Raw genomic sequence first — 115,272 nt, 5'->3', positions numbered from 1 at the left:
TTATTACATAGTCCATGAATGATGAGTTAGTGAGAGTAATGCACATTATCGAGTTAATACTTATCAAGATAAAAAATCTCACGTTGACTAAAAAAAAGTGGAAGAGATTCATATATTTATTTATATTATTGACTCTGGATGTAATTTATAATATATAGATTAAATACACAACACAAGAAGCAAGTAAAAGAGGTTGATGGAGTTTTGAATTCATCAATTGGCCTAAATCATATTTCAAAACTTGATTTTATCTTAAATATTTTATATTTTTAAATTTTTTTTGGGAACTTATATTTTTAAATTTGTTTGAACAAACAATTATCAAAATAAACCACTTAGTAGGACTGCAAACGAATCGAACTCTTCATAAACAAGTTCGAGTTCGGCTCGTTAAAATTCGTTCGAACTCAGCTCGATTAATAGCTCAATTAATAAACGAGCCGAGCTCGTGCTTAAATTTCAAGCTCGATTAATAAACAAACCGAGCTCGAACTTAATATTGCTTGACCCGAATAAGCTCGCGAGCTCAAAAATATAAATATTAATTTTATATTTTTATATTTAAAAATATATATATATATATTTTTTATATATTATATATTATATATTATAATAAATATTAACATATTATATTACATTTATTTTAAATTAAGATATTTTAACTGGTCCATCAATGATATTGATATCTTATTATTTTAATATAAAAAATATTGCCTTTGCTTTTTTCTGGTTGATTAGTGTGCCAACAATTCACCACTTTGTAAGCATTTGGACACAAAAGTGTTTCCTCTCTCAGCGATGTGGGACTTACAGAGTGGACGAAAATGTTGTGCCAAACGACGTTGTTTGGTGCGTTTGTTGGAAGTCCCACATCGATTACAAAATACATTTTAAGGTGGACAAACTTCTATCTAAGTGCAAGTGCAGAGGGTTAGCTTATTGGCTTCCATGGTTCTTTCTTGGCTTAACAAGCCATTAGGAGCCGAGCTCAAGTTATATAAATTTCAAACGAGCCGAGGTTTAGATATTGTAGCTCTTTTGGAGCTCGAGCCGAGCTCGAACACTTTGTAAATAAGTCGAAGCACTTTGTAAATAAGTTGGGCCGAGCTCGAATGTTATAAAATATGACTCGGCTTGTTTGCAGTCCTACCACTTAGACATTGAATCTGACCATGCTTTTCTAGCCAAAAAAATGCAGCTAATATACCCCCGATGTGTTCTTGCCTCCAATGTTTATGGAGTAAGACTTTGAAATTGCATATTTCCAAAATTTTGCACATTCTAGCTTCCTTTGGCCCCAATTTTCTTTGATCATTTTTTTATCAAATTATATATGTAATTTCTGTAATTTATTTATTGTGTCAATTTGATCACTGTAATTTTAGTTGTATCAGTTTTATTATTAAATTTTTTGTAATATAATAAATTAATTAGAAATGAAAAGTAAAATACTTTTCTCAATAAATTTAGATTTCATAATTTATCAATAAATTTAGGCTTGCTTTAGCTCTAAATTAGAACTATAACAACAAATCCATGAATTGAATTGTAAAATATAATTCATCTATTTTAAAAATAAAATCCAATTGTATATTGAAAAAATCAAATCAAGTTATGATTTGGTTTGAGTTGAACTGATTTATAATTTTTTAAATTTATTTTTTATTCATCTAGAAAAAAATAGAAGAAGGCCATGCAAATATTTTTTTTTGGGATCGCATAGGGATGTTTAGAAAGTTGGGTTGGAGGTTAAAATAGTTAATAAAAATAAAATATATTAAAATAATTAATAAGATAAAATATTACATTTAAATTATAATTATTTTTTTTTCTTTCACAGCTATCAAATCAACTAAAAAAAAAAAACTTATCATCCAAAATTTAAACCAGATTAAAATAATCAAAAAATTAAAAAGTCAATTAAAATAATCTATTCCTAAACATGATTTGGATAAAAAAATAAAAAAATTTGTTTAGTTAATAAATTTTTAAAATACAACTCAAAAATCAATTTTCTCTCTTCTCTATCCTTCTTTTTATTTTTTTTATCTTTTATTATTAATAAATCAATTAACCATTTTTTTCCCTCTCATCTATTCGTTTTCTCACATTTTACACATCAATTAATCAAATTTCTCTTACATTCATTTATTCAACTAAAAAAATAAATAAATTATAAATCAGCTCAAAATTATTTTTAAAATTTATAACCAAACAAATTTTTAATTTTCAAATTTTTCTTCAGTAACTTATATTTTAAAATATAAGTTAAACCAAAGGACAATGTTTTTTTTGGGGATCGAACAAGCAATGTTCGTTCATGACTATCTCTCTATCTCCCAGAGCTCCTACCGCGTCACCATGGATCTTCTACGGTCATACGCAGACACCGAACAGAGTGGCGAGGGTAAATGCTTAAAAATTGAAGAGTTGCAGTAATGAGTTTTTTTGGTTAGGTGCCAAACCGTGCGATTTCTATCTTCCAAGTTGGAACTTTTGTAGTAATAACTATGATCAATTCGCTTATTTTTATACCTTTACTTCATCTCTACTCCTGTATGTGATTGCTCAAATTTCATTTAGTTCTTGATTGTCTTTGTTTTGCTTTATCATATTACCTGCACATTCATCATTAAAAGGTGCTGTACTGGTGCTACCCAAAGATAATACCTGTCTTTCCACATGTAGGAGCTGAAATTAAATAGTGATTACTGTTGGATACGGCATAAAAGCTTGGCATTTGTTGGGAAGTTCTCTTGTAGGTCATAAACTTACACTGCATACCCAAGGTTTAGTCTTTATTGGGGTTTGAATACATACTCCTAATTACTCTGGTCCAATGAATTGTGAAAATGAGATCAAACCCATGATCTGAATAATGTCATTGAAACTTGGGAGGGAATATGCTTAATCATTTTGAACTTCGCAGCCTAAATGGACAATACAATTTCAGTTATTTGGCTTTTTATGAAAATACTTTCAGATGTTGGAATGGAAACTGAAATGTACTTTTGAAATTTGCAATTTCTTCTTGCACTCGCATGATGCTCGTCTACATCATCACTTTTTAACTTGTGGAAAGGTAAATATGTGTGTCATGCCGAACTCCACTTGTGTTTGACGTCATTTTTCCCATTGCTTAATGGAAGATTTTGACCATGGAGGAGCCTGCAGCCCCCCCCCCCTCTCTCTCTCCATGTACATTTGCACACAAATATTTTTGTATTCATGTACTTTGTGGTACGTGTTGCCGCTATTGCTTGTCAGTTCTGTTATCACTGTGAATGCTAATATCTTTCGTCTCTGGCTTGCAGGGACTAGTCTTCACAAATTCGAATGGTACACATATTTGTTGAGCAACTTGTTGCCTACTTGGACTGGAGTGTCCAGATTGTATACTTGAAATGCTATTGTGAGATGGGTTTCTCTGGTTGAAGTTAAATGCCTCTTCTTGCTCATTGATCTGAAGTATTGAGAATCCTCAAATCTTATGAAGCCGGGTGGACTTAGCTGCTCTCCCAAATCTATCTTGCTTGTGAGGCTGGAAATTGGCATCCATCTGTATTATTATAATTTTCTTAAAATTTTGTTTTTTCCGCCTTTTTTGTTGTAAGGAGCTTTCGGTAGTAAAATGTTTACGGTAAAAAGTCCTTTTGAGAAGGACTCACTTTTCCTAATTTTTGTGATAATCTGTGTATGTCTTTCATTTGTTAAGTTGGGATATGTTGTATAGATTTGGAACTTGTATTGTATAGAATACGTAGATTATTGGATCTGTTGGAGACGACGAAGCACTTTTGGGTGTTGCGTTGGTGGAGCCGAGGCAAGGCGGGACTTGGGAGGGAAGTTCTTGCTGGGCAGTGACCTTGCAGGATATTGGTGTATATCATAGGGACGCCGTATACCAGACGAAATCTCCAAGACATGCACACATGCGGTTTTCAGGAACTTGGTCAGTTTCATCTTTCCCCCCAGTTGTATGCATATCAGGCATTTCTTGTATTAAATTAAACCACATCATTTATATGTTGTTCATGTTAACTTATTGGAAGGTTTTAGTTTGGGTTCTCCTGATTCTTTAACAGTAACTTGTAGTTGTACACAGAAGAAATAGAACAAGGTCATAGTTTGTTGCTATAGATAAGACAAAAAAAATTGTTAAATCATGCTAATATATGGAATGGAAATGATAATATTGTTAAATCATGCACATTGTTTTGTTTTATGGAAATTTGGTGTCAGTTGGTTCTGGATCTGCATGTAAAGGGTTTTCTTATGTTTGCTATTATAAGTTTGGCATTTCTTTAAAATGTGAGTATGTAATTGTATTGCTTCTGAATATAAAGATTCGGAATTTGAAGACAATGGGAGGGTACTTCTTTTCCTTTCATTTCCATGATGAGAAAACTAGTCATGATGTGTTCATAAATGGTTGACTACCAATAGTTAAACTTTACACTATCTTTTTTCTAATGAGATTATGTTTCCTTCTCTTCCGTAGTAGCCGTCATCGTCCGCCACCATCACCGAACCGTCTTTTGTCTTCCCCACCTACAAGGACCAACCGCCATCCCCTCTCTCCCTTTCCTTTCTCTGTTAAGAAATCTAATCCTTCACTCAACATGACTAATTCTTATACCATAGTTTGTTAATGTGTTTATATACCACATGGTTATGTTACATACTTATGTCACATTGTCTTTTTGTTTAAGTAAAATTGCTTCAAATCCCTTATGTGGTGTGGTTCCATTGTTCAAGCACTAAATTACTTTGCAAAATAATGTGCTGAAGTAGGTATATCAAATGTGAAAAATGACGTCTTGATTGTTAAAGTATTTACAACGTAGCTGCTAGAATGAAATCATAACAGATTGAAATGGCTGATAAGTGACATGGTATTTTATAACTATTATGGCTGCACATTTTGTTCTTATTAATAAATTTCCTTCAGGTCATTTCAGTCTTAGAATGCATTGTGATAATGGAGTAGACGTGGCTAATCAATCGGAACTGCAGGGTTCCCATCCAAATTAATTAGTTTTATTGGGAAGCTGATATCCAAACTTGAAAAAAATTTATTGGAAAGCGGATAGCCAAACTTCACATAAGACTTAAAACTCAACAAAAACTTGATTGCCAAGCTGCAAAGTGGCCTTTTACGATTTTGAGTTATGATTCCACTACAACCAGTGTTTAAACTCTACACCATCTATTTTCTAATTAGAAAATTTAGTGGAACTGGGTTCATTTTTAATGTACTTTTTTGAAAAAATTTCAAAAAACTTTGCGTTTTAGAGTCTACTCGACTACATGGACCAAATAAGTTATAAAAAAATGAAAAACAATTCATTAAAAATAAAAGTGAAAATAAGTTGGTGATGTTTTTAGATCATTCTACACTCGATGCACAAAAAATGTAAAATCTTTGACATAAATTTAAAAAATATAATATTCAAAAGAAAAAGAAAAAGAGTTTTTTTTTGTTAGTTGCCAAACCCACCAAATGTTGTTGATTGAAATAGAAAAAATCATCATTTTTATGTTTTGTAATCATCACCAAGGACTGATCCACAGGGTGCGAAAGTATATATATTTAGATTTTCAAATTTTCAAGATCCGTCCATGATCATAACAACACTAATTTATTTATTTTATACATGAAAAATAAAAGCCCGTCCTTGATAATCACAATATTATTTTTTTTTAATTTTCTATTAAACAAAAAAAAAAGAAAAAGAAAAAAGAAGTGGTTGTCCAATGACTTAAACTAAAGCTATAGCCAGAGAACCTACAGGTTCACTGTCTAGCCTAAGTTCAACTAGGCCGGGCACAACTCACAGGTTCACTGGTCTAGCTTGAGTTCAACTAAGCTGGCCACAACCTACAGGGTTCAACTAAGCTAGCTAGAACCTAGAGGTTTACTCAGTCAAGCCTGGGTTCAACCAAGCTAGCTAGAACCTAGTGGTTTAATCGTTTTAGCCTAAGTTCAACTAAGCTAGCTAGAACCTACAGGTTCGCTGGTCTAGCCTGAGTTCAAGTGTTGAAGCCAACTATCAACTTTACCATCATCCAACCACTTTGGTGCCCTCGCTTGAGTCGTAAGCTAACGCTACTTAGCTTGGCAATTATTAGATGTCTCAATCACCCCTTATATACAGACATTTTGCGTTGCTTTTAAACGATGTGGGATAAGTTTACCAATATTTAAACTTTACACTATCTCTCTTCTAATTAGATTATGAACGATGTGGGATAGATTTACGATTCTACTACTACCAATATTTAAACTTTACACTATCTTTTTTCTAATGAGATTATGTTTCCTTCTCTTCCGTAGTAGCCGCCATCGTCCGCCACCGTCACCGAACCGTCTTTTGTCTTCCCCACCTACAAGGACCAACCGCCATCCCCTCTCTCCCTTTCCTTTCTCTGGTAAGAAATCTAATCCTTCACTCAACATGACTAATTCTTATACCATAGTTTGTTAATGTGTTTATATACCACATGGTTATGTTACATACTTATGTCACATTGTCGTTTTGTTTAAGTAAAATTGCTTCAAATCCCTTATGTGGTGTGGTTCCATTTTTCAAGCACTAAATTACTTTGCAAAATAATGTGCTGAAGTAGGTATATCAAATGTGAAAAATGACGTCTTGATTGTTAAAGTATTTACAACGTAGCTGCTAGAATCAAATCTTAACAGATTGAAATGGCTGATAAGTGACATGGTATTTTATAACCATTATGGCTGCACAGTTTCGTCTTATTAACAAATTTCCTTCAGGTCATTTCAGTCTTAGAATGCATTGTGATAATGGAGTAGACGTGGCTAATCAATCGGAACTGCAGGGTTCCCATCCAAATTAATTAGTTTTATTGGGAAGCTGATATCCAAACTTCAAAAAAAAATTATTGGAAAGCGGATAGCCAAACTTCAAATAAGACTTAAAACTCAACAAAAACTTGATTGCCAAGTTGCAAAGTGGCCTTTTACGAATTCCTTTTTTATTTTTATTTGTATTTTTTCAATATGTTTGAATCTTGAATTTGTGGAGGGAAAGGAAAAGAGAAGGAAAAAAAAATGAAGTGAAAGGTGCTAAATTCTTTTCTTTTGTATGGTTGGGTTAGAAAAATGAAAAGAAAATGAATAGATTTTTCTTTTTCTTTATTTTTTATTTTTTATTTTAGGTTGTTAATAAGTTTACGATTATACTACTACCAATATTTAAACTTTACACTGTCTATTTTCTAATGAGATTATGTTTCCTTCTCTCCCGTAAACACCATCAACCGACACCATCACCAAATCCTCTCTGGTCAAAGCTTTTAAATGTTTATTTTGCTTGGAATATATTTTGAATTATTTAAAAGGTAGGTAGTAATGCAAGTGTAGAAAAAAAAAACCACATTAGAGTGGTAAATTTAAAAATTTGTAATTATTTTTCCAAAATACTATTCAGTTGTAATTTTTCGTAAAGAAAATTTAGTGGAACTGGGGTAAGTATTTGGATTTTTTTTTTTTTTTTTCATTTGTACTAGAGGTTTTTCAAAAAAAATTTAAAAAACTTTGCATTTTAGCATCTACTCGATTGTATAGACCAAATAAGTTATAAAATTAAAATGGAAAATAATTGACTAAAAAAAATGAAAATAAGTTGGTGATGTTTTTAGATCATTCTACACTAGATACACAAAAAATGTAAGAATATAGAGGCAAATTAAAAAAAAATAATTACATTTCAAAAAAAAAAAAAAAAAAAAAAGATAGAGTTTTTAGTTGGTTTGCCAAAAGCCACCAAATTTTATTGATTGAAATAGAAAAAACCATTATTTTTATGTTGAACATCATCACCAAGGATAGATCCAAAGGCTGCGATAGTATATTTAGATTTTCAAATTTCGGGGATCCATCCTTGATCATAACGATATTAATTTATTTATTTTATACATGAAAAAAATCCATCCTTGGTCATCACAATATTAATTTTTTAATGTATACATGTTAAAAAAAAAAACCTTGGGCTAGCCAGAATGAACACGTTCACTGGTCTACCCAGAGTTCAAGCGCCGAACCCCCCTTTCAACTTTACCATCATCCAACCGCCTTGGTGCACTCGCTTAAGTCACCAACTAACGCTACTCAGCTCGGCAATTATTAGATGTCTCAATCACACCTTATATTCAAACATTATGGGTTGTTTTTAACAATGTGCAAGGGGTTCACGTTTTTGCTACTACCAAGGTTGAAATTTTACACTATCTCTTTTCTAATGAGATTATGAACGATGTGGGATTGAGTTATGATTCTACTACAACCAGTGTTTAAACTCTACATTATCTCTTTTCTAATTAGAAAATTTAGTGGAACTGGGGTTCATTTTTAATGAACTTTTTTCAAAAAATTTCAAAAAACTTTGCGTTTTAGAGTCTACTCGACTACATGGACCAAATAAGTTATAAAAAAATGAAAAGCAATTCATTAAAAATAAAAGTGAAAATAAGTTGGTGATGTTTTTAGATCATTCTACACTCGATGCACAAAAAATATAAAATCTTTGACACAAATTTAAAAAATATAATATTCAAAAGAAAAAGAAAAAGAGTTTTTTTTTGTTAGTTGCCAAACCCACCAAATGTTATTGATTGAAATAGAAAAAATCATCATTTTTATGTTTTGTAATCGTCACCAAGGACTGATCCACAGGGTGCGAAAGTATATATTTAGATTTTCAAATTTTCAAGATCCGTCCATGATCATAACAACACTAATTTATTTATTTTATACATGAAAAATAAAAGCCCGTCCTTGATAATCACAATATTATTTTTTTTTTAATTTTCTATTACAAAAAGAAAAGAAAAAAGAAGTGGTTGTCCAATGACTTAAACTAAAGCTATAGCTAGAGAACCTATAGGTTCACTGTCTAGCCTAAGTTCAACTAGGCCGGGTATAACTCACAGGTTCACTAGTCTAGCTTGAGTTCAACTAAGCTAGCTAGAACCTAGAGGTTTACTCGGTCTAGCCTGAGTTCAACCAAGCTAGCTAGAACCTAGTGGTTTAATCGTTTTAGCCTAAGTTCAACTAAGCTAGCTAGAACCTACAGGTTCGCTGGTCTAGCCTGAGTTCAAGCGTTGAAGCCAACTATCAACTTTACCATCATCCAACCACTTTGGTGCCCTCGCTTGAGTCGTAAGCTAACGCTACTTAGCTTGGCAATTATTAGATGTCTCAATCACCCCTTATATTCAGACATTTTGTGTTGCTTTTAAACGATGTGGGATAAGTTTACCAATATTTAAACTTTACACTATCTCTCTTCTAATTAGATTATGAACGATGTGGGATAGATTTACGATTCTACTACTACCAATATTTAAACTTTACACTATCTTTTTTCTAATGAGATTATGTTTCCTTCTCTTCCGTAGTAGCCTCCATCGTCCGCCACCATCACCGAACCGTCTTTTGTCTTCCCCACCTACAAGGACCAACCGTCATCCCCTCTCTCCCTTTCCTTTCTCTGTTAAGAAATCTAATCCTTCACTCAACATGACTAATTCTTATACCATAGTTTGTTAGTGTTTATATACCACGTGGTTATGTTACATACTTATGTCACATTGTCTTTTTGTTTAAGTAAAATTGCTTCAAATCCCTTATGTGGTGTGGTTCCATTTTTCAAGCACTAAATTACTTTGCAAAATAATGTGCTGAAGTAGGTATATCAAATGTGAAAAATGACGTCTTGATTGTTAAAGTATTTACAACGTAGCTGCTAGAATCAAATCATAACAGATTGAAATGGCTGATAAGTGACATGGTATTTTATAACTATTATGGCTGCACATTTTGTTCTTATTAATAAATTTCCTTCAGGTCATTTCAGTCTTAGAATGCATTGTGATAATGGAGTAGACGTGGCTAATCAATAGGAACTGCAGGGTTCCCATCCAAATTAATTAGTTTTATTGGGAAGCTGATATCCAAACTTGAAAAAAATTTATTGGAAAGCGGATAGCCAAACTTCAAATAAGACTTCAAACTCAACAAAAACTTGATTGCCAAGCTGCAAAGTGGCCTTTTACGAATTCCTTTTTTATTTTTATTTGTATTTTTTCAATATGTTTGAATCTTGAATTTGTGGTGGGAAAGGAAAAGAGAAAGAAAAAAAATGAAGTGAAAGGTGCTAAATTCTTTTCTTTTGTATGGTTGGGTTAGAAAAATGAAAAGAAAATGAATAGGTTTTTCTTTTTCTTTATTTTTTATTTTTTATTTTAGGTTGTTAATAAGTTTACGATTATACTACTACCAATATTTAAACTTTACACTATCTATTTTCTAATGAGATTATGTTTCCTTCTCTCCCGTAACCACCATCAACCGCCACCATCACCAAATCCTCTCTGCTCAAAGCTTTTAAATGTTTATTTTGCTTGGAATATATTTTGAATTATTTTAAAGGTAGGTAGTAATGCAAGTGTAGAAAAAAAAAACCACATTAGAGTGGTAAATTTAAAAATTTGTAATTAGTTTTTCAAAATACTATTGAGTTGTAATTTTTCGTAAAGAAAATTTAGTGGAACTGGGGTAAGTATTTGGATTTTATTTTTATTTTTTTGTTTCATTTGTACTAGAGGTTTTTCAAAAAAAAAATTAAAAAACTTTGCATTTTAGCATCTACTCGATTGTATAGACCAAATAAGTTATAAAATTAAAATGGAAATTAATTGACTAAAAAAAAAGTGAAAATAAGTTGGTGATGTTTTTAGATCATTCTACACTAGATACACAAAAAATGTAAAATTTTAGAGGCAAATTAAAAAAATAATAATAACATTGAAAAAAAAAAAAAAAAGATAGAGTTTTTAGTTGGTTTGCCAAAAGCCACCAAATTTTATTGATTGAAATAGAAAAAACCATTATTTTTATGTTGAACATCATCACCAAGGATAGATCCAAAGAGTGGGATAGTATATTTAGATTTTCAAATTTCGGGGATCCATCATTGATCATAACGATATTAATTTATTTATTTTATACATGAAAAAAATCCATCCTTGGTCATCACAATATTAATTTTTTATTATATACATGTAAAAAAAAAAAACCCTGGGCTAGCCAAAACGAACACGTTCACTGGTCTACCCAGAGTTCAAGCGTCGAACCCACCTTTCAACTTTACCATCATCCAACCACCTTGGTGCACTCGCTTAAGTCACCAGCTAACGCTACTCAGCTCGGCAAATATTAGATGTCTCAATCACACCTTATATTCAAACATTCTGGGTTGTTTTTAAACAATGTGCGAGAGGTTCACGATTTTGCTACTACCAAGGTTGAAATTTTACACTATCTCTTTTCTAATGAGATTATGAACGATGTGGGATTGAGTTATGATTCTACTACAACCAATGTTTAAACTCTACACTATCCCTTTTCTAATTAGAAAATTTAGTGGAACTGGGGTTCATTTTTAATGAACTTTTTTCAAAAAATTTCAAAAAACTTTGCGTTTTAGAGTCTAGTTGACTACATGGACCAAATAAGTTATAAAAAAATGAAAAGCAATTCATTAAAAATAAAAGTGAAAATAAGTTGGTGATGTTTTTAGATCATTCTACACTCGATGCACAAAAAATGTAAAATCTTTGACACAAATTTAAAAAAAAAAAGAAAAAGAATTTTTTTGGTTAGTTGCCAAACCCACCAAATGTTATTGATTGAAATAGAAAAAATCATCATTTTTATGTTTTGTAATCATCACCAAGGACTGATCCACAGGGTGCGAAAGTATATATTTAGATTTTCAAATTTTCAAAATCCGTCCATGATCATAGCAACACTAATTTATTTATTTTATACATGAAAAATAAAAGCCCGTCCCTGATAATCACAATATATATTTTTTTAATTTTCTATTACAAAAAAAAAAGAAAAAGAAAAAAAGAAGTGGTTGTCCAATGACTTAAACTAAAGCTATAGCCAGAGAACCTATAGGTTCACTGTCTAGCCTAAGTTCAACTAGGCCGGGCACAACTCACAGGTTCACTGGTCTAGCTTGAGTTCAATTAAGCTGGCCACAACCTACAGGGTTCAACTAAGCTAGCTAGAACCTAGAGGTTTACTCGGTCTAGCCTGAGTTCAACCAAGCTAGCTAGAACCTAGTGGTTTAATCGTTTTAGCCTAAGTTCAACTAAGCTAGCTAGAACCTACAGGTTCACTGGTCTAGCCCGAGTTCAAGCGTTGAAGCCAACTATCAACTTTACCATCATCCAACCACTTTGGTGCCCTCGCTTGAGTCGTAAGCTAACGCTACTTAGCTTGGCAATTATTAGATGTCTCAATCACCCCTTATATTCAGACATTTTGCGTTGCTTTTAAACGATGTGGGATAAGTTTACAATTATACTACTACCAATATTTAAACTTTACACTATCTCTTTTCCAATTAGATTATGAACGATGTGGGATAGATTTTTAACCCTCACAGAACATTGGTTATCTATGAAAAGGTAGCATTGTTGTCTGGGAACTGCTCACCAGACCCAACAAGTTATGTTAACTGATGACAACAATATTATTACAGCATACATTTTCTAGAAAAAAAAAAAAGAAGACCCTAGCCTTGAGGTTTTCCTGTGTAATACTTGGGCTTCAAGGCCTTGGTTGTTTGTCGAGTTTGAAATATATCTCCCTCCCGTTCTTTTTCCTTCTGCAACCGTAATTGGATAGTAATTTTTGAGTTCTATATGTATTACTATCTCTTTTTTTATGATTTCAGCCTTCTGTCAGAGAGCAGCACAATGCAGGGTACAAACATAAGGTATTATTGTATAGGCACATGTCTATTTTTTCTTAGAAGTGTAGATCACATCATTATGTTTCTTACACATTTAATCTATAAAGGCAAATGTCAGAACCTATTATCAGCAATTTGAGGCGCAACAAAATCAAAGTTTGATCCACCAAAAGATCAAGGAACATCTTGGGCAAACTACTGCATACCAGCAAGTTGGTGCTGCTTACAATGCACTGAGGCCCCGTGTGCCTATTCTTCCCACTCCAATGATGCCAATGGCAGGGAACACCCAGTTACCTGTCAATTCACCATTAATCCCTGGAGCTAGGCCACCAGTCTTGCCAAGACCACTTCCAGGTAGGATGTGTGTTTAACACTTCTTCATTGACACCCAACTTATGTGTTAATTTTGTCCTAATTATTGGTGGATGCAGTGACTTGTGTGTGGATGCATTTGCAAAAAAAAATTTGCATCTAAACCCGCAAATTTGTTGGTATTTAATTTCATCACTACTTGCGTGCTTATAATTTATTTTCACTGTAGACTAGGCTGGCATGTAAGGGTATTGCCGTGTTCATGGTGTGGATTTACTCTTCAGGTGAATATTTATGTCAGGGATCGGACCATTTGTTTAGGTCCAACCATGAACATATTTATATACGTATCTGTGTGTACTTATTCCTTGACACCTATATAAATTTCTTGCTAGTACTTTGGTGTGTGCAGGGTCTTTTTGTCTATGCATTTTCCTCAGATTTTTGTGATACTTAATTGTACTACCAGTGGTATGCTAATAGTTCAGTCATTTTCATTGTTTACAACACTCGCATGCTGGGAGCCTAGCAATGTAATATGGTTTGGACTGTTGATCAACATTAGTGAAACATTATGTTTAGGACTAGCCATATAGTTTTGTTTGGGTTTCATGAAATTCCTAGTTAGAATTACAAGTCATTTTATGCAGTAGCAGAAAACTAAAATGTCTTTCTTGCATAGATTCTAATTACTGTTATCATTCAGTGGTTTTGTACCAAGGGTATTTATTTAGATGAAAAAGCACACTATCTTCTTAAGTTCGCTTTGGATAAGTGGATTTCAAATAAAGGAATTTTAGTTGAATTTTATAAAATTATAAGAAGATTGGCTATTGAAGGTAGATTGATAACTCTGAAGTGGATGATTGAATAAAGGTATGGGACATGTATTTTATTAAGATTCTTGTACAGGTAGAATTTTTTATGAAAGGATTTTAAATAATTATTTTCAGTAAATTATTTGAAATTCATCAATATAAAGCCTTTTAAATCCATTCTTAATGTCTAAATATAAAACATTACACTGAATTGAAGACTATACTCCTCAAATTATTGATGCCTAATCTTTTCATTTCAAATCTATAAATTCAAAGGCAACCTTAATAGATACATTGGATTGCCTTCCCTCAATAGTGAGAAACGTGCTGTATATAATTTTGACAACTGTAGTTTTCCCACCCCCCCCCCCCCCCCACTTTGTGATGGCATTCCTAGGTGAACTTCTGGGGCTCTCCATTTAATGGGGCTGTTTGGTGCACAACTTCTACTTAGTTGAAAGTTGATAATAAGAAAATAGAAGCTAAAAACCTCTCCCCTGCGTCTTGGTAATCAATTTTTTTAGCTTATTTGAGCTACTTCTACCTTAAAAGCTATAAACAAAAGCTGTACCAAACACCATGGCTCATATTTCCAAAATAGAAAAGGCTATAAGCAGCTCCATGAGCTGTGGTAACGAGAATAATCTTCTCCTTCGAGAAGAATGAAAAAGAAAAATGGGAAGTGTTCAATTGGAACATGAAAACGTGACTAAATTGGTCCTAGTTGCTCTTCGGGACAGAGTGGAAGAAAGGAGGAGATTCTCAAATGTGGAAAAGGATCCAATGACTTAGAAAGAATTGAACGAGGAGCCAATGAGGTGAAAATCTCATTCACTGTTCTGTAGAGTGGCACCAAACGGCCCCAATGTATTATCTATCCTGTTTCCCTAAGGATATTCTGTATCTGATCACTGTTTATGTTATCAGGTTATATGTCTGCACCAGTGATGCCACCAATGGTGGGGCCACCTGCTGCTGCTGCTGCTTTGCCTGGTCAAATTACCAACCTCCCAAGGCCTCCACCAATGGGTGCTCCATCAGCAGTTCCAGGGACCACTATGACTCCTGCTAGTGTTTCCACCTCAATGGTTACCCCGGCTATGTATCAGGCGGCTAATTCAGCGACACCTACAAGTGGAGGTTTTGATAGTTTCAACATGAGTGCTCAAGCTCCAGAGGCTGATCATTAGTATGGTACTAGGTTTTTGTTTTTAAATCTTGTAGAATTGACTGTGTAATTGCAGCAGTACATTGTTTATGGGACATGGCAAATTGTGTAAGGAAATCTGGCCATCTCAAAATAGTAAGAAATCACTGCATTTTTTCTAAAAGCATTTTAGGCCATTAATTACAACCATTTATCTCTAAAAAAATTATCTTTTTTCATTTCCTGCGCTAGTGACAACATGCATTTGGTATGCATTTCATTGCTGGATCTGTTTGGATTGTTTGTGTCTTAAGGTTCTGGGGTAATGTATGCTGATTTGTTTCTCAAATGGGTAGCACATTGACTCTACTCCTTTAGGGGATCATGATCATCAGGCTGCTTCAACTTTTTCCTCTCCACTGTCTTTTCCTTTTTCTCAGATGAAAAAATATCATCAATAGATATCCAAGTCAACAGAACTCTGGTTGTGTTTTAGAGATTGATTCCCTTTTGAGCGGGAAGTTGGCTTTACAGTTGCCGAAGTTACAGAGCTTGTGAGGAAAAAAAGAAAAAGAAAAAGAAAAAGAAAAAGAAAATCTTTTGGGTATGTAGTTAAGAGGTACTTGTTGGAGAATGTCAACAGAACTCAAATATTTAAAAACCTCAGAGATTTTGCCTAACCCTCCAAGAAGGATTCGGTTATTCCTGCCCACAATCATTGAGGTATTGGAAATAATTTTGGAACTTCAATTAGGCATTTGAGTAGTAGGTAAACACCTCAATTAAATGCAGCAAATCTAGATGCAACTTCATAGACTACAATAGCTGAGGACATACCCAAAAAGTTTATTTATTAAATATTATTGAGAGAGAGAGAGAAAGATGTAAGTATATTGTGTGTCCGACATAATATATCTCCACGTGTCATGCATATATGTGCAATAGCAGCCATGTGCTTTCATTTCTTTCCACCACAATAAAGTGGCCCTTCTTTCTTTATACTAGACTATACACCACACTAAAAATCCTGCCAATCAACTTGAGTTGAGTGAAGCTCAAAACCAATATATATATATATATATATATATAAAAGGAGTAGAGAGAGTGGCTAAACCCAAAAACCTTGAACTGAAGAGCCTGTCAGATTTACATACAACTTATGATTTGGTTAAACATTGGCACTTGCATTATTCCTGAAGCTGCGTAAACCAGGTGGTGATGGCTTTGGAAAGAACTCTAGTGTCATTCATTGAAAGAGTCTTTAGACCCTGAGCAATAGCATCTGCCGGAGTGTACAAATATCCTACTTGCCATCTAGGTTCCTGATCATGCAGGGGCAAAAAAAGAAAAACAAAAACAAAGGGACATTAAAATTTCATAGAGATGGAACATGGATGGCCATGATCAACTCAAATGGAATGAATATGTATAGGGAAAAAATGTTATGTTAGTGCTGGAGTGTACAAGTAACCTGCTAGCCATCTTGATCTCTGAATCTCTGATCATGGGACGGAAAGCAAAAAGAAAAAAACTTATGAAGGCAGAAAAAAAAAAATTATCTAGTTGGGAAATATAGCCATTTATATAATCTAAAAAGAAAAAAATACAAAAATAAATAAATAAAATCATATTCTGCATTCTGTTTTGTACTTGACATTCTTAAGCAGATCTTGACCATTATCCATAATTACATAGATTGCCATATGCAAACCCTTGATTTTGGGGGATGACATGTTGAAGACCAGTTCAACAGCTCCTATGACATCACCAATTACCAAAACAAACAAAATTCCAGGATTTCTATGTAGAAAATGCAAGTCATAATCCATCACATATGACAAAACCTTTTGTTTGTGTGTCACTGTGACACCCTAATGAACGCCACGTGCTACAACTATATTATTATCTATCCTTGAATACCCCAAGTCAAATTAACCATCTCATTACACAAAATACTTAAGGTAAAGCTTAGAAATGAATAGTTAGGAAGCCTTGAACATGACAATCTCACTTTCAACTGTTAAAGACTTAGGAACTAATCATCTCTTGAACATAGTATGCAAGTGCGTATCACATCAAAAGTGGTTTACATGACATGACCGAATACGTACCTTAATTTGATAACCTTAAAATACTCTAGAGATAGAAATATGAATTGATAAGATAAAACCTTAGAAGATGAGTTCAATTGGCAAGAAACTTAGAAGTGAAAGACATGCCTTGATAAAACAAACTTAAGAAGAGAAATACTTGAAGATTACTAAGAGTTAGGGGACACCTTAAATTTAAAATTTATGAATGCTAGGATGTGCCTATGCACTAATTGAGGAGCTTAAAGGCCATAAACTAATGTGCTTGTCATTTTGATGCTAAATGTCATTTTGCTAATCAAGATTACTGTTAATTATGTAAGATTAGTGAGCCTTAATCAAGATTAATTAAGTTAAGCAAGATTAAGTTTAAACTTGATTAATTATAACTGAAGATTGATTAATTAAACTAATGATGGAGATTAAGGATGGAGATTATGGAAAAAGAAAGGGTAAACTACCAATAGGTCCTAATAGTTGAACTTAATTTCCATCAAGTCTTATTGAAAATAAACCCTAATAAAATCGTTACTACAAATATTTTTTGTGACGATTTTTGCATGTTGCTAAAAATTGACAATTAATAACGATTTTTTATGACGATTTTTTTGTCATGGTTGTTATAAATTGTCACTGAAACTTACAATTACTGACTTTTTTTGTGACAAATTCGTCAAACTATCAGTGAAAGTTGAAAATTAGTGACATTTGTTTGTGACGATTTTTTTAAACTATTGTTAAAACTTCTAATTAGTGATATTTTTTGTGACAAAATTTTCAAACTGCCACTTAAAATTAACAATTAGTGATGTTTAATAGTGTTTGATGAAAAATACCATTAATTATTTTAAGAACTATTGGACAATAAGTCCACTTATTAAGACTTATAAGTAAGTCCCCCTCAAAGAAACTGGTGAAGCAAACACACACCTCTCTTTTTGACCCACCTAGCCTTTTGTCCTTGCCACTCTTTTGTCCTACCTTGCCTTACATAAAACCAAAACAAGAAAGAAAAATCTGTAGAATCAAGAATGAGCTAGAAGAAAGGAGAAAGAAGAAGGAAGAAGAAAGAAAGGAGAAAGAAAAGAGCTCGAAGAATTCATCTAGGATTCCATCTTTGATCATCCTAAGGTAAGTTTTGAGCCCTAATTCTTGTAGTAATCTTACCTACCATCTAAGATTGAGAAGTAAGGATTAATTTGGGTTAGTAATGAAGTTATTAGGAGAAGAACAGAAAACAGATGAGAAAGTTGGAGAATAGGCTAGGTGGCCATAATTCATGCCATTTTGATCTTTATTTTGATGTTTTTATTGCATAAAAAGCTAAACCCTCATGTTTCCTCATGATTTACAATAGTTTTGACAATGTTAAATTCTTGTTTTGGAACAAACAAGAAAATAGGTTTTAAAGATTTGTTGTGAAAATCATGTTTTGATTCGGTTTGAATCTGGCATTCTTGCATACAAATGTTTTTCCATGGATTTCCTATCATTAATTTATGTTTTGAGACTTGAGCTATCATGATTTGAAGCTTTGGGTGGAAGAAATGGATGAAAAACACCAAGAACACACACTAACTCATTTTGCCTGCTTGAAACTGCTCGTGCAACCAGAAATTCCGCACAAGCGGATGGAAATTACACTGTTGATGGTAGTCACTGCCTAAATCCGCATGAGCAGATTTTCCAGGCTTAACCGCCATAGCGGATTTGCCAGCACATTCACTCGATTTCATTTTCGCTCGTTTTTATGCACTAGACCTCATTATACTCTTTTGAGACCTAAAATAGGATTGAATAAGGCTTAGAAACCGACTTAAAGGAAGAGTAGTTAAGAAAGAAAATCGAAGTTAAGTTGACACATTCATTTCGCATTTCGCTTTATCGATGTTTGTATGCTTGTTTGTGTAGGTCAAGCATTTTGGAGGAAAAACGCTCATTTGAGAGCCATTTGTGATTAGTAGTGTTGTAAAGTTATGTTTAATAAGCTATGTTCCAAATGCAAAACCTATGTTATGTCTATGAAATCTATGCTAATGTTTTATCATGAATGAACATCATATCTTCTTGTATCATGTATTAAGATGACACCCTTGGAACATGTCCTAGTTATTGGGGGACTCATGCCAATAACACCTTGATGCTCAAGAATCCTTGGAATGTTCATCAATATATTGTTAGCATATTATATTATTATCTGAGCTTTTTTGGTTTGTAATTATTCTATGCCCTCAGGGCTCGACTTGTAATTGTCTCATCTTGTAAACCCTAATCTTCATTTATAAATAGGGGATGATATTCTATCAAACCCTAAGCTGGTTACTCAAGCTTCATGGTATCAGAGCAGAACCTCTAGGGTTTCGGCTCACCCTCGTTGGTAGACCTCTACACCAACGACACTCTAGGGTTCAAAGCTTACCTGGGTGGATCATCTGCTGCATCGATCTTCAGCTCGTCAATCTTTGCTTCGTCTTCATCACTCAGTCGCCTTCCTCTGTCGATCGTCACTTAGCCGTCTCTCAGTCGATCGTCACTCAGCCGCCTTCCTCAGCCGATCTCCTCCATCTTCGTTCGTCAGCTCGTCAGTCGATCTCGTCAGCCGCCTTCCTCAGCTCGTCTTCCTCACATCGTCGATCTCCTTCATCTTCGTTCGTCTGGTATACAACATACCTCATCTCTGTTTGGTATATATGTCGTGTATACACATGTATAAATAAATAACCTATATGCCTGTATCCGTACCAATACTTATATAAATAAATAAATAATTACTTTAAAAAAAAAAAAAAAAGGGAAGAAAACTTTATGGTTTCTTAATTTTGTTATGCCTTTATAGTGGTCATTGTGCCTATTCTTTTACCACCACCTTCCGGGTTTGAGATTGCCACTAGTTTTGTTGCGGGTTCGGTAGTATCGTATCCATGGCAGATTCCACCATTGTGTCCCCTACTTCTCAAACACCGAGGAGTGAGAGTCTCATTATACCTACTACCATAACTGAGAACCCCAACCCTAGTTTGAAAATCACCACCTCTCTATTTAATGGTCAGAACTACCTAGCATGGTCTCAAAGTTTGACTATATTTTTGAAGAGCCGAGGGGAGATGGGGTATGTTGATAGCAGGATACAGGCACCTAGTACCACTAACTCGGGTTATGACCAATGGGAGATTACCAACTCTTTGATTATGGGTTGGCTTATTCATTCGATGGTTCCTGAAATTGGTGAGGGCTACTAGTCTATGGAGACTGCCCAGGATGTTTGGAATGCTGTGGCTGCCACCTATTCCCGCAAAGGGAATTTCTCACAGGCATTTGAGTTGTGCCGCTCTATTGAGAGCTCACTTCAAGGGGAGCAGACTATTCTTCAGTATTTCACTTTCCTCACCAACGGCTGGAAACGCCTTGACCACCTGGAAGACTATAAGCCCGTTTGCCCTGCTGATTCTGTCGGGTACAAGAAGTTCATCGCATGGGAACAGGTCTTTAAATTTCTGGCAGGCCTAAATGTGGAGTATGATCCAATTAGGGGTCGAGTTCTAGGTATGGACACTCTTCCTTCACTTTAGGAGGCATTTGCCTATGTACAGAATGAGGAGAGTCACCGGTCTGCTATGATGTCCCCTGTCTCTACTGACCGCTCAGCATTACTGTCTACTCCTCGAGATGGCCTCAGCTTGACTCCTATCCCTCCGTCTGCTGCTAAGGAGTCAGTATTCTTTGATTATTGCAAGAAGCCGCGGCATGCTCGTGAGACGTGTTGGAAGCTCATGGGACTCCATCCAGGGGTCGAGGTGATCGGTCTGGTTCTCGAGGAGGTCGGTCAGGCCAGTCTAGAGGACGTGGTTCCTACTCCCGGGCTCATCAGTCTAGTGCCGTTGATACACTTGATTCTAATTATGCTTCTGTTGGCCAAGCTTCTGATACTGAGCTGGAGGATGCTTTGCGCCAATTGTTGGACCGCGGTCTTCTACTGCTCTCAGTACAGCTTCCTCGTCCTTTGCCCGCTCAGGTAACTTAGCCTCTTCTCCTTGTGTTTTCCTGTGTCATAAGTCTTTGCCTTGCATTATTGATTCCGGTGCCTCCGATCATATGTCTGGCTCCTCTGATCTTTTCTCTGTCTATAAGCCCTCTTCAGGTCAGGACAAAATTAGGATTGCAGATGGTATTGTTTCTTCCATTTCTGAAAAAGGTTTAGTCCAAGTCAATCCTACCATACATTTATCTTCTGTTCTCCATGTTCCCAATTTTTCTGTTAATCTGTTATCCTTGAGTCGTCTTACCCCGGATTTGAATTGTAGTGTGACGTTTTTCCCTGATCATTGTCTTTTTCAGGACCTTGTCACGAGGAGGACGATTGGCAGTGGTAGTGCAAAAAATGGTCTCTACTTCCTGGATCAACCGGACAAACTTGCTTATTCTTCCACCACGTCTTCTACTACCCCCGCTGATTTATGGCTATGGCATCGGCATCTTGGGCATCCTTCCTTTTATTTACTTAAGCATTTATTTCCATTTGGTTTCGCAAATCATTATGTATCTGACTTTCTTTGTGAGTCTTGTCATCTTGGAAAACAACACAGAGCTTCTTTTGCTCCTAGTTTGAATAAAAGTTTAGTTCCTTTTTCATTAATACATTCTGATGTTTGGGGTCCCTCTCATGTTATGTCTGTGAAAGGTCATCGATGGTTTGTTACATTTATTGACGATTTTTCTCGTGCTACTTGGGTGTATCTCATGAAAGATAAGAGTGAGGTTTTCTCTGTGTTTCGCAATTTTCATAAGATGATTTGTACTCAGTTTGGGGCCACTGTCAAACTATTTCGTTCTGATAATGGCGGGGAATACATAAATTCGCGGTTAGGACAATATTTCTCTTCTTATGGCATTATCCATCAGACCTCTTGCACCAATACCCCTCAACAAAATAGGATAGCGGAACGCAAGAATCGGCATCTTCTTGACATGGCTCGGTGCATGTGATTTTCTATGAGTGTGCCTCGGCCCTATTGGGGCGACGCTGTTCTCACCGCTGCCCATCTTATTAATCATCTCCCTACCCAGGTCTAGCAAAAACAAGCTCATCTTCACGTCCTCCTAGGTTCTCAGTCCTTTTTTTCTATTCCTCCCAAAATTTTTGGTTGTGTCTGTTTTGTTCATAATCACTCTCCTCGTGGTAAGTTGGACCCTCGCTCCCTCAAGTGTGTTTTCCTTAGTTACTCTCCTACTCAAAAGGGGTATAAATGTTACCATCCTTCTTCTCGTAAGTGGTTTGTGTCCATGGATGTTACTTTCTTTGAGTCCCAATCCTATTTCTTGTCCTCTCCGGTGTCACCGTCCTCATTTCCGGGGGAGTCTTGGTGTGAAGTAAGTCCTGTGCTTCCTATGGTGGACCCAGTTGTTTTTGCACCACCCTCTTCTACTGTGCTTCCTATGGTGGAACCAGTTGTTCTTGCACCACCCTCTTCTACTGGGACTATAGAACCCAATGTCACCAAGGATAAGGACGGGCATGTTTATGTCCGGGACATAGACAGACAACAAGTTAACTGGATACAAGGGACCACTTCTGTTCCTTCACTGTCATCTCCTGCTTCTGATGAGAGTCTAGGTAACTTTGAATCTCTTGAGTCCATTGATCTTGATGTTCCTATTGCCAAGAGGAAGGGTGTGAGATCTTGTACTCAACATCCTATCTCACATTTTGTGTCCTACTCTCATTTATCATCCTCATATAGAGCGTTTGTGTCCAATATTTCCTCTGTTAGCATTCCTGTTAAAATAACTGATGTATTATTATTGATTGATGTAGATGTTGATGTGTTATATGATTGATAAATTACAATTCCTATACAATCTATATATAGAAGAAAATGTGGTAGTAGGTGTAGTGGAGGTGATAGTGGGTTAGGTGAAGTGGAGTGTGTGGTGAAGTGGAGGTAGGTGAAGTGGAGTGTGTAGTGGAGTAGGTGAAGGTAAAGATGGGAAATTCTAACAGCCCCCCGCAAACTCAAGGAGGAGAGAAACTAACCAACTTGAGTTTGGAGAGAGTAACAAAACAAGAAAATACATAAAAAGAAAAAAGGATAGGAGACACTGTATGGTCGTGTCAGACCGTTGGTGAAGACACTGTATGGGGTGTCATAACGTTGTAGAGGACACTGTATGGTGGTGTCAGACCGATGTAGAAGACAGTTTATGGGGTCATGTCGGACCGTTGTAGAAGACAGTTTATGGGGTCATGTCGGACCGTTGTAGAAGACAGTTTATGGGGTCATGTCGGACCGTTTGTAGAAGACAGTTTATGGGGTCATGTCGGACCGTTGTAGAAGACAGTTTATGGGGTCATGTCGGACCGTTTGTAGAAGACAGTTTATGGGGTCATGTCGGACCGTTGTAGAAGACAGTTTATGGGGTCATGTCGGACCGTTGTAGAAGACAATGTTGTGACAGTTTACGGAGTCTTGCTGGACCCTTGTAGAAACTAACCGGAATCAATGTCGGGACAGTTTACAGAGTCTTGTCGGACCCTTGTAGAAACTAACCGGAATCTATGTCGGGACAGTTTACAGAGTCTTGTCGGACCCATAAAGGAGCTAACCGGAATCAATGTCGGGACAGTTTACAGAGTCTTGTCGGACCCATAAAGGAGCTAACCGGAATCAATGTCGGGACAGTTTACAGAGTCTTGTCGGACCCTTTAAAAAATCGCATCCTCAAAAGGTGCGCTCAATTTTTTAAAAAGGCGTGCCATCAAAAGGCGTGCCCAATTTATCAAAAAGTGCGCCGGACATGATGGCGAGGCACGTGAGTGTCTTGGTTGGCGTGCCCGTTTGTCGTTTGGCGTCAAGAGGCGCGCGATGCGCGTGGCTGGCCCTGGCTATTTAAAACAAGGTTGAGGCGAAGGCTGTGCATACTAGTCTGAAACCTCGGAACGCTCGGAGAGCTTGTCTCTGCAAATCTTGAAACACCCGGAAACCAACCCTTCTCTGAAACACTTGGCAACCCAAAAACATGGCTTCTTCTTCCCGTTCAGCTACCCAGAACCTGCTCACGCTCTTTCCAGAACTGAACGAGCCCACAGGAGAAATAACTGGTGCGGTGGCCAGTGAACCGCAACCAAACACCTCTGGTTTTGCTCCATTGAACTTTCCGATGCGGTCGGTGGAGCAAAGAATGGCAATGCAGTCGGATGTGGAGGCCAATCAGTATACTTTGAAGGCATGTGTGGAAAGCATGACGGCGGTCACAAATTTGTCGAACCGGCTGCAGAGTAGAACAAATGAGGTGCAGCATTTAAACTCCCAGCTGGCTCTGCTCCAACGCATGTATAAGGATGCGCGAGCAGAGATAAGCGTGCTAAGGGCAGAAAACAAGGAGCTGAAGCGGAAGGCCACCGTGATGTTCCGATTTGGAGGTCCGCCATATGCTGCAGTGGAGGAGTATGGGGGAGTGAGCATGCCCAGTGGAGTGGGAAACACGGAGGCAACACTGGCAAGGACTGCCCAGGACGGAGGCAAAAAGAAGAGACCTGCAGTAGAGTAGAGGAGAAAAATTCCGCCTGCGGATGAGGTTTTTTTTTTTTTTTTTTTTTTTTTTTTTTTTTTTAATAATAATAATAATAATAATAATAATAAGAATAAGAGTAAGAGGGGACAAGCCCATATGGATGGAACCAGCACAGGGGTGTGATGTTATGATTGATTATTTTAATATATATATATATATAAATGGAACCAGCACAGGGGTGTGATGTTATGATTGATTATTTTAATATATATATATAATAAAATAAAAGAAAAGATGGGTATAAAGAAAGTGGGGGATGTGGGCGGTGGATGTGTGATAATGGTTTTGGATGGAGAATGGAAAAGGGGATAGAATAATAAGGAGAAAAGGGAATGGGAAGATTAAAATAAAAAGAAAGGAAAGAGAGGGTGAAAAGTGAGAGAGAGAGAGACATTGTCCGTGTGTATCTCCAACTCAAACCCAACTCCATGATCAGTCTGTTGGAGAGTGTGGAGAGTGTTCTTCCGACGGAAAGAGCTCCTCCTCCGAGCTCAGATTCATTCGGAGAGCTCTCGGCACCGAAATCTCTCCCGAGGAGGTTCATCGTATGATGAACGAGATCGACAAGGACGGCGACGGCTTCATCGATCTCAGAGAATTCACCGATTTCCACGGCAGGGGATCTGACGGCGGCGAAGGCAGCAATAACAGCAGCAGCAGCAGGAATAAGGAGCTTCGAGAGGAGGGCCGAGATGTCTTGGGAGTAGGCGGAGCCGCCGGCGGAAGTCACGGCCTGAAGCGGGATGCCAACGAACTGTTGGGTCTGGTTGGGCGGTCGCGTGGGGGAGATTTTGTGGGTTGAAAGAGTTTCCGGAGCGGCGGTGGAGTTGAGGAAAACGAAGTTTCCCGGTGGCGGCTGATGGTGGTGGTGTTGCTGTTGTTGTTTATTGAGTGTATGGGCTGTTGTGTGTTAAGAATTGGTGCAAGAATGGAAGAGAGAGACAAGAGTTTAGTTAAGGAATTTGTGGCAGCAGAGGGAATTTGTGTAGAAAATTTTAGCGGACTAGGTCGAGGTCCGGCGGGCGGCCAAGCCGAGGTTGCCACCCGCCGGTGAAGCGAAAAATACTAAATTCTTAACCTTGCTCTGATACCATGTTAAAATAACTGATGTATTATTATTGATTGATGTAGATGTTGATGTGTTATATGATTGATAAATTACAATTCCTATACAATCTATATATAGAAGAAAATGTGGTAGTAGGTGTAGTGGAGGTGATAGTGGGTTAGGTGAAGTGGAGTGTGTGGTGAAGTGGAGGTAGGTGAAGTGGAGTGTGTAGTGGAGTAGGTGAAGGTAAAGATGGGAAATTCTAACAATTCCTAACCATTTTCAGGATACTCTTGCTACCTCTGAGTGGAAACTAGCCATGATTGAGGAAATGAAAGCACTTAGGAAGAATGGCACTTGGGAATTGACTGAGTTACCTACGGGCAAACGACCTGTGGGATGTAAATGGGTATATACTGTGAAACACAAAGCAGTTGGGTCTATTGAGCGTTACAAGGCAAGACTTGTGGCAAAAGGGTTTACTCAGACATATGGCATTGATTATCAAGAGACCTTCGCACCCGTGGCTAAGATGAATTCAGTCAGAGTACTTCTCTCTCTAGCAGCTAATCTAGATTGGCCGCTTTATCAGTTTGATGTCAAGAATGCCTTTCTCCATGGTGACCTCGAAGAAGAGGTATATATGGACATTTCTCCTGGTTTTGAGGATCATCAAACAGAAGGCAAAGTATGCAAGCTTTGGAAGTCATTATATAGTCTCAAACAGTCTCCAAGGGATTGGTTTGAGAGATTCACTCAGGCTAAACAGAGTCAGGCAAATCACACCTTGTTTGTGAAACATTCCTCACGTGATAAGACTACAGCACTTATTGTTTATGTAGATGACATAGTTCTTACATGTAATGATAGTGGGAAAATACCTCTGTTGAAGAAATATTTAGCTAATGAGTTTGAAATCAAAGACTTGGGAAGCTTGAAGTATTTTCTGGGAATTGAAGTTGCTCGCTCTAAGGATGGGATATTTATCTCACAGAGAAAATATGTGCTTGACCTATTGAAGGAAACTGGGATGCTTGGCTGCAAGGCATGTGCCACTCCACTGGAACCCAATCAGAAATTGGGGGATGATGAAGGAGGAGAAGCAGTTGATAGGGGGAGCTATCAGCGATTAGTGGGTAAGCTCATTTACCTATCTCACTCCCGTCTTGATATTGCTGTTGCTGTCAGTGTGGTTAGTCAGTTTATGCATGCTCCTCATCAGATTCACTTTGAAGTTCTCATGAGAATCTTGAGGTACTTGAAGTCTGCTCCTGGTAAGGGTCTTTATTTTTCAAAGTATGATCATCTTCGTGTGGAAGCCTATACAAATGCTAACTGGGCTGGATCAGTAACTGATAGGAGATCGACTTCAGGGTATTGGTTGGAGGCAACCTAATTACTTGGAGGAGTAAGAAACAGAATGTGGTCGCCAGGTCAAGTGCAGAAGCTGAGTTTAGAGCTATGGCACAAGGTGTGTGTAAACTTCTATGGATCAAGTTATTGTTGAGTGATCTAGGTATTGATCAGACAGACTCCATGCGGTTATACTGTGATAATAAGGCCGCCATCAACATCGCTCACAATCCAGTTCAACATGACAGGACAAAACATGTTGAGATTGATCGCCACTTCATTAAGGAGAAACTCACTAGTGGTACCATTTGTACTCCTTTTGTCCAATCTGGTGAACAACTTGCTGACATTCTCACCAAGGGGGTTGGGAATAAACCATTTCATGACATATTAGGCAAGCTGGGCATGAGAGATATCTTCGCAGCAACTTGAGGGAGAGTGTTTGCATATTATATTATTATCTGAGCTTTTTTGGTTTGTAATTATTCTATGCCCTTAAGGCTCGACTTGTAATTGTCTCATCTTGTAAACCCTAATCTTCATTTATAAATAGGGGATGATATACTATCAAACCCTAAGCTGGTTACTCAAGCTTCATATATATCATGCTTGAAATTCAAGTCTTGAAGTATTATGCTCATGGTAAGCTACAACCTTCTAAAAACAAATGCTCATGTTATGCTCAAGGTATGATTCTCGTATTATGATTTATAAAGCTTGCCGATGTTCACTCATTTACCGCTTTACTATATTACTACACTGGGCAATAGCTCACCCCTCTCGCTTATATATATATGTAGGTGACGAAGAGCTTGGTTACAAAGAGAAGTTTGATGTACTGGTTTTGTAAAGCTTTGTAGTGTTGTATCTTACTTTGTTGTTTAGAACATGAAATAATATAAGATAACAATCGAAGAGCAATGTATGCTTTCATCTCATATAGTTATGCACTGCTCTGAATAAATGTTTCAAATGAACTCAATATAAGCAAATAATGGCTTCCACACTCCAAAAAAAAAAAAAAAATGGAAAGTTTGCCCTAATTATCCTAAAAGTCCAACTTGTTTTGAGAAATTAGGTCTTTAGTAGTCCGCAACTACTGGCCGATCACTACACTATCATGTTTGGGGCAAGATGGGGTCGTGATAGTCACTATATGAAGGTGACACGCCATGGACACATTAGGATATGTATCGGATACATCACACGGTGCATCCAATTTTTTACTTGTTTTTTTTTTTGCCCAAACATGTTGGGGACGCATCATGGTTACTCGAATCTTGTCTCTCGACACACCCCAAGTGATGAACTCCAAATGCAAAATCAAGATAAAATCGAGAGAGAAGACAAATGCCCAAATTAGAGGTAAAACCCCTAAGGGCTAGAGAGAGAAACTAAGCTCTACTCCAATTTCAATGTTTATTCTTTTATTCCGAAAACTCAATACAATGGACAATTACATCACCTATTTATAGACTACAACTAATAAGCTATTTAATTGACACTTTAGCCTATTTATTCTACCATATCAGACTCTTCCTCTTTAAGAAACTTGTCCTCAAGTTTAAGCAGCAACTAAGTGTGCTCAACGTAACACCATGCATTGAATCCCTAGGCGAGGAATATGCGTTGCATCTCCATGCTCAACACAAACATGTCTCCTCACAACTCATCCTTATGCGAATACATCAATTTGCTTCTTTGGCTAAGCAACCACAGGTGCAAACTGACAACTCCCATCACGACCATACTCCCCCTTGTTAACACTTGGACAGACTCTCATTTTTCCGAACCGCTTCACCTCTGACATGCAAACTGGTATAAACGAGTACTCTTCCTATTGGAACGAGACTACCAGGCTGGCAAATGATATCGTCCAAAACAAACAAGGCTGAAAGATGGGACACATTGCGACAGGATCGACATTGCAACTACTAGGTAAGAGCCACATGAGAAAAACTAATCAGGATCAAGAAATCTGCATTGCATTATTCCTTCTGTCTTGTAGACACAAATGTCAAATGAACATCACTGCCAACAGCATACTAAACTCAAGCCAACATCTTATGGAGGCATATAGAAGCAGGAAACACTTCCAACTTCAAATAAACTCTTTGAAGCTTTCAAAAATAGCATGGTACCTCTTCCAAGGCACAATTTGTTGCTCTTTTGTTTCAACTCATCTCTTTGATTATGAATTTGCATCTTTGCTTCCTCCCAGTGAGAATTTAATCTCGGCTTCTTCACCCAAACCTTGACAATCTCAACTGCGATTACCTATAAACAAACAACATAATAGAACCAAAAGATAAAAAGATTTGCAGAACAACACAATCAATCCCAAAATGCAGATTACAAGGTCAAATTTGCAGACAAGAAATCAAACCAAGAACAACAGTAGCAAGTAGACACAGCAAAAAACTAGAGTCCAAATTCAAATTTCAGAGTCACGAAGGGTCGCGATGTTTGACTCAAAGACGAGCTAGAGTCGCAGATCAACCTTTGAGTTGCAAAGCCAGATCGAAAAGCTAAGTCTAGTTTGCAATCATGAAGAGTCCTAGAAAGAGTCGATTGCTAGAATCAAGGTTTCGAATATCACCAAGTACCTTCGGGCCAATTTCAAACCTAATCCAAGACTTGCGGATTATTTACAGATCTCACCCAAACCTTTTGGATCAGTTTCAGATCTCCTTCTTCGATGTGAGAATACAGACTTCAATCCAGGTACGCAAGTTAGATGGTGATCATCCAATAAGTTATGAACTCAGTCCCAAATTATGATTTCGATTGGCGAAATTAGAACAGTGAAGTCGATCGATCGAACTCAACAGCAAATCAAGAGGAAACTTCGCAAATCCCAGTGTCAATCGAAACTGAATTTGATTTAGATTCTGCGAAATCCAGAGCAACAATGAAGAGCTGGAGTCGCAAAATCAAGATTCAACTCACGATCAAGTTCGCAAGACCGAGAATCACTCACGATCAACAACCAATTCGTGAAATCAATTCTAGGGCTAGGCCGTGATCTCGAATCTTGAATCTGGACCTAGTCGCGACTATCCAAACGATTGCGAACCTAGATCACATTTGGTTAGGATATCGAGTTCCTTCAAGTAATGCAAGATGTGAAATCTGAAATCTGAGTTGAAGAGAGATGAACAATAGTTCTTTTTCACCCCCACCAGGCCAAGTTCTTGATGCTTTGATACCAAATGATGAACTCCAAATGCAAAATCAAGAGAGAGAAGACAAATGCCCCAATTAGAGGTAAAACCCCTTCGGGCTAGAGAGAGAAACTAAGCTTTACTCCAATTTCAATGTATATTCTTTTATTCCAAAAACTCAGTACAATGGACTATTACATCACCTATATATAGACTAGAACTAATAAGCTATTTAATTGACACTTTAGCCTATTTATTCTACTACATCACCAAGGCATGGTTATCTTGTCATGAGCTATAAAAAGAATTATCGTAAATTCATAATATCACTACATAAACATGTCTGTATTAATAATCACTACGTAGTATTCTCCATTATTCTTGAGACCTATGAAGCACGGACACCTCTCCGAGGGCTCCGTACCAGTGTTGGACACGTGTCGGACACGGACACGCATCGGACACGCGGTGGACACATGTCCAACACGCACTAGAGTGTCCAATTTTTTTTTTTTTTGAAGCCGGACACGTCCAAGACACGTTATGGACACTTTCGGGACACGCACGGGGTCAATTTCAAAATTTACAAAACATTTTTAGGGTCAATTTCAGAATTTACAAAATATTTTTGGGGTCAATCTGTAAAAAAACAAAAATAACTTTTGTTTGCCCTAAATCGATCAAAGAGCTTAGCAGAGAACAAAAAGAGAGAGAGAAGGCGAAGATAACAGAGGAGAAAGAGAACCTGGTCGCTCGTCCGTCGCTCGTCGCCGCTCCTCGGCTGTCGCTCGTCGCTCGTAAGGTACACCTTCTTCTTCCTTCTTCTTCCTTCCTCGGCTTCGGTCTTCTTCCTTCTTCTTCCTTCTTCTTCTGGTATTCGTTCGTCAGTCGATGTTTCTCTCTCTGTCTGTCGACGTCTCCTTTCTCTCTCTGTCTGAGTATATTTTTGTTTTTTATTTTGTTTTTTCGCGTCTTTTTTTTTTTTTTCTATTTTCATTTTTTATTTTTTCCCCCTCTATATGTCTTATTTCAGAATATATATATATATATATATATTTATTAATTAATTTTGTTAATATGTCTTATTTCAGAATATATATATATATATATATATTTTATTAGTTTTGTTAATTTTAATAATAATGTGTGTTTATTAATTTTATTATAGGAACAAATTTGTAATTCTGAACCAATGGCTACTACGGGTGGTAGTTCTAATGATATCCCTGATGATGATTTTGATGAGAACAAACCATTGTGGAAGTATATAACTAAATTAGCAAAACCTGGGAAAGGAGGAGGAAATTGCCAATTACAATGTAATTTTTGTAATAATACTTTCAAAGGTTCCTCTACTTAAATTCACATTTTCTGATATTTATGGATTTTGTAATAGATGATAGTTGTTGGTACATTGGATAATTTTATATTTTGTGGTTCGATTTTCATGCATTTTGTAACAAATGATGGTTGGTAGCTTCGAATGACATCTTATGTATTAATGGAATGCAATTTTATGTTATTTCAATGTTTTTTTAATTATTTTTTAATAATTTTATGACATATAATAAATAAAATTAATTATATATATTGAACGTATCCCCAGCGTGTCGTGTCCCCCATTTTTTGAAAATTTGCGTGTCGGCGTGTCCATGTCGTGTCCGTGTCGTGTCGCGTGTCCGTGTCCGTGTCCGTGCTTCATAGCTTGAGACCATATAAATAGGTATACTCTCGCTAAATTTCTAATTAGTGTTAACAAATTAAACCCTGGGTATTCAAAATTTTCAATATAAACCCTAAAATTCTGATTTATAGTGCTTCGTTTTTTCTATTTGTGTGTGTGTGCAACGGTGGGTAGGGGTGGGATGGAGTGGTGGCGGACATTGTGGACCGAGGAGATGATGGCAAAGGTGGATGGCCTATGGTCAGAAGTGAGGCAGTGGATTATTACTATATATATTGTAAGTTTTGTTGATGAAGATGATGAGATAAAAAAATAATAATAACAATAATAATGATGTGAATTTACAATATCAGCATCATCCGTTAGTCATTCTAAATGGAGATGAACAGATGTTTAGGATTGGGATCTCTTTAAAAATTCAGAGTTTAAATTGATTAAATTAAAATGCTGGGGTTCAATTTGTTACAAAGGGTCAAACAGTAAGGTATTTGTTTTTTGTAATTTACCCAATATTTAGTTTACAATTGTGGCACTGTGACACATGCACATATAATATTGTATGTAGAAAGCAAACATGCAATAACAATGAGCAAATTGTCACCTGTACGCAAGGTGTGACATGGTTACCCGTCAATAAGACCTTCTCTAGTGTTCCACCTATAGACTCTACACGAGGCTTTAGTGTCTCTTCAAGGAGATCTGTCTCGTCAATCGTATCAAAATTGAACTTCACCTGAGAAATACAATTCAATACATCACCACAATAAATATCAAAAGGCATCTACTCTGATTTAATTCTGGCATTAAATGCACAATAATACCAGTAGTGTGTGCTCAACATTGTATGAGTTCTTAAAACAATCACGATTCTCTGAGGGTGTTGGCTTGAACTCCGATATCCCCTGTCTGACCTAGAGGAAGAAATATCAACTTTAATAATGTATCCAGGTTAGTTGTAACACAGTTACCAGTCTACCACTTGAAGGTATCAGAAAGGGTTAAAGAAGCTTTGAACCATGCAAATATTATACATGTTTTCCCCCACCTCTGATCCCTAGACTGATAAACTGTCTAGTTAAAATTTTTAAAATCCATTGACCAAATCTTTTTAATGGATTTTAGCAAAAATATTTAAATTATTGGTAAACTGGATCTTCTGAAATAATTAGACTCAAGGACAGTCAGGTAAAGAGACACAAATCGAAGATCTACATTCCACAAGAAACAAAGAAGTCTGCTCAAAAAACAGTTTCTTGGAGAATCATTTAGGCATCCAACCTGATTCAGTACTGAGGGCAATTGATCGACAAATTTGGTTAAGGAAACCACAGCTTCCTGATCATAGTCTGGTATCATTGCAGCCATATCAAGTAGTGTCTTCCATGCATCTCCTACATTATTTGTATCAATGATAGGTTGGAGTATTCGGAAAAAGTGAAGAACACAAGAATATACATTTAAGTCTAGTAACCCAAGCATCAAGTAATGCATTCACATGAAAGGAAATATTACCACTAACAGTCATACCTAGAGATAATTACACAACTACGCACATGACCGCTGTGTGCTCGTCCCAAATCTTCATCAACCATAGTACAATGCTAAGCAGCACAAACACAGGACACAATAAACCAAACCAAGCCTTAAGTCCCATCAAATGGGGTCGGCTATATGAATCATTCTTCTCCATTCGACTCTATCCCAGGCCATAAAACACGGGACACAATGATCTTCAAAAAATTAGGAGACATATAGGCGGTGCTTGGCAACAACTTTTTTTGGTTTTTTTTTTATTTTTTTTCACTAAAAGACATTTTTTGCAAAACCAAAAAAAAACAAATCCAAACAAAATATCACATCAAACCCCATAATCATTTCACTTTTTCTCTCACAAACATCACATCCAACCACACAAAAAACCATCTTCCCAAACACCAAAAATTTTTTCTCTAATAATATCCCACAACTAAAAAAACCTACATAAAAATCCACTTTCCAAACACCCACATAGAGGGGTTACGACAAAAAATAAAATTAATAACGACTATATATTGTTATTTGCTATGTATTGAGATGAAAGTTGGTCGAGCGAATTGGGCCTGGGTTCAAAGGGAACTAGACACAGCTTGATTGTGACCTCAAGATGTTGGGCTGACTCAAAGGCACCTCTATTTGTGTCTTCGGGCCTTGTGTCGTGGATTAGAAATCTTCTTAATAACTTGCATAAACATGTAAAATACATGAAAATCCGTGAAACAATGGTATTAGGAGAGAGAGATCGATGTAGTAGGATAAATAGGTTAAGCGTCAAAATGAGTTTGTATATGTTAGAATATATAGTGGTATATGTTATTTTTCATGTTGAGTGAGGGTAATATGGTCATATAGTCATATTGTATTTTATATAAATATTTGTTGATGGTTTAGGTTTATTCAAGAACCTAAAAACATACGGTTAATGTTTAGTCTTCTCTTTGTTCCTTCTCTCTTTTTCTCTAGCCTTAATCGAAGTTTTTCATACTTTTACACTTCAACTGTATATAAATGTCCATTTAGTGGGTGAAGTGTCCTATTAGTTGTGGCCTATACATAAATGATGTAAGGATCATTCTACTTGGTTTTTAATTGAATAATATAGATTTTGGTTGAGCTATGTGCTCTGCTCTCTCTCTCTCTCTCTCAATTTGATATTTGATTGCAATGCTTGCATTAGATATCAAGATGACTTGTGAACCTCTGGCTGGGATGGAGAAACTGGTAGATGCAAGCAAGCTCTAGCCCTTACTCTATAGGGCAACCCACATTTTTAGTAAGTGTTAAAATTGATGTATTATTGATTGATGTATGTTATTAATTACAAATGGTGAGGGGCTCCTTATATAGGAGATGTAGTGGAGTAGGTGGTAGTAGGTGGTAGTGGTAGGTGTGTAGTAGGTGGTAGTAGGTAGTGGTAGGTGTAGTAGGTAGAGTAGGTGATGGTAGGTTTTAACAGCCCCCCGCAAACTCAAGGGGGATAGGAACTAACCAACTTGAGTTTGGAGAGAGTAACAAAACAAGAAAATAATCTGAAAAATAAAAAAATGGATAGGAGACACTGTATGGTCGTGTCAGACCGTTGTAGAAGACTGTATGGTTATGGCAGACCGATGTAGAAGACAGTTTATGGGGTCATGTCGGACCGTTGTAGCAGACAATGTTGTGACAGTTGTTGTGACAGTTTACGGAGTCTTGCTGGACCCTTGTAGAAACTAACCGGAATCAATGTCGGGACAGTTTACAGAGTCTTGTCGGACCCATGAAGGAGCTAACCGGAATCAATGTCGGGACAGTTTACTGAGTCTTGTCGGACCCATGAAGGAGCTAACCGGAATCAATGCCGGGACAGTTTACAGAGTCTTGTCGGACCCATGAAGGAGCTAACCGGAATCAATGTCGGGACAGTTTACAGAGTCTTGTCGGATCCTTAAAAAGTCGCACCCTCAAAAGGTGTGCCCAATCTTTCAAAAGGCGTGCCCAATCCATAAAAAGGCGTGCCATCAAAAGGCGAGCCCAAGTCATAAAAAGATGTGCCGGACATGATAGCGAGGCGCGTCACCACATTGGCTTGCGCGCCCGTTTTGTCGTCTGGCGTCAAGTGGCGCGCGATGCGCGGATCGGCCCTGGCTATTTAAACCAAGGTTGAGGCGGAGGCTGTGCAAACCAGTCTGAAACCGCTGAACATTTTCATTCTGAAATATCTGAATATTTGCATTCTGAAACATCTGAACAATGGCCTCTTCTTCCCGTTCAGCTACCCAGAATATGGCATCTTCGTCCCGTGGTCTACTCACTCTCTTTCCCGACCTCAACGAGTCAACAAGAGAGATAACCAGTGCGGTGGCCAGTGAACCTCAACCAAACACCTCGGGTTTTGCTCCGTTGAACTTTCCGATGCGGTCTGTGGAGCAAAAAATGGCGGTGCAAACTGATATTGAGGCCAATCAGTATACTTTGAAGTCATGCGTGGAAACCATGACTGCGGTCACAAACTTGTCGCACCGGCTGCAGAGTAGGACAAATGAGGTGCAGCAGTTAAACGCCCAACTGGCTCTGCTCCAGCGCATGTATAAGGATGCGCGAGCAGAGATAAGTGTGCTAAAGGCGGAAAATAAGGAGCTGAAGCGGAAGGCAACCGTTATGTTCCGATTTGGAGGTCCGCCATATGCTGTAGTGGAGGAGCAGGGTGGAGTGATCGTGCCCAGTGGAGTGGGAAACACGGAGGCAACAACGGCAAGGGCCGTCCAGGACGGAGGCAAGAAGAAGAGACCTGCAGCAGAGTAGAGAAGAAAAAATCCCACTGTGGGTGTGGGTTTTGTTTGTTTGTTTTTTTTTTTTTTTTTTTTTTTTTTGTGTAAAATTGTGATCGGGGTTGACCCCTGAGATGAATAAAATATGGGTGTTGTGCAAACTCGAATGGTAGGTGTGGTGGTAATGCAAAAAAATCAACTGGAATGAATGTAGTTTTGGGTGTTTGTTTTTTTGTTTTTTTTATTTTTTTATTTTTTTATTTTTTTTTTTTTTTTTTATTTTAATAATAATAATAATAATAATAATAATAATAATAATATATAAAATGAAGTGTTGGAATCCAGTGTGAACATGCTGATGATGAAAAGTCAAAAAACATAACATAAATTAAAAAATTAAAAGGGGTAGTGGGGAACCGAGAGGTGTTTGGTCAGAGTGGTGGACCAAAAAAAAAAACATGATAATTATATATCTGAAAATGATAAATAAAAGAAAGATGGAGACAACATGATAGCGGTGTGTATGGATGTGATAATGAGAGTCGTAGTGGGTGTGATTAAATAAATAAAAGAAGAATGGGTTTTGTAGTGGGTGTGATTAAATAAATAAAAGAAGAATGGGTTTTGTCCTTGAGTAAAGAGAGAGATCTGTGTTGTGGTGTGTGTGGTATCAATTATAGAGAGAGAGCCATCACCCATGCATTTTGGTAAGATGAGAGAGAGTTCAGCCGTGTGTGGTGAACATGGCATTGTCAGCAATTGGGATGACATGGAGAAGATCTGGCATCATACGTTCTATAATGAACTCCGTGTAGCCCCTGAAGAGCATCCTGTACTTCTTACAGAAGCACCCCATTTCTCTCTCCTCTTCGTTTTCTCTCTCGTCATTGCGACGTCCTTCGCTTCAGCCGCCGATTCGGACGGCGATGACGCCATAATCCGGCAGGTCGTCGGCGAGGACCACCAGTTGAACTACGAAAACCACTTCAGCCTCTTCAAGAGCAAGGTCGGAAAGTCGTACGCCACCAAGGAGGAGCATGATCACAGGGTCTCGATGCTGCGGTGGTGTCGCGGAGGACTTCCGGGGAGGTGTATGCCGGAGTTCCGCAGGCGGTTTGGAGCACTTGCAGTGGAGCTGGTTTTCCGACGAGGCGGAGGGGAAGCGGGAGCACGGTGCTGCGGTGGTGTCGCCGAAGCTACGGAGGAGGAGATTTTGAGTTGTAAATTTGGATGGGTTGATCTGAGATCCCTCTACTGTTTGCAGATCTGGATTTGGTGCTGATGTGATAATGACATCAGAATCTTGCCGAAACGGTACTGAGCGTTGCAATGAAGCACTACAAAAGCTCAAGGAAAAATATGATGTCGTTGTCAATATTCAAGGGGATGAACCTCTAATTGATCCGGAAGTAATAGATGGGATTGTCAAAGCGCTGCAGGCAACCCCAGATACAGTGTTTAGCACTGCAGTCACATCTTTGAAACCTGAAGACGCATGTGATCCGAACCGAGTGAAGGTATGTGTAGAAAATAAGCGGAATAGGTTGAGGTCTGGCGGGCGGCTAAAGTGAGGTTGCCGCCCGCCGGGGAAGCGAAAATACTAGGTTCTAAACCTGCTCTGATACCATGTTAAAATTGATGTATTATTGATTGATGTATGTTATTAATTACAAATGGTGAGGGGCTCCTTATATAGGAGATGTAGTGGAGTAGGTGGTAGTAGGTGGTAGTGGTAGGTGTGTAGTAGGTGGTAGTAGGTAGTGGTAGGTGTAGTAGATGGAGTAGGTGATGGTAGGTTTTAACAGTAAGATTGCTAGGCGGGCAAAAGTTGCGTGAGGAGGCTTTGAAGCATGGGTGTCACGCCTAAAGTTCAAGTAGTGTGGGAAGCTGCTGTCCATATTCCATCTTCCTACCTTTCGTGGGCTGTTTAAGGTATAACTCAAATAGGTATAAGCATGTTTTTGGTGTCTTGTTGCGAACAATGACATATGTTCAAGGGGTTGGGAGTGAGTGATGGGCTGAAAGTGAGTTGCAGTTAGCTGGAGCGACTTCTGTATTGACGGTCGGAAAAAAAGAAGGATATCAGGAGCGGAATATTAGAAGTGGAAGAAGGTGCTGCTATTGGTTGCCTTTGATAGCTTGCCTTCCAAGGGAAAGTTTAAGGCTCCATTTATAGGTCAAAAGGGTTAGTTGTATTGTTGATAGATGGCTTGGCTCATTTAATACTTGAGAGGACAAGAGGTAAGCTCAAAATGGAAATCTTCTCTTTGCTGCTTCCTAGAATTTGCCAAAAATGGAAAATTTCAGGTGGGTTATATGGACATAAATTGTACACGTGTTAACTTTGTGGGTTGAGATGATTGAAGAGATGCAAAGCCAGGGGTTCAGTCAGCCCTTGATAAGCACCATTGGTCCATAGCATGCCTAGAGCAACCAGCTCTTGACCTAGCATGTTTGCTGTCGGAGGGCGCATATCAGGGCCCCTTTGGATCTTTACATGCCATACTACTGCTCCATGGAAATCCCCGTGGAAGTGTGCTGGCCACCTGTTAATCTCTAATAAGATTACTTGGATTGAGGAAATCTGCAGCTAATAGCTTGGTTGAGACTTAGTCATTGTTGTTCAATGTTGATGCTCATTGCCCTTGAGCTGGACATACCGATGCTAAGCTTAGGGAACTTAGGCTTCCTGGACATTTGTTGGTTCACCCCATGCACCATGAGCAAGGTTTGAGCTTTGTTGGTTGCCCTCAAGCTTCTTAGAATCAATTAGGTCTTATTTTATGGCATTGGTTAGGCCTTGATTTTGTTTCCTTTTACGTTATTTCCTATCCTGTAAATCTCTATCAGTATATATACACAGGCTAGTCTCCATTCTAGACTAAGCCATTCAATTCTTCTATTCTTTTTGGTATTAGAGCCAAACCCTAGCCACCAACTTCCTCTCTCTATTTCGGCAGCCCTCATCTACCCGGTAGCCCCACCTAAGGTTTTAAAAAGCGGCCGCAACCGTTACGTAATGCCGTTACGTAACGGTTTTGGTGGTTACCGCCATCCGTTACGGCCGCTTTTGCAGTGCGATTGAGATTCACAGGTGTGTCGGCCGTAGCGGTCGTAATGGTGCCATAACGGCCTTAACGGCTTGTTACACACCGTTACATAACGGTTCCAAACTGCTTCAAAAAAAAAAAAAAAACTGAAAATGGGGGAAGGGGGATAGAGAGAAAAGGGAAGAAGGTGAAGTAAGAAATAGAGTAAGGAGTAGCATAGGAGCAAGACCTATGCTATATTCTATTCAGCTGCTATCACTCAACCATTTTGTTTGTGTGCATCTATCTATATATTGTTTGAAAATAATAATAATAATAATAAGTGTGGTCATTATCTATTTATATATATATAGGCTATTATTTATTCTTTTACATTTGTCATTGTTTAGTAATTGATTTTTTTGTAAAATATCTAGAAAACATAACACCTATAATTATATATTAACACATTTTTTATACATGTCAATTTTTTTTGATTAGTTTATTTTATTTTTATTTACTAGTTATCCAAAAAGAGAATGAATATTCAAGTAGTCCAAATCCAAACAAAAAAAAAAAAAATCTTTATAATTTATTTTTTAATTTTTATATGATTACATTAGCATGCATAATTTATTTTTTAAAACTATTCAAATTAAAAGTTGCATATGCTTCCACAAGTATAATAATTAAAAAAATAATTTTATACATCTAAGTCCAATAATATATATATATTTTTTTGCCACAAGCATAATATGAATTTATGACATATAAAGTCATTAATTATTAAAATAAAATGTAAAAAACTCAGTTTATAGTGATTTAAAAATATAAAATTTATTGGATCATATTTTAAAATTTAAAAAAAATGATCAATATTTATTTTAAAACCCAATAAATATGATAATGGAAAAAAAATATACGTATCGGTAAGTTTTTTTAAATTGTGCGAAAAATAAAAAAATTCATGGTTCCGGTTACCGCAACCATTACGTTACGGCCTTTACATCCCGCAACCACAACCGCGCCACTGCCACCGTTACAGCGACTACAACTGCTTTTCAGAACCTTCCCACCCATTACACCGGCTGCCTCTTCTCTCCTACCTATCCACCCTACACCCCTTCTTCTCTTTCTACCCTAGCCGACAGCCACCTTCATCCCTCCACAACCCCTCAACCCTACTGCCGACAGTCTTTTAGGTGCCAACTAGGCCCTCTCTGGCTTGGGTCTAGTGCGGCTGGTCTTCTCGATAGTTTTACCCCCTTTTTACCCTTCCAGGGTTCTTGTGTTGATGTGGTAAACATCTTTTCTTTGTTATTTTTGTTAGTGGGCTACCGGATTATTCGGTAGCACTTGTTGGATTAGTTACACCATGTGTTCGGTGTGTTCTATGATTTGTGTATCATTCTATATTGTTAACCATACACATCACCTGCTTCTCTAGTCACCATGACTGAGTCTTCATCTAATGTTTTTACTATGGTACCAGTTACTCCAAATTTTTCTCTCACATCATACTCATTTTCATCGTATCACGAGTGTGGCGCTGAATGGGAAAAATTTTGCTGCCTGGAGTCGTTCCGTTAAGCTTTATTTACGAGGAAAGGGGAGAACTCATTGGCTTTCATTGTAAGGTTTTTGAAGAATTTTTGTGTATTCAATTGTGTTTTTGAAACAAGAATACATTAGTATATATAACAATTCAAACATTAGAACTAAAAAGGAAACAAAACTATATGCTCAAATCTCTAATATATATACCACCATATATATATATAAACCTAATATTTTCACACCCCCGCTCAAACTTAAGGTGTTTGAGAAGAAAATACTAAGAGTTTGCCAAGAAGAAACTAAAACCGAGCAGTGGTGTGGGTTTTGGTAAAGAAGTCAGCGAGTTATAGAGTCGAAGAGACGAAAGGAAGCGAGATAGAGCCAGACTACAGAAGTTGATGGACAAAGTGACAATCAATCTCAATGTGCTTCGTCCGCTCATGAAAGACAATGTTATGGGCAATCTAAATAGCACTGCGGTTGTCACAATAGAGGGAGGTCGGAGAAGACCGAGGGATACCCAAATCAGATAAGCGACAACAAAGCCAAACAATCTCAACAGTAGCATAAGCTATAGCACAGTACTCTGCTTTGGCAATGTAGTGAGCAACAACAGTTTGTTTCTTGCTTTTCTAAAAGATCAAGGAATTGCCAAGAAACATACAGAAACCAGACATGGATTTGCTATCAGTAACCTCACTAGCCCGATCAGAATCAACATAGGCCACTAAGTCCAGAGAGGAAGTAGATAACAACAATAAACCCTGAAATATAGTATCTCGGAGATAGTGAAGAATCCGAACAAATGCAGCCAATGTGAGGAGAGAGGAGCAGAAACAAACTGACTAACCATATGAACAACATAGGCAAGGTTAGGATGAGTAACCATCAGACAGACTAAACAACTCACAAGCTCTCGATATAAAGTAGGATCAGGCAAAGGAACACCATCAGTAGTCTTAAGTTTCACATTAAGCTCAATGGGGGTATCAGCAATCTTAGTGTCAGTAAGACCAATACGGTGAATAACTTCATTAGCATACTTGGCCTGAGACAACAAGTAGCCCTTGGAAGAAGAAGCCACCTCAATACCAAGAAAGTACCACAATGGGTCCAAATCTTTCATTTTGAAGGTGCGAAAGAAATACTGCTTGACCTCAGAGATAGCAGAAGAATCAAAGCCAGTAATAATCATATCATCCACATACAGTAATAAGGCAACAAAACCAGCAGAGATGTGGAGGAGAAACAAAGTAGAGTCCTAGGTAGAAGGATGAAACCCAAGCTCAGTAACAGTAGTCTGAAAGCGATCATACCAAATACGAGGAGATTGTTTCAGACCATACAGAGTATGCCAAAGACAACAAACCTGTCCAGAGGAATGGTGAAGACCAAGGGAAGGACGCACGTAAACCTCCTCAGCAAGATAACCATTAAGAAAAGCATTCTTATCATCCATCTGATAAAGAGGCCAATGACGAACAACAGCGACATATATTAAAGTACGAACAGTAGTCATCTTGGCAACAAGGGCAAAGGTCTCCTCATAATCAATAACATACTCATGTAAAAAACCCTTGGCAACCAGGCGAGCCTTGTAGTGCTCAAGAGAACCATCAGAATGAGTCTTAACTTTGTCCCTCCTCCATTACTGTTGTCCAACACTCAGGCTCTTCAGTGCACTGCTAGTTCTCCTCTTCCCCTTCATCAATGGCATCGTCATTTAGGTCATCCATCCTTTAGTATTTTAGAAAGACTTTTTCCTTCCTTAGTTCGAGATTGTTCTAGGAACACTTTTGTTTGTGATGCTTGTAAATTTGCTAAGCATAAACGTACTTGTTATCCTTCAATTAATAAAAGTACCTTTCCTTTTATGCTTGTTCATACTGATGTGTTGGGGCCTTTCCCCGTAGTGTCTACTTCTGGATATCGTTGCTTTGTCACTTTTATTGATTGTTATTCCCATGTGACTTGGGTCTATCTTCTTTGAACTAAAAGTGAGGTTTTTTTTTTCTTATTTTCGCCTTTTTTCATAAAATGGTACACAATCTCTTTAATGCTACCACTAAAAGTCTTCGGAGTGATAATGGGACTGAGTATATTAATGGAGCTTTCCGAGCATACCTTGAGGAGCATGACATTCTTTATTAGACTAGTTGCGTTGGCACTCCTGAGTAGAATGAAGTCGCTAAACGCAAGAATGGCCATCTTCTTGAAGTTACTCACTTCCTTTTGTTTACCATGAAAGTTTCTAAGTCTTTTTGGGGTGATGTTGTTCTTACTGCTGCTTATCTCAACAACTGTATGCCTTTCAGTGTCCTCAATTCCAAATTCCTCTTGCACTTCTTCCTGTGGCTTCTCCCACGTCTTCCATTCCTCTGGTTTTTGGGTGTGTCTGTTTTGCTCATTTGCAGCCTCGTACTCATGAAAAGCTTGATCCTAAAGTTGTGCGTTGTGCCTTTCTTGGCTATTCTGCTACTCAGAAGGGTTACAAAATGCTATGATCCTCACACTCGAAAAGTGTATGTTAGTATGGATGTCACCTTTCGTGAATCTGAGTCCTTTTTTATTTCTTCTTCGCTATCTCCTCCGAGGGAGAGTGTTATAGATGAGATTGCGGATGAGATGATGTCATATCAGCCTGAGAGTGGTTTTGGTGTTAAGCCTGACATTAGGGGCGTTTGGATAAGGTTGATTTTAAGACTTATTCACGACGCCAGAAAGAGCAGCCATCCATTGTGCCACCAAGTGAATCATCGTCCCTCGTGCCAGCTCCAGATCCTATTTCCACTGATTCTACAGGTAAAATACCTCATTCTATTTCTTCATCAGTAGTTGACAATCCTATTATCAATGATTTGAGTCTTCCTACTGCTCTTAGAAAGGGGGTTAGGGCATATACTCAACACCCTATTTATAAATTTCTATCCTATGATTCATTGTCTCCTATATATAGTGCTTTTGTTTCGTCTCTATCTTCTATGTGTATTCCACAGTGTTGGAAATAAGCTGTTAATGATCCTGAGTGGAAAGGAGCTATGGTAGGAGAAATGCAAGCCCTAAGCAAGAATAATACCTGGGAGTTAGTCTCTCTTCCAAGTGGAAAAAATATTAGTGCGATGTAAGTGGGTGTTCACCATTAAGCAAAAGGCAGACGGGGCAATCGAATGATACAAAGCAAAAGGGATATACTCAGACATATGGAATGGATTATCAAGAAACCTTTACTCCTGTAGCAAAGATGAATTCCATTTGAGCCATCCTTTCATGTGCAGCTAACCTAGAGTGGCTTATGCAACAACTAGATGTGAAGAATGCATTTCTTCATGGGGATTTAGAGGAGGAGGTTTATATGGATGTGCCATCAGGATTCTTCTCTCAATCTACAGTTGGGAAAGTCTGCAAGTTAAAGAAAGCGTTATATGGTTTGAAACAGTCTCCTCGGACTTATTTAACAGATTTCTGAAAGCAATGTTAAGGTTTGGGTATAAGCAAAGCAAAGCAATGCAGATCATACCATGTTTGTCAAACGCAATGCAAATAAGGTAACTATGGTTATTGCATATGTGGATAATATAGTTGTGACAGGAAATGGTGAAGAGGAGGATGTGAGACATCTGAAGATGAAGTAGACCGAGGAGTTTGAGATCAAAGATCTCGGCCCATTGAGGTACTTTCTTGGAATTAAAGTTGCCAAATCTGACAAAGGCATCCTTATTTCTCAAAGGAAGTACATTCTAGATCTTCTTGAAGAAACAAGCATGTTAGGCTATAAGCCAGCTAATTCACCTATTGAGGTTAGCCATCATCTTTGTAGTAGTGTTGATAACTCGGTGGAGAAGGAAAGGTACCAAAGATTTGTTGGACAGCTTATATACCTCTCTCACACTCTGCCGGATATTGCCTATCAGTTGGGATAGTAAGTCAGTTTATGAATGATCCTAGTACAACACATTTGGAGGCTGTGTATTGCATTTTGAGGTATCTTAAATTTGCCCCGGGAAAAGGAATTTTATTTTCTAATCATGGGCACTTGAGGTTGGAGGCATTTACTGATGCAGATTGGGCAGATTCTGTAGATGACAGGAGATCTACATCTGGTTACTGCACTTTTGTAGGGGGTAATTTAGTCACTTGGCATAGTAAGAAACAAACAGTGGTGTCCCGGTCTAGTGCAAAGGCAGAATACCGAGCTATGGCGCATGGTACTTGTGAACTCATGTGGCTTCAGTCTTTGTTGAGTGATATAGGAATTGTTTATGGTGATCCTATGACTAAACTATGACAACAAAGCTGCCATCAGTATTGCTCACAATCCTGTTCAACCTGACAGAACCAAACATATTGAGATTGACCGACATTTTATTAAGGAAAAATTGAATAAAGGTTTGATGTGTATACCTTTTGTAAAGTCGGAAGATCAATTGGCTGACGTGTTTACCAAAGGTCTTAGTAGTAAGGTCTTTCATCCAATTTGTTGCAAGTTGAGCATGAGAGATATATTTGCACCAACTTGATGGGGAGTGTTAAGTGTTAGTGTATATGTCATCCATGTCACACCATGACATCAGCCCTATTCTGATGTCATTCATGACATCAACCCTATTCTATGACGTCATCCACAACATCATTCCTATCCTGATGTCATCCATGACACCAGCCCTATTTTATGATGTACTCCATAACATAAGCCCTAATCTACTTTGGCTTATACATAGGCTACTTCATCTCATTGTAAAACACACAATTCTACATATCAATAAAATCTTCTCTCTCTCTTCTTCTTCTTCATCTATATATCTGACAAGCAGTAATACAGGGAGACAGAGATACGAGAGAAAAACCATACCTTTTGTTTCTTCTTCTTTATATTTACTTGGATAAGGGACCCCTTCAGCACATTCTTTTTTTTTGGGTAAGTGCCTACAGCACATTCACTTCTTAAAAGATATATTTATATTGTATACTAGGGAAATCCTATGGTACACTCCCCTCTAAGGGTGTGTACTACCACAAATTTCGTAACTTCACCCCAAAATTTCATAACATCAACCACAAAATGCGTAACCTTACCACAAATTAGCATAACAAAATGTCCAAAATTTTATGTTTCATGTAACAAAAGTTTGTGGCTTGGTTACAACATTTCTCAAATGCCATTTTTGTCCCACTTTTAGAATCTTAGGTCACTAGCCATCACTTGCCTTAGTCTTGCACCAATTTTGGCATTAGAGGAAAAGATCTGTTTGAGAACTGAATGCATGTTAAGAAGTGACAAATTTATCAAGCTACAGGTTCTGAAAGCAATTCTAGCAAAGGGGAAGCGAACTTGTTTGGTTAGAGGTGTTTCCCTCCATGCAAACAGTCACAAGGAGAAGCATTAACTAGACTTACCACTGGTTTGATAAGATGATGAAACTCTTGACGAAGAGTCGACTAAACAAGAAACTTGATCAAACAACCCTCACAAAAACAGAGTTCGATTGTAGGGCAGACAAGAAAAAGCTTAGAAATTTGGGAGTATCTGGTACAAAGAAGTATATCTTAAAGAACTTGGCCAATTGTCTATAAAAGTTTCCTTGAGTGGCGTGTCAGTGAAAAAGCTAGTTTGAATGTTTTTCTATACCCAAGAACATAAGAGTTTTCTTTGCAAAGGCAAAAATGAAAGGAACAATGCGATTATGGTTCTAAATTAAATTAAGAAAATCAAGTTTTACCCAAACGAGAGACAAAAAGAAAAATCAAGAGTAAGAATGCAATCTACCTGAGACATTCCTAGCCATGGAATAAATTGGAGATGATTCCACAACAGGCACCATTTGACTAACAAGAGGACCTAACTGCAGAATAGCATTGCAAACACTTTAGAACGTGCAATAGTAATTTGCCAAAGCACGACAATTCTGCAAGTAACTATCCTATAAACATTCAAGAACTTTATAAGCTCCAAAAGAAAAACTTCATATAGCCATTTTTTTGTTCTTTTCTCTCCCCTTTTTTTTTTTTGGGTGTTAATAATCTGAATATGCAAAGGAGTTGAGTTACACGAGTAATGAAAGGAGCTGTCCCTAATCTCGAATTTTATAGCAGGTGATTGTTATCTGGTTACAGGTTTTAACATTGAAAGCTACTGCCTCACAGTATACAGTTACAGTTTCAGTTTCAGTTTCAAGGAACCTGTGAAGTGAAGCTTCATAGGTGAGGCTGTTTAAGGGAGATTACACATAATAACCAAACCTTTTTCTTTTTCTTTTTCAATTCATTCAAATTCCTTAAATAATACACACATTGAATCTCATTTGAATTTTAACGCATAACAACAAATTTTTTGTTAGTTAATGGTGCCCCACTTGTATAAAATCACCCCACTAAAAGTTGATCCAATAACTACGCTTTAACTTGAATAATTGATGATCTATATCAACATTAATTTCAACCAGTGATCCATTTAAGCATTATATCCTCTCATCCCTTCTCCCTTGCACCCATTATTTTAATGGAAAAGATCAAAAATACAGAAGATTGAACAAACAAACAACTCGCCTTTAATGGCAAACCAATAAGAGCCTTTAAATATCCACAAACTAACATCGAGTCCTTCATTAAAACATGTGGAAACAACAAAATTGCAAGCAGACCTTTGTAGAGAAAGAATCTCAACTTTTACAATATGGAAAATAAGTCCTATAATGATTAATGTGTTATATGGGTGTCGCTTGGAGCTAAATTAAATATCTTTGTTATGTGAAACACTCAGAAACATGATCCAATATTTATATTAATTTTTTATTTTAATTTTAAGTTGCTATAGAGAATTTTCCTATTGTTAGATTTATTTAATTTTCTTTGCTTTGCTAATTATACTTACGGATAACTTCCACCTTGTTAAGAAAAAAAAAGAAGTATGTTTAATATTAAAAATAATACTCTCATAAACATAAGTTCAAAATATAAAATATAAAATATCAACATAATAATAAAGTACATAATATGAAATCTAAATTTTCTTCAAGTCAAGAGGAAATAGAAATATAAGTTAATATTCAAACAATTAAGTGAAAAGGAAACGAACGAAAGCTTGTCAATTCAAAAAAAAAAAAAAAAAAATGAAAGTTTGAAAAGAAAAAGAAAGAAGCAAGCTCATTTAAACTTGATAGCAACTCAAGTCTTGTTGAACTTGAAGATTTTTACTTAAGTTCTGTGTATTTTTGTGCAATTTTAACAACTTAAAAATAAAAAAAGAGAAAAATGGCCTATATACAGAATTTATACAAACAAATAAAAAAATTATAAAATTATAAAAAAAAAAAAAACAGTGGTAATGGTGGTGTAACAGCCATTATCACCTTTACGTAACGGTATCAGCCATTACAGTTGTGAATTTCTGTCACACCACTATAGCGGCGTTATGGGTGGTGGTAATCACCACATCCGTTACGTAACAGTCATAGCCGCTTTTCAAAATCTTGATCTGGCATAACTAAAAAACTTGGTTCGGTAGGTAACAAAAGGGAAGGTCATGATAGAGCACCTTTTCTCGCCCAATTTTTATAGATTTATTTCCAAATTAAATTCTTCTTTTTTTTTTTTGATAAATTAAATTCATATTCTAATTTGATTCACCTATGCATTTAAACTAAACCTACCATCTATGTGATTTACCAAAACAGACTAAATCACTTTTACTAGAATGCTTCCATACTTATTGATTCTTTTTCTTTCCAAAATCACTTCAAGAAAGTTTTCCAAAACTAAAAAGTTTCCAAGGATGGAAACTTCCCAAAAATAGAACTTAAATTTAAAGGTTTCTAATAATCTTTTTTGTTTGCATGGGATAGAAGCAATCTAATCTAAGCAATAGCCTTTCAATCATGGATTTACACAACATAGACAATTATAGCAAGTAAAATAACAGAAACATGACATTGATGGGAAATAATGCAAACACATACAAAAAGATGCAAAAGGAGGGAAGGGTACTTACAAAATTCCTCAGAAGCAAAGCCATAAAATCACATTAGGATCATATGAATATGACCAGAAAATGAAGACTAATGCAAGAACACATGACATGAAACCCTAATGGCTTGGAAGGCACTAAGTATGACATGTACAACAAACTAGCATATATTTACATGAAACAAGCAATTAAAGATAAACAAAGCAATAGACAATGCTAAGATATGAGATGTACAGGGCCTATATGCATGATTAATATAACATCAATCCTAAACTAATATAATATTCATGAAAAGTAGATGAAATAATAACGAAGATGATAAAAACTACTCTAAAGATATGAGATATGCATGAGTATGATCTAACCATTATCAAAGACAAAAATCATGGTTTAAGTATCTAAAAACAGCGAAGAAAGTGAAACTAAACAAATAAACAATCGCAAAAATATAACAAAAAGTAAAAAGAGGAGGCGGGAGGACTACAAGATGAAGAAAGGAAATAACAATCTCTAGAATAAAGTTTTAAAGCCACAATTAGATGAGCAACATTTTTCTAGTAGTAGAACAACTTCTTCCTATGATAATGCTTTTAGTAGATGTTTATAAATATAAAAAGCTATGAACAAATGAATTTGAAGAAATATGACTCAAATTAACATGATGAGAACCTAAAATTAACATGTCTCTTTCATAACAACGCAACAAAACAGCACCACGTCTCCATGACAGAAGATTTAATGTGAAACAAACCAGAGCACAATCTAAGAGAGAGAGAGAGAGAGAGAGAGAGAGAGAACAAATTTTGCACTACAGAAATGTTTTTCTAAAGCCAACATTTGAATGTTGGAGAGTTGTGAGAACATTGTCAATACTATTGTCAATATTAAACAAAGAACTTTATGTATTGCAAAAGAGACTGGTGAAGGCTGTCATTTTTTACTTTCTTTCTATTTTGAAGACTACAATCCTAGAGTAGTACATCAAAAAGATCTAATTTTATTAGGGGATAAATATCAATACCATATGCATATGAAACCAAACACAATAAAACTGACAATTAGAAGGAAACCTTAAGGATCTCAGAATAAACACTAAATGCCAAGAAACAAACATAATCACCTGCTCAAAATAAGGGACTGCCTCTGTCGCTGGCCTGTTGTTGAATGATATTATGGCATTGGCCTTCCACAACAAATATGAGAATTTTTTGTCAATTCTCCAAGAATTGTTTCTTTAATTTAAACTACAGGGCATTTTGAAATGTCTATTATGTTTCATAACTACCACATGATTTCAAAATATCCTTGCAAATCTGCTCCAGCCAGACACACATGATTTTTAGGGGGAACAAACAAACCTTTGCTATCTTCTCAGAGAAATAACTTCCTGTAAGTAGTTGGAGAAGTGCACCATTACTGCAATTAACAATTAATAACAAGAAAGATGTCAATACAAAGATGCACTGCTGCTGAACAGGTAACAATATGACTTACCCAGTGCTTACGATCATACTCATGACAGATAGGAAGAATTTAGCAGTTAGAAACAAGTGCACTCACAATTTAGTGGTGAAGTGTCACTAAATCAGGAATTACGTTTGATATGTGCTTGATTCAGCACTTCCTGATGTAATTTGACATAACTAAAAGCCTAATTTTCTTGATATATTATAAAATAAAACCAACAGCCTCCATTGAAAAGTGCAATACAAATTCAAATAAAAAAACCCAAGTTCATGAGATAGCTACGAGGTATATCATACAAATGATTGTGATCACTATATTTCTTCTGGAAACATACATTGCATAAAGTTCTTATATTGTTTGTCACCATATAAAAATTAGCAGAGTCGCACTATGAGCTATTATCTTAACCTAATGAAACAGTTTTATCACTTCCAAGCAGGATATAAGCTCAAGGTGTTGAATATATTTAATAAATCCAAGTACTGTGCAATTTTGACTGTTGATCCATAAGCAACAACATAAAGAGACTGGTACTCGAGCTCAATTAAATGGAGATTATGTCAGGAGAGGCCTGATCCTTGGTGAGATATATCCAATAATTCTACCAATTTCTCTTTCTACAAAACTGAGGGCATCACTGATGAGATTAAACACTATCCCACTAGCGACACTTTAACTTTTTAAATGTAAACACATTCATTCTAAAATTTACCCAAAATAAAAAATAACAAAGACAACATATTTCAGAATCTCAACATCACCTCCACAATACATTGCCCAAAATTAAGAATTTTGGGTGTGAAGCAGCTCTCAACACCTGCACAATGAGGATAGACTCATTTAACCCTTTCTAGGTGTAACTTACTGTAAGTTACATAAACTCAGACAATTGCAACACAAGATTATGGCCAAGCATAGAAGATAGTGAACTCTGCTGTACAAGTTCAGAAAATTCTAGACCAACCTTAAGCCAAGTTTCTGCAATCCTTTGTAAAGATGACACTGATAAGGAACCCAACCCTAGCACTAAATTTTTCAACAGAAGGTATAAGTACCTCTGTAAGCTTGAGCTTTTACAATTAAATAAGTTTCTCTGGTGCTAAGAAGCACGGACACAGACACGTGACACAACATGGACACGCTGACAATTTTCAAAAAATATAAGACACAACAGGTGGAGGACATGTACAGAATAAATAATTTTATATATTTATTATATGAATACATGATTCTAATATAATAAATAAATGTAATATAACACTAATTTCTATAAATTGATATTGTTTTTTCTTTTATCATCATATTCCAAGTTACTTTGTTTAAACTTATAATTAGTTTTGTGTGTCTTTAAACAATGGATACGTGTATTTAAGCAATGGACATGTGTGTCCTCCATGTGTCCAAGTCTATTTTTTTTTTTAAAAAATAAGACACGTTTGGCTGAGTGTTGGACACATGTCGGGAAGTGTCCGACGAGTATCGGTGTCTGACATGAACACAATACCCTTTTAGAAGTGTCTGTACTTCTTAGCTCTGGTGATTTTAACATTTACCAAGTCAAAATTCTGTCTATCATTTTTCCCTCACTCGCAAATTGTCGCAAGGTATTAGCTGATACTATTTTTATAAAACCATTTCAGTTTTGCTAAATTCATGCGTAATAAATTCCATATTTAATATGCCAAATCAATGTGCTTTGGAATAAATTTTGAATGATCTTGAGCATCAAAATCATGATGTTTATCAAAGTTGTCTAGCTTGCTCACAAGGAGCTAATGATACAAGTTTAATCCTATTGCCTGACCCCAAAAGTAATAAAAGGAAAACAATAAGAAATTTTTTGGTACTTCATTGGAGAATATAATTAGTTCTTTAGGCTAATATCCAATAAATCCCCTCAACTCAAAAGGCCTTAATACCAATTACAAGTGGTCATTTACATGGGTCTGCCTTCTCCAATCAGTTCATTGTAAAAGCATGTACTCTATTAATCCCAAACCTTATTTGCACGAAGCGGGAGCGAGGGAACGTGGCCACTTAGAGGAGTCGTAGATTAGGAGCGCTTACGGAGTGATATTATTATATATGATTTAATTAGATTTCTTTTAAACAATTAGATGATTTATTTTATTTATTATATGTTAAAAAGTTAAGAAATAATAATTTACTAAAATTATTATTATATATGATATTTTAAGAAATAACAATTAGATATTTTATTATATATGATAAAAATCATAATTTATAAATTTTATTATATATATATATATTGTATGATAAATTATATTATATATATTATATATGATCAATTATATTATAAAAAGTAAATTATATTCAAACAAAAAGAGAGAGAGCAGGGAGAAGCTTAGAGACAAAGAGGAGATTGACAGTGAGAGGAGAGAGAGAGGAAGACAATCGAGATCAACAGTGAGAGAAGAGAGTGATGAAGATGATCGAAGAGAGAAAAAGAACGAGACAGAGAGATCGAGAAGAAAAGAGAGAAAACGAGAGGCAAAGATAGAGCGATCGAGAGAGAGAAGAAGATCAAGAGACAGAGAGATCGAGATCGAGAGCTCGAGATCTTGATCGCTTCCTTCTCACATCAGATTCGCGTTTCTCACTCCTCAAACTCGCAATTCTTCTCCGATTCTTCCTCAGAAGCACAAAATCGCGCTTCTTCCTCAGATTTGTGAGTATCCTCCATAATTCCGGCTACTAAGTCCCAAACAAGCAAATCGCCATCCACAACCTAAACCCATGTTTTTTTTTTCCCCCATTCCTTTTGTTCTTTTGGCGCCTTCAATAAGAATCAAATCATTCCCATTACTATGTTGTTACACATGACCATACAAGATTACTTGATTTTCCCTCATCTGATCTCCAATCAATGGCTTTACAACTGTTTATAAAACTTATCCTTTTACATATTAAATATTTCTACAATTACATAAAACTTCTGAAGAATTTCTCCATTTGGTTAATCCAACTACTTAATGGGTAATATCCTTCTCGATTAAAGCTAGCTAGAAAAAACTAGTCACTCTTTAGTATCTCCCTTATCTAGCATATTTCACTAAATCCACATTTCTACTTCTAGTTTGGTTCCAACTACATTTTGATTTTATTTTCTCTTTCATCCTATTTGACATAAAATCTATGTGATCTGGAATCTCTCCAAAATTCTAACTTGGAATTAAACCCTACTGCATTTTTATCAACAAAAACTATGTCATCATTAGACATCCTCTTGAATATTTTAAGTTCATCAATAGAAACGCAAAAAGGATAAAAAGCCAATGACCCTTGATGCCAGTTTGTTGTTATGGGAAAGTTGTAGTCTCTTTCTTTTGCGAAGATTATACAACTCCCACTTTTCCCTGTTGTTGATCACACAACTCCCATCAGTTCTTGATCACATTGATAGATCTAATCAACACCCCCTCTTCTACAAAACCCTCCATATTATACCCAATAATTTCCCTGTTCTCTCATTATAATTACAGGGACAAACACTTTATACTAATAATATATGATAATATCAAACCTCCATGAATCCAAGCATAGATCAAGGACATAATATGCAAGTTCATGCATATGTTGATGCAAAGAGTGGCATGAATGAAACAGGACCCTCATCTTTAGGTGAAAAGAGACCATCTAGACCCTTCTAACGATAATTTTAGAGATAAGGCACTGAGATGAACTCACCTGTGGCCAACGGAATAAAGTGGAAGGTTAAACAATTCAGTAGCTGTTAGGTTAGCACTGGGCAATCCAGATGTTGAAATTCTATCCAAGCATGCAATGAACCTCTCATAAATTTCTCTAGCAGCTTCAGCATGATCAAAGGTCACATTATAAGGCACAGAAATGATAAGATAGCCTTCATTTGCTAGAAGCTCAAGTAGATAGCTGCAAGGATAGAAAACAAGGGATATAGCCGAGATTCAGAGATACAAATACATATCTTTTTAAAGTATTATAAAGAGACTAAGTGACGCAGTAGATTAATGTGTAGAAATCAAAATTAATCCTAGTATTGTGTCATTTGTTCCTTGTTAAGTTAAATAAGAGTTGGGGGTTACCACTAGGGTTAGGGATTTTCTTCTGTCTCTCTCTCAATTTTGATCTTGATTGCAATTCTAATTGCACCATTTTGTATCAGAGCTCTAGAGTTGATCAATACTCCCAATTGTAGTGAAATCCAAATGACCTACCTCCCAAGTTGCCTCCAATGCAATATATCCAACTTTGTATTGATTTGGTGCATGATTCAGCTCTTCCAAAAAAAACAGCCTATAGAATGTCTCCAAAAATTCAAAGGCAGGTTTAAGAACTCTTGGGCTAGGGCTACATACAGGAGAGTCTCAGTCCCTGTGTAGTGCCAGTTCTTTTGATTCCTATAAAGGATGGTTCATAGAGGATGTGTGGATAGTTGAGCCATTAACAAGATAAGTATCAAGTATTGGTTTCCAATTCCAAGATTGGATTATATGTTGGATTGCCTAGCCACTTCCAGGATCTTTTCAAGATTGATCCAAGGAATGGCTATCATCAAATTAGAATTAGATCGAGTGATGAATGGAAGACAGCCTTCAAGACTCCCTTAATGGGATCTTTGAGTGATTGTAATGCCCTTTAAGCTCACTAATGGCCCTAGCACTTTCATGCAGGTAATGACTTATTTGTTAACAACCACCTACGTTACACAGACTCGTCACTTCTGGCGAAGTACCCATGTTGACACGACACGACACGAGTAAGGGTATGGAATACAGCCAAGATACGGCAATAAGAAAATGGATACGGCATACTTGCAATTAGGGTTACGAAAATGGAAATTAGGGCTTGGTAGTAGGAATCATCAGATCTCAATCTTCTTCGCTCGATCTATCTATTTTCTTCCCTCGATGCTCGATATCCTTCTCTATCTTCTCTCTTGATCTCTCTCTTCTTCTCCTCTCTTAATCTCTCTCTCTCTCTCTCTCTCTCTCTCTCTCTTATTGATCTGTCTTCTCTCTTTTTTTTAACAGATAACAAAATAAATCATCTATAATATAAAATAAATCATATATAATATAAATTATTTATATTATAAAATAATTATATACATAAATTATTATTTTATTAATTATATATATATAATAAATCATCTATTTTTAAAATGTATATATAATAAAATCATATTTAATATAAATTATTTTATACCTAAAATAATTTTTATATTTTATATTTTATATTTTAGGGGGATGCCAATTCAAATATGGGTGATTAGTGGGTGTGGTGTGGTGAAAAGAAATTATTGGGAGTGGTACCTTTGGTTTGAGGAGAAATTATAATAGAACCGCCATGTTATCAGAAAAATACATAAAATTTTATCAGAAAAATACATAATATTTTGTTGACACATCCATGTTTAGCCATATCCACGTACTCGTGTCTAATTTTTGGGTATTTTTTAGACATACCTGCATATCCCTCATTTAGAGGTTTGTTGAGTCGACCTCTAGGTACATACCCGCACCCGACACTCGTACCCGAGTCCATGTAATGTAGCCAGCCACACTTGGGAGTATGTGTAGTGGTATACTTTGATGATATTTTGGTGTATAGTCGCCGCCTTGAGGATCACTTGGTTCACTTTTGGCATGTATTGATATATTCAGAAGAGATAAATTTTATAGCAACATGAAGAAGTGCAACTTTGCCATTGAGAAAGTGGTGTTCTTAGGCTATGTTGTGTCTTCTAGAGGGGTTCTAATAGATGAAGATAAGGTCAATGCATTTGTAGATTGGACTACCCCCTTCTAGTATACAAGAGGTGAGAAGCTTCTATGGCTTGGTTACTTTCTATCAACAGTTTATTTGAAACTTTGGTAGCGTTGCAACTCTTCTAAGCGATTGCCTCAAGCAAAAGACTTTTGTGTGGTCTATAAAAGCTGCCAATGGTTTTCACTTCTTGAAGAAGATGCTTACTAAAGCTCTTATCTTGGCATTGCCAGATTTTAATTAAGCTTGATTGTGATGCATTGAGTGTGGGAATTGGTGGGGTTCTATGTCCAGAGGGATAACCTATTGCCTTCTTTAGTGAAAAGTTGGATGGGGCCAACCTTAAATATTCTACTTATGACTTGGAATTCTATGCTATTGTGTAATCCGTCAAGCATTTAGCTATCATTTGACCTAAAAGGAGTTTATTCTTAATCCAATCATGAAGCTCTCAAGCATATTACTTCCTCTGTCCCTTTTTTTTTCCCTTACCATTCTATTTTTGGATATCCCAAAATGCATGTCCACTTTGAAAAGTCAAAATTTCAAATATGGAAGTTTCCAAAATTGCCCCTCAAAAGTAATTATAAATGGGGTAAAATTCATTTTACCCCCTCATGGTTTGAAACCATAGCACTTTATGTCTTATGGTTCAAATATAGCCAAAAAGCCCCCATATGGTTTTGGACTAAAGTGTCACAATTAGTTTTTCCATCCAAACTAATAGGTGTATCACACACCATTTTTTACAATGGGCTTGGATTTTTTGAAAAAATAAAATGAAATTAACACAACAAAAAAACAATTTTATCCCATCTTCTCCAAACCTAAAATAAATTAACATATTAATTAAAATTAAATTAAATTAAAATATAATTAAGGATTTGTGTGGGGCTTAGTTGCATGAAGCGGAAGCCGAGGCATGAGCGAGAGCGGGAGCGGGAGCGGAGGCGGAGGCGGGAGCGGGAGCCGATAGAAGTTTCTTAGGTTAGAAGCGCCTTGGGGAGCGCTTAGATATATATATATATATATATATGTATGTATGTATGTATATTATGCATATATAAATAAAATTAATTCAAAAATTTTGGAGTGGCTTTATTTAAATATATTAAATTTAATGACTTATATTGCTACACAAAAATATAATAGAATCCCATTAGAAAATTCATCACTAATACAAAATATCATTAATTCTTAATCATCTAATCAAATAAAAAAACTTGACAATATATAATCTTATTTATTATATGTAAAATTAAAAAATATATAGTATTTATTTATTTATTTTTAAATTTTATTCATTTACTTTAATATCAAATTTCATTTACAAATTAATTTTTTCTTACAACTTTTTTTATTTTATTTTATGTATGTTTAAGTTGAGAAAATAAGAATATTCAAAAAAATAGAAAAAAAAAAAAAAAGAAAAAGATGAAAGGAAAAAAAAAGGGGGGTTTTTTGTTAATACATATATATATATATATATATATAAAATAAGGAATTAGGGACATCAAACACGAATAGAACAGAGGAGAGAAGAGAAGAGAGAGAGAGACGATTGCTCAGAAAGAAGAGAGAAAGACCATCGTGTAGAGTCGATGAGTTCAACACAAGCGAGAGACAAAGTCGAAAGCGAGAAAGAGACGATCGTGCAGACTCATGGAGAGAGATGAACAGAAGAAGAAGAAAAATAAAGAACGAAGAAGAATAACAGATTGGGCTTCAACAAGTTCTTCTTCACCCTTTCTCTATCTCTCTCTCTCTCTTTGTCTATCTCTCTCTCTATATATATATTCAATTAGTTAGGGTTTTTATCTCTCTGTATTCGAGTTAGGGTTTCTCTCTGCGTATTCAGCGAATTAGGGTGTATCTCTCTGTTTTGCTTTTCTTTTCCACCAACGATCCCATCTTGGACAGGATCACGTTTCTCCCTCTACAGGAACGCGATTCTTACACGTTTCTTTCTAAGAAACGCGAAATCGCGCTTCTTACGAAGATTCGTCACCTGGTTGGACGAATCCTGCAATTTCGCACTACAAAAAAGGGCAAAACTTCGTGGCCTAACTACGCTTTTTGAGAAGCAAAGTCTGCACAATGTAGCAAATGGTGAGGGCCACCCAACCGGGGTTTGGTCCGAAAACCCCTCCAATGGTAAAGGCAAGGACTAGGGAAGAAGGAGAGGATGCAAAGAGAATGTACTGCTCAGATAATAGAATTCGAATCCCAAGAAAGATAAATGAGTTTACCTTATATACAAGGAGCTTGCTTCTCCTCCAAGGTCTTTGTCTCTCTCTGTCATATGTCCCTATTTGTCTTATCCATTATCGTCTCTCATTGGAGAAGGACAACAAGTCCGCCTAACACTTAGGTGCGCAGGCCTGTCATGTGTGCGTTGTGTCCCCCTGCGTCTCCATGTCCCCACGTTCTATGCAGATAGGGGTATAGGGACAGGTAATGTCCTATCTACTTGGGAAACATCTTTGTTCTTGTTTGTTCCTTTGTAGCTTGATTCGTTCAGGAAAGACCACCAAACGTAAGGCCGAATGTAGGGCTTGCCCCCTTGATGAAGATCCATCTTCAACTGCCTCATTGTTTCACCTATCTTAGAGTAGATGTTGGTCGCATGGCAGAGCTCCACAATATACCTGCTTCAGAGCATGCCTTGCACATTGGGCCGAGCTTCATAGCTCGCCCACTTCAGAGCGTGTCTTGCTTGTTGGGCGAGCTCCATAGCTCGTCACTTTGGAGTGGATCTTGCACATGGGCCAAGCTACGTAGCTCCCCACTTCGAAGCGAGTCTTGTACGTGGGTCGAGCTCCGTAACCCGCCACTTCGGAGCGAGTCTCAAACGTTGGGCCCACCCTTATTGCTTTAGCTAGTTTTAACCCACTTCAAGATTGATCTAAAATATAAAGTAAATAATAATTAAAGACTAATCTAAAATATAATTAAATTAAAATTATATTAAGATGTTAGGAATTACAATATACAAAAAATATAATTAAGGATTTATGATTAATTGTGATTTAATTGAATATGTAAGTGGCATATAATGGGTTATAATGATGTTTGTAATATCTCCTATATAAGGAGTGTCATTTGGTCTTGTAAAATAAGAAGTTTTGAATATAACAGAAATATATTCATTCTTCCTCATATTTTCGGAGTTCTTCTTCCTCATATTTTCTAAGTTGGTATCAGAGCTACAAAAAACACAGCAGCCCTAAAACCGTCATAGCCATGTCGGAAGTCACGTCCGAAACCACTTCAACCCCTGCCGCTGCCATTCCGGTGAAAACGTCCAACTCTCACTCTGTCCAAATCACCACCATCCGCCTAAATGGTGATAATTTTCTCCGCTGGTCACAATCTGTCCAGATGTATATCCGTGGGCAAGGAAAGATCGGTTACATCACTGGTGACAAGAAGGCTCCTGCTGTTAATGATCCGCTGTTCGACAGTTGGGACGCTGAAAACTCCATGGTTATGACATGGTTGGTCAATTCCATGGAAGAGGATATAAGCTCTAATTACATGTGCTATCCTACTGCACAAGAATTGTGGGATAATGTTAGTCAGATGTATTCTGACCTAGGAAATCAATCTCAAGTTTTCGAATTAACTTTGAAGTTGGGAGAGATTCGTCAAGGAGATGATTCCGTCACCAAATATTTCAATTCGTTGAAAAGGTTGTGGCAGGATCTTGACATCTTCAACACATACGAATGGAAATCGGTTGACGACTGCAACCACCACAAGAAAACTGTGGAAGACAGCCGTATTTACAAGTTTCTTGCTGGCCTCAACATTGAGTTCGATGAAGTGCGAGGAAGAATTATTGGCAGACCTCCTCTCCCATCCATTGGCGAAGTATTTGCCGAAGTCAGAAGGGAAGAGAGCCGAAGGAGCGTCATGCTTAAGAAAAAAGGTACTGGTGAATCAATTGAAATTTCTACTTTAATTAGCGATGCTGCGGCCAACAAGGCTGCAAATTACCAGCGCAGGTTTGATGATAAGCCACGGGTCTGGTGTGATTTTTGCAACAAGCCTCACCATACACGCGAAACGTGTTGGAAGATCCATGGCAAACCTGTCAACTGGAAAAGCAGCAAACAAGGAGAGAAGAATCGTGGCTTTCCTACCGCTAATGAAGCCGATTCAGGTCCCTTCAACAAAGAGCAGATTGATCAACTCTTAAAGCTGATAAAATCCAACTCCTCATCCGGTACTCCTAGTGTTTTGTTGGCACAAACAGGTAGAAATCCTAAAGCCTTCTCTTGCCTAAACTTCTCTCCGTGGATCATAGATTCCGGTGCCTCCGATCACATGACTAGTTTTTCCCATTTATTTAGTACCTATTTCCCTTGTTCTGGTCATGACAAAATCAGAATAGCCGATGGTAGTTTTTCACATATTGCAGGAAAAGGATTTATTAAACTAACTGAGAAAATTAATCTCAATGTTGTTCTTCACGTCCCCAACTTAGCCTGTAACCTTTTGTCTGTCAGTAAACTATCTAAGGATTCTAATTGTCGTGCTACATTTTTTGAATCCCATTGTGAATTTCAGGACCAGAACTCGGGGATGATGATTGGGCGTGCTAGGATGCTTGAAGGTCTTTACTACTTTGATGAAGTACCTGTTAGTAATAAAAAAGCTCAGAGCTTTAATAGTACTAGTTCAATCTCTGTTCGAGAAAAAATAATGCTATGGCACTATAGGCTAGGACATCCTAGTTTTCTTTATCTGAAACATTTATTTCCAGAATTATTTAAAGGGATTGATTGTTCTTCTTTTCATTGTGAAAGTTGCATTTTTGCAAAATTTCATCGCTCTACTTATTTGCCAAAACCTTACCAGGCTTCCAAACCTTTTTATTTGATTCATAGTGATGTTTGGGGCCCTTCTAAAATCACTACTCTTTCTGGTAAAAGATGGTTTGTTACATTTATTGATGACCATACCCGCTTATGTTGGATTTATTTGATGAATAAAAAATCTGACGTGAAAAATTTATTCACAAATTTTTACAATATGATTGAAAACCAATTTCAAACCAAAATTGGTATTTTACATTCTGATAATGGAACAGAATATTTCAATGAGCAGTTGGGTGAGTTTTTGGAAAAAAATGAGATTTTTCATCAATCTACATGTCGGGATACCCCTCAACAAAATGGCATTGCAGAACGAAAAAATAAACATCTACTTGAAGTAGCACGTGCTATAATGTTTTACATGCATGTTCCTAAATATTTATGGGGTGAAGCAATTTTAACAGCCTCTTATTTGATAAACAGGATGCCTACAAAGGTGTTAACATACAAAACACCTTTCGATTGTCTCAAAACTTTTTTTCCTGACACGAGGTTGTTTTTTGATTTACCCACCAAAGTTTTTGGATGTACTGCCTATGTTCATGTTCCTAGTCAATTTCGTTCAAAACTTGACCCCTGTGCTATAAAATGTGTTTTTTTGGGTTATTCCTCAAACAAAAAGGGGTATAAGTGTTTCGATCCTCAAACCAAGAAATTTCATGTGAGTATGGATGTGTCATTTGTGGAAACAAAATCCTATTTCCCCAACACTTCTCTTCAAGGGGAGACAAGTGGAGTAGAAGACCGTTTTTGGAATATTTCTATCCCGCTCCCTAATGTCATTTATCCTACACAAAAACCACATCTGTCTGATAATGATCACTTAGGAGAACCAAGTTCTATGGTGCCTAGTCAAGAAGATTCTTGTTTAGGGGGAGAAGTACTACAAAATGATCTAAATCCTGAGCTTCAGGTTTATACTAGGAAGCGATTTCATATGAGGAATAATGACCCGAATGTCCATCCTAATGACCCGAATGTCCACCCGAGTTCTGGCATCGAAATTTTAGGTAATCCTATTCTTTCTATTTCCGACCTTGATGTTCCTATAGCAATAAGGAAAGGTGTCCGAAATTGCATTAAACATCCTATTGCAAATTACCTCTCCTATCAAAGACTGTCTAAAAACCATAGAGCTTTCACATCTAGGATTTCACACTTGTTTGTTCCAAGGAATATACAGGAAGCATTGGATGATCCGAATTGAAAATTAGCAGTCATGGAGGAGATGAATACTTTAAGGAGAAGTGGTACTTGGGAGATAGTTGATCTACCCAAAGACAAGAAAACAGTTGGGTGTAAATGGGTGTTTACGATAAAATGTAACGCAGATGGAAGCGTTGAGAGATACAAGGCGAGACTGGTGGCTAAAGGCTTCACTCAAACTTATGGGATCGACTATCAGGAGACGTTTGCTCCTGTTGCTAAAATAAATTCCATCAGAGTACTGTTATCTCTTGCAGTAAATTCAGATTGGCCTCTACATCAACTTGACATTAAAAATGCATTTCTCAATGGTGATCTTGAAGAGGAGGTGTTCATGAGCCTACCGCCGGGATTTGAGCAGAGACTTGGAAGCGACAGAGTATGCAGATTGAACAAGTCATTATACGGACTCAAACAATCACCAAGAGCGTGGTTTGAACGCTTTGGGAAGGCAGTTATCAGTTGTGGCTTCTCGCAGAGTCAAGCAGATCACACAATATTTTATAAACATTCAAAAAATAGTAAAATTACAATTTTGATTGTTTATGTTGATGACATCATTTTAACTGGTAATGATGAAGCAGAGTTAGCAGCCCTCAAAGAGAAACTCGCAAAAGAATTTCACATTAAGGATCTGGGAGCCCTCAAGTATTTCCTCGGAATGGAATTTGCAAGATCCAAGGAAGGTATATTCGTTAATCAGAGAAAATATGTTCTTGATCTCCTTGGAGAAACAAGTATGCTTGGTTGTAAGATAGTGGAGACTCCGATCGAGCCTAACTTGAAGTTACAAGCTGCTAAGGCTGAAGAAGTCAAAGAGAGGGAACAATATCAACGACTTGTCGGGAAATTGATTTACTTGTCTCATACGCGGCCTGATATTGCCTTTGCAGTCAGCATGGTAAGTCAGTTCATGCACTCACCAGGGGCAGAGCACTTTGAGGCCGTTTATAAGATCTTAAGATATTTGAAAGGAACTCCAGGGAGAGGCTTACTGTTCAAGAAACATGGACATCTTCAAGTTGAAGTATACACAGATGCAGACTGGGCAGGAAGTGTTACAGACAGGAGATCAACATCCGGATACTGCTCCTTTGTAGGTGGGAACCTAGTTACATGGCGGAGTAAAAAACAGAATATGGTAGCTAGAAGTAGTGCAGAAGCAGAGTTCAGAGCTGTTGCCCATGGAATCTGTGAAGTAATGTGGATTAAAAGAATTCTTGAAGAATTAAAGCTTTCTCACCCGACACCTATGAAGGTCTATTGTGACAACAAAGCAGCTATATCTATAGCTCATAATCCAATTCTACATGATCGCACAAAACATATAGAAGTGGATAAACATTTCATCAAGGAGAAAATCAATGCTGGCATAATCTGTATGACCTACCTTCCAACAGGTGAACAATTAACTGATGTGCTTACGAAGGGACTACACAAGAAGCAATTTGATAAGCTGACTAGCAAGCTGGCTATGGAAGATATCTTCAAACCAGCTTGAGGGGGAGTGCTGGAAATTTGTGTTAATGCATATAATAAGATAGTGGCATATGATAGTGGTGTTGGTGGTAGATAGTGGCATGTATAGAATATGATAGTGGTGTTGGTGGTAGATAGTGGCATGTATAGAATATGATAGTGGTGTTGGTGGTAGATAGTGGCATGTATATAATATGATAGTGGTAGATAGTGGTAATATATAATATGTAAGTGGCATATAATGGGTTATAATGATGTTTGTAATATCTCCTATATAAGGAGTGTCATTTGGTCTTGTAAAATAAGAAGTTTTGAATATAACAGAAATATATTCCTTCTTCCTCATATTTTCGGAGTTCTTCTTCCTCATATTTTCTAAGTGAATTAATGTTAGGAATTATAAATTGTGTGTATAAGAGAGGAGAGAAAAAGGAAATAACAAAAAAGGGATAGGGCTTGAGGGCACTATAATCATTTCACATTTGTAGTTAATGGAGTTAAGGATTGCACTTTGGTGCAAAACCACATGGGGCTTTGGCTATATTTGAACTATAGGGAGTAAAGTACTCCGGCCTCAAACCACAAGCGAGTAGAATTAATTTTTCCCTTATAAAATATATTTTAAAATGAGAATAGAAGGGTATTGTTGGAATTGATGTTTTAAATTTTGAATTCAAGTGCAATTATTATATGTTCCCTTAAAGAGTTGGATTCTTAAAAGAGACTATCAAAATGGGGCAAAGGGAGTAATAGGCAACAACATTTGAACAAGAGACATGCCAAATGGGTGGCTTGCTTGCAAAATCCACATTTTATTTAAAGCACAAGTTGAGGGTTATTAACAAAGTGACTAACGGGATAAGTAAAGTAAAATACTGAAATTCTTGGTGCAAATGAAGACCCAAGTAGTTGGCCTTGTTGAATTTCGCACTTTCTACGTAGACAATCACTATTTTAGCAAGATTATCCAAGCTCTACAAAGGGGAGATAGAGCTGCCCATCCTAGTTAAATGTTGAAAGATGGTTTTCTTTTCAAAAGGCTAAAGTTAAGTATTCCAACATGCTATTTTAAGGAACAATTGTTGGCTGAAAATCATAATTTGGGACATTTTGGTTAGAATAAGACTCTTGAGTTGCTTCAAGGTGAGTATTATTGGTTGAGGATGAATAAAGATGTGGGCAAACTTGTGCAAAGGTGTCACATTTGTCAAAGGCAAGGTTTTAAAAAGCGGCCCCAACCGTTATGTAACGCCGTTACATAACGGTTGTGGTAGTTACCGCCACCCGTTACGGCCGCTTTTGCAGTGTGATTGAGATTCACAGATGTATCGGCTGTAGTGGCTGATATAGCGGTCGTAACGGTGCCATAACGGCCGTAACAGCCTATTACGCACTGTTACGTAACGGTTCCGAATTGCTTCTTTTGAAAAAACATACAAAAAAAAAAAAAGTTAAAAAATGGGGAAGAGAGATAGAGAGAGAAGAGGGAAGATGGAGGAACAAGAGATAGAGAGAGAGAGAATAGGGAAGATGAAGAACAAATTATTGATTTGTTGAAATTGTAAGACCTATGCTATTCTATTCAGCTGCTATCATTCAACTATTTTGTTTGTGTGTGTCTATCTATATATTGTTTGAAAATAATAACAATAATAATAAGTGTGGTCATTATCTATTTGGCTTGATTAATATATATATATATATATATTTAGGCTTTTATTTATTCTCTTACTTTTGTCATTGTTCATCTTATATATAATAGTTAGTGATTAATTTTTTGTATAATATAAAATCATTAATTATTAAAATAAAATGTAAAAAACTCAGTTTATAGTTATTTAAAAATATGAAATATATTGGATTAAACTTAGGGCTGGTTTGGCATAGACTATATAATCCATCTTTTTATCTTTTTATCTTTTTTCCATCACATTACCTCTCTACTTTTCTGCACATCTTTTCGTAAAAAGACAAAAAGTGCACTTTTTTAGGACACCCCAAACCAACCCTTAAAAATTTATAAAAATTGATCAATATTTATTTTAAAACCCAATAAATATAATCATGGAAAAAAAATGTGTGTATCGATAAATTTTTTTCAAATTGTACGACAAATAAAAAAATTCACAATTTCAGTTACCGCAACCGTTACACTACGGCCTTTACACCCCGCAACTGCAACCGCGCCACCGCTACCGTTACGGCGACCGCAACCGCTTTTCAGAACCTTGGTCAAAGGAGTAAGGAATATCAACAAACACAGGTTTATACTTGCCTTTTTCGGTGCCTAATGTGGTCCTTGGCATGGATTTTGTGTTGGGCCTGCCATATACACAAAGAAAAATGATTTAATCCAGTGTTTTTTAGGGCAAAAAGCGAACCAAAGGTAATAAGGCCTCCTAAGGCCTAAGCGCATGGCGAGGCTATAAGATTTCTAAATGAATAATCTGTATATTCAGTTGTGTTTGATTACATCAAGATCTCAATATAAATAACCCTAACTCCGAAATCAAAAAGGAAAAATAAGATTACATAATCATAATACCTGATATAACGTAATTACAATCATGCCTAAATCAAGCCTAATATATTTACAATCAAAAATATGCCAAATATAAAATATATACAATATATTCTCATACCCCGCTCAAACTCAAGGTGTTTTAGTAGAAAACACTGAGAGTTTGTTAAGAAAAAACTGAAACCGAATAGTGGTGTGAGTCTTGGTAAAGAAGTCAACAAGTTGCTGAGTCAAAGTAACAAAAGGAAGCGAGATAGAGCTAGACTGCAAATGCAAACGGAACAAGTGATGATCAATCTCAATGTGCTTCGTCTGTTCATGAAAGACAATGTTATGGACAATCTGAATAACACTTGGTCGTCACAATAGAGAGAGGTCTGAGAGTACTGAGGAACGCCCAAATCAGATAAGAGACGACGAAACCAGATAATTTCAACAGCAGCATGAGCCATAGCACAATACTTAGCTTCGGCAGTAGAACAGACAACAATAGTTGTTTCTTGCTTTTCCAAGAAATCACGAAATCGCCAAGAAACATACAGAAACCAAAAGTGGACTGGTGATCATTAACATCACCAGCTCAATCAGAATCAGCATAGGCCACCAAGTCCAAGGAAGAGGTAGAAGACAAGAGCGAGCCCTGAAAGATAGTACCTCCGAAATAGCAAAGAATCTGAACCAATGCAGCCTAATGTGTGGAACGAGAAGCAAAAACGAACTGACTAATCACATGAACAACATAGTCAAGATCAAAGTGAGTGACAGTCAAGTAAACCAAATAACCCACAAACTCGCGATATAAAATAAGATCATCTAGAGGGACACAATCAGCAGTGTTAAGCTTCACATTAAGCTCAATGGGGGTATCAGAAAGTTCACGGTGAACAGCCTCACTAGCATACTTGGCTTGAGAGAGAAAATATCCCTTGGGAGAATAGACAACCTTAATACCAAGAAAATACCGCAAAAAGCTCATATCCTTCTTCATTTCAAAGGTGCAAAAGAGATGTTGCTTAACCTCAGAAACAACAGAAGAGTCGGAACCAGTGATGATCATATCATCCACATAAAGTAACAGGACAACAAAACCAACACAAGTGTGGAGGAGAAACAAAGCAAAATCCGAGACACAAAGATGAAACCCAAGCTGAGTAACAGCTGTCTGAAAGAGGTCATACAAAACACATGGAGATTGCTTCAAACCATACAGAGCACGCCGAAGACGATAAACCTATCGAGAGGAATAAGGAAGTCCAGGAGAGAATACATGCAAACTTCCTCAGTGAAATGGCCATTAAGAAAAGCATTTTTAACATCCATTTGATAAAAAGACCAATGACAAACAGCAACGACAGAAATCAAAGTACGGACAGTAGTCATCTTAGCAACAAGGGCAAACGTCTCCTCATAATCAATACCATACTCCTGTGAGAAACCTTTGGCAACCAAGCCATCTTTGTAGCACTCGAGATAACTATTAGAATGAGTCTTAACTTTATCGACCCATTTGTAACTAACCAGATTCTTGCCAGCAAGTAAAGGAATCAACTCCCAAGTCGCAGTCTCTGCAATGGCCCTGTTTGGTAGGGCTTATTTCCAGCTTATTTCAGCTTTTAACTTAATTTAAGCTATTTTGATGTGTTTGGTTCAACTTAACAATACAGCTTATAACTTTTTATAAGCCAAAAATCAACTTATTCTTTGAGTGGGGGAGGAGAAGCTTAATTTATAAGTCAAAAATCAACTTATGTTCACAGCTATAAGTTATAAGTTGTTAGGCTATAAGTTATAGGCCCTGTTTGGTAGGGCTTATTTCAAGCTTATTTCAGCTTTTAGCTTAATTTAAGCTATTTTGATGTGTTTGGTTCAGCTTAATAATACAGTTTATAACTTTTTTTAAGTCAAAAATCAACTTATTCTTTGAGTGGGGGAGGAGAAGCTTAATTTATAAGTCAAAAATCAGCTTATGTTCACAGCTATAAGTTATAAGCTGTTAGGCTATAAGTTATAATCACTTTTCCACAGCTCTACCAAACGGGCCCATAATCACTTTCCCACAGCTCTACCAAACGGGGTCAATGCAGACAACGCATCCTCCATAACTGGAACCCAATTATGATCCTGACAGGCCTCCTTGTAAGAGTGAGATTCTGAAAAAGAATGAATAGCAGACAAAAAGGGGCAGTATGAAGAAGAAAAACATATTTTAGCAAAATCAAGTTTGACTGCCTGTTTATGGTAGCGAAGGGGATACCGACAGTCCTCAGGACCAGAGTTGTCAGAAGCAAAATGATCAATAGCAGAGGAAGAGCCAACCAGTGGCGAGAGAACCTTGCAACGAGAATAAACTAACAATGGAGGAGGAGAAGTTATGATCTAGTATGCATAAAACATCATATGCTTATTACAACTCGAAAAATAGATGGTTCAGATAAATTCATATTTTTTCTATTTGTTTAAAATAAAAAATAAAAAGCAGCCATTGCCTTAGCCTAAGGTGAATACCTCACCTCGCCTCACCTCCCCTTAGGCCACTTAAGGCGCTAAGGCCTAGCCTAGCCTCACCTCATTTATCGCCTAAGCCCTCACTTAGGTGCACTTTTCAAAACACCTGTTAAATAATGGTTGTAGTGAATCATTTTTCCAAGATGGCACATTTTACACCTTGTCGGAAGACCATGAATACCACCAATGTTTTTAATCTCTTCTGCAACCTCTTGAAAGCCAACAATGATATTTTCGGAAACTTCAAAGGTTTTTGAAGCCCCCATGGCTGATAGGTAGAGTTTTGAGTAAAATAAGTTGCTGCCAACTTGAAGATTGTCCAAGGGAAGCGAGGAAGAAGTTTAGTTCAAATTTCCAGCTCTTGCTAAGACTTCTCAAGCTGCTCCTGTTTATGAATACATTGAGACTCTTGTCATTTGTCATATTCCTCAACCTTCTTGGGAATGATATCCTTTTGCCCACCTATTACCGATGCCCACCCCTTTACTCTACCGCACAAATATGCAGGTCAGAGGAAAAGGGTTTTGGAATAATGAAATTATCATTGCACCACTTGTAAGCACCAATGAATTTTGTTGAGCAGCATGTCCGATAGGTAGAGTTTTAAGTAGAACAAGTTGCTGCGAAAGATTGTCCAAGGGAAGGAAGGAAGGAAGAAGTTTAGTGTATATTTCCAGCTCTTGAAAAGAATTCGCAGGCTGCTCCTGTTCATTGAATGCGTAGACACTTGTTATTTGTCATATTCCTCAACCTTAATTTGGAGCCTATTGCCAATACCCACCTTATACTCTAGTCACAAATATGCAAATCAAAGGAAAAGGGTTTTTGAACAATAGAGTAGAGTGTCGCTGTATGTTAGCACTTCCTCTACATCTTAGCATGAAGTTAAATAGCATTGGTCACTGCCAAACCTTGAGGAAGTCCTTTTCTCCAGAGGGATAAACATGATGCAGTAGAATTAATGTGTAGAAAAATACAAATTAGTTGTAGTATTATGTGCCACCAGTTCCTTCTTTAGTTAAATAAGAATGAGCTAGACTTTAGTTTGTAAATAAGGTCATGTGGACTCAATTGGACTAAACATGAAAACCAAAAGCACAAGCTACCTCCAAGGAAGAATATTGATTGCTCCTTGAGCGTTGCTTTGCACTGATCATCCATTGCCGCCGTCACCTTTCTGCATGTTGGGCAACAGGTGACAATGCCCAAAGAGCACTCAATAACTTCTCCTACCACTCCAAAAGACCACCTAACTCTTGGAGTGATACGATGGGACATCTTTTAGCATGGCAGGGTTGTATTATTTATTTTTTTTCTATTTCATTATCAGATCAAAAAGTAAGCAAATGAGGGTGGATCCATTCGGAATTGAATAGAGAATTTCTCACCTGTATGTAACTTCAGGAACTGCTCCAATAAAGGCGCCACCCAGGAATTTGACAATTGCACGCGGCTTTTTACCAGTAGGCGGAGGGATGACCAAACAGGATTCCAACCTTTCATAAATTCGGCTGCTGTTGTTGTTATTACTACTTTTCATGTAGTTGTTTCTCCCAGTCCCAACATACCCATTCGAAACCGTCCTCCTCAGAGAGGGTACTGTGTGCTGTTGTTGCCGATGCTGCTGCTTAATCTTTAGACGCTTGTCTCCTCCTCCTCCTACTCCTCCTCCTCCTCCTTCGGTGTGGAAGAAATTTGTGTTCTTCTTCTGAAAAGGTATAGGGCGCACTCGATTTTGATGCCCCGATGACCAGAAGCCCAAGTAGCCAACTCCATCCACAACATTGCTCCCCCCCATCAAAAAACAAAACAAAGGAAATTGGAAGATGATTTATCGATAATACCCCCAACCAACTTACGAATGCTAGAAGCAGCAATCAACACTGAACTGAGATTGAGATTGAGATTGAGATTGAGATTCAAACTGAGACAGCCGCCATAGAAACAGAGAAGACACAACATTTTTACAGCAGAGTTAATAGTTGGGAAAATATCATTAGCGTGATCCTTTCTAAATAAATAAATAAAATAAAAATCGACATTCAAATCAGTGAAACGCAGACTATGAGATGGATACGAAGCAGTAATACCTTAGACCGCAGGGATTGGAACGGCAAGGCAAACCACGGAACCAGTTTCCCTCTTCGCTTCTGTTCTACAAGATTTAGCCAGACGCCCACTTTTGAGAGAGAGAGAGGGAGAGAAACACGTATTTGGGTGTGCACCATTCCTCCATCACAAATTATTACCACTCACCGCGGCTGGTACAAACAACGAGCAAGAGTGTCAACCCCATCTAGTTTGGCATGTCGTGTGATAAACTTGATATTTTTACTTTTTAAATTTTTTCGATCTTAGATTTTTTTTTTTTCTTTGATTTTGTTGTTTGATTTTTTTAGTTTTTTTGCATTAGAATGACAAATATGGCCTCCACTTAAAAATGATATTTTTTTTACTTTTTATTTATATATGGGTCAATTTAGTAATTTTATATTAAAAGTTAAGTATTTTGTCATTTTGTGATTTTGTAACTTTTTTTTGTCTTTATGTGCTTATATAGTCCCAATGTGTTTACCAAACGAAGGCTTAATCATCTCAAGCCCGGGTGCTGAAGAGCAATTTTTTATGTTGTAAATGATTATTCAATTACCACCGTAGTGGTGGCCTAGTGAAAAAAAGCATCTATTTCTATCGGCGTGATTCAAGTTTGATTTTAGGAGAGTGAAATGTTAGGTAATTTTAATAATTTTTTTAGGAGATCTCATTTTGTATTCCGATCAAATTCTGAGCACCAAGACCTGACTCTTGGAAGAGCGAAATGTTGCTCTGTATTCTGATCAAATCCTGGGCACCAGGACCAGAGTCTTGGGGAGCGAAATACTAGGTAATTTTAACGGTTCACTACGAAAACCTCGTTCTTTACCCCGATCAAATTCTGTGCACCAGGACTTGAGCTCACAGATGCAGTGATAACACCTCAGAGTATCTTTTTTTGGATAAAAAAATGATTATTCAATTATTGAAAAACTAATGGTGTTGTTATGTACCATTTAAATTAATAAATAAATTTTATTTTAAAATAAAATAATATATAATTTATTTGACATGTATATAACAAACTATTTAGAATTAATTAAATTTTAATCATTTTTACTAGAGGTTTTTATTTATTTATATATGTTCCAAATTTTTGTTAAGAAATAAATGTCATAGTTTAATTGATAGAACTAGAAAAAAAAAATAGAATAAATTAAAAAAATTACATTTATAATAAAATAAATATATATTATGTTCTATAAGTTTTTCAATTTTAGTTTATCCTATGTCAAAGTTTGCCCAATAATATATTAAATCATATTGTATAAAAGTATAATTTCCATGTTAACTTTCATGTAAGAAAGGACAATAGCTGGATTTTGAAATTAGAGTTGAGTTAGACATACCATAGAATTCAATCAAATCAACTTTTACACTAATTTTGTAAGAATCACGTTTAATTATTCTTAGAAGAAAATAAATAAATAAATAAATAAATAAATTTTATCCAGAGTCTATCTAATATATATTAGTGTATAAGTTAGTTCTAAATTAATCCACAACCAAAAAAAAAAAAAACATTGTTAAGAAAAAATAATTTTGTGGGTATTCAATATTTATTGTTTATAATTTATTTGAATAAAGATTCAACATAATAATTATCTTTATTAAATACCTTAGTTAATTAATTTTAAGAAACCCACACAAATACACAAAATGAATAAATAAAATCAATCAGATTTTCGATGGCAGTGTTGGGTGACATTTGTGTACATGCATGTTATTGTAGGATATTGGCCCTCATTACATCTCTTGGATTTAGAAAATTCAACTTGACTCAATAGAATGATTAGAAGAGAGGGAGAGAGAGCCACAGGTGAGGAGTCCATATATGCATACAAATAGTTTACATTTCTTGCTCAAACTGATCGGAGGAAATCCTATTATTAAGTAAGAAAACCCTCTCATCCCTCTCATTCTTTTTAATTGTTAAAATTTCAAAATTGTGTTTATAGCAAAAATTTAAATAAAATCTTGTTTATAGTCATATGTAAATGTGTGATTTGTATATTAAATATTTGAAGGTTAGCTTTATTAGTAGCCTTAAAATCATGATATAATTGTGGAATTTGACTTGCATGTGTAGTTTGTGCCATTAAAGAAATGATTGAAAATTTTATTTGGCTTGATTATATAACTGTTAAATCTTTCAAAAGGTTGTATGAATTTTTAGACAATTTTATATTCAAAATTTTGAGATGATTTCTACTAAAAAGTTGTTGAGAATAATGCCTAGTTCATTCAGAAATTTTTGTAACAATTATTTGGGTTTTGTACGAATTCATAAAAAAAAGTTAACTAAATTTGGAACTATAGACAGATTTTACTATATGTTTGAAAAATCATTAAAAATCCTATATTCAACCAAATCTGGTAATTTCTAAATAAAAAATGAAATTTGAGAAGTCTAGTTTCATAATAAATTTTTAGATTATGGAATTTATTTATAAATTTAAGTATGGAATTAATTTAAGAAAATGTGATAAATCTGTGTTATAAAATTTCTTGGAATTTCACAAAATTATTTATAAATTATTTTTGGGAAAAGCTTTCTGAAAAATGACCATAACATATTTATTGAATATTCTATAGATTCTCATGAATTTTAGAATTGTATAAATAATTTATTTATCATTTTAATTACAAAAGGTATATTCTGAAAATTTCTGGGCAGAGAATGAACCAAGATTATTACTTCAATTATTTATTTGGACTAAAATTATATATTGTGCTGGTCTAATTAATTAAATCTTGTAAATTAGTAGTCCATGCATGTATGTGATTATGGTTCACTTATAAGTATGTAAAATTATCATTTCATACCATGGTTTAAGTTAAGTGTTTATTCTAAGTTTGTACATTGATTGATTATTGTATAACATGTGTAATATTTTATGTTGTGAATTTTAATGAAATAGTATAACACTTACGGTAATTAAAAATTGTTATTATTGGTGATTAATATAAAAACTAACTGAAATGATTAACGGCACGTACAAAATTAATGATTAAGGGTTAATACCGGTAGTTAAAGGTGAGCCCTGATTTTTGATAATTTTTCCATAATTGTGTCGTGAAACCTTAATATGGCATGAGACTTATTTGAACCCTTATTGATATTCTGTTTTGAGATAAGGGTGGATGTGCGGGTGGCACGTAGGGAGGTTTCATACCACTGACAAACCGTTCCCTTGGAGCAGACCACAGATGTCACGGCTTGAGTATATAACTCTGGGCGTGGGCATCCTTGGTAGTTCTTAAATATTCGACCAAAGGGCGGTTTTCAAATTAACCATGGCCATAGCTTAATGGTTGGTAAGAAAATCTCTTTGATGAGATTTTGAGTGTCACCTAAACTATTAAAATTGTTGAAATTATTTTAATTGTTATTATATTATTATGCTATTAATTCCGTCATTTCCTCTTATTTGTCATGATTATTAATTTGATTATTTTCTCTTAAAAAGAATGGTAGGTCGGTTATGTTTTCTTACTGTGTTGTAAAACTTATGACATATATTTTTGTTGCTCTGGCATTTTATGCCAGATTTTGACGAGGAAGAAATGGAAGCTGAAATTGAAACTGTTGCTAATATAGAACATTGGCTAACTTGAAGTCAAGACTTTAGCAAAATAAACTTTTACTATCTTATGTATTAGGATGCTATGATGTTATTTAAAGTTGTATGTGGACTTTTAATTTTTTTTAATCTATTTAGTGTTGTTAAACTCTTAACTATGTGAGAAATTTAAATTTTCCTTGTAAGATGTTAAAATTTTAATTTAATAAGTTATTTTATTGTTTAAATTCTTATGATGTTCCAAAAATTTTGGGGTGTCTCAAATTTAGCTCTAACCTAATTATTAAAGCATTATTTTAGGAGGTGTTGGATAATCTAATTCAGTACTGAAAATTAAATGTATTAAGTGATAATTAATTAAGCTTGTTTGATAACAATAATTAATATCACTTAAAAATTTAAGTACTGTTTAAAATGTAGGCTAAAACTTAAGAAAAATTAAAATTATATGAAACTAACTTCTAATTGAATTTATAAATACTAAATATAAACACTATTATGAACTCGCTACCAACATCATGACACCACTACCACTTCCATCACCACCATCACTGCCGCAACCAGTATCACCACCATGATACTGCTACAACCACTAACATCGTCGCCTTCATCGTCGCCACCACCACTACTACCGCTATCTTCATTGTTACTGTCATTGTTGCCATAAGTACCACTATCATTTTACTACCACTATTATCGCTACCGCCACCACTACCACCACTATCGCTACCGCCACCACTACCACCACCACCATCATCATTACCATTAATGCAACCATGCCACCGCCACCATCAATGTTACCGCTACCATCACTACAAATACCATCAATGCTACCACCACCACTATGCCATTACTACCGCTACTGCTACCACTACCACCATCATACCATCATCACCACACCATATATGTAATTATGCCACCAACATGTTACTGCCACCGCTACCACTACCACCACCACTATCATACCATATGTGTAATTATAAATATTTTAATACCACCATTATTGATGGGTTGTTAAGAAATTTATGTTGCGCTAAAAATATTAAATGAAAACCAAACATTTGAAAGCTCCTAATTTAAAAAAAAAAAAAAATCAAAAATACTGAAATATTAATATGATTTTGTAATATAAATCTTCTACTGTTTAAAAATATTTACGAGTTAATTTAAGAATATAAATTAAAAAAGTTAGAGTATCTATTTGAACATTTGAAAAAGATGATTTAGGAACAAAAATTAGTGATATTAATTATATTAAAATTTAATCAATCAATCATTTTAAGACGTGTCTTTTTTTTCTTTTACAATAATTCAAAAATTTTGAAATTCATGTTGAACATGTGGGGGTCTCACATCCCTTCTAATTAGAAATCTCATTTTTGTTAATATATAGTATAGATTTAAAATACTAATAAAATTTTTATTGTAAAATAAAATATGGTCTTTTAATAATTGTTTTAATTTAAGCTATAAAAAGAAGAAAGAAGTGTATATATATATATACATTTTTCTTTATTTTATATTTTTAATTTATTTTGTAACTAAATAATATCGAAATTAAAATTAATATAAACAAAACAGGCGGGTTGGGACTGGGTTGGGCTAAAACTTTATCCCAAGCTCAGCTTAAAAATTAAATGAGCTCAAAATTTTTATCTAGTTTGACACTATGGGCTACATATTTTTTTTTCCTACATATTTTTTTTTCCTAAGCCCTAAAAATATTAGGTTAGCCTAGGAGGATTGAGCGTGCTATCGGGTCAATGGCCACCCATATCACCTACTAGCGGTTGCTACACATAATGCGTATGCAACTCAAATAAAATATTTAAAAAATTAAATAATTTTATAATATATGTATTGCTCATGTGGTAAAAGCTTACTTTCTCAAACTCAATGTCAAGGTTTTGACTTAATATAATAACTAGCAGTGTATCATCTACATTTGTTGTATTTTTTCATATATTTTTTTTATGGGATTTTGTTAGTCCATTTTAATATCTTTTATTATTTATTGATATATCTTATTCATGAATGGAGTTTCATTACTTTGGTAACCTCTTATCTTGTTCATGAATAGAGAGTAATTAGAATTCATGAACTTGGTGGTGAGTTAGTTTTTGGAGTTACTTCATTTTCTCTAGTTTAATGATCATCTTTATTTTTGGTGTAGCTTGTAAGGTCCTAGTGGCCTATAAATAGTCCCTCTCATTTACTCTTTTCTACACCAACACACACCAACTATTTTCTATACAACAGAGATTACTAGCAAAGAAGGGTGTTTTTCTTGGTGGAGTTTTGGGTTCACCATCTTGTGCAGAGTTGGCCTGAACCATACGACAAGTGGTCGGGCAGTTGTATCCTAGAGGGGACAAGTCATAGTTTTGTGACTGCTGCATCGGTATTTGGGTTCTTCCTACCGTAGTGGGCTTGATCTCCTTAAAGAAAATGAGATATCCGCGCCTCAGCCTGATCTATTTGTATCTCATTTTCTTTGCACCATTTATCAATAAAATATAATTTTTTTTGGTATTTTCACTAACAATTTTAAAGAGATCAAACATGGAACAAGTGCCAGAAAAAACCAATGATGAAATTGGAGATCTCAACAAGCCTTTCAAGTTCAAGGGAGTTCATTTTAAAAGGTGGAAAGGAAAAGTTCTTTTTTACCTCAGCCTTTCGAAAGTTGCATATGTTCTTATCGAGAAGAACCCAAACAAAATCCTAACCAGGGAGATGAATGATGAAGACTACAAGGCACAAGAAGCAAAAGTGGCTTTCTATAATACAGATGAGTATAAATGTCGCTTTTATCTGTTAAATTGCCTTGCTGATCAATTTTATGATTACTGTGACACCACTTACACTTCCGCAAAGAAAATTTGGAAAGCTTTATAGACTAAGTATGATACTGAAGAGGTAGAAGCAAAAAAGTATGTAGCTAGCCACTTTTTTCGCTTCCAAATGGTGGATAGAAAATCTGTCGTGGAGCAAGCACAAGATTTCCAAATGATAGTTGCAGAAGTAAGATCTAAAGGCATCAAGATTGGTGACAACTTGGTAGTTGCAGAACTTGTTGACAAGCTACCGCCATCTTGGAGAGAATTCTAAAAGAGCATGCGCCACAAACAAAAGGAGACTTCCTTAGAGGCGTTGATCACTTGCATCCGAGTCGAAGAGGAGGCTAGAGGCCAAGATGCATTAATAACACAAGCGGGTAATGACAATTCTACCACAAAGGTAAATTTTGTTTCAGCAAATAATAACTTACCCAAGGTCACAATTCCAAGAATGCTTATTTGAAGCCTTATAAAAAGAATATGAAGAATTATGGTAAACCTCACAATAAATGGGTTAATCCAAATAAGAACCAAGGTCCATCACCTCCACAAAATTTTACATGCTTTGTCTGTGGCAAAAGTGGACATATTGCTCGAACTTGCAAATTCCGAAAACGTGCACCTGTCGCAAAGGCTAACATTGTCGAGGAGCCATTTGTGGCGATGATTATAGACATTTGCATGGTTAATTATGTGAACAGTTGGTGGGCAGATTCTGGTGCTAATAGACATGTTTGTTATGACCAAGCTTGGTTCAAGGTGTATACTTCCTTTGATGATGAGAAAACAATTATGCTTGGTGACTCTAGTCAAACCAAGATACTTGGGAGTGGTGAGGTTGACTTTAAGTTCACCTTTGGACGTGTGCTTACTTTAAAAGATGTGCTTTATACACCGTCCATGAGGAAGAATTTGATGTCAAGTTATTTGTTAAATAAGGCTGGTTTTAAGCAAACTATGGAATTTGATCAATATGTGATTACCAAGAACGGTATTTTTGTGGATTAGGGTTACACTTGTGATGGGATGTTCAAATTGAATGTTGAGATTAATAAACCATCTACCAATTTGATTTACATGTTGTCTTTTATTAATTTTTGGCATGCTCGCTTGTGTCATATTAACAGTAAATATGTAGGAATCATGAGTAGTTTAAGATTAATTCCTAAAGTGACAAAAAATTTTGAGAAATGTGAAGTTTGCAGTAAAGCAAAAATTACCAATACGCCTCATAAAAGTGTTGAAAAAAATACTGAATTGCTAGAATTATTTTATACTGATTTATGTGAGTTTGAAGGAATTTTAACTCGAGGTGGTAATCGATATTTTATCACTTTTACTGATAATTTTTCAAAATACACAAACGTATATTTATTAAAAAATAAAAGTGATGCTTTTGAGAAATTTAAAGAATTCCTTTTTGAAGTGGAAAATCAATTCGGTAAAAAGATTAAAAGAATTAGAAGTGATGGAAGCTGGGAGTATGAATCTCTAGGATTTAACTCTTTTGTTCAGTCATTGGGAATTATTCATGAGAGTACTCCACCATATTCACCTTCATCTAATGGCGTAGCTGAAAGAAAAAATAGAACGTTAATTGACTTGACAAATGCTATGCTTATTGATTCAGGTGCTCCCTCAAATCTTTGGGGCGGGGCTATTTTGACAGCTTGCCATGCGATAAATAGAGTGCCACACAAAAAGACTAAAATTGTACCTTATGAGTCGTGGCGGGGGCATAAACCAAATCTAGGTTATTTGAGGGTTTGGGGTTGTTTAGCTTTTGTGAGGCTTGCAGATCCTAAACGACCTAAATTGGGTGAACGAGCTGCCACCTATGCTTTTCTTGGTTATCCGTTGCATAGTACAGCTTATAGATTTTGTGATATGGAAAATAATATTATTTTTGAATCAGGTGATACTATTTTTCATGAAAATAAATTTCCTTTCAAATCTAGAAATAGTGGGGGTCAAATAATTTATGAAAATATTTTATCTATGCCTAGCTCTTCTACTTATTCTCAAGTTTTTCAAAAACAAGAAAATTTTCAAATCCAACCAAAAAGAAGTAAACGAGCTAGAGTTGAAAAAGATTTTGGCCCTGACTATTATCTTTACAATGTGAAAGAAATTCCTCTTACGGTGCAAGAAGCTTTATCATCACCTGATACTATTTTCTGAAGAGAGGCTGTAAATGATGAGATAGATTCACTATTTTCAAATAAAACATAGGAGCTAGTGGATTTACCTTCAGGTTATAAAACTATTGGGTGCAAATGGGTCCTTCGTAAAAAACTTAAACCGGATGGAACTATAGATAAATATAAAGCGAGGCTTGTCGCTAAAGGTTTTAAGCAACAAGTTGATCCTGATTTCTTTGATACTTTTTCTCCGGTTACTAGAGTTACATCCATTAGGTTGTTGATTGCAGTGGCTGCAATTCATGATTTAAAAATTCATCAAATGGATGTAAAAACAACATTTTTAAATAGAGATCTAGATGAGGAGATTTACATGGACCAACCCCAAGGCTTTGTAGAGCCTGGCCAAGAAAGCAAGGTGTGTAAGCTAACTAAATCCCTTTATGGTTTAAAACAAGCTCCTAAACAGTGGCATGAGAAATTTGATTCATGCATGCTTGAGAATGGCTATAAGACTAATGAATGTGATAAGTGCATATATTATAAAACTTGTGAGAATGCACATGTGATTATTAGCCTATATGTGGATGATCTACTTATCTTTGGCTCTAATTTGCATATCATAAATGAGACTAAAAATATGCTTAATAGCTAATTTGATATGAAAGATCTTGGCAAAGCCAATTTTATTTTGGGAATTAAAATTACCAAGGCTAAGGATGACATTTTTCTTGATCAGTCGCATTATGTTGAGAAAGTTTTAAAGAAATATAACTTTCTGGACTGTAAACATGTTGCTACTCCTTTTGATGCAAGCATACATTTATCTGTTGTAACAAATGAAAAAGAAATGATTAATCAAACGGAATATGCTAGCATGATTGGTAGTCTGAGATATGCTACTGACTGTACTAGACCTGACATTGCATATGATGTTAGAGTACTTAGCAGGCTTACTAGCAAACCAAGTCAAGATCATTGGCTAGCCATGGGAAGAATTATGAGATATTTATCTGGTACCAAAAATTATGATTTGTTTTATAACAAGTATCCTACGGTACTTGAGGGATATAGTGATGCCGATTGGAACACTTTGTCAGGTGATTCTCTCTCTACTTCGGGTTTTATTTTTACCTTGGGTGGTGGTGCTAGATGTTGGAAGTCTAAAAAACAGACTATAATTGCTAATTCTACAATGGAAGCTGAGCTTATAGCGTTAGTTTCAGCATGTGAGGAAGCGAATTGGTTGAGAGATTTGTTACATGAAATTCCTTTTTGGGAAAAACCAATTCCTCCTATGTTAATTCGTTGTGATAGCACTGCTGCTATTGGTAGAGTGAACAACCATTTTTATAATGGTAAATCCAGACCTATTCGAAGGAAACACAGTAATGTGAGATCCTATTTGAGTAATGGCATCATAACTGTGAATTATGTAAAATCTTGTGATAATCTTGCGGATCCATTACCCAAGGCCTTGGCGAGAAATAGGGTCTGGAATACATCAAGGGGGATGGGTTTAAAGCCTATGAAATCATAAACCATGTACGAGGATCCCCAACCTAGGGACCAGAGATCCTGTAACTAGGTTCAATGGGAAGAACGAATCATATGGTGGTTGTAAAAAATGCACTCTTTAATATTTTATTATATATCCCTATGATGTAAGTGCATTTGTTCTGTAATGTTGGAAGGTTGAGTTTTTATACTCTTAATGAAATTCTGTAGCCCTTGTTGAGTGGGGTGTGTAAATTACAGGAACATCCTTGACAGATTTCACCTATGTGAGCATGAAAGTGAGGCAGCTTTCTATAAAAACAAGGCTTATTCTCAAATATGCTCATGAAAACTGGGATTAGCACAAGGTCGTGATGTGCTGGCTAGTAAAGCTCATGTCAACACCTGGACTATTATGTGTGAGCAGCAATACTTTATTTCCCCTAAGCAGTCATAGTTCAAGTCTGAAACCACTACTGACTCTGGAGTAGAGGTTGTTGTTTCACTAATGAAGGTTCAATGTAGAGCATACTTTTATGATGCATACTAGTCTATCTTTGTCTGGCGAATAGGGGCTGATCTCATCTGGGAAGGACGATGTTTGAAATGCCAATGTGGCTTTCATTTTGCAATATTTTACATCATCATTAATGTTCGTTTAGAGTAATTTGTACGACGCTGTCCATGGGCACCCTTTCTTATCTGTAGCAGGATACCAAAATATGTGATGTCCACTGGGCATGTAACCGGAAATGTAAAACAAGCCTGTAATTGATCGTCGGCTCGTAATCGTGTGTCCCGTATCTCAACTTCTACGTGACCGGTAGAATTAAATAGACACTGTGGCATGTAGCTTAGTTTGCATTTGTCAATTATCATTGACCTGAATGGGAGCTTTTGCCACATTGCATCGCCTATCTTTGGATTGGTGATGGATATATTTGATACCGGTACGTTTGAGGTCGCATCTATGATTTCGGTTTCCAATTCACCTTGATCATTTTCATGAAGGGCATCAGTAAGACCGACTGGGTTTATCTTGATGGACATTATGATTTTACTTAATTTTGATAGCGCAACGGCCTCTCAGAATTGTCAGACGCCCAATTCTCATATGTAATATGAATGCCTAATGCATGTTCTTATATAATTGATTTAGATAGAGTTGGAAGAATAATTAATTTAGATATTCAATTGATATAATATAGTTAGGATAATAATTAATCTAAAACGAAGTCGCATGGAGGCCATAGCTCACTCGCAATGACGTCACTAACTCTCTCGGATGACGCAAGTCGCTCTCTCAAAAATTGTCCTGGTGGTAGAGAGTTAGTGAGTGACTTATATATGCTCCCAGAAGCGTCCCTATAATATTACTGGGACACTCCCCCCGCGCCACGTGTCGTCCCCGGGTTGGTCCCTTTCTCCGCATTTGGTGCTGTGTTGTCGGCTACAGGGCTCCGCTCCGTTCCCAGATCTGCGGTCCCGATTGAAAGATTGAACATGGAAAGTGCAACGGGAAATTTGAATACGTTAGTCTGGTGGGTCCGAAAAAGTGGCCCACTCATCTGTTGTCATATCTCATTGAACGTCATCTGTCCCTGTGGTCCATTAATGTTTAGTTAAATTATATGCCCCATATTAATTCTATAATTCTATATATGTGCTTGTCGCACTGTGAAATTTATATGTCGTCACAATTTCACACTGTTGTTATTGACCTATGTCACGGTCAATATAAATCCCTATAAATAAAAACGCTGGAGTTGTTGTTATTGTCATAGTTTCACCATCGATTATGGCTACTACTATGCGTTTTTCGCAACGGCAATCTTATACTTCTAGATTGAGATTAAATTTTAGTCGCCGTTGGACAACTTCTAGTCGGAGTGGTGTTTCCGATAGAAGTTATTTTAAAAGGAAATGGAATTACTCAAAGAAAAAACGATTCACATCTAAATCGTTTTTGTGATTCTATTTGGAGGATTGAAGATTTCCGCCCGTATGATGAACCTCACTTTTTCCATTTCAATTTGCCAGACGTTGGTACTGAAAAGGATGACCGACTTGGGCAAAAATTGAAGTTGTCTAGTCTGTATATACAGGGTTCACTTTTACAACAAACTGGTGGACTATCCGACGTCGTCACCGACACTCTCGGTCTGGCAAGTGACATGCCTGATGTGCCTACTCTGGTTGTAGACATTGACATGAGCGGCATATTTGAAAATGGACAATGTGAATTCATCGTGGTCCTGGACCGCTTTCCTAATGCAGCGTACACGCCTAAGTTTGAAGATGTCTTCCAGTGGTCGAGTAGGGATCCGCGAACTGGCTGTATGGTCAGGGGCACAGAAGTAGAACGTTTTGTTGTATTGCGGCGTGTTCCTGTTATAATCTGCAATCTAATGAATATGCATTACTTAGCCGTCACGGTGTTAAAACATTTATGAATATTCGAAAAAATGTTGTATCTGAATTTAGAGATAGTGGGGGGTATCTTGACTGGTTCATATAATAACATTGTAAAAAACGCAATTACATGTTATTTCGTATGGGAATGTCGCACAAAATCGGTTGTAAGGGCGCATTTCAATTGTAGATTGAAATATTATTAATAAAATATTTGTTTACATTTGGCATCATTGTACATTTGTTTTCTGGGTTGATGTGGAACCTTCCACTGCGGCCTTTACTGCTTCCACAACTAATTTTGATACCTCGTCCGTAGTTAGTCTGGATGATTCAGAGTTATTAGATCCTGCTTCACTTACGGATGCGCCTATGTCAATTGGGCCGCTAGGTTGATCAGATGGCCCAATGGGTATTAATGATGGGCCGTGTGTCGGCATATTCTGGTCGCGTCGATTGAATATTGAAGGCCCATCTTGAATTGAACTTGTTGACGACCGTGCCGCCATTATTCTCTAGATTGATGAACCATATTGGCCCATACCTGTTGATAATGTCATTGTGGATCGAAAACGGGATTCAGAATGATAGCGTGATAGTCTTGCCTCAGTCACATTGCGCTGCACGTGCCAAATATCCACGTGCTTATTTGTGAATACTTTGGACAATACGGTTATTAATGGAGGCCGATAAGCAATCTCATCTGGGAAGGATGATGTTTGAAATGCCAATGTGGCTTTCATTTTGCAATATTTTACATCGTCATTAATGTTCGTTTGGAGTAATTTGTATGACGCTGTCCATGGGCACCCTTTCTTATCTGCAGCAGCATATGCGTTACCAAAATATGTGATGTCCACTGGGCATGCAACCGGAAATGTAAAACGAGCCTGTAATTGATCGTTGGCTCGTAATTGTGTGTCCCGTATCTCAACTTCTACGCGACCGATAGAATTAAACAGATACTGTGGCCTGTAGCTTAGTTTGCATTTGTCAATTATCATTGACTTGAATGTGAGCTTTTGCCACATTGCATCACCTATCTTTGGATTGGTGATGGATATATTTGATACCAGTGATGGATATAAGACAAATCCACACATTATTTTGCCTTTAACAATAGTATTTATGCTGCGCTTTCCATATTCAATCTTTCAATCCGGACCGCAGATCTGGGAGCGGAGCGGAGCCCTGTAGCCGACAACACAGCACCAAATGCGGAGAAAGGGACCAATCTGGGAACGACACGTGGCGCGCGGGGGGGGGGGAGCGTCCTAGTAATATTATTGGGACGCTCCTGGGAACATATATAAGTCACTCACTAACTCTCTACCACCAGGACAGTTTTTGAGATAGTGACTTGCATCATCCGAGAGAGTTAGTGACGCCATTGTGAGTGAGCTATGGCCTCCATGCGACGTCGTTTTAGATTACAAAATAAGAACATATTCCTCACATATCCCAGATGTTCTTTAACCAAGGAGAGGCTTATGGGGAAGATTAGAGCGTTATTTACCAACAGACCCCCAAATTATATCAGAGTTGCACACGAATTCCACAAGGACGGCGAACCACATCTATATGCGCTAGTCCAATTTCCATTCCGTTTTCAAACACAGGACGAATGTTTCTTTGACGTTTCCCATGACAACAGTAATCGCCATTTCCATCCAAATATGCCAGGGGCAAACAACCACCAGGCTGTACTGGAATACATTTCCAAATACGGTGATTTCATGGAATGAGGTGAATTCTATGAAAGGGGCCGCTGTGCTAACCAGGAGAATAAGGAAAATATATATCACGAGGCACTTGCCGCCGACAACAAGGAAAAAGCACTGTCAATGGTAAGAAATGGCGATCCAAAATGTTTCTGGTTAAATTACGATAAGTTGTCATGCAATTATGATCGAATCTCATTTAAACCCCCATTGCCATACGTTCATCCGTTTACAGAGACAACATGGATCGTTCCACCATATATACAGCAATGGGTTGCCGAGAACATCAGGGATGAAGCCTAACGACCACACAGGTCCAAAAGCATTATAATTGAAGGCCCATCTCGAATTGGAAAAGCATGTTGGGCTCGGTCGTTGGGGCCACATAACTATTATTCCGGCCACATTGATTTGTGGGACCATAACGATGACGTGTTATATAATGTAATCGATGATGTGGCCCCACAATATTTAAAACACTGGCGGGAACGCAGAAAGATACGATGTAAGTGCATTTGTCCTATAATGTTGGAGGGTTGAGTTTTTATACTCTTAATGAAATTATGTAGCCCTTGTTGAGTGGGGTGTGTAAATTACCGGAACATCCTTGACAGATTTTACCTATGTGAGCATGAAAGTGGGGCCGCTTTCTATGAGAACAAGGCTTATTCTCAAATATGCTCATGAAAACTGGGATTAGCACAAGGCCGTAATGTGCTGGCTAGTAAAGCTCATGTCAACATCTAGACTATTATGCGTGAGCAGTAATACTTTATTTCCCCTAAGCAGTCATAGTTCAAGTCTGAGACCACTACAAACTCTAGAGTAGAGGTTGCTGTTTCACTAATGAAGGTTCAATGCAGAGCATACCTTCATGATGCATACTAGTCTATCTTTGTTTGGTAATCTCTCTTATCCTTATTGATATTAAAATGAGTGGGGGATTGTTGGTCCATTTCAATATCTTTTATTTATTTATTAATATATCTTGTTCATGAATGGAGTTTCATTACTTTGGTAACCTCTTATCTTGTTCATGAATGGAGAGTAATTAGAATTCATGAACTTGGTGGTGAGTTAGTTTTTGGTGTTACTCCATTTTCTTTAGTTTAATGATCATCTTTATTTTTGGTGTAGCTTGTAAGGTCCTAGTGGCCTATAAATAGTCCCTCTCATCTACTCTTTTCTATACCAACACACACCAACTATTTTCTATACAAGAGAGATTACTAGCAAAGAAGGGTGTTTTTCATGGTGGAGCTTTGGGTTCACCATCTTGTGCAGAGTTGGCCTGAACAATACGACAAGTGGTCAGGCTGTTGTATCCTAAAGGGGACAAGTCATAGTTTTGTGACTGCTGCATCGGTATTTGGGTTCTTCCTACCGCAGTGGGCTTGATCTCCTTAAAGAAAACGAGATATACATGCCTCAGCCTGATCTATTTGTATCTCATTTTCTTTGCATCATTTATCAATAAAATATAATTTTTTCTGGTATTTTCACCAACAGATTTTGATATCCAAAATAAAAAAAGTAATACAATTAAATAAACAAATAAATTTTTAAAATGCAGTTAAACATCAATATGTATCATATAATTGATAACTATGTTTTGCTAGGATAAGAAAAACATATTCTATTGTCATGTCAACCCACAAATAAAACATAATAAAAGACTCAATTATTTAAGTTTTTTTATCAAAAAATAAAATAAAATTGAATACCAAATGTAGAAGAGAAAATGCATTAGAATTGCATAAAGTACACAAAATTAAATGTTACAAAAAAAAAACAAACAAATCACAAAACTATGTGAACCCATCACCAAAACGTCCTCAAAAGATAAATTTTAAGCCCAAAAATTATGGTTAACACTCGATAGTCAAGTTAAATTACTTTAAAATTCTCAAATAAGAGAGTTTTTAATTTGGTGAAAAAATATTTATGAAAATGATACACCCAAATTGCACATTTTATTTATTTTTTTATAATTTTGGTACATAATATTCAATATAGATGCAATAAAGAGAAATTGAAATTTTCAAACTCTCTCTAGCTGTCAAACTTGGTATTATATTCAAAAAATAAATAAATTTATGATGTCACTTGCAAAAAAAAAAAAAAAATTAGACAAAAATTGCATATGAAACATTTCAGCCATACCTATAATAATATACAATTAGATATATATATATATATATATATAGAGAGAGAGAGAGAGAGCGCAACATGGGCTAACCACAAAAGACCAAGACCATTAGCTCTGAGTTCAAAAAGTAATTAAGAATTAATAATTTCGTATTTATGTTAATGGCCAAATCTTTAGACTTGAATACAAATAGGCCTATAGGATTTCAATTCAAATAATTTTGAATTTTTAGAGAAAACTTGGCTTAGAAATAAGTGTCCCATAATTTTTTAAATTTTATAAGAGATTAGGAATGGAGATTTGGAGGCTTATGGATTATCAATTCAAATATTATTGAATTTTTGGATCACTTTCTCTTTTCTTTTTACTTGTTGATAAGTTTGTATTCGAATAACTATTATTCTAAGAGCACATTATTATTATTAAAGAAAAGAGTTTTTATTTTAAATAGAAGTGATGGGAGAGAAGTGGGTTGAAAACTTAGCTTAAAATCAAGTGTCACATAATTTTTTAAAATTTTTAATTTTATAAGAAATTAAGAATGGAGATTTGCAGGCCTAAGAGCACAAGCAATGATAAAGACCTCAAAAATTCTACCAAATGTCGCACATGGGTGTGAGATCCATATAACGTGGGTCTCACACCCATGTGAGACAGTTGGTAAAATTTTTGGAGTCTCTAGTATTTTTGTTAAGAGCACACCTACTACATTCAGTTAGAGGGGATCCAATCCGGTTTTTGAAACGCCCCAACTTCTGGGCTGTTAATAAATCAAATCAACCTCAAATTTCAAATTTCAACTAATTAATGACCTCAAAAATACGAATTGTCTCCAAAAAAATTACACAAATGTCTATAATTTATACAAATCTCCAAAAAATAATATATAGTGGTGGCCCCAAATCTCTAACTTGATAAGTTCTTTAAATGCTTCAACTCCAATCATCACTAAATTTGCTCCACACTTGAAAAATAAATTAATTCGGGAAGTATACAATATGACAAGAATAAAAAGGCTCAGATAGAGAATAAATTAATAGAAATCCAACAATTTACAACATGCCACAAACGATTGAATTGAGATACCAAGCAATTTACCAAATTGCACAAATAAATCAACTCAACATTTGATAATTGATCTAGGATCAAATACACGGTCATACTTAGTATATGACCAGTGATCGGCCTCACCCACCTCACCCAAACATAACCACTTATCCGGGAATATTGATGCAAACTATTGACAGGATCCACTCGATCTATGTATGGAGCATTTTCACAATATTTAGTTAGACAAATTAATATTTTTAACACTGAATAACTTCACAGGATTTATCAAATGACCAGAGTAATCAAGCATATCAACAAAGAATGATTTCATAGAATTTATCAAACGATCAATATAAACAAACGGAGTACAAATTGGAAGTAATTAAAATAAAACTCTTTACAAAGAGATTTAGAGGAAGTTCATTGTACACCACTCGAATTACCTCAAGATAATTCCTTTGTCACCAGCACTTTAATCCTTTGATATTTCACCATAAATCTCCTAAAGGTAGTTGATCAAAATTCTAAGATATAAGGTATGTAAGGTTTGATAAAATGTATAATTCTCCTCTTCTCTCAACCATGGGATATATATAGGTGGTGTATGTGTTGTTTGTTCCAAAATGTGGAGGGAAATGGTGTATTTATAGAGTTCAAAAGCTTCATCCATAATTTTCTCAAAGCTTCCTCAAAAATCCGTCCAAGCTTCCTCAAGAATCCATAAAAGCTTTTTTAATAATCTGTGGGGAAGTATTTTGAGAATGACGCCGCGTGGCCAAGGTACCTTTGAGATGTCGGTCAAGGTGGCATGTGGGCGGGTCATGTTTGCCGAGGTGATTACAATGTTGCTGAGGTTTAGTGCGATAATGCCAGAATTCAAGATATTTGGATAGAGGACAGGAGTCCTAGATAGAAGGGGGCTCTTAGTCTGGATAAGGATAAGGCTCTTGAGGAGTTTATCCCTATCTAGCTAAGACCTTGAGATGAGCATTGTGCTTAAGTCCCATGAAGTGAGACTTTTAGGGGACTAGGTCATTGCTGTCTATAAACGTGAGGCACCCTCGTAGATCTAAGGTATGCTTTATTTTGTGAATTTAGTACTTGTGTGATATCTTTGAGAGATTGTTTGACTAATTTGATCGTCGGGGTGCCCCCGAGTGGATGAACCACCGTAGTGTTCTCATCTTCTTGTTGGCAGGTAGTTGACTTAATCTATTATGTCACGTGCTCTCCAGCTAAGTTCCCTGTTTGGTTGTGTGGTCGGAAATCAACACCCATAATTTGACGCCATCTGTGGGAACTTAGTATAGAATAGATGGCCAACAATGGACAAAAAGTGAGGATTGGGGATGACATTTACGGTGAGGACGAGGAACACATGGGTCTTAATACTAGGAACAATAATGAAGAAGTTCAGGAGGTTGACCCCGATGCAAACAATGTTGCCAGGGGCCGAAACGGGAACAAGAAGGGTAGTTGAGATGAGTACTACCATAAAGGTGATCTCTAGGTATGGAAGGATAGGTACCTAAGAAGAGATGAGGAACTGAAAGACATGGTGAACAAGTTGACAGATTTGCATATAGTGGTCAACTTCATGATGCAAAACAACGTGATGTAATAAGCATTTTCCCTATAAGGCACACCAACACCAGTAGCCAAGGTTGATGTCCAAAATGGATGCTAGAAGGCAGTACCAGCTGTCCCACAGCATGCCAAGGGACAAGAAAATTCACATCGGCAATCATGGGATGTCAGGCGAACATAGTCAATGCGAGGGGAGTCAAAGAGGACACCACAGACCAAGGAGACCTATGCCAGAGGATCTCGACAAATCCAAGGGCAAGGCCTCTATTTTGATGATGTAGTGGACGTGGAGCGGTCCAAGAGAATACACCCTAACACCTGAAGTAGCACGTCGAAAAGGCTGAGATCGATTGACAGCCGAGCTCCTGGACGGACGAAGGAGGACCTGAGAGATTACCTCCAAAGGAAGAGGTATAATGCTGAGATCATATCTAACGTCTAGCCAAAGACACCGTTCTTAGTGAAGTTGGATGCGTTCGAAGCACCGAAAAGATTCAACATGCCAAGATTTCAAATCTATGACGGTAAGTTTGATCCAAACTTTCATGTTGGCTTGTACTTAAATTCAATGGCCTTGTAGAGTGGAAATGAACAACTATTATGTAAGGTGTTCCCATCGTCATTCGAGAACATAGCATCGGATTGGTTCCACAAACTCCCTAAAGGATGGGTACAGCGTTGGGAAGGTCTGGCTGAGATGTTTGTGGCTAGGTTTATTACAAATAAATTATAGCCACTAAGGGTAGACTACCTATTGGCCTTGAATAGCAACGATGACGAAGGTCATAGAGCCTACGCCAAGAGGTACCATGAGGTTTACAACCAGATTCTGACTTGTAACCAGGAACTGTAGTAGTATCCTTTAAGAACGGCTTAGATAATGATTGCCCACTTCAGCAATTGCTTGCGAAGAACATGGAGGAATTAATGGCGCGGATTGAAAAATAAGCTAGGATAGAAGAAGATAAGAAAGCGAAAAAGATGAGTATAGTGAAGCAAGAGAAGAGAAACGGTTCGCCGAGGAGAGGCTGAGGAAATAACGGTGTTGATAGGCCAGAGTTAGGATTGAGATCTATACAGGCAGTGAGTATAGTTTTTAAGATCTCCATCTATAAGATCTTGGAGAGAATCAGGAATTAGTCATATTGCAAGGCACCACAGAAGGTCCCGGGAGAATATATAGGCAGGAACCTTGAGAAGCGTTGTGCTTACCATGAGGAAAACGGACACATGACCCAAGGATGCCGAACTCTAAAGTCGCACTTGGAAGATTTGGTCAGACAGGGACACCTGAGAGACTTAATTGACGAAACAAAAACAAAAAAGGAACAAATGAAGCTGGCCCAAGCACTGCCACCACCACCACTGTAAGTAGAGGGACTACGGGGTCAACGAGAACGAAGTTCAATGAGAGACTTAGAGGGTAAGGCATCTACAGCATGTCTAGCAGGTTCAGCAGAAAAAGCCCAGGACAAACAAATGTTGGGGGCCGATGATATCTTTCACTAAAGAAGACCTAGATATGGTACAACATCTGCATAACGATGCTCTGGTGGTGACATTGAAAGTTGGTGATTGTCAAGCAAGGTACATTCTAATCGATCAAGGCAGTTCTTATGACATCATGTACGTCTGATGTTACAAGGAGCTTAGCCTCCATAAGGATGATCTAGAGTAATCCGATAGTCCTATGGTCGGATCCATGGCACATCGACATGGCCGCTAGGGACCACGAGTCTGGGGGTACAGGTAGGGACCAATAAGCTAACTATAGAATTTACTGTAATAGTGTGACGCCCCGATTCTACACTATAGGTTGCAGTCAAGGGAGAGTCACTAGTGAGTCCTATGGCCAATAACCAAGTAAGATCCCAGATCGCCGGAGGAGTCAAAATAGCCTCCCTTCTAAGTCCAGCTTTCTTAGGCAGCGCACTACCTTTTTGACAGATCTTACAAGGCATTGACACAAGGTCTCATAAGCAATGATAAGGTTCATACGTAGGATATACATACATAATAACCACAATTATACTTGCTTCAAAAGATTGTTCCATTACATTACATCACAAAAAGAAAGTTTTAAACTTCATATGAGTCTTACAAAATAACAAAAGGAAATTTCTAGTATTCCTAAGATAGCCAAATGTCTTCAAAGGTTTCCGGCTCATCGTCTTCCGCTATGAGTTCCGCTTCGTCACCTGGCATGATACGCCGTGAGCTTTGAATGCCCAGTAAACACACACACACACCCTACCCCTTTTTCCCAGTCCAATACACAATCACAAAATATAACATCAAGTAGTAAAGCATGATATTCCAGTAAATAGATCAATAAATAAATAAATAGTTAAGTTAGATGTCAGTAAACTAGAAATCCCCCAAAGAGATTTCGTCCTCCCAACCACAAGAATCGGATGCGGATTATTCGGCATGCCCCCTCTTTTGCTGCTTTGTTGCAGACCTAACCTCGGATGCCTACCAACGGTTATATACCGTGTAGCGCCAACCGCAGGGCCTCAAAAGAGACGGTAAAATAGGGCCTTGCCCGAATCCCTCCTCACACCAAACCACCTAGGGTCCGAATACAACCGCTCCGTTCAAGGGTTCCGAAAATCACTTGCGCAAGACTTTAACCTTTAAATAGGGAACGCATCCCAACATACCATATACCACATATTCTCATCTTTTCATTACTCAAATGTTCGAAAACCCAATACCCACCCAACTAGGTTTCCCGTTGAATTAAGTGTTTTAAGCCAAGGTTAGTCCAACTAAACGATAAAATGAAATTTACATAAGCATGCCTCCTCAAGATAAGAAGATAAATAACATAACATACCCATACAACATTATGCCAAGATATGATAACAAGCCATTAAACATTTTCACGAATACAAGGGTATAAAACATCCAAACATAACAAATTTCCAGATTTAACATCACATGAAGGTTAATATGGAAGGATTACTTAGGTTCATCCACCGGACTCGGTTTTTCTGTGGTTCGTAGAGAATTTGATCTAGTTCCTAGAACATTTTTCGGAAATGGGATTGCTTTTCCCGATTTTAAGTTATTTAGAAAATAGTCCAGCACTGTTCCAGAATCTGTCCAGAATCTGCCCAAATCTGTCGACTGTTACGAAAACTTGATTTTCTTGCAAACCACTCAATTTTTTTCGATGAAACCAATTTTAGTTGAAAGCTAACTCCTTAAGGAAGGTTTTGACATAAAATAGAGGTTCAGAATATTTTTGTACATTTTTCTGGAATTTTTGAAAGTTGACTGAAAAAAACAGGTTTTAAGGTGGAATGCCAAAACAAGAAAATTTATAAAAAGGGGGTTCCACCATGGAAAAGTTTCATTTATTTTGTGAGGAAAACATGCTAACTATCCCATGTTTAACTCAGAAAATTTGTTTGAAAGAGTACCCTTGAAAGGTTGAGAGATTTGTACAAAAAGAAGATGGTTTGTACCAAAATGAGGAAAATACAAGAGAGACGGAAACAATACTCAAATCTTGGTGTTTTTAACATAAGAACATGATAATAACAGATCTGAAACATCACTTAAAATCTTTAAAATGAACATGCATTAGAAAAGAAAATGAAGAGAAGGTTGTGTTGGTGGCTTACCTTCTAGCTTTGCACAAGAAACTCTCTTCTTCTTCCCTCTCCTCCTCTAGACTCCTCTTCCTTGCTCTCCTCCCTCTCTCTAACCAAAATGTGTGTGTGAGTGAGTGTGTTGTGTGTATGTTTGCAAGCTAGGGAGGGTGTGGTATATATAGGCAAATTTTGGTGTAAAAGGACATAAAAACCCTTTAGTTGGAATTGGATGGAGAGTTAGGATTTTGCTTGAATTCTAAAGGAATGGAAGGGACTTGTGTGGTGTGTTCCATTGGTTTAGGCCACCTCTAGTTGTAATAAAACTATTTCTTGGATTTTGTATCCTAGGTAGGTCACTAGGTTGTGCTTCTCTAGAATCTCATAATCATGGTCTTAAAAAATTGGCTTCTTTCTCCCTTCCCTAGGAGGGCTAGCCTTGGGGAAGTGTGAAGGGACTAATTTTTTAATTATTTTATGTTCTAGGCACATCGCTCAAGGTGCATATACACACACACAAATATATATATATATATATAGCAATATTGATGGCATATCAAGGTACAAAATATAAGTACTATCTTGGGCAAGTTTAGAAATAATAAAAAATATATATATATATATATATATATATATATATATATATATATATATATAAGGGCTTGAAGTTAACTACATGTAACCTAGGTAGAATTAAATTAGGTTAGGGAATTCTGTTTTGATAAAATAAAAATAAAAGAAATAGAAATTTGTTAATCGACAAGATTCGAATTAATTCAAGTAACGAGGGTTTTAAGAAAATAATTCATCATTAGAGTCTTAAAAGTAAATACATATTTTAGGGGCCTTACAAATAGATACCCCTTCCCCATGCAATATCATTCTAGAAAGACCTTAGCTGCATGCAATGAGGGTTGTTTCCTCAACGCTGCACCAATTGTTGCAATTCCCAACTGAGCAAGGGATTGAAGAAGTGAGGGGAGACAAAGTACAAGCGAAAAATTGCTCCATGGTAGCAATGAAGTACATCTGTAATGTGAGGGAAACAGAGATAGTAGAGATTGAAAGCGAAGACCGGGAGGTCTTGGATGATGTCGGCAAGGAACCAGCAGACAAGAGCAAAGAACCCTTGAAAAAGGTTCTTATATAGGAAGGCGACGAAGAGCGATTCTTCCTCATTGGCTTTGGCTTAGTTGAGGAAGAAGAAAGAAAATTGTAGACTTTTTTTAGAGAAAACATAGAAGTGTTCGCTTGGACACCCTATGAGATGTCGGGGATCAATCCCGAGGTCATCGACCAAGCCTATGAGTTAGAGAGCAAGAAGACCAACTTTGGTACATGTGTAGGCAATTGAAGAGGAAGTGGAAAAGTTACTAGAGACAAACAATTCGAGAAGTGAACTACCCCACCTGGCTGTCCAATGCGATGGTGGTAAAGAAGAAGAATGGTAAGTAGAGGGTCTATGTAGACTTCACGAGTTTAAACAAAACATGCCCGAAAGGCTACTCCCTTCTGCCTAAGATTGACCAGCTGATTAATGCCACATCAGGGCATGGTAGAATGAGCTTTCTAGATGTATACAAGGGATACCATCAGATGACAATGCATGCTCCAGATGAGGAAAAGACATCATTCATCACCCCTAGAGGACTTTACTGTTATAGGATAATGCCCTTTGGATTGAAGAATGTAGAAGCGACGTGCTAGAGGTTGGTTGTCAAGATGCTCAAGCATCTAATTGGGAAGATTGTGGAAGTTTACATTAATGACATGATTGTCAAAAGTAAGGAACCAGGAGACCATCTGGCTGACTTGAAGGAAGTTTTTGGCATATTGAAGGCATACCGTCTTCGGCTGAATGCTTCAAAGTGTGCATTTAGGGTAGGATTTGGTAAGTTCTTGGGATACTAGGTAACCTGGAGAGGAATTGAAGTAAGCCTAGATCAGATCAAGGCCATCCTTGATCCGAAAAGCCCAACAATAGTGAAAGAAGTCCATAATTTGACTGGTAAGCCAACAGTCCTAAACAGATTCATCAATTGGAGTTTGGATAAATGTAAGTTATTTTTTCAGTTGTTAAAGAAGGCCACCGACTTTCTGTGTACAAAAGAATGCAAAGTCGCCTTGGCCGACTTGAAAAGATACCTGACCACAGCACCAATATTGTCAAAACCCAGTACCAGGAGAAGAGTTGTTCCTATATCTGGCAGTTTCAGACCATGCTGTTAGTTTCGTGGTAATCTGAAAGGAGAAAGGAGAGTAGAAGGCAGTGTACTATATCAGCAAGACCTTGACAAATGCAAAGACCACGTATCACGACCAAAACCCACCCCTATAGGTTTAACGTCATAACCGGCCAATAATCCTTGGATTACCAAAGGCCTCTTAACAGAATAACATATATTTATGGGCTGCAGAAGCAAATATACAAAATATATATAGTCCATAGAGCTATGCAGACATACATGGGATAGAACTTTCAATCCTTATAAAATATACACATAAGATGTCATGTTCGTACAAGTCTTGCATTACTGTGCAAGCGTTATCAAAGGGGGCTTAACCTAGTATACAGATATCAAAACAAGACAAACATAAACGTTCTTAACATAATACATAAGGGTCCACAAAATTTGACTTCTAGACACGGGAACCTCTCTGAGAGGCACGGTGGCTGGTTGACCCCCAAACTTCCAGACAGCAGCTTAGGCTTGGTCATGCGCTTGCTCACTTATATATATAATATAAATGGTGAGCAACGGCCCAGTGAATAATAACATAGTAAAGGATTTTAATGAATGATATCCATATCAGATTCAGAAATCAGAATTCAGATTCTTATACATATTCTTGTTCATGTTCAAGTCATAAATAGAAATCATAGTTTATGTTTAATCATAGGTGGTACTTTCATTAGCGCTAACAGAACAGATACAGAACAGGTGGTGGTTATGAGTAACCAGTTCCATAAAGGAACCTCCGGATCCGGGTAACATATAACAGATATGTTAAGCTCTATGATGGAGCCTCCGGTACAGGCAACAAAGTGTAGACATATTAAGTTCCATATTGTAACCTTCAATACCAGGTAACAGCTAACAGATATCACATGATGCTAAGGATGCCACAAATACATTGTCAGAAATTAGACAATCATTCATTGCATACAACATAACATTTCATAAAACAGATCTTATTTCATCATAGAGAAAATAAATAAAGTTGAACATAACTTTACTAATTTATTACTCACAGATGGCTCCGAGTGCAAACAGACAGAGCAGACTAACCAAATGGTTTACAACGCGTGACCTACATCAACACATAACAAATACACATTTGAAGTACACGTTCGGAATATACTTAACTCATTACGTTCTATTTTTAGTGTGTTTCTACGTTTTACCCTCATTATTATGTCTTGATCATGGCCTAGGAATGCTTAAGGTGCAATGAGAATTATGTTGTTCAACACTTAGGCAAATTTGCTGAAAATGGGGTCCCCGCTCGAGCGCAACTTCCTTCACTCGAGCGAAGGTTCAAAAATGCAAGTGGTCGTTTGAGTGAAACTTCGGTTGCTCGAGCAGTCTATAAACTTTGCAAAAGTATTGGTTGTGTGATTTTTTCGCTCGACGGTCACTCGAGCGTGAGACTCGGGACCTCGCTCGAGCGTAACTCTTGTCGCTCGAGCGGTCTGCAAAAACATGAAACTTCTGGGAGCTTGCATTTCATGCTTGAGCGAGCTTCAGGTCGCTCGAGCGGAAGTGTGAGATCGCAGAGTAGTCGCTTGAGCGCAGGATCTGTCGCTCGAGCAGAGAGGCAGAATCTGGAATTTCCAAATTGCTCTGTCAAGTGCAAAACTTGAATTCAAGGTTGAAATTTATGATATTTTGGGCCAAAAACTTAAAGAAACTTGTATAAACTTGACAAATGTCATGAATTCAAAATCATTTCACAAAATCAAGCCCAAAAGTGTTGCCAATCGTGCAAAACCAAACTCAAATCTTTGAAAACATAACATGCATGAAGTGTCTTGGTTCCAAAGCTTTCAAAACTTGATCACGTGAGGTGTTTAACTCAAAAACTTGTTGAATTCTTAGGACAAGACTAAAATGAAGACATGCAAGAGGGATTTCTTTGAAGTCAACTACAAAATCGTGAGAATTATGCATGCATGCAAGATGTGGCTCAATTTCATCAATTTCAACTTAATTCTTGTGTCATCCAACTTAATTCTCTAGAGTTCATGTTCTACACATCATGATTGACACTCTAAGGGTTGAATTCTTACCTAGGCTTGTCAAGGTGAGAGCTAGAGGCTTGATTCTCGTGTCTCTAAGTCTAATTCCTTTAATTTCTATCAAATTCTTCCAAAACTCAAGTGTGGACATCAAACTCTCGCTCTTGGTCTCTTTCTTCTCTCTCTCTCTCATGTTGTATAGGCTCAAATGATGAGTGTAGATACCCCATTTTTGACCATCCTCAAGACTTGGACGTCATCGTTTGTGCACTTGATGATTATAATTGCATTTGCTCGCCAAGTGCTTGAAGTCCTTAGCGAAATGCCATAGCTTTGAGCCTTACACCTTTGTCGCCTTATTTTTGGACCAAAACGTTGGTGTTTCAAGCCTGAACCTTTTGGTGACCTGTCGGCCATCACCATGGGCTATCAGCTATGTCTTCTGGTTGTCGACCATTGGTGTGGCTAGTCGGCCACTAGTGTGTTTTGCAAATATTTTATGCTAGTTGTGGCAGCTGTTTGTACAGATGCATGCATCTGCACCCATGTGTAAGGCGAGATCTCCTTGTATGGAATTCATATTTTCTGTATATAAGAGGTCTCCTCCCTCATTTTTGAGGGTTAGAATTTTTGGAACAAAAATATCTCTTTCTTTCTACATTTTTTTCTCTCTCTCTCTCTTACAAACTTGTGTATATTGGCCTACATACACTACACTTTTGCCTACACCTCCTTAACCAAAGTTGATCACCTTTAAGTTGAAGTTCCTTGAGGCCTTCTTGGAGCTCTAGAAGTTGGTTTTGGCTTGAGTTGTTGCCTAAAGTTGATCTTTGCTTCAAGAGGTATAATATTCCCCTTTTATCTTGCTTTGCATACTTGTTTGTCTATCTTTTTCCCACTATTTTTGGGTTATTTTTGGGCTATAAAAACTTTGTTTTTGTGGGTTGAAATTGGTGGTTTTAGGCCATTTAAGGTTAGGGGGTGGTTCCTCATTATTTATTCCTTGCTTATAAGGTTTTTTCACATTTGTTTCCTACTTTCAAACCATCTTTTTTTGAGCTTTTAAACATTGAATTTCAGAGTAATTTCAGTGGTGAAAATCATGTTTTGAAGTCCAAATTTGGAGGGGTTAGCCTCCCCTCCTTGTGTTTTGTTTGCTAACCTAGTTAGCTCTATATGTTAACCTTTGTTTCGGGTTGGTTAACTCTGTTTTAACCTTTGTTTTGGACTGCTTTAACTCTGTTTCGGGTTGGTTAAGTCATTTGAGTCTTGTTTTGCATGCTTCTAGTGTAAGTATCCTCACAAGCTTGGTGTTTTAGGCTTTAGACACCACATGTTTGAGTTGATTACCATGTTGATTATCATGGTTTAGTGGTTGTCTCACTTAATTTCAGCACTATTAACTTCTGCAGCCTCCCTCATTTCTTGAATTTTTCATTTGCTTTGAGGGTTGTTTCAACCTTGGGATTGTGTAAGCTTGAGATTGAGGTCCATGCCTAATGGTTTAATCCTCTTTTGGGGGTTCATTACCAACAGCATGACACCTCTCTCTTGCCTTAAACCACCCATTGTTTGACACTTCCTTCTCTTTAGAGGACTTGATTCACTAATGGACTTAATTGGTTAAGGAATGATTGGTAATCTAAAATGAGTAACTAAAAAGCTGCAACTTCTGAAATTCTTATCTTGCAGTAGTGGCCGACAGGCCATCATCAGTGGCCGACCGACCATCAGCAATGGCCGACCGGCCCCCTGTCAGCCATTAGTGCAAATTCAGCAGTGTTCTTCTGAGATAGAACAGAGTTGGTCCAGAAGTGGAAAATCAATACAAAGGTTGTGCAACAGAGGCTTTCAGAGGTAGACAATGGATGTTCTTTGGGTGGAAACTTAGCATGCATGAGCCTCTCTCGCTTCCCGGGACTAGTTAATTAGTTTAATTAGCAATTAATCATTTATCTATTGTACTTAATTAGTTGTAGCTAATTAGTTTGTTTTGTACGTATTGTGGGAGCCGAATAAGTAGAAGAGTCGGAAGATGCATACTCCAGAAATTAGATACTATCCGGCTTCATATTGCGTGACTAGGACGCCGAATACGTTAGGAAAGCCGAATAGACGGAGGTTAGTGGCTCCGAATGAATAAAAGGGGAATGGGACAAAAGTAGGGTCAGGCCCCGAGGCCCAAAAAGCGAGTATAAATACAAGAACCATAGATTTAGAAAGGCATGTAAGAATCATTTCACTAAATTTGGTAAACAAGCTGTTCTGAGTGTCTGAACTAACTTGTCCGTCGGAGTGCTAATTCCGGCAACCTCGACCAGAGTGTTTGTGTCTTTTCAGGTGACTAGCTAAGGATCACTAGCGTCTTCCAGGATTTGAAGAGTATTTCCATAACCACTTCTCCATAACTGGCACCGTCTGTGGGAATACTCAAATACATCCATGGCAGGCGTGACCGAAGATCCTTCGATAGCCACTGACGAGACCGCACAGAGAGGTGACCTCATTCCAGTGAACTCGCTTGGATCAAAAACCATTGCAGCAAGACTTGCCTTGGACCTCTGCTCATCTCCAAACCCAACGCAAAAGACAGTACAAGTGACCATGGCACAAGCTAGGCAAGCCAAACAGAGGTTGGACAACATCATCACTGAGAACGAACGCCTTCGTCGCGATCTAGCCTCAAAAATAGCAAAATCCAAACAAATGGTGCGCCAAGCTTCTGAGCCACCCCCGAGGGCAAATGATCGATGATCTTAGACCCGACAGCAAGAAACTGACGGCCGCCATGCTTCAACAGATCATCTTGAGGAGTTGGTAAAGGATGAACGTCTCCACCAATGTGTCCGGAGGAGTGTGGTCGAAACACCTGCCCGTCTGAAGGATGCATTTCCCTTGACACCGTCCACATGATATACAGCCTGCCAGTAGCCCCGGCCGTGCATGCGATCCAATCATATCCAGGCCCCCAACAGCAACTCATGCCAGCAAAGCGGCCCCGAGAAATGCCAAGTATCACCTTTGACGATTCTGATTTGATCGGTGTAACACTCCCTCACATCGATCCGTTGGTTGTTGAGCTGCACGTAAACCGGTTCATCGTCGAACGCGTTCTTATCGACCAGGGCAGTACCTCGGAGGTTATGTATTATAAAACCTTCACCAAACTCGAATTCAGCGAGTCAGACCTGACTCCGTTTCCTTATCCACTATTCAGCTTCAATGCCACTCCAAAGTACCCATTGGGAAAGATCAGCTTACCCGTTCGAGCAGGCTCCAGAACGGTGGACGTGAAATTCTTGGTCGTCAGGCAGCCATCGCCGTACAATCTTATCATGGGGCGATCGTGGTTGCATACCTTGCAGGCTGTCCCAAGCACCTATCATCAACTGCTACGTTTCCCAACAGAACACGGCATTGAGCAAATCTGCGGATCCCAGAAATCGGCACAAGCATGTTATCTCCTTGCCACCAGAACGCCAAAGGAACTGCAAGTAAACTCCATTGAGGTGCCGAATCGGGAGATCCTGGACGATGTTGGGCGGTATCCAAATGAGAAGGCCACGGAAGATTTAGACCGAGTTGACATTGATGGCAGCCCAGAAAAGTTCTTCATGATCGGCGCCTCTCTGAATCAGGCTGACAGGCAGCAACTGATCTCTTTCTTACTCAACAACCTTGACGTCTTTGCGTGGATTCTGTACGAAATGCCGGGAATAGACCCGTCAGTTTCACAGCACCATCTGAATGTCGATTCGAAATGTAAGCCGATCATTCAGAAAGGCCGACGGTCAGCCACGGAGCACACTGCCGCCGTTGTTGAGGAGGTAGACAAGCTGCTTGACACCGGGGCAATTAGAGAAGTTACTTACCCTATGTGGCTCTCCAATACAGTGGGGGTGACGAAGAAAAATGGGACTTGGCAAGTGTGCATCGACTTCACGGATCTGAACAAAGCTTGGCCCAAAGACTGTTTTCCTCTACCTAGAATCGACCAGCTCGTCGATGCGACGTCACGTCATTAACACATGAGCTTCCTCGATGCTTACAGAGGCTACCATCAAATCGCCCTGCATCCAGATGACCAGGACAAAACTGCCTTCCTCACCCCAAGAGGAACCTATTGCTACAAAGTTATGCCCTTTAGGCTGAAGAATGCAGGGGCAACCTACCAAAAGATTGGTCACCGCCATGTTCAAAGAGCAACTCGGCTACACTATGGAAGTATACATCGACGATATGGTGGTCAAGTCCAAAGAAGAATAGAGTCATATAGCCGATCTAGAAAAGACATTCAGCATCTTACGCAAATACAGAATGAAACTGAACGCTTCCAAGTGTGCGTTCGGAATCGGCTCTGGCAAATTCCTGGGTTACATCATCAATCACTGAGGAATCGAAGCCAACCCGAGGCAAGTCACAGCAATCTTGGAACTCGGCTCCCCCCATTCAGTAAAAGAAGTCCAAAAGTTGATGGGGATGGCCGTTGCACTCAATAGGTTCATTAGTCGGTCTACAGATCGCTGCCGACAATTCTTTCAGATAATACGGCAAGGTAAGGCTGTTGAATGGTGCACCGAATGCGAATCAGCCTTCAACGGACTCAAGACCTACCTCCGCTCAGTACCTCTCTTGACAACACCCACCGCTGGTGACCCGCTCATCTTATATCTGGCAATTTCCGATAGGGCCGTCAGTGCCGTACTGTTAAAAGAGAAGGAGGGAGAGCAACGACCAGTGTATTATGTGAGCAAAGCAATGGTTGACGCCGAAACACACTACCTTCCGTTGAAAAAACTCATCTTGACCCTAGTCATGGCGGCAAGAAAACTGATGCATTACTTCTAGGGACATAGCATTGGGGTGCTAACAGATTATCCCCTCCGATCAGTTCTACGGAGTGCAGAAGCATCAGGACGTGTTTCAAAATGGGCTCTTGAACTCGGCCAATACGACATTCAATTTTTACCTAAAACTGCAATCAAGGGGTAGGTGTTGGCCGACTTTGTTGCCGAATTCACCGACGAGCTTGCCAGCCTCAAACCTGATGAAGTTCGACCAGAGGCTGAAGTTCTACCAAAGCCGAACTGGAGAATTTATGTCGGGGATATTTGGCAATTATACTGTAATGGATCATCTAACCAAAGGGGCAGTGGCACCGGAGTCGTAATCATGTCTCCAGACGGCGTAGTAATTGAGCAGGCCGTCAAGCTTGGCTTCAAAGCATCAAATAACGAAGCCGAATACGAAGCCCTTCTAGCCGGTCTGCGAAATGCACACCTTCTCGGCGCTCGGCGTCTGCTTGTGTTTTGTGATTCAAAATTGGTAATCAATCAGCTAAAGGGGGAGTACGCGGCAAGAAATGACCGTATGGTGGCCTACATGAAAACGGCCAATTTCTTGCTGGCAAAATTTGACCATCACGAGCTGAACCAAATAGCATGCAACCAGAACACACACGCGGATGCCTTGGCGTGCCTAGCCTTCGCCATCAATTCTGAGATCAAACGGACCATCGAAGTAGTTTTCGTCCCGGAGCCGAGTATTGGCCCTTCGGAGGAAATCCACGTCAACGTTATAGAATCCGCACCAAGATGGATGGACCCCATTGCTGCATTCCTCTCTTCTAAACAACTCCCAGAGGACAAAAAAGAAGCACACAAGCTGCGAAATAAAGCCCTGCGATACTTTCTGGATCCGCAAGGAGGGCTTTACAAAAAGTCTCTCTCTGGTCCATATTTGGAATGCGTGCACCTCGACAAAGTGGAGGAGCTTTTGACAGAGATACATGAGGGCAGTTGTGGTGCCCATTCTGGCGGACGCTCCCTGGCCCATCGAGCTATAACGCAAGGATACTATTGGCTGACAATGAGAGCTGACGCGGAGAGTTATGTAAAAAAATACGAACAGTGCCAAAAGTTCTCCCCATTAACCCATCTGTCTACTGAAGAGTTGAACTCTATCACCAGCCCCTGGCCGTTTGCTCGGTAGGGACTTGATATTGTAGGATCGTTGCCCAGGGCCCCAGGGAACAAGCGATTCTTAATCGTCGCGACAGACTACTTCACAAAATGGGTCGAAGCGGAGGCTTTAACACATATACGAGATGCCGACATTAAACGCTTTGTATGGAGAAACATCATAACACGATTCGGCATTCCGAGAGCTCTCATCTCAGACAATGGCACCCAGTTCGATTGTGGCGTATATCGAGAGTTATACAGCAAATATGGCATTCGGCCTTACTTCTCAACACCGGCCTACCCCAAAAGCAATGGTCAAGCCGAAGCCTCTAACAAATCCCTCCTGGACGGCATCAAAAAGAGACTAGAAAAGGCTAAAGGCAAATGGGTCGAAGAATTACCGAGTGTATTGTGGGCTCATCGTAGTACGCCGAGGAGATCCACTGGAGAAACGCCGTTTGCTCTATGCTTTGGAACCTAGGTAATCTTACCCCGGGAAATCGGCCTCCCAACTTTGAAATCGCAAGTTTTTGATATGGGCCGAAACGACATGATGCTTGCCCTGGATCTGATTCTGATCGAAGAGCGAAGAGACCGCGCCCTGGCATCTATGGCACGGTATCAGCAGCAGCTCGCCAAATCGTATAATCAGCGTGTTCAGTTGCGCCTATACACGCCAGGGGAGCTTGTCCTGAAGAAGGTACTTCCAGCCGACCGGAGACCGGCCGATGGAAAATTGGGTCCAAACTAGGATGGCCCCTATTAGATAGAATCCATCGTAGGAACAGGGGCATATCGACTCTCAGACATGTCAGGAAGAAGCCTGCCAAGACCTTGGAATTCAACACATTTACGTAAATTCTATCATTGACCCGACTTGTGGGCTTGATACTTGTACATATTCCACCGTTGCAATACAAAGTTTCTCGTTTTCTCAAGCTCGCCCCTAAGCCTTTAAGGGCCGATTAAGCCTTCTAAGGCCAAAATAAGCCTCCGGATTTGGAGCCCCCTTTGTTGCAGGTCACCTTAGGGCCGATTAAGTCTCCGGATTCGGAGCCCCCTTTGGTGCAAGTCACCTCAGGGCCGATTAAGTCTCCGGATTCGGAGCCCCCTTTCGGTGCATGACACCTTAGGGCCGATTAAGACTCCGGATTCGGAGCGCCCTTTGTGGATATCACGATTGGCCAAAATAAAGCCTCCGGATTCGGAGCCCCCTTTGGTGCATGTCACCTCAGGGCCTATTAAGTCTACGGGTTCGGAGCGCTCTTCGTAGATTGCACGATTGGCCAAAATAAAGTCTCTGGATTCGGAGCCCCCTTTGGTGCATGTCACCTCAGGGCTGATAAAGCCTCCGAATTCGGAGCCCCCTTTGGTGCATGTCACCTTAGGGCCGATTAAGTCTCCGGATTCGGAGCCCCTTTTCGGTGCATGACACCTTAGGGCCGATTAAGACTCCGGATTCGGAGCGCCCTTCGTGGATATCACGATTGGCCAAAATAAAGCCTCCGGATTCGGAGCGCCCTTCGTGGATATCACAATTAACCAAAATAAAGCCTTCAGATTTGGAGCCCTCTTTGGTGCATGTCACCTCAAGGCCGATAAAGCCTCCGGATTCGGAGCCCCGTTTGGTGTAGGTCACCTTAGGGCCGATTAAGTCTCCGGATTCAGAGCCCCCTTTGGTGCAAGTCACCTCAGGGCCGATTAAGTCTCTGTATTCGAAGCGCCCTTCGTAGATAGCACGATTGGCCAAAATAAAGTCTCCAGATTCGAAGCCCCCTTTGGTGCATGTCACCTCAAGGCCGATAAAGCCTCCGAACTCGGAGCCCCTTTTGGTGCATGTCACCTTAGGGCTGATTAAGTCTCTAGATTCAGAGCCCCCTTTCGGTGCATGACACCTTTGGGCCGATTAAGACTCCAGATTCAGAGCGCCCTTTGTGGATACCACGATTGGCCAAAATAAAGCCCCTGGATTTGGAGCCCCTTTTGGTGCATGACACCTTAGGGCCGTTTAAGCCTATTAAGGCCGATTAAGACTCCGGATTCAGAGCACCCTTCGTGGATATCACGATTGGCCAAAATAAAGCCTCCGAATTCGGAGCCCCTTTTGGTGCATGACACCTTAGGGCCGTTTAAGCCTATTAAGGCCGATTAAGACTCCAGATTCGGAGCGCCCATCGTGGATATCACGATTGGCCAAAATAAAGCCTCCGGATTCGGAGCCCCCTTTCGGTGCATGACACCTTAGGGCTGATTAAGACTCCAGATTCGGAGCGCCCTTCGTGGATATCACGATTGGCCAAAATAAAGCCTCCAGATTCGGAGCCCCCTCTGGTGCATGTCACCTCAGGGCCGATTAAGTCTCCGGATTCGGAGCGCCCTTCGTAGATAGCACGATTGGCCAAAATAAAGTCTCTAGATTTGGAGCCCCCTTTGGTGCATGTCACCTCAGGGCCGATAAAGCCTCCGAACTCGGAGCCCCTTTTGGTGCATGTTACCTTAGGGCCGATTAAGTCTCCAGATTCGGAGCCCCCTTTCGGTGCATGACACCTTAGGGCCGATTAAGACTCCGGATTCGGAGCGCCCTTCATGGACATCACGATTGGCTAAAATAAAGCCTCTGGATTCAGAGCCCCTTTTGGTGCATGACACCTTAGGGCCGTTTAAGCCTATTAAGGCCGATTAAGACTCCGAATTCGGAGCGCCCTTCGTGGATATCACAATTGGCCCAAATAAAGCCTCCGAATTCGGAGCCCCTTTCGGTGCATGACACCTTAGGGCCGATTAAGACTCCGGATTCGGAGCCCCTTTTGGTGCATGACACCTTAGGGCCGTTTAAGCCTATTAAGGCCGATTAAGACTCCGGATTTGGAGCGCCCTTCGTGGATATCACGATTGGCCAAAATAAAGCCTCCAGATTCGAAGCCCCTTTTGGTGCATGACACTTTAGGGCTGATTAAGCCTATTAAGGCCGATTAAGACTCCGAATTCGGAGCGCCCTTCGTGGATATCACCATTGGCCCATATAAAGCCTCCGGATTCGGAGCCCTTTTCGGTGCATGACACCTTAGGACCGATTAAGGCTCTGAATCCGGATTGGCCTTTTTTGAGATGTATTCGCACCACTTCATTGGCCGAATGAATATTCACTGAGAATCGTTCTTAATTCAAGCCGGTCAATACATGTTTAAACATTTACGACACGCAACACAAAACTTGCCAGAAAGTTGAAATAATACGATTAATTAAACACATAACATTTCAAGACCAAATACAAACGTTGAAAATAAAAGAAATTCTATTTATTTGGTGTGAAGTCTATTCATTCGACACCCTCATCGTCGCTCTTCTCAATTTCGAAATCGGAATAAGGAAAGCAGTGGCGATGATACAGGGGCGAGGCCGAATCAATGCCCACGGCTTCGAGAGCTTCCTCGGTTTGAAGGGCCTTGATCCAGCCGTGCTTGAATCCACGATTTTCACATCGGCAGACCTCCTCAGCAAGGTCCTATTTGGTCTTCTCTATCCTGACCTTCAGGCCGTCCTGAAACCCCTTTTCATAACTCGAGGTCCGTTGGGTCACTCTCTCCGCAACAACCAATTTAGATTGACAGGCCGCCACCGACGCACTCGTTTGAACATTCTTTAGCTCCCGAAGCTCACGCTCAGCCTTTTCCGCGTGAATCTCCAGACTGCGATTCCTTTTGTCATTTTTCTCGCTCTCACGTTGCGCTTCCCGTAGACGCATGCCGACTTAGTAAGCAGTATATAGCCCTTTTACGGCCCCATGTATGCCGTCTCGAAATACTTCGAATTCTCGACGTCCGACCATCGATTGTTGGACTTCCGACGGGAATATTTGTCGAGCGAACTCGACTACCACATCTGGGTCTTTAATGATAGAATCCCCCTCCGTCATTGGTCTATTCCTCACAAAAACCACAAAACTCAACGGTCGTGGCGTCGCATCAGGCTCAATTTCGATCGCGGGCGCGGAGAATTTCCCCGTTGTTGCCTGTCCTTTCGGGGCGATCTTCTTCGATGACGTTCTTCTTCCCGATCCTTGGACGTTCTTCTTCCTTTGCGTGTAGGCTCGCTACTACGACTCATTGCGGCATCTAATTCAGTCAATCTTCGTCCCTCCCAAGTTGCCTGAATAGAAATAAGTAGGGCCTCTGGCGTGCACCCGCCCTATTTATCCTTCAATGTTTGCAGCTCTCCCGAGGCAACGTTAGTAATCCCAAACGTCAACCCACGAGCTGGGCCAGCTTGTGCCCTGGCTAAGGCAAGGGCATATTTACTAATCTGGTCGGCTATGTTTTCAAGCGCAAGCGTCGATCAATGTGTGCCTGTAACAAGCCCGCGGGGGGACCTCGCTACAGCTCGGACTCGATTTCGTAGTCACGGTTCTAAATCTGAACCAAAGAGTCCAAATCCGGCAAATCGTTTTGAGAAAAAAAACAGATTTTTTGAAAGAAGTGCCAAACATGGACTGCTTTGCCAGATACAGAGTCGCCACCTAAATATTTTATTTTGGGAAATTTAGGAAACCCTGACTCGGTGCCAAAAGGCCACGTGTCCGTCATCACCAAAGTTGCCTCGGCTCGGGAACTTGGGTACGATTAGGGAAGGTCACTTTGTGAGCACCCCCGCTCGCCCGATCAAAGATCGGTCTCTACTAACCATGATATCTATTTTTGAAAACATTGTGTGTTCTTATTCCGGTTATTAGCCTAGGTTACTATGTGATGCGCACAACATACAAGTATAGACTGGATTGCCTGAATTGGAACAAAAACATTTCATGTTCGCTTTTTGAAAATGGTTTGCTACCCGCAGGTAGGCTTGAAACATTTGATGATTTATTCCGATTCAAGTAACCCGGCCTTCACCCACAGGCATTCAGGCAGTTATGTCACATAAGCAATTAGCCTCATAGTAAGCATGCTATTCATGGCAGTCACTCACACGCATGCAAGGATGCTAAAGCATAAAGCTTACCGGGTACTCCAAGCCAAAACAAAAAACTCATTAGAAATCATGCATGAATCCTAAGTATACAGAAATGCCTAATGCAACACATGAAAAAATGCAAACTATCGCAGGCTCGGCTATTCTAAGCATGGCATATGAGATGCTACAGCTAACATGTATTCAATTTGGAATTGAAATACAAATGCAGTTAGTATGATACGCCGAGCCCGGTGCATGCAAAACAGATGAATGATGCAAACATGCTGTCATACTGTATGCTAATTGAAATATGCCCTAATCTAACCATCATAAGCGGATAAATAAAAGGGAGAAAGACGTGGGGTTGGAAGACATACAACACACACACACACACTTATTACAGTTATGCCCTCGCGCAGAGGGTCCAAATAAATATACAGTCCCGAATAAAAGAATATTACAGTCCGAATAATATACAAATTCCTAATTAGTTAATGATTTAACTAACAAAGCAAATAAAACTGGCGTGCAAGCCAGGGACTGCCTTGCTTCTGGTGAATGATGTATGTTTAGGCTGCCTTGCGCGGAAATCCACTGGGATGCCCCGATTAGCCTCTGTTTACACCTGTTCTTGAAATGCGTGCCAAGCCCCGAAAAGTTGCTGATTCCTCATTTTGCTGCAACAGAGAGCAGGAAAGGGGCATAGCAATATATTTTTACAAATATATGCATGCCTCGATCCTCGTGCCATCAATCACGCACATCGATGCATGATGGCAGAGGAGTCGAAATGTGCAACTCAATATAGAATGAATGCACGTATAAACACAACAAGAACCTAACTCCATCATGGGTAATCTGGAGTGCTGGTGACTGGGGAATTGAGACGCGTTTCGTCACTCGGAGTACGAAACGCACCTCGTTTCCTGTGCCCGGGCTAACTCCTATTCCGAACACAATGCAATATGCATGACATGCATGAAATGCAACTAAGATACAATCCTAACATACACAATGCTACGGAATGACATGCCTCGAAATGCGTGCACACGGGCACGCAAACCGAGGAAATGCATGAATGCGATCTAAGATACAACCTAGTATGCGCAATGCTATGAAAATGAGATGCCTCGAAATGCGTGCATACGGGCACGCAAACTGAGAAAATGACAGAATGTGATCTAAGATACAACCTAGTATACACAATGCTGTAAAAAAGAGATGCCTCGAAATGCGTGCATAAGGGCACGCAAACCGAGAAAATGACAGAATGTGATCTAAGATACAACCTAGTATGCACAATGCTGTAAAAAGAGATGCCTCGAAATGCGTGCACACGGGCACGCAAACCGAGAAAATGACAGAATGTGATCTAAGATACAACCTAGTATGCACAATGCTGTAAAAATGAGATGCCTCGAAGTGCGTGCACACGGGCACGCAAACCGAGGAAATGCATGAATGCGATCTAAGATACAACCTAGTATGCACAATGCTGTGAAAATGAGATGTCTCGAAGTGCGTGCACACGGGCACGCAAACCGAGGAAATGCATGAATGCGATCTAGGATACAACCTAGTATGCACAATGCTGTGAAAATGAGATGCCTCGAAGTGCGTGTACACGGGCACGCAAATCGAGAAAATGGCATATGCAATGCAATGGCATGGAAAATGGCATATAGAATGCAACATGGACTTATACTAACATGAGAGAGCCTCAGCCACACTCACATAAGAGGCCGGCAGATGAAAATGAAGTGCCTCGAAATGCGTGCACACGGGCACGCAAACCGAGGTAATGGTATATGCAATGCAATGGCATGGGAATGGCATATAGAATGCAACATGAACTTATACTAACATGAGAGAGCCTCAGCCACACTCACATAAGAGGCCGGCGGATGAAAATGAAGTGCCTCGAAATGCGTGCACACGAGCACGCAAACCGAGGCAATGGTATATGCAATGCAACGGCATGGGAATGGCATATAGAATGCAACATGGACTTATACTAACATGAGAGAGCCTCAGCCACACTCACATAAGAGGCCGGCGGATGAAAATGAAGTGCCTCGAAATGCGTGCACACGGGCATGCAAACCGAGGCAATGGCATACTCAATGCAAATGACATGAAAAATGTGATATGGGCTTATACCAACATGAGTGAGCCTCAGCCACACTCACACAGGATGCCGGTAGATGAAAATGAAGTGCCTCGAAGTGCGTGCACACGGGCACGCAAATCGAGGCAATGGTAGAATGCGATGCAATGACATAGAAATGGAAAGCAATCATTCTAATGGAATTTCAGCACTAAAATATGGGGGAAAACAGTCCCGAAATGAGGCGAAATGATACCAAATGCATGGAATAGTTCCGAAATGCGAATTTAGGCACCCGAAATGGCTTATAGCTATGCAATGCGTGCACAATATGGACATGTAATGCAAAGACAGAAGCTAGGCAGTCCCAAAAAAGGCACTTTCACAGTTATAAACATGGCCAAACAGAAAGCATAGGTATGGCAAAAATGGCATGCAAGAATAGGGGCCAAGAGAGGGGTAATGAAGCAAGTGATATAAGAAAAATCCAAACTGAAAACTTTCCTTCTACAACATTGAAGAGGGACCAAAAATATGAATGTTTACAGTATATGGCAAGCCTCAAATCAGTATAAAAACATGCTAAAAAAACGGCACAAGATTGAGGCTCAAAAGGTGCTATAACATGAAGTATACAAAATAATCACCAAACAGAAAAAAAATGTTAATGAAACATGAAGTATAGGCCAAAATAAGGCCACTTTCAGTTCTGTTAAAAAGCCAAAAATAGAAGCAAGGGGGGCTGCCAATTTATGCAAAAATGGGGGCCAAATAAGGGATATAACTACAAGTGACACATGGAGGCATCAAATGGTGAGGGGCCCTTCAACAATGTTGAAGAAGGGCCCAAAATAAGCACATTCACAGATTACATCATGCTCAAAAACAGATTACTCATGGGCCAAAAAAAGCATGCAAGATTATGACATATAAGAGGATCAATGAAGCAAGTGCATCATGGAGGGCTCAAACAGGGTTGAGTCCTTAATGAAAAGTGAAGATGAGCTCAAAATAAGGCCACTTTCAGTTAGGGCCGGAGCTTGAAGCAATAAGCATATAGGGCTTACAAATGGATCAAGAAAAAGGGTCAAAAGAGGAGAAATGTCACTCACCCTTGAAGACCAAAGCTTTTGTTGCTTCTTAGACCAATTTGCAGCTCCTTTAGCCTTTGGGAAGCCCTCCTTGTTGCTGGAAATGAAGTGGTAATGGTAGAGCTTGGTGGTGATGAAGAAAACAAGGTGTAGGACTTAGGGATTTTTAGGAAAATGAGAGGGATGGAGGAAGATTTGTGTCTTGAGGCTTGAAGAACAAATTTTCTAACCCCTAAATGTGATAAGGCTTGCTGGTTATATGGACCAAAAAGGGGGTGTAAAGGTGGGGGAAAAGGAGGCCAACTTTCCCCCACAAAATATCCCCCGGATATTGATATTTTCTGGGGGATAAAGCCATACAGCTGTAAAGTGAACAGTGTGAGGATCTCGGCCGGCCAGTTATTTTGGTTGCAGGTGGCCGGCCGGCCACACCCCCTAGCCGGCCGGCTAGGGGTCAAAAGGGTCAAGCTGATTTAGTGGCCGGCCACCACATGATGGTGTCCTCCCATGTGTCCTCAACACAACCCTGTGGTTAAAAGTCCAAGAAAGTGGCTCAAGGGTGTTCAACATTAGCTCGGAAAGAGGGGTTCAAAAGGGTCAGGTGGAATTACTGGCCGGCCACCAACTTTTAGGGTCCTCTCATGTGTGTACATCACAAATATGTGGTTCAAAGTTCAAGAATGTGACCCCAAGGTGTTCAACATTAGCCCGGAAGGAGGGGTTCAAAAGGGTCAGGTGGAATTACTGGCCGGCCACCAACTTTTAGGGTCCTCTCATGTGTGTACATCACAAATATGTGGTTCAAAGTTCAAGAATGTGACCCCAAGGTGTTCAACATTAGCCCGGAAGTGTGAAAAACGGGCGTCGGAGGGCGTCGGAGGATGTATAACTGGTTGCTGCAACAATTACTGGCCTCCCACCCTTCAGTGACCTCCCTGGTGATAAAACAGAGGTACCTGCCAAAAATGAACGAAAACCGTTGCAAAACGAATGTTCGGGGGCCAAAACACGCAGTTCGGGGCCCCGAAAACTGCCCGTTAAACACCGAAAATAGTATTCGACCTCGAAGTGGGTTTCTCAGACCCCAGTGTCCCTCAAAAGGGAGTATAAAGGAAGTGTGCCAAAAATCAGAACAAACGGAGATGGTTAGGCGGTCCCGAACCGAGGCACACGGCCAACGATCCCGAAAAATCGGAAACCGGAAACCGGACTCCGAAATGGGCGAAATGGCCTACGACCACGAAATGTAGCCTACGGACATTGAGAGATGGTCTACTGGACCTCTCCTTTCCCTCAGGAAAAGAAACCGAGAAAATCGAGCCTGGTTCGCAAACCGAGGCAAGGTACAAAAGAGGGTTCGGAAGTCCAGAGGCAGGGCTCACGGCCGTAATTCTGAAACTTCTGAACGAGCACCTTATGCAACATCACCAAGCGCTCAATCAGTGACGTCTGAGTCTTAAGGTCGGTCAAAAATGGGGTGTCTACAGTTGCCCCTCTTTGACAGAACTCGGAAGTCACAAGTGACGGGAGTGAATGTCAAAGCCCAGAGACGACCCATTTTTGACAAGGCCGAAGACTTAGACAAACGTACAAGATAAACAGAGATGTGCCCGCAGGCATGCCCGCAGGCAGGGGCAAAATGCAACTGATATGCAAGAAGCCGAACATAACTCAATGATCATGCAAATGCAGCAAGCTGTAATGAGGCAAATATTCACAAATAGATGCAACAGTTTTAAGCAAGAATGCAAAGCAACAACTACATTTCATGCAGTTAAGAATGCGGAGATTTATTCAATCCTCGCCACGTCTCACACGGAGAAGATACGATACCTGCGCGATTCGTCTGGTCGCACCAGCCTCAATTGAACCGTACATACAATATCGTGCCTGCAAAAGAGAGAAATTGCAACAAGTACAATATGCTACCAACATATGTCCAATGTGATTCTGGAAGTTTGACACACGCAGTGTCGGTGAGTGAATGCATCGCAATGCAAGAGTGGAACATGCGTGACAACGCATGCTCAAGCATAGAGGTATGCCAATATCAAGAAATGTGCATAAAAATGAGAGTATGCTCATGAGAATGCAAGTTATGTGCATGATAGTGCGAAATGAGCATGAATCAGGGTGCCCGTTTGTCATGAAATAACGAGTATGGAAATGCGTGTTTCGGCGAAGGCAACTCGATCACGGCCTCCGATCCGTTTCCCGGAAAGGCTACAACTCATTCAAAAAGGATACACTTCGATTTCGATGAATGATGATGAGACGTATGTCAGAACTTGAAGCTGAAGTCCTGGCGGATCATTTCGCGACAGAAAGTGCACTTTTCTTGAATTTTTTTCAGGTCCCGGGAACTCCAATCTTCCTCAAAATTTGCAGAGAGCTAGGTGGGCATGTGGGGGACACCACCGTCCGTTTATCTTCCCAAGGGGAGGCCACCGGCCACTTTTGCAAAAAGGAATTGGCTGGCCGGCCGGTTTTCCAAAAAGGAAGTGGCTGGCCGGCTAGAAAAGGTGGCCGGCTGGCCATATGCCCAAATCCGAGGGCATTTTGGTCTTTCACCTCCTTTCTTCATGCTCTCTCACCCCAAGACTTGGAGCCTATATAATGCAGCCGAGATCTTCTCCTCTCTTGCCTCCTACAACACTTTCTTCTCCAGATCTGAGTTCCATACGCGTTTTCCAACGCCCCACGCAAGTTGTTTCCGCAAAAATATTCAGTTTCAAACACTTTGAAGCGATTAAATTTCGGTTTCGGAGCTTCTTTTCTCATTTTCGCCACTTGAGGTAAGTTTGTCTCAATATTTGGAAGATTTTCTCGGGAGTTGACTTTTGTTGACTTTTTCCAATTTTGGCTCATTTTCGCTCATTTTTGCTCATTTTGCAGATTCTTTGAAAATGGCGGGTAATTCTCCCCACGGCGGAGGCTTTCCAGGTGCCGGGGACGATTTTGATCTCATGACTTTGCCCCCGAGGACCTGACCTTTTATTCCTGGGAGGTACAATCCGCCAGCACATGTCCTTCCGCGTGCCGTTTTCCGTCACTTCACTAGCTTTGACGAGCGAGCACCTGGGGATCTGCTTCTCCGAGAGCCAGAGCATCACCTCTCTCATGAGGCCCGAGAGGTATTTACTTCATTTTCTGCATTTTTCATATATTTCGCACCTTTGCCATGCTTGAACACGCAGTTTAGCTTATGACATAGTACTTTGCTTGCATCCTGAACATGTAGTTTAAACATTCGAATTTCTGAACACTTGGCTCATTAATTAATTGCGAACGCACAGTACACATTAGTTTAGAGGTGAACACACGGCTCAAATACTGATTTGTCGAACACACGGCCCGAATTCGAAAGTGAACACACAGCCCACACTTTTAAATTTTCTGAACACACAGCCCAGATTAGAATAGTGAACACGCAGCCCACACTAGTTGAAATTTGAACACGCAGCCCAAACTTTAAATTTTCTGAACACGCAGCCCAGATTAGAATAGTGAACACGCAGCCCACACTGATTGAAAGTTGAACACGCAGCCCAAACTTCAAATTTTCTGAACACGCAGCCCAGATTAGAATAGTGAACA

At 38.2% G+C, this 115,272-nt stretch overlaps 1 protein-coding gene across 11 annotated transcripts; it reads right to left on the bottom strand.

Annotated features, from left to right (window-relative positions):
• Positions 1 to 15,917: 15,917 nt before the first annotated feature.
• Positions 15,918 to 71,004, bottom strand: LOC114323085 (initiation factor 4F subunit (DUF1350)). Of its 11 annotated transcripts, XM_028270552.2 has the most exons (12): positions 70,741 to 71,004; positions 70,039 to 70,574; positions 53,999 to 54,202; positions 50,182 to 50,239; positions 49,944 to 50,006; positions 46,628 to 46,703; positions 33,270 to 33,382; positions 32,813 to 32,902; positions 32,593 to 32,724; positions 29,285 to 29,420; positions 16,555 to 16,581; positions 15,918 to 16,405 (listed from the first exon to the last, which is right to left on the bottom strand). In XM_028270552.2, exons 2-12 carry the CDS (start codon positions 70,446 to 70,448, stop codon positions 16,398 to 16,400), a joined length of 1,317 nt encoding a protein of 438 aa, XP_028126353.2. In that variant the 5' UTR covers positions 70,449 to 70,574; positions 70,741 to 71,004; the 3' UTR covers positions 15,918 to 16,397. The 11 variants fall into 11 exon arrangements, with proteins under 11 accessions (XP_028126353.2, XP_028126354.2, XP_082761891.1 ...); XM_028270553.2 differs by lacking the exon at positions 16,555 to 16,581; XM_082905765.1 differs by lacking the exon at positions 29,285 to 29,420.
• Positions 71,005 to 115,272: the final 44,268 nt, after the last annotated feature.

Source organism: Camellia sinensis, chromosome 14 (assembly GCF_055761805.1).
Source record: "Camellia sinensis isolate YWXY chromosome 14, ASM5576180v1, whole genome shotgun sequence".
NCBI classification, from domain to species: Eukaryota; Viridiplantae; Streptophyta; class Magnoliopsida; order Ericales; family Theaceae; genus Camellia; species Camellia sinensis.
The sequence above is the reverse complement of the archived record's forward strand: the minus strand, read 5'-3'. Positions and strand labels throughout refer to the sequence as shown.

What these genes read in the sequence shown, in the direction of transcription:
- LOC114323085 (XM_028270552.2), bottom strand. Translation starts at nt 70,448, where the DNA reads ATGGGGGGGAGCAATGTTGTGGATGGAGTTGGCTACTTGGGCTTCTGG. An exon ending in CATGGCTAGGAATGTCTCAG is followed by an intron (nt 33,383 to 46,627) that starts GTAGATTGCATT and finishes CAAATAATGTAG; the next exon opens with GAGATGCATGGAAGACACTA. An exon ending in ATGTTGAGCACACACTACTG is followed by an intron (nt 32,725 to 32,812) that starts GTATTATTGTGC and finishes TGTATTTCTCAG; the next exon opens with GTGAAGTTCAATTTTGATAC.